This window comes from Callithrix jacchus, chromosome 2 (genome assembly GCF_049354715.1).
Source record: "Callithrix jacchus isolate 240 chromosome 2, calJac240_pri, whole genome shotgun sequence".
NCBI classification, from domain to species: Eukaryota; Metazoa; Chordata; class Mammalia; order Primates; family Cebidae; genus Callithrix; species Callithrix jacchus.
The window spans coordinates 68,345,963-68,488,039 of record NC_133503.1 but is presented as its reverse complement, the minus strand read 5'-3'; the positions used below and the strand labels follow the sequence as shown (position 1 = coordinate 68,488,039).

Below are 142,077 nucleotides of genomic sequence, written 5' to 3'. Positions count from 1 at the left end.
CAGATAGTTTAGGCTGATGGTCTGATTTATGTTGGCAGCCCTAGGCCATGCTGTGTCAGTTTATGTGTGTGTGTGTGTGTGTGTGTGTGTGTGTGTGTGTGTGTGGTTTTTTGTTTTTTTTTTTTAGACAGAATCTTGATCTGTTGCCTAGGCTGGACTCACTGCAACCTCCGCCTCCTGGGTTCAAGTGATTCTCCTGTCTCAGCCTCTTGAGTAGCTGGGATTATAGGCACCCGCCACCATGCCTGGCTAATTTTTATATTTTTAGTAGAGATGGGGTTTCACCATGTCGGCCAGGCTGGTTTCGAACTCCTGGCCTCAAGTGATCTGCCCACCTTGGCCTCCCAAAGTGCTAGAATTACAGGCATGAGCCACCGCACCCAGCTTGTATCAGTTTTGACCTTTGGGGTATTAGTCACGTTCCCCAGATGGCTGACCCCTCAGTAGTCTAATCCCTGGACAACGAGGCTCACGTGAGCTTCCTTGGCAGACGATACTTCAGACATGTTGTTAGACATCATTATTAAGTGAATTAGTGCTGTCCATGAACTCCAGTGGGAGAGGCCCAAGAGAAGCCTGCACGCAATCTCTCCTGATCTCTGCCCTTCTTCCTGATCTTAATCTGTATCCTTTTGCTGCAATAACCCATAACCATGAATATAACAGCTTTTCTGAATTCTATGAATACTTCTAGTGAATCACTGAACTTGAGAATGGTCTTGGGGACCCCCAACACAGTTTCAAATAGAAGGACTGTTTTGCCTTATCATTTTAGGTTGAACCAATAAAGAAATATGGCCTGGAGCCAGGCGTGGTGGCTCATGCCTGTAACCCCAGCACTTTGAGAGGCTGAGGTGGGTGGATCACAAGGTCGGGAGATCAAGATCATCCTGGCCAACATGGTGAAACACCATCTCTACTAAAAATACAGAAAATTACCTGGGTGTGGTGGTGCGTGCCTGTAATTTCAGCTACTTGGGAGGCTGAGGCAGGAGAATCACTTGAATATGGGAGGTGGAGATTGCAGTGAGCAAGATTGCACCACTGCACTCCAGCCTGGAGACAGATCAAGATTCTGTCTAAAAAAAAAAAAAAGAAAAAAAAAAGAAATATGGCCAGGTGGGGTGGCTCACGCCTGTAATCCTAACATTTTGGTAGGCTATGGTGGAAGGATCGTTTGAATCCACGAGTTGAGACAAGCCCAGGCAACAGAGTGAGACCCTGTCTCTATAAAATATTTTTTAAAAATTAGCCAGGCATGGGCTGGGAGCAGTGGCTCACACTTGTAATCCTGGTACTTTGGGAGGCCAAGGTGGGCAGATAATGAGGTCAAGAGATCAAGATCATCCTGGCCAACATGGTAAAACCCATCTCTACTAAAAATACAAAAATTAGCTGGGTGTGCTGGTGCATGCTTGTGGTCCCAGCTACTCGGGAGATTGAGGAGGAGCATTGCTTAAACCTGGGAGGCGGAGGTTGCAGTGAGCCAAGATTGCACCACTGCACTATATAGCCTGGCAACAGAGCGAGACTCCGTCTCAAAAAAAAAAAAAAAAAAAAAAATTAGCAAGGCCTGATTGTGCACACCTATAGTCTCAGCTACTCAGGAGGCTGAGGTGGGTGGATTGCTTGAGCTGCTGAGGTTGAGGCTGCAGTGAGCTGTGATCACACCACTGCACTCCAGGGTGAGTGACAGAGCCAGACCCTAAGTCAAAAAAAAGAAACATGATCAAGTCTTCAGCAAAAGGTAATTTCAAAAGCCATTCAGTGTTCAGTAGCAGTGCTTGAGGACAGTTCTTCTCATGTATAACAAGGTCAATCTCATATCTGAGCTCAAAAGGTCACAGTTAAATGTTGCTACTGCTAAGACATCAACCTGTTGTGTAGTACAACTCAGGACCTTCAGCCTTGTAGCCCACATTCATGCATACATTGTACTGTATCTTAGAAACCACAAACCCTTTTGATTCCTGCTCTTCATAGTTGAGGGTGAGTACAGGAAGGGCTATTATCTCCTAACCAATCTGGGGGGCGGCCACCTTGAGGTCAGAAGTTCTTCACTGAAAATCATCCTGGCCAAGGAAAGGAGAGAGGTTTCTGAAAGGACCAGCAGAGGGGTCCATGCACAGCCAGGAGTCTGCCTTTGCACTTACTACACCAAGTCTCTGCAGGGACATGCTTGAGATACAAAGGCCAGAAACCCAAGTTAGGACCTGCCTTTCGGACATAATTCTATAAACAATGTCTGTCTTCCAAGGTTTGGGATATTCAAGGACTGGTCTGTACTTTTTACAAGAGCCACTGATATCTTGATTTTTAAAAAATAACTCTTTTTTTAAAAATTAGAAATGTGAAAGATGGCCAGGTGCAGTGGCTCACGCCTGTAATCCTGGCACTTTGGGAGGCCGAGGCGGGAGGATTGCTTGAGCCCAGGAGTTCAAAAAACCAGCCTGGGCAACATAGCAAGACTCCATCTCTACAAAAAATAGAAAAATTGGCTGAGTGTGGCGGTGCATGCCTATCATCCCAGTACTTGGGAGGCTGAGGTTCCAGGACTGCTTGAACTTGGGAGGTTGAGACTGCAGTGAGTAATGATTGAGCCACTGCACTCCAGCCTGGGTGATAGAGCCAGGATGATTTTCAGTGAAGAACTTCTAACCTCCAGCCTGGGTGATAGAGCAAGATCTTGTCACAGAAGAGAGAGAGAGAGAAAAGATGCCCATGTCACCCCCTCCCCGCAAAAAAACTCTTAAACAGCAAAAAAGAGCATGCACTTAAAAACAAAGATCTCTCCTGATCTGATGTCACATTTTCCTCCAATTTGGTCTTGAGGTCTCTCTCTGGGAAGTGGCTATAAGTTCTAGCCCTGCCCTGATGTTTACAGTTTACCATCTTGGGGATCTGGGGAAGCTATTTACAGTGTACCTTTCACAGGATACTTTTTTTTTTTAGGCAAGTTCTCTCTCTGTCACCCAGTGGCACAATCACAATTCACTGCAGCCTGAACCTACTGGGCTCAAGCACTCCTCCCATCTTGGCCTCCCAAGTAGGTGGGACCACAGGTGCATGCCACTACACCCAGCTAATTTTATTTATTTATTGTAGGGATGGGGGTCTCACCATGTTGACCAGGCTGGTCTCAAACTCCTGGTCTCAAGCAATCCTCCCGCCTTGGGCTCCGAAAGTGGTGGGATTACAGGCATGAACCATCGTGCCCAGGGCTCACAGGATACTTTTTTTATCCTGGCAAATGGACACCTAAGTGTCCTGCCTGAACTGACGTCCCTCTCACAGGAAACTTGTCTATACTGGCACACACCCTGTGGCTTTTGTCTGAATTGTGTCCAGCTTATTCTTAGCAAGTTAGTCAGGAGAGTTGGGTTCGGGTGTGTCAGTTGGGTGAGACACAGTGGGGACAGCACAAGGAAACATATGAAATAGCAGGGGCAGCTTATTACTCAGATCCCAGAGAGAAGAGGGGTGCCATGAAGCCCTCTGGGAAGTCCAGAGACAGTGGAGAACGCAACCAGTGGGTGGGGTGGGGCTGTGTGAGAGAGGACTTGTGGAACTGCCTTTATTAAGTAAATGGGCATTTCCTTAGGCTTTCCTGCAGGTGGTGTGAATTGACTACATAAAAAAATATATATCTCCATTATATATATATGTATGTGTATATAATGGAGTCTTGCTCTGTCGCCCAGGCTAGAGTGTAGTGGCGTGGAGTGATCTTGGCTCACTGTAATCTCCACCTCCCAGGTTCAAATGATTCTTCCGCTCAGCCTCCCAAGTAGCTGGGACTACAGGCACCTGCCACCATACCTGGCTAATTTTTGTATTTTTAGCAGAGACGGGGTTTCACCATATTGGCCAGACTGGTCTCAAACTCCTGACCTTGTGATCTGCCTGCCTCGGCTTCCCAAAGTGCTGGGATTACAAGCATGAGCCACTGTGCCCAGCCTATATTTTTTAAATTTCCATAGGATTTTGGGGAATAGGTGGTATTTGGTTACATGAGTACGTTTTTAGTGGTGATTTGTGAGATTTTGGTTTTGGTGTACCCATCACCCAAGCAGTATACACTGAACCCAATTTTTAGCCTCTTATCCCTCACCCACTTCACACCCTTCCTCACTGAGTCCCCAAACCTATTGTGTCATTCTTATGCCTTTGCATCCTCATAGCTTATCTCCCACTTATGAGTGAGAACATATGACATTTTGTTTTCCTTTCTTGAATTACTTCACTTAGAACAACAGTCTCCAATCCCATCTAGGTTGCTACAAATGCCATTAATTCATTCATTTTCGTGGCTGAGTAGTATCCCATCATATATCACAATTTCTTTATCCACTCATTGATTGATGTGCATTTGGGTTGGCTCCACATTTTTGCAATTGCGAATTGTGCTGCTATAAACATGTGTCTGGGCCGGGCGCGGTGACTCAAGCCTGTAATCCCAGCACTTTGGGAGGCCGAGGTGGGTGGATCATGAGGTCAAGAGATCAAGACCATCCTGGTCAACATGGTGAAACCCTGTCTCTACTAAAAATACAAAAAATTAGCTGAGCATGGTGGTGTGTGCCTGTAATCCCAGGTACGCAGGAGGCTGAGGCAGGAGAATTGCCTGAACCCAGGAGGCGGAGATTGCGGTGAGCCGAGATCACGCCATTGCACTCCAGCCTGGGTAACAAGAATGAAACTCTGTCTCAAAAATAAATAAATAAATAAATAAAAGAAACGTGTGTGCAAGGATCTTTTTCATATGATGACTTCTTTTCCTCTGGGTAGGTACCCAGAGGGGTTGCTGGATCAAATGGTAGTTCTACTTTTAGTTCTTCAAGGAATCTCCACACTGTTTTCCATAGTGGTTGCACTAGTTTACATTCCCACCAGCAGTGTAGAAATGTATCCTGTTCACTGCATTCACGCCAACATCCATTATTGTTTGATTTTTTGATCGTGGCCATCCTTGCAGGAGTAAGATACTATCACATTGTGGTTTTTATTTGCGTTTCCCTGATCAATAGTGATGTTGAGGATTTTAAAGAAAGCATGCGTGAAGGGGAAACATTTACATGACCCTGGTGCTGACCATTAGGTTTCATCGTGGTCAGCAGCTGTGGGGTGTGCTGGGTATTGGATCAGTGGGATGAGGAATGAGTGAATTATATCACAAGCAGCTACATGGGGATGGGGAGTTTTAACGAGGCCAAAGGTGAAAGGGTATGGCTTGGTTTCAGACAACTTATGCCAGACCTAAAAATAGATGCAGAGGCAAGAACTATACAAATTTATGGCATCTGGTGTTGGTATTTTCCCAAATTGTATGTAGTTTATGAAAATTCATTGAGATGTAAATGTTTAGCTTATGCACTGTTCTATATGTGTTTTATGCATCAGTAAAACATTTACAAAGCAGATTTTTCTCCCACCATAGATCCCCAAACCCCTGTTCCTCTTCTATATAAGGAAGCATAGTTACCAGTTTCTCACAGATAATCAGAAATGTTCTGTCTATACAACTACATGCATATATATGTATCTGCTCCTTTGCCTGCTCCATAAGTGGAGCTGCATTATGCAGAATTATATATGTGTGTTTATATTATTTTTTAAGGTAAGAATTTATTATGGGGATCTGTCAAATTAGCACCTGTAAACCTGCCCATTCTTTTTTGATGGCTATATAATGTTTAATTATAGAAGTGTACCATAAATTATTTTGTTTTATTTTTTTGAGATGAAGTCTCACTCTGTCACCCAGGCTGGAGTGCAGTGGCACAATCGCAGCTCAATGCAACCTGCACCTCCTGGGTTCAAGTGATTCTCCTACCTCAGCCTCCTGAGTAGCTGGGATCACAGGTGTGTACCATCACTTATGGCTAATTTTTGTATTTTTGTAGAGATGGGGTTTTACCATGTTGGCCAGGCTGCTCTTGAACTCCTGACCTCAGGTGATCCCCTCACCTCAGCCTCCCAAAGTGCTGGGATTACAGGTGTGAGCCACTGCACCTGGCACGTAATTTATTTCTTTTATTTTTGTTTGTTTACTTATTTATTTATTTATATTTTGAGACACGTAAGACAGCGTCTTACTGTCACCCAGGCTAGAGTACAGTGGTTCGATCACAGCTCACTGCAGACTTGACCTCCTGGTCTCAAGTAATCCTCCCACTTCAGCCTCCTAAGTAGTTGGGACTACAGGCATGCACCACCATGCCTGGCTAAGTAGCTGGGACTACAAGTGTGAGCCACCACACCTGGGTAATTTTTGTATTTTTTTTTTGTAGAGATAGGGTTTTACCATATTGCCCAGGCTGATGTTGAACTCCTGAGCTCAGGGGATCTGTCCACCTCAGCCTCAACTTGGAAAAAAAGCATTTATAAAAAACCTACAGCTCACTTTTTTTTTTTTTGAGACAGTTTCATTCTGTTGCCCATGCTGGAGTGCAGTGGTACGATCACAGCTCACTGCAGCTTTGACCTTCTGGGCTCAAGCAATCTGCCCACCTCAGCTTCCCAAAAGTAGCTGGAATCACAGGCACGTGCCACGACACCTGACTAATTTTTTGTATTTTTAGTAGAGATGGGGTTTTGCCATGTTGCCCAGGCTAGTTTTGAATTTCTGACCTCAATTGATCTGCCTACCTTGGCTTCTCAAAGTACTGAGATTACAGGCATGAACCACCGTGTCAGACCTCACATTATTCTTAAGGGTGAAAAACTGAAGGTTTCCTCCTAAGATTAGGATTAAGGCAAGGAGGTCTGCTCTCACCACTGCTATTCAATATAATGCTGGAAGTTATAGCTATAGTTGTAGTGCAGGAAAAGGAAATCAAAGGCATACAGATTTGAAAAGAAGACACAGGACCAGATGCGGTGGCTCATGCCTGTAATCCCCACCCTTTGGGAGGCCAACACAGGAGGATCACTTGAGACTAGGAATTTGAGCCCAGCCTGGGCAACATAGAGAGACTCCATCTCTGTTAGAAATGAAAAAATTAGCTGGGTGTGGTGGCATGCTCTTGTAACAGCAGAGACTCAGGAGGCCGAGGCAGGAGGATACCTTGGGCCCAGGGTTTTGAAGCTGGAGTTTGAGCTATGATGGTGTCACTGCATTCCAGCTTGGGTGACAGAGTGAGACCCTGTGTTCTATGAAAGGGCCTTATATGCAAAACGATCCCCAAATGCCAAAAGAGTCGGGGAATCAAAGAAGGAGGCACACAAATCCAGTTTGTCAGTATTGGGTGATTTATTGGGGAACTTACAGGTAGAAGCATGGTCTTGGGAAGCTGCAAAACAGGTAGATCTCTACAATTTATCTCCAGACCCAGGGCTTATATACCACAGGAAAATCAGGTACGTGCCCCAGGGAGGCAATGGGAGGTATCCCTCCAGAACAGGCAAGAATGCTATGTGCATCATCGCCTATAATTTGTGTGATAACATCAAGGTTGACATGTACACTAGCGATGTTAGGGACAGTAAATAAAGTAGAAATCAGGGCTCATTCCTGGGACTGGGACTAATCAGAAGTCAACATGGCAGGTTAGCATCCAAGATGGAGTCACTTTTGTCTCTACACTCCATGTCTAAAAAAAAGGAAAAAGAAAAGAAAAGAATAAAAAGAAAAAAAGATACAACTGTGTTTATTTGCATATATGATGATGATCTACACTGAAAATCTCAAAAAATCTATAGAATATTCCTAGAACTAACAAATGAGTTTAGGAAAGTTGCAGGGTATATGACAATCAAAAAACCAATTGTATGTCTATGTACTAGCAAGTCACACATGAATACAGCAATTTAAAGTACAATACTATTTACAATGACCCTAAAAGGTAAAATATGTAGGTATAAATCTAGCAAAAATGTACTAGACATATACACTAACAACTACAAGAAAGCTGGTTAAAAAATTTGAGAAGATCTAAATAAATGCAAAAGAAACTACTGATATAAAAAGCAAGAAAATACTTGTTCAAGTGTAAGTTTCAAAATACTGGAGCCAACTATTATTAATGACATGCCAAACCAATTTGAACAATTGTGCAAAGATTTTGTCTATGTGAGCCAATAACTACTAAAGTTCTATTTATTTATTTATTTATTTAAGAGACAGGGTCTCACTATGTTGCTCAGGCTGGTCTTGAACTCCTGGGCTCAAGCAATCCTCCTGCCTTGGCCTCCCAAAGTGCTGGGATTACAGGCGTGAGCAACCGTGCCCAATCTTTAAAATTATTTTATAATTTACTAAAAAAACTTACAGTAGGTCTCATCAGCCATTGAATTACAGTCTAGCTAGATGTAATTTAAAATAACATCCTGGCACAGTGTTCAGTATTATAGGCTCTCCTGTCATATGTCTGCACAATTTGAACACACTCAGGTACTTTGCATTAAGATCTCCATTTACCATCAACACTGACTTACTTAGTTTCTAATTCCCTGTTTCCCTGAATACGTAACTGGAACAAATTACATACTTATGTTCTGAATTACATAGACACACATATGTACATACACATTCATATTCTCCTACTGCCACCATCTCTACTTCCCTCTATTATTAAGTCCCACATAAACTCTCTTTCCCTATTACTGTTCAGACTCCATCTCTGAGTGTTCTCAGACCTGTGGCCCCTGGATTTAGAAAAATCCTCTAGGACATGAAACCCATATGCCACTTTGACTGTGCCCCATGCCCTGTGGGAAGATTTCCAACACAACAGGTAAGGGGCTGTAGAAAACTTTTCTCTTTTCCTCCACTGCAACAGAGACAGAGTAGGCCGAGATTGCCTACATCTTGCAGATATAGCTCTCACAAAGGAGACTCTGACCTACAGAACTCAAGGAAAACCAGTAGAATAGACAAGAGAGGACATCAGGCAAAGAATACAGAAGCTGGTGTCAACGTAACTTGGGAAAGATGATAAGTGTGAGAAGAAGGGATGCCTCTTTTCTTGTTTACAGGAGGTAGTAAATCAAGAAACTTCCTCTAAAAGTGCTTTAGAAAAATCCAGATTTGGCCGGGTGCAGTGGCTCACGCCTGTAATCCCAGCACTTTGGGAGGCCAGGTGGGTGGATCACCTGAGGTCAAGAGTTTGAGACCAGCCTGGACAACATGGTGAAACCCCATCTCTACTAAAAATGCACAATTAGCCAGACATGGTGGTGGGCTCCTCTAATCCCAGCTACTCAGGAGGCCGAGGTAGGAGAATCACTTGAACCCGGGAGGCAGAGGTTGCAGTGAGCAGCTCCATCTCAAAAAAAAAAAAAAAAGGAAGAGAAAGAAAAGAAAGAAAAATCCAAATTTAAGGCAAATGGCATTTTTTTTTTTTTGAGATGCAGTCTTGCTGTGTTGCCCAGGCTGGAGTACAGTGATGTGATCTTGGCATCTTGGCTCACTGGAACCTCTCCCTCCTGGACTTAAGTGATTCTCCTGCCTCAGCCTCTTGAGTAGCCAGGATTACAGGCACGTGCCACCATGCTGGCTAGTTTTTTGTGTTTTTAGTAAAAACGTGGTTTCACCATGTTTGTCACACTGACCTTGAACTCCTGACCTTGTGATCCACCCGCCTCAACCTCTCAAAGTGCTGCAATTACAGGTATGAGCCACCATGCCTGGTGGCAATGACATTTTTTTTGTCCCACTCTGCTGGTAGGCAATGACATTTTTAAAAGTATAAACATGGAGAGAGATTAAATGCCTACTCTCTAAAATCAAGAAGAAAGCAAGATGTCTACTTTAACCACTTTTATTCAGCATAGTATTAGAAGTTCTATCAACTGCAATGAGACTAGAAAAAAAGAAATAAAAGACATGCAGACTGGAAAGAAAAAAAGAAAACTATCCCTATTTGTAGATGACATGATTGTTTATACAAAAAACCCCAGGGAATCTACAAAAATCCCCTAGAACTAATAAAGGAGTTAAGCAAGTTTGCAGTATATAAGAGATACACATATAAATTAATCACATTTCTATAGAAATATAATATGATAATAAACACGAGGAAATCAAAATTAAAAGCACAATACCATTTATAATCACTCTGAAAAAAATGAATTACTTAGGGAAAATCTTAACAAAACATATATAGTATTTGTGTGCTGAAAATTATACAATTCTGAAATAAGATATTGAAGAAGATTCGAATAAATGCAGAGACATACTATGCTCATGGATTGGAACATTTAACATGGTAAAAATGGAAATTCTTTCCAAATTAGTATATAGGTTTAACACAATTTCTTTTCTCTCTCTCTATTTTTTTTTTTTTTTGAGTTGTGGTCTTACTTTGTCACCCAGGCTGGAGTGTGGTGGCACAATCATAGCTCACTGTAGCCTTGAACTCCTGAGATCAAGGGATCCTTTTTCTTCAGCCTCCCAAGTAGCTGAGACTACAGGCATGCACTTCCATGCCAGTTAATCCAGTTAATTTTTTTTGTCGGGGGTAGAGACGAGATCTTGCTTTGCTGCCCAGGCTAGTCTGCTTCAAGCAATCCTCCTGCCTTGAACTCCCCAAAGTGCTGAGATTACAGGTGTGAGCCACCACATCCAGCTAATCTTTCAAATCTTTTTGTACATATGTGATCTTGCTATGTGGCCTGGGCTGGTCTTAAACTCCTAGCCTCGAGTAATCCTCTAGTCTTAGCTTTCCAAAACTCTAGGATTATAGGCATGAGCTAGCATACCTGGCCAGTTTAACACAATTTCTATCAAAGTTCCACCAGCATAATTAAAACATTAAAACATTAAAAAAAAAAAAAAACCCAAGCATGGTGGTTCATGCCTGTAATCCCAGCACTTTGGGAGACTGAGGATGGTGAATCACTTGAGGTCAGGAGTGATTCAGCCTCCTGAAAACCAGCCTGGCTAACATGGTGAAACCCTGTCTCTAATAAAAACACAAAAACTAGCTGGGCATGGGGCTGACACACATCTGTAGTCCAAGCTACTTGGGAGGCTGAGGCAGTAGAATCACTTCAACCTGGGAGGCGGAGTTTGCAGTGAACTGAGATTGCTCCACTGCACTCCAGCCTAGGCAACAGAACAAGAATCCATCTCAAAAAATGAAACAAAGTAAAATAAAATTAGCGATAGGGTATCACTATGTTGTCCAGGCTGGAACAAACTGGGTGTTCACAGGTGCAATTATAGTGCACTATAGACTTGAACTCCTGGGCTCAAGTGATCCTCCCACCTCAGCCTCTCAAGCAACTGGGAAAAATGACATATGATGACAACACACCTGGCCACACCTGGTCATAACTAAAACATTTTTGAAAAGGAAGAATAAAGTGGGAGAAATCAGCCTGCACAATGTCAAAACATTATACAGTTATAGCAATCAAGACTGTGTGGTATTGACAGAAGGATAGACACATAGATAATGGGACAGAATAGAGAACCCAGAAATAGAGCCACATAAATATGCCTATCTGATTATTTTTAAAAGGTGCAAAAGCAAATCAGTGGAGGAAAGATAGTATTAAAAAACAGACTTTAGGCCGGGTGCAGTGGCTCACACCTGTAATACCAGCACTTTGGGAAGCAGAGGCAGGTGGATCACCTGAGTTCGGAAGTTTGAGACTCAGTCTGACCAACATGGAGAAAACTGTCTCTACTAAAAACACAAAAATTAGCCGGATGTGGTAGCAGGCATCTGTAATCCCACCTACTAGGGAAGCTGAGGCAGGAGAATCGCTTGAACCTGGGAGGCAGAGGTTGCAGTGAGCCAAGATAGCATCATTGCACTCCAGCCTGGGCAACAAGAGCGAAATTCAGTCTCAAAAAAAAGACTTTATTTTTTAGAGCACTTTTAGGTTCACAGCAAAATTGAGTGGAAAGCACAGAGATTTCCCATATACTCCCTAACCCACCACTTCCTCACACACAGCTTCCCTGATATCAGCATCCCACTCAAGAGTGGTACATTTGTTACAATCACTGAACCTGCATTGACGTATCATTATCACCCAAAGTCCAGTTTACACTAGGAGTCATTCCTGGTGCTATACATTCTATGGTTTTGACCAGTGTATATTATGTTGACATGTATCCACCATTATAATATCATATAAAATTGTTTCTTTTTCTTCCATTTTTTTTTTTTTTTTTAAGATAGGGTCTTACTCTGTTGCCCAGGCTGGAGTGTGGCAGCATGATCTTGAGTCACTGCAACCTTAACCTCCCAGGCTCAAGTGACCCACCCACCTCAGCCTCTCCAGTAGCTGGGACTACAGGTGCTCACCACTATGCCCAGATAATTTTTCTGTTTTTTACTAAAGATGGGGGTCTTGCTATGTTGCCCAGGCTGGTCTCAACTCCTGAACTCAAGCAATCTGCCTGCCTTGGCCTCCCAAATAGAATAGTTTCAATGCCTCAGAAATCCTCTGTGTTCTGCCTATTTATCGAGCCCTCTCCACAACCCATACATGTTTGATGATTCCAGAATATATGAGATTCTGTATAATTCCAGAATATCATCTAGTTGGAATCATACAGTGTGTAGACTTTTCAGATTGGCTTCTTTCACTTAGTAATATGCACTAAAGTTTCCTTCATGTGTTTGTATAGCTTGATAGCTCATTTCTTTTTAGCACTGAATATTTCATTGTCTGGATGTACTATAGTTTATTTATTCATTCACCTACTGAAGGGCATCTTGGTTGCTTCCAAGTTTTGGCAACTATGAATAAAGCTGTTATAAACACCTGTGTGCAGGTTTTTTTTTTTGAGACAGATTCTTGCTGTTTTCGCCCAGGCTGGAGTGGAATGGCACAATTGCGGCTCACTGAAACCTCCACCTCCTAGGTTCAAGTGATTCTCCCGCCTCAGTCTCTCAAGTAGCTGGGATTATAGGCACCTGCCACCATGCCCATCTAATTTTTGTATTTTTGTAGAAATGGGTTTTCACCATGTTGACCAGGCTGGTCTTGAACTCCTGACATCAGGTGATCTGCCTGCCTCGGCCTCCCAAAGTGCTGGGATTACAGGTGTGAGCCACCATGCCTGGCCCTGTGTGTAGGTTTTTGTGTGGACATAATTTTTACTTCATTTGGGTAAATACCAAGGAGGGCAATCACTGGATCATATAATAAGAGTATGTTTAGCTTTGTAAGGAATTGCCAAACTGTCTTCCAAAGTGGCCACACTACTTTGCATTCCCACCAGCAATGAATGAGCATTTCTGTTGCTCCACATCATTGCCAGTATTTGGTGTTGTCAGTGTTCTGGATTTTGGCCATTGTAATTGGGGCATACTAGTATGTATGTCATTTTTGCTTTAATTTACAATTCTCTAATGACATAAGATGATGAACACATTTTCATAGGCTTATTTGTCATTGTTATTATTTACTTGTTTTTTAGAGGCAGGGTCTTTCTCCCAGGCTAGAGTGTACTGGTGCCATCATGGTTCACTGCAGCCTCAAACTCCCGGCTTCAAGAGATTCTCCTGCCTCCGCCTCCTGAGTAGCTGGGATTACAGGTGTATGCCAACACACCCAGCTAATTTATGTATTTTTAGTAGAGATGGGGTTTCACCATGTTGGCCAGACTGGTTTCAAACTCCTGGCCTCAGGTGATCCGCCCACCTCGGCCTCCCAAAGTGCTGGGATTACAGAAGTGAACCACCGAGCCTGGCCATCACTGTGCATTTTTATTTATAATACTGCCAAACAAAAAACAGCTCAGATGTCTTTCAATGATTAAACAAATTGTGGCACATCATACAATGGTTATTACTTAGTGGATTTTTCCAGTTGTTTTTATTGTGGTAAAATAAATATAACATAAAGTTAACTGTTTCTAAGTGTACAGTTCAGTGGTATTGAGTACATTGTATTGCCATATAACTCTCACCACCATCCATTTATCGAACTCTTTTTATCTTGTAAAACGGAAACTCTATACCTATAGAACAGTAACTTCCTACTCTCCCTTTCCTCCAGTCCCGGGCAACCACCATTCTTTCTGTTTTTGTGTTTTTGATGACTCTAGTACCTCATATAAATGGAATTATCCAGTATTCATCATTTTATGTCTGGCTTATTTCACTTAGCATAATGTCCTCAAGGTTCATCTATGTTGTATCCTGTGTCAGAAATCTATCCGTTCTAAGGCTGACTGCTATTTCATTGTGTGGATATACCATATTTTGCTTATCCATTAATCTACTGATGAACAATTGGGCTGCTTCCATTTTTTTTTGCTTGTGAATAATGCTGTTGTGAATATATGTGTACAAATATCTCTTTCAGACCCTACTTTTTTTTAAAAAAAAGTAATACAGTTTATTTAACTTCAAAAACATTTCAGCATTCTAAACATACAAAAAAATAACAGAACATTGCAAATTGTGTGTAAGTACAGAAGGTTCTTGAACTTTGATGCGGTGGCTCTTCACTTTGCTGACAATGAAGAGTTCTACAGTTTGTTTTAAAACGAACAGTTTAAAAACTGTCACACTTAACTAACAAAAAACAAAACAAAGCAAAAACAACCTTCTCATGCCAGCTGATACCCCTTTGTTCACAGCCAAGATGGCAGCAGAATGCTATGTCACTATATACAGAAACAAGACAACCTGAAGCTAAATGGATGCCCACTGCAGAGTCAACAGGTCCAGCCTCACAGTGCACGCCCTGAGCTACAGCCCCTCCAAAAGGCATCTTTCCCGCAGCCTCAATGGCAAGCAAGGAGCATCAAGAGTTTGTCTCGGTTGTTTCATTCTTTTTATAAACTATAGATATGTGCAGTTGACAACTCAGGATTTTTGGCCAATAATCATATAGTTAACACCACCTTACAAATTTTTAAAATGGCAGAAACATCTTTAAATGCCTTGTCACACCAACAGCAAAGTGCACAGAGTGAGAAGAACACAAGGGTGCCTTTTCATTTTAAAAATGTTTGGAAATATGTACATCTTTGATACAGAATCAGAGCGCTCCAGACACCCATGGCCACTTCATGTAAACCACTGACAATCTCTAGAGCATTTTGAGAGACTACAATACGATCGTGATCAAATTTTGTAATTAGACCTAATGAGGGAAACAGACACTTCTCAAATAAGAGATGTGTCAATTACAGCGCTCCCCTACTCTAAGTATTCACCAGGGGACACATAGTTTATCCCTCCTCCTCCTCCTCCTTTTCTTCTTCATCTTCCTCTTCCACGTTTCCGGGCAACTTTAGCAGGACCCTTTGCATGATCAAACTTTCCTTTCAACTTACAGTCAGCAACATCCTTCCCATACTTCTCCTTCGGCTTTCCCACCTTAGTGATGTAAGGCTGCTTTTCACTGTCATTTAACTTGTTCCACATCTGACCCAGCTTTTTTGCCACGTCTCCAATAGAGATGCCAGGGTTTGTGGATTTGATTTTGGGGTAGAATTCCGAACAGAACAGGAAGAAGCCAGATGGTGGCCTTTTGGGGGCATTAGGATCCTTCTTCTTCTTGCCTCCCTTAGCTGGTCCATAATCCTTCATTTCCTGATCATAGCGCACTTTATCTGCCTTTGCCATTTCATCAAATTTAGATTTCTCTTTCCTGGACATTGTCTTCAATCTCTCAGAGCATTTCTTGGAAAATTCTGCAAAACTAACAGGAACCTCAGGGTGGTTCTTCCTCCTCCTCCTCCTCCTCCTCCTCCTCCTCCTCTTCCTCCTTCTCATTCTTCTTCTGATGGGGTCTCACTCTGTCACCCAGGCTGGTATGCAATGGCACACTCTCAGCTCATTGCAACCTCTGCCTCGTGGGTTCAAGCGATTCTCCTGCCTCAGCCTCCTGAGTAGCTGGAACTGCTGGTGTGCCACACCATTCCCGGCTAACTTTTGTATTTTTAGTAGAGACAGGGTTTCACCATGTTGGTCAGGCTGGTCTCCAACCCCTGACCTTGTGATCTGCCTCTCAAAGTGCTGGTGCTGGGATTACAGGCTTGAGCCACTGTGTGGGGCTGGGTTTTTCTTCCTATGTTTTTCTCTGCACAAAGAAGGCATAAGCAGACATCTTGCCCTTTGGCTTCTTGGGGTCACCTTAGCCATCGTGACTCTATTGTTTGATAGTCTAAGACCCTCCCTATTTTTATTTCTTTTGAGTATATATCTAGATATGGAATTGCTGGATCATATGGTAATTCTATTTTTTTTTATTTTGAGACAGCGTCTTGCTCTGTCACCCAGGCTGGAGTGCAGTGACATAATCACAGCTCACTGTGGCCTTGACCACCCAGGCTCAAGCAATCCTCTTACCTCAGCCTCCTTAGTAGCTGGGACTACAGGCGAATGCCACCAGATCCAGCTAATTTTTGCATTTTTTGTAGAGATGGGGTTTTGTCATGTTCCCTGACTGGTCTTGAACTCCTGGGCTCAAGCAATCCTCCTGCTTCTGCCTCCTGAAGTTCTGGAATTACAAGCATAAGCCACTATATGCAGCCAATTTTTACCTTTTTGAGGAATCATTATACTGTTTTCCACAGTGTCTGTACCATTTTACATTCTCAACAATGTTGCACAAGGATTACGATTTCTCCACATCCCTGTCAATGCTTGTAGATTTTTCTTTTCCTTTTTTTTGCTAGTAGCTATCTTAACGGGTCTATGACGTAGTATCTTGTTCTTTACCTCATTGTGATTTGTGTTTTCCTTATGATTAGTGATGTTGAGTATCTTTTCAAGTGCTTACTGGCCATTTGTTGATCATTGGAGAAATGTCTATTCAAGTCATTCATTGTGATTTTTGAATCAGGTTGTTCTTTTTTTGTTGCTGAGTTTTAGGAGTCTCTGCTTATTCTGGATATTAATCCTTTGTCAGATACATGATTTGCAAATATTTTCTCCCATTCTGTGGGTTGTCTCTTTACTCTGCTATAGTGGCTTTTGATGCACAAAATGTTTTAATTTTCATAAAGTCCAGTTTATCTATTTTTCTTTTGTTGCCTGTGCCTTTAGTGTTATATCCAGGAAATCTGTTGCCAAATCCGATGTGGTTAAGCATTTGTTCTATGGTTTCTATGAGTTTTATGCTTTCGGATTTTAAAAATTCTGGGTCTCTTTGAGTTAATTTTTATATATGGCGTTAGAGAAGGATCCACCTTCATTCTTTTCCATGCGGATATCCTGTTTTCCCAGCACCATTTGTTGGAAAGACTGTCCTTCTTCCCCCCATTTAATGGATTACCACCTTGTTAAAAATTATTTGACCATATATGGGAGGGCGTATTTTGGAGCTCTCTATTCTATTCCACTGGTTTATATGTCCGCCTATATGCCAGTACCACACTGTCTTGATGACTGAAGCTTGGAAGTAAGTCTTGAAATCAGGAAGTGTGAGTTCTTTAGCTTTATTCTTTTTTCAGGATTGTTTTGGCTAATCAAGATCCCTTGAGATTCTATATGAATTTTAAAATGAGTTTATCTGTTTCTACAAAAAATATCATTGGGATTTTGATAGGGATTGCATTAAATCTGAGATTGCTTTGGGTAATATTGACATCTTAACTATATTAAGGATGATTTTTTATTACCGATTCGATCTCCTCACTAGTTATAGGTTTATTCAGATTTTATTATCTATTCTGAGTCATTTTTGCATTTCTCTAACTTTGTCCATTTCATCTATGTTATCCAATGTGTTGGCTTATATTTGGCTCATGGTACTCTCTTATGATCCTATTCTACAGAATTCTATTTCTGTAGAATTGAAAGTAACGAGCCATTGCGGTCGGGATCGGCAGCAGAGGTGTGTGTGTGTGTGTGTGTGTGTGTGTGTGCGCGTGTGGTGGTCAGAGGAATGTCTGAGAGGATAACACCTGATTTAGGAGTGGACAGGGTATGAAGACAAAGAAGTGGTATGGGAGACCTTGGCTTTAAAAAAAAAAATCTTTCTTTGATAATACATTTGTGCATTATTTTGTCATTCTCTATAAATTCGATTTTTAAAGATAGAAGCAAATTAAGAGTGGTAGATGCTGTGCCAAGGAAAGTCAGGGACCCTAAGGTTCGAATCCTGTCTCCGTTCGTAATTCGCTCCGCGACCTCAAACAAAATACCTCAGTTTCATCTATAAAAAGCTGGTAACCATCTTCAGTCGCCCGGCCAGGAACGGAGTCAACGGAAATAAGTTTTTATTCAGGGGCATTCACTCTCTCCCAGGTAAAAGCTGCGCCCCAATCAGGTACTGCCGCGCCAGGACCGCAGGACATCTCGGGACTTGTGGTCCACCTGGCGGAACTCGCGGTCCCGGCAGGCACCGCGGCGGCGGCAGGGCGACGTGGCGCGGTAGGTTACGGCTGCGCGGGCGGGTGGAGCAAGATGGCTGTGGAGCTGGGCGTGAGGGTCGTCCGGCCCCGGGCCGGAACCGAGCTAGGTGGAGTGATGCGGACGCTCCTGCTGTTGTTGTGGCTGGCGACGCGCGGAAGCGCGCTCTACTTTCACATTGGAGAGACGGAGAAGAAGTGCTTTATTGAGGAGATCCCGGACGAGACCATGGTCATAGGTGTGGGGGCGGGGAGGAAGGGGCGAGTTTGGAACGTGACCATGGTCTTGGGGCAGGGGATGCGAGACAGTCGGCTCTCTAGTGCTCAGGCGGTCGCGGATGCACTCCTCTGACCTGGGATCGTCCTGTTTCCTTCCAGGAAACTACCGGACGCAGCTGTATGACAAGCAGCGGGAGGAGTACCAGCCGGCCACACCGGGGCTTGGCATGTTTGTGGAAGTGAAGGACCCAGAGGACAAGGTGAGCCGACCCCTTCCCCTCCGCCAAGATATTCTCTAGGCAGGCTCTGGTACTTCCTCTTCTAGTTCCTGCATTTGCTAAAAGTGGTAGAGACGGTTGATGTTGTGGAACTATCCCAGAGTTTCACTGCAGGCCAAATGTGGGCTGCTGCAGCGCTACCTGCTCCTCTCAACTTCCTACTGACTGATGCGTGACCCTGCCAAGTTAGTTACTTTTCCTGGAACCATTTTCCTAGTCTGTGAAATGGGTGGATTAATTGTGGTGATAAAAATCAAAGAGTTTTGTCAACTCTAAAGCTGTGGCATGAAGACTTTAAGATTTCACAAAACAGGATACTTTCCCCACAATATGAGCAGCTTTTAATCTTCACAGATAAGGATATTAAAATGAAAGCCAAAACCCTTCAGCTGTCACCTTCTGTCACTTTTTATTAAAAAACAAACATGGTGGGGTGCGGTGGCTCATGCCTGTAATCCCAGCACTTTGGGATGCTGAGGGGGTTGGATCATTTGAGGCCAGGAGTTCAAGACCAGCCCGGGCAACCCCCATCTGGCAAACTCCATCTCTACTAAAGACACAAAAAACATTCGCCAGGCATGGTGGTGCACGTCTGTAATCCCAGATGCTTGGGAGGCTGAGGCACGATAATCACTTGAATCCAGGAGGTGGTGGCTGCAGTGAGCTGAGCCAGCACCACTGCACTCCAGCCTGGATGACAGAGTGAGACTCTGTCTCAAAAACAAAAACAAACACCCCCCCCCCAAAAAAAAGCAGCTCACATCAAAAGAGTTGAAAGGACATGAGCTATAAAGGAAAGCCCTTCCCAAGAGCAGTCACTTGCCACCCTGATGTCAGACTCTCAGACACTAAACCCCTGCTCCAAAGAGTTCTTAGACAAGCATATGGCAACAGCAGCTGAGTAGCTTTGGAGCTTTTTAGTGTTGTGAGATGCCAAAGGCTGTGCTTATCAACTTTTTGGTACTTAGAGCCTTAAGCAGTGTTTTCCTCCGATCTCTACCATCACACTAACTAAAGCTTGTTCCCTTTCTTCAGGTCATCCTGGCCCGGCAGTATGGCTCCGAGGGCAGGTTCACTTTCACTTCCCACACTCCTGGCGAGCACCAGATCTGTCTTCACTCTAATTCCACTAAGTTCTCCCTTTTTGCTGGAGGCATGCTAGTAAGTGGGCCCATGTGGGACTTGCAGCTTTCGGCCTTCATCCTTTGGTGAGGACTGGGGAAACTGGTGATGCTGTGAGTGTGAGATGAGTATGTCAGATTTTGTGTCTTCTAAGAACACTGGATCTCCAGTGGATATCCAGGACAGAGTGGCCGAGCTCTCTGTATATGTCTCACTCAGCACCAGCCCAGGCTTAACACTTGCTTGTGTGCCCAGAGCTCCATGGGGCTAGACACTGGAGAGGGCCCAGTCTGTTGGCTAAATGAACAGATGAAGGAAAGTGGGGAATAAGCTATCAGTCTTTGGCAGGAATATAGAGCAGGGCTGCTAGATTTCCTTTATCTCCTTTGTCTGTCCCCAGAGAGTTCACCTGGACATCCAGGTAGGTGAGCATGCCAATGACTATGCAGAAATTGCTGCTAAAGACAAGTTGAGTGAGTTGCAGCTACGAGTGCGACAGCTGGTGGAACAAGTGGAGCAGATCCAGAAAGAGCAGAACTACCAGCGGGTGAGTGATTGGACTGGGAGTAGGGGTCTTCTTCCTAGAAGCTGCCCACTGGCTAAGCCAGGAATTTCATATCAGATGCATTCTGAGACCCCTAAGGGACTTACCTGCACTGGATTGTAGGTCATGGGGCAGGTATTACTAACTCCACCTTGTAATTGAGGATACAGACTCCTAAGAGGCTGTCATTGCCCTAAATCACAGGTATACACAGAATGGCACAGTAGGGTTGTGTTGATACCAACATCTTGGGTGCTCTTTCAGTGCTCCACATGCTCTCAGGATCACCGGTGCTGAGGAACAAGAGAGTACCATGAATGAATCTGTGACCTTAAGGACTAGTAGGGCAGTGACCCATCTAAACAAGCACAGCTACTGTTCAGTGTCACCTGGGGGCCTCCTTGCAGAAATGCCAGTCCTGGGTTTACAGATGTTCCATTTTTTTCAAGAGGAAATAGCCAGGTTTCTTATGTGAACATTTTAATATATTTTTAATTTTTTTCTATTGCAGTTGCATAAATTACCTGAGTTTTAAGTGTTGTCAAAATACTGTATACTGTGTGAGCCCAGCAAAACAAACATAAAGGCTGGATCCAGCCCCCAGCCTGCCAGTTTACAGCCTGTGCCCACCATCTTCAAGGAACAGTCTGGGAAACCCAGGCAGAGGGCTTAGAGCAAGTCCATTGCTGCCTGCTCCAGGACAGCTCTGTCTTGTGGGGTAATTCCACAACGACCTTACCCTCTCCCAGGCACCAGGGCAGGACTAGGTGAGGACTATCCCTGATAGGTGAAGATACAGACTTGGGAGAATGAGTAGGTTGCCTGACATCATCGAGTGAGGGTAAAGATAGTCCCCAGGTAGAGTGACACTTTGCAGGCACTTGGCTAGAACCTGGACAAAGCTGGCTGACTTTGGGTATCCTGTTGGGCTGGGAATCCAGCAGTTATAGCAGCGCCAGCCAACTCAGGCTCACTTTATATTCCCCCACAGTGGCGAGAGGAGCGCTTCCGGCAGACCAGTGAGAGCACCAACCAGCGGGTGCTGTGGTGGTCCATTCTGCAGACCCTCATCCTCGTGGCCATCGGTGTCTGGCAGATGCGGCACCTCAAGAGCTTCTTTGAAGCCAAGAAGCTTGTGTAGCTGTCCCAGGCATCACAAACCGTCCTCCCAGGCTGGGGGAGAAAGGACCTCCTGGAACCTACTTCTTCTGGCAGGAGGACTGGTTCCCAGCCATACATGTTCTGGAAGGGAGAGGGGCTGCAGGCACCCACAGGTACAAGCTGCAGGCAGCAGCTTGGCTGGCTAATACTGAGCAAGTGGTGGGGCAAAAGCCTGCCCTCTCCCTCTGGCCTCTGGGCCCTTTGCAGTAATCACCTACGGGCTGGTAAAGCCCCTTCTATTGGCACCTCAGAATTACAGTGTTACTGAGCTGGGATGTGAGGCTGCTGTCAGGGGTGGGGTGGGGAGGGAATGGGCAGGCAAGCCAGTCTTCTGTCTTCCTTTGCTAACTTAGGGTTTTGAGTAGGTTGGGGTATGGTGCCTGTCATACCCACCTGCCACCCTGGGAACCTCAGTGTTCTCTCTTTCAGCCTAGACCTGCTGATCCAGGGTGTGTGTGTCAGTTGGGGGTGGGTGGAGGGGTTTGCAGTGTGGGAATGTGGCCCTGTGGTTGACCCCAGCTTCTTCACATGGTTTTACATTCTGGGGCTTAAAGAACTGGGACCAGACCAAATAGAGTCTCCTTGGTGCTGGTTGGGGTGGGGCCTACAGAGTCTTAGTTACTGATTTCATTTTCAATAAATTTAGGTTTGTTACATGGGTTTCCCAATTAAAAAAAAAAAATGATGTTTTGTCCAGTGCAAGTTACTCAACCATCAGTGGGCATAACTGCAAGGTGCTTCAGAGAACGTCAGTTCTTCCAAAGAGCAAAGCACTTCACATTGCAAAGTGAATTCCCACCAGTCAGCTTAATTTTTTCCTTCTTCTCCTTCCCTTCCATGGCAGGGAGTAGTGGGTTTGTTTAAGATCATACAACAAGTATATTGTGGGGTTGGGGCTCAAATCTACACCCTTTCCTCTGCCAGCTCCCTCGTGAAGTCCCCTCAGTTTCTAGATCAGTCAGCAGAATTGTCGTGGGTGCAGCCAGGAAGTCCCTGGTAAGGAGGTACACTGAACAGGGGAGTGCTACAGGACAGCCACCCTGGTCTGGCGGGGACAAGGATGTTGATGGGCTTAACCAACAGCAAGTGATTTCAACCAGGACCCTGAGGGAGAGAAAGGATTCTGCTGGAAGGAAATGGTAGGACAGAGGTGGTTGGAGGAGTGGAAGCAAACAGCTGGAATGGAGGTAGATGGGTGTTTTGTTTCACTTGGAGAGGGTGTTGTGAGGAAGCTGGAAAGGAAGGTTGGATTCAACTTAAAAGAGCCTCAGGCTGGGCGTGGTGGCTTGAGCCTGTAATCCCAGCACTTTGGGAGGCCGAGGCGGGTAGATCATGAGGTCGAGATCGAGACCATCCTGGTCAACATGGTGAAACCCCGTCTCTACTAAAAATACAAAAAAGTAGCTGGGCGTGGTGGCGCGTGCCTGTAATCCCAGCTACGCCGGAGGCTGGGGCAGGAGAATTGCATGAACCCGGGAGGTGGAGGTTGCAGTGAGCTGAGATCGCGCCATTGCACTCTAGCCTGGGTAACAAGAGCGAAACTCCGTCTCAAAAAAACAAAAAAGCCTCTAGCTCCAGGTAAGAGATTCAGACATGCCTGCCTTTCAAGAGGTGCTGCAGGCACCCACAGGCACAATTTGAAGCCAGCAGCTTGGCTGGCTAACAGCAGGCAGTGGGGCAAATGCCGGCCCCCTCCCTCTAGCCTCTGGGCCCTTTGCAGTAATCACCCAGGGGCTGGTAAAGCCACTGAGAGCCCTGTTGGCACCTCAGTATCACAGTGTTACTGAAGTGATAGGAGGCTGCTGTTGAGAGTTGAGGGAGGGGAATGGGCAGGCAGTTTTGAGAACCTTCCGACAAGAAACATGAGAAAGGTTACAGCAGTGTAAGAAAGACTGGGAACAAGGAGACAAGTTAGGTGGCTGCTTACCCTACTGGGAGGATGTAATCTGGGCCAATGATGCCAACTAGTTTTTCTCCACATGAAAAAAAAATTATTTTTGGCTGAGCACAGTGGTTCACACTTGTAATCCCAGCAATTTGGGAGGCCGAGGCAGGTGGATGGCTTGAGGCCAGGACTTTTGAGACCAGCCAGGACAACATGGTGAAACCTTATCTCTACTAAAAATACAAAAAATCAGCCAGGTGTGGTGGTGCGTGCCTGTAATCTCAGCTATTCTGGAGGCTGAGACAGGAGAATAGCTTGAACTCGGGAGACAGAGGTTGCAGTGAGCCAAGATAGTGCCATTGCACTCCAGCCTTGGCAACAGTGAGACTCTGTTTCCAAAAAAAATTTTGAAGAACAGCTTTAAAATTGCAGAAAAATTTTGAAGACATTTTCCTATTATTAACATAATACATAACTTTATCCAGACTTCCTTAGTTTTTTTTTTTTTTGAGATGGAGTCTTGCTTTGTTGCTAGTCTGGAGTGCAGTGGCATGATCTTGGCAACCTCTGCCTCCTGGGTTCAAGTGATTTTCCTGCCTCAGCCTCCCCAGTAGCTGGGACTACAGGTGTGCGCCACCATGCCCAGCTAATTTTCTTTTGTATTTTTGGTAGAGATAGGATTTCACCATGTTGGCCAGAATGGTCTCGATCTCCTGACCTCGTGATCTGCCCATCTCGGCCTCCCAAAGTGCTGGGATTAGAAGTGTGAGCCCCTGTGACCAGCCCAGACTTCCTTCATTTTTACCTACTGTCCTTTTTCTGTTCCAGGATTCCACATCACATTTAATCACTGTGTCTCCTTAGGCTCCTTTTGGCTGTGACATATTTAGACCTTCCTTGTTTTTGATGATTCCTTGACAGCTTTGAGGAGTATAGGTCAGGTATTTTGTAGAATTTCTCGGCTAGGATTTGTCCGATTTTTTTTTTTTCTTATCACTGCACTCCAGCCTGAGCAACAGAGTGAGACACTATCTCCTAAAAAATAAACAAATAAAATAAAAAGTGCTGGGGTCCATATCCAAGCCCACAGCCAATTGCAATATGTGAATCCTTGCTTTGATTCATGTAGTCTGCCATCTTGTCTAAGTGTCAAATGATGCTCACATTGTGTGTAACTACTTCCACCTTTGTGCAGCTTCTCTTTCCTTAAATATGCAGAAGCAGGTTGCACAGAGTTCTGAGAAAATCAAATAATAAATCAGCTGTGTGCAGTGGCTCATACCTGTAATCTCAGCACTTTAGGAAGCTGACAACAGGATTGCCTGAGGCCAGGAGTTTGAGACAAGCCTGGGCCACATAACCAGATCCTGTCTCTGCAAAAAAATAAAAAAATTAAAAATTATCAGGGAATGGTAGCACACCTTTTTTTTTTTTTTAAAGAAAGAAAAAGTGAAGGAGAGGAAGAAAGAGGAAGAAAAAGAGGGAGAGAGAATGGGAATGTAGCTTTATTCTAAAATGGGTATTAATAATGGCCAATCAATACTTTGTATATTTAAGGTGGAGAATGTATATTTTGTGTACTTAAAGTGGAGAGCTCTATAAATATTTATTGAGTTCCGGATCTGAGTTCAAGTCCTGGATATCCTTATTAATTTTCTGTCTTGTTGAGTCTAAATCTCTTTATGAGTCTTATGTATCTGGGTGTTAGGATCGTTAGCTCTTATTGTTGCATTGATCCTTTTACTACTATATCTTTGTTGCTTTGAAATCTATTTTATCAGATGCGAGAATTGCAACTCCTGCTTTTTATTTATTTATTTATTTTTGCTCTTCATTTGGTTGGTAAATCTTTCTCCATCCCTTTGTTTTAAGTCTTTGTGTATCTTTGGATGTAAAATGGGTCTGGATGTAGCATACCATTAGGTTTTGGCTATATCTTTTGATTGGGGGATTTAGTCAACTTAAATTTAGGGTTACTGCCATTTGATGTTAACTGGCTATTTTATCTATTCGTTGATGTAAATTCTTCTTTATGTTGATGCTCTTTATTTTTTGGTATATTTTTAGAAAGGCTCATACCGGTTGTTTCTTTCTATGTATAATGCTTCTTTCAGCTCTTGTAAAGCCGGCCTGGTGGTAATAAAAATCTCTGAGTACTTGCTTGTTCATAAAAGATTTTATTTTTCCTTCAGTTGTGAAGCTTAGTTTGGCAGGATATGAAATTCTGGGCTGAAAGTTCTGTTCTTTAAGGATGTTGAATATCGGCCCCCACTCTCTTCTGGCTTGTAGGGTTTCTGCTGAGAGATCTGCTGTAAGTCTAATAGGCTTCCCTTTGTGGGTAACCTGACCTTTCTCTCTGGCTGCCCTTAATATTTTCTCCTTCGTTTCAACCCTGGTGAATCTAACAATTATGTGCCTTGGGGTTGCTCTTCTTGAGGAATATCTTTGTGGTGTTCTCTGTATTACCTGGGGTTGAATATTGTCCTGCTTTGCTAGATTTGGAAAGTTTTCCTGAATAATATCCTGAAGAGTATTTTCCAGCTTGGATTCATTCTCTTCATCGTATTCAGGTACACCTATCAAATGTAAATTAGTTCTTTTCACATAGTCCCATATTTCTTGGAGACTTTGCTCATTACTTTTTATCCTTTTTTCTCTATTGTCGTCTCGTTTTATTTCATTAAGTAGATCTTCAACCTCTCATATCCTTCCTTCTGCTTGATCAATTCGGCTATTCAAACTTGTGCATGTTTCGCTAAGTTTTTGTGTTGTGTTTTTCAACTCCGTTAGTTCATTTATATTCCTCTCTATATTGTCTATTCTTGTTAGCATTTCGTCAAACCTTTTTTCAAAGTTCTTAGTTTCTTTACATTGGGTTAGAACAAGTTCTTTTAACTCCCAGAAGTTTCTTATCATCCACCTTCTGAAGCCTACTTCTGTTAATGGCACACAGTCCTTTTCCATCAGGGCTTGTTCCGTTGCTGATGAGGAACTGTAATCCCCTGTAGAGGGAGAGGGGTTCTGATTTTGGGTATTATCAGCCTTTTTAGGCTGGTTTCTTCCCTTTGTTATAAATTTATCCATCTGTCGTCTTTACGATTACTGCCTTTCTAGTTGAGTTTCTGAGTGGACGCCCAGTTTATTGATTCCTAGTGCTGGAATCCTAGCAACCCACTGCGCCAGCCAAAACAGCAGCGATAAGACTGATGGTGCTCTTCTGCTCGGGAATGTCCTCCCATTTACTCTGCATGAAGAGCTGCTGCACCGAGGCGCCGGCAAAACCGCTGTGCTGGCCACAAGAGTCGCACTAGCGACCCGTGGGGCCCCTTTACTGGGAATCTTCTGGTCCGTGAGCGACGAAAATTCGTCTGAAAGTGTGGCATCCTCTCGTTCTCTGCGCTTTCACTGGGAGCTACAATCCCGAGCTGTTAGCGATCAGCCATCTTGGATCTCTCTCTTGTCTGATGTTTTTCTCATGATTAGGGTTGTGGGTTTTTGAAAAGAGACCACAGGCCGGGCACGGTGGCTCACATTTGTAATTCTAGCCAAGGCGGGCAGATCACCTGAGGTCAAGGGTTCAAGATCAACATGGCCAATATGGCAAAACCCCGTGTCTACTAAAAATACAAAAATTAGCCAGTTGTGGTGGCAGGCCCCTGTAATCCCAGCTACTCGGGAGGCTGAGGCAGGAGAATTGCTTGACCCCAGGAGGTGGAGGTTGCAGTGAGCCAAGATTGCACCACTGCACTCCAGCCTGAGCAACAGAGTGAGACTCTCTCAAAACAAAAGAGATCACAGAGTTGAAGTTCCATTCTCATCCTGTTATGTTACTTAAACATGGCTTATAGCTGAATATCACATTTAAAAATTAGATAGTTAGGATTTTTATATGAGATCTGATTTCTTGAGATGATGAATCTGACAATCTGAAGTAGGGCTTCATCCTGATATAGTAACAGCTAACTGGATGGAGTGGTGGCTGTCCTCTTTAGATGGGCTGTGGATTGGCCAAGGTTCTGGTGTAGAGTGCAGTGCCTTGGGGGAGTCAAGAGGAAGGGGAATGGGTGGATTATATACTTCCAGGTTTAAAGGGTAAAGGTGTTATTGGGAATTATTCATTTTCCACTCATAGTGAAGTTCTCTCTGAAGCAGAGTGATTAAGATAGATTGTGGGGAAACAAAAACCAAAAACTCAAAACCCATAGATTGTGCAACTAAACTACCTGATTTGCCTCTCTATGCCTCAGTTCCCTCAGCTTTAAAGTGGGAATAAGTCCCAACCGATAAGTACTACACGAGATAACCCTCATGTAATAAGAATTGTTAACAATGGCACATAATAAGAACTTAACAGATGTTTGCCATTAGGAAACTTAAAGTTTACTTGGAAGAGCAGAGGAGGTCAAGTCTAACAACTGCCACTTTCTTTTTCCTGGTAGGAGGCTAACAGGAGGGATGTGGTGGAGGTGAGGGGGATGGTTACATTCCCACGGTGACCGGGCAGATATGGGAACTCAGTCTCCTATTCCTTTCTTCAGTTCCCAGCTCCACCAAAGTACCCTTTTCCGGGATGACAGCTGTCATTTATGGCGTTGAACTGTATGCCTAGCGTACAGTTCAACGCCATAAAGTTGAACAAGTGTACAAGTGTTTGCACTTTCTCCTTGAATCCCCACAGCTACCATATAGAATAGGAGCCACTGATATACCCATGTGAGGAAACAGATCCAGCGATGGAGCTTGCCTCAAAACACAGCTGTATTGGCAGAGTCGGGTTTCAAATTCAGTCGACTTGTCTTCGGAGCTCGGCTCCTAACGCCTGCTTGGGCTGTCGGCTGAACTTAGCGTGGATCGCTGAGCTTGGCTTTGCCCGTCCAAGTCTGTGCAGAGGAGAACGTGCCACCTGGGCCGAGTAGGGGATCCCGGGACTCTCCCGCCTCCCCTCCGGAAGAGGACGGAGATACAGAGTCTCCCCGAGCGCTGGTTTGGAAGTCTGGACACTTAGGTCCAGTGCCAGCCCAGTGACTTGTTGGGAGGTCCTGAGCCTCTGGGCTTCAGTTTCTCGGGCTGTCAGCCGGGTCCCGGGGCGGATAGGAAGGAGCTGCTCCGCGCTGGAGGCGCGCCCTCGCTGCTCGCAAGCAGAACCTTGCAGGCGGCGGCTCCGGGAGCTGGCGGTGCGGCCGGAGCAGCGGACCCGGCGGACCCGGGGGCGGGGCGGACAGGCCTGGGCGGGGCCAGAGGCGGAGGCGCCGCGTAGGCCCGGGAGGCCGGGCGGGCAGGGCTGCGAGCCCTTGCCCCATGCGCCGCCGCCTCCCTGCACGATGTTCCCCTCGCGGAGGAAAGCGGCGCAGCTGCCCTGGGAGGACGGCAGGTGAGAGGCTGCGGCCGGCCCGAGCCCGGTCCTCCTGGGCACCGCTCCTTTTCGGGCCGCCCGCAGAATCTGGGAGCCCGAGGCCGTCGCGTCTCCGTGTCTGTGGGTCCCTGTGAGGGCGTAAGGTTCTTTTTGTGGGTCCCTGGCCCTCTGCTCCGGTTTCTGTCTGCCTGTGTGGGTTTGTCTCTCCCGCCCTCCGCCACTCCCCGCCCCCTCTCTCTCCCTTTCCGCGACGCTCGTTCTCCCCCATCACTTCCCCCTCACCCCATGAGTCTGTATTTCTCCATTGACCTCCCTTTGGGAGTTTTCTGTTCCTCTCTTTGCTAGTCTCTCTCATTATGTGTGTCGTTGTGTCTGCTTCTCCACCAGCCTCCCTTTATCTGCATGCGGGTCTCTGACTCCGCTGACCTCTCGCCATGGATTTGTGTTTCTCATCTGCCTCTGATCTCTGAGGGCGTTTTTCCATTTTTCTGGTCTCTGCCTCCCTCATCACATTTATATAGCCTCCAACCCTACCCTCCCTTCTTAACCTCCCCCCCCCATCCTTCGCAGGCTACCCAGCAGAACCCACCAGACAGAAGCTCCGTTCGCTGCCTGGCTGGTCACTGCCTGGCACGTACCGGACACTCCTCATATACCCATTAGTCCATTTCCTGTGCAGCTGTACTTGCCCTATGCGGAAGATGTGAGCTTGGCCCACACCTTAGCGAATGATGTTTTTCACTAAAGCAGAATGGGAGAATCGATTTGACTGCCTCCATTTGGGGGCACTTGAGATGCTGGAGATATGCCCCTAAAAGTCTCACAGAACACATAACTGGATCTTCTCCCAGTGAATGACTCTTCATTTCCTTCATGTTTCTTTAGTTTGCCAGGTGCCATGAGATTCTGGAATTTAGTGGGCACAACTGCTTACTCTTGGGGAGTTTTCAGACTTGGTGTTGAAAGGACAAGAGGAATATAACAGGAAGCATGGATTAGAGTTTGACCTGGGCAGGAGTTCTCCTTAATAATGTGAGCAGAGGGCCGGGTGCGGTAGCTCACACCTGTAATCCCAGCACTTTGGGAGGCCGAGGTGGGCGGATCACCTAAGGTCAGCAGATCGAGACCCATCCCGGCCAACATGGTGAAACTCCGTCTCTAAAAAAAAAAATGTGAGCAGAGACCATTGCATCTTTCTGACCACAGCCTTTCCATTGCTGAGACAGTTATCACAATATTGACTCTGCAGCTATGCGAGGATTAAAGGAGAGCATACATGTAAATACCTTGGCACTGCCTGGCACAAGAGGAGGTGCCAGTTGTTTTCCAGTTACCTTTGCAGCTTTGAGGCTCTGTAACCAGAGCAGCTGAGGATTCAAACCTTGTAGTACAAAGGTTTGTATGAGACAAGAAAGGAAAGGTAATAGAGGAGCATTTGTTTCCTGGTCCCTTTCCGTAACTGTGTTTCCACAGAAATAAACTGATGTCAGTTCTGTGCTTTTGATACAGTGCTGCAATGATCCACACCACAGATGCAGGCTAGTGTAGCAATTGAGTGTGGGCTCTGGATCCAGCCTGACTGGGTTTGAATCCGCCTCTTACTAGCCTTGGTCAATGATTGATGAGTGTGACAAAGCTTCTTTGGACTTCCCCTCAGATCCAGAACGGGCTGGTCCTGGGAGCTTCTGGGACTGCAGATCTGGAGTTTACCACTAGAGGGCACAAGGAGCAGCTCTTCTCAGTGTCCACTGTCCTGAGGAATTGGGACTCTGGGTTCAATTGAATTGCTCAGCGGTTTGTTCTCTTAGAGCACAGGATGATGCCCATGGGGACGTGTTCCTCGTAGGAGAGGGGAGCAGGGCCAAGGGAATAGTATGTGAAAGTACTCAGAGTGCCCAATCCATGCCGTTCCCCTGGGTAATAGTCACTGCTTCTTTTCCTGAAGGTGGGATATCACCCCATATCCATCTCTCCAGTCTCTACCCTGTCCCCAGAAAAAGCCCAGAGGGCAAGGGAGAATCTGTAGAGGTTCCAGCCTTCCCAGGCCACTCTCAGGACTGGGCTGTGCTCCTCTCCAGCTGAAACCACCACCACAGGATAATGGGGGGTAAGTCCAAAGCCCTGGTGGAGGGGGTGTCCTACCAGGCCACCTCTCAGCTGTGCGTGGAACCTGCGGCTGGCTTCAAGGCTTCCAGGTTGGCAGTTGTTTCTCTAGAAAAAGGGAGAAGTTAGTCTGGCTCTAGCATGTGACTTAAAGCATACCCTAACTGCTTTAACCCTTCCTGTAACTCACTTTGTAACCTCTCTGCTGCCTGGCCTGTGCTTACTGTGCTGGGGCCACAGATATGAATATGACATGGCCTGACAAGCAAGGACACAAGGCATTATGAAAAAGCAGGAAGTAAGATGCTGTGGGAATACAAAAGTGGATGCATTCTGCAGGCAGGAGGCAGTGCTGGCCATGACATTGGAGTTTGGCCCTGAGGGATCAACAGGGGGCCTCAGGCAATTAAAAAAGGACATTTCGGGCAGAAGGAGCAGACTTCGTGAGGGCTGGAGCAGGAAGGAATGTGACAAGTGGAAAAGCTCTGAGGTGCCCAGGATGAGAACATGGGGCTAAGTTTGGAAGCACCTGGAGTTGGGGCCAGGCGACAGAGGGCTTTGACTGTCAGGCCAAGAGGTTGGCCTTTGTCTTGCAAACAGAGGAGGGGAAGGTCATTCAGAAGATTGAAAAGGGGTTGCAGCAGGGCAAGGAGCAGATGATTGAGGAAGGATGGGGGGGACTTAGGAGATAGAATTTATAAGACCTGATAGCTAATTGCTGACTTTTACAAATTGTGGATTCCTTTGCAGATTATTTTGGGGAGAAGGTAGGGGGCATAGAGGAAGCTTCCCCCTTCGTGGATTCTTGAGCTCCTCTCAGCATACTTACGAACTTCCAGAGGAGGGGCAAAGGAAGCCGGTGAATTCCACCTGTTTCTTTGTATTTGCTAACCAAAAGGTCTGTCTCCTTGCATCACCCCAATGTCTAAGACATTTCATTTGTTTTTCCAAGTTTCTGAAATCAGTGCCTGTGCTATACCCAGCCCTCATCTTTCCTTCCCTCTCTTGTCTCTCATCTTTGATCACATGCGCTGCCTCTTGGACTAAAGGTTTGAGGTTTGTTCAGTGAACTGCCACTGACATTTGGGTCTTGCATTGCTTTGGGAGCAGGTCTGATCTTCCCAGAGTCAACGTTGGTCATTTCACCTGGACTAATGCCAGCACACACCCATATCTGGGTGGCCTTTCTGATCATTCTGGGAAGTAGGACGGAGTCACGGCTTCTGCTGGGGTGGATTTGTGGGGGAATGGATTTGGAAGGCAGTGGGTTGCATCTCTAAGGTGGGGCTTCTGTCATTGGCCCAGGACATTGAGCCACTGTCATGGGGAGGAGCACATGCAAGTGGCAGGAGCCTCCTCATTCTTGCCCTGAGCAGCTCTGACCAGGACTTGGTCACAGAAAGTAAGAGAGCATCGAGGAACTAGGGCAGCTCTGTGACCTGGGAATGGTTCAGATGGCTTCCCAGGAGTGGGTGGCACGGATTGGGTGTAAAGAGGTAAGCAGGATTCTCATGCATGGTAGTGGCATGAGCAAAAACATTAAAGTTGCTTTTGCACTAATTCCCAGGTGCTTGGGGTAGACCAGTTATGTGCAGCCTCCTTGTGGGGAGGCCAGGGAGGGGGTCTGTCAGAGGACCCCAGCTCAGCCCAGCCCTGCCTTGCCCCTCTGACCCTGTCCCTACTCTTGTCCCAGGTCCAGGTGGCTCTCTGGCAGCCTCCCTCGAAAATGCTCCGTCTTCCACCTCTTCGTGGCCTGTCTCTTACTGGGCTTCTTCTCCCTACTCTGGCTGCAGCTCAGCTGCTCTGGTGACGTGGCCTGGGCAGCCAGGGGACAAAGGCAGGAGACCTCCGGTCCTCCCCGAGCCTGCCCCCCAGAGCCGCCCCCTGAGCACTGGGAAGAAGACACATCATGGGGCCCCCACCGCCTGGCAGTGCTAGTGCCCTTCCGTGAACGCTTCGAGGAGCTCCTGGTCTTTGTGCCCCACATGCACCGCTTCCTGAGTAGGAAGAAGGTCCAGCACCACATCTACGTGCTCAACCAGATGGACCACTTCAGGTAGCGCCTGCCCCCACCTCCTCCCCTCCCGACACCCCTTTCCTGGGCTCAGGCTTCTCAGGCCTGTGAGAGGCCACCTGGGGCAGGGGCAGGAGGGTGGCAGGCCCCTCTCATTGAGTGTGACGGGAATCTTTGGAGAGGGCCCTGATCTAACTGCCATTTTGAAAAGCTCACTGTGGCTGCTGTGTGTGGAGTGGATTATACCAGTGTAAGAAGAGAAGCAGGGAGACCAGTTAGGTGGTTATTGCTGTGGTATGAGATGACAGTGGCTTGATGGTGTGGTGCTGGGCGGGTGGGTGTGGGGGGCAGATAGACAGGTGCTGTGGAGGAAGCCCAGATTGGCTGGGGAATTAGGGAAAGGGAGGATCAAGGCCACGGCTTTTAACGTTGCCCACAGCCTGGCATTATTCTGAAATCCCCATCCTTAACAAAAAGTGCTTCCTTCCATGACCACAGCCTGGCATCTCACCCTCCAGCCCCTCACCTCCTTTCCCTCCAGTTAACTCCCACTGGAAGATAGATTCTCAGCCCCACCAGCCTGATCTTCCCACCTTTTCAAGTCTCCTTGATCTGGATCCCCAGGTCCCCCCACCTTTTCCCTGCCACTCTCCTTGTCTTTACTTTTCCTTACCTAGCCTGGAGTCCAAGGTCCGCCACTAAAATCCTCCCTAGCATACTCCCTCAAGCCTCTGGCCCCTTGTTGCTGCCATAATCCCAGCTTGACTTACTCCAGCCGTTTGCTCCACACCAACGCCTGAGCACTGGAGGGGACTGGAGAGAAAAGATCACATATGAGGCGGCCACACTGCTGCCCCTCTGCCAATGAGTCCCCCCAGGAAGGCCCTCTGCTCTGCTGGGAGCCTCACTTTCATCTGGTCTGTCCACTGCAGCCTTTAAAACCATCTTTTCTCATTCCTCCCCTGTCCTTACTCTTAGCTGATGACTTTGCTTCCATTTTCAGAAAACAGGATGAAATGGAAGAGAACTTTCCCTGGTTTCCGCCACCTCGACTCACCTCTCAGCCTCTGTGCACAGGGATTCAGGGCTGTCCTAGCTTCTGTCTGGGCTGACTCTCCACCGTTCCTACCCCCTAGTGTTTCCTCCCACCCCCCAGTTGGCCCCTTCCTCTCCCTCATGATCAGCATTCCTCTCCTGGAGCATACCCATGAGCACACACACACTGAAGTGGCTCCTCTCTCAAAGGAAAAAGACTCCCTGGATCTCACATCCCCCAAGGCTGTTAATCCACTTCTCTGCTTTCTGGCGGACCTCCTTCCCTTTCTCTCCCCCCATCTCTCTTGAACTTATTCTGCTTAGACTCCCGTGCCCACCATGGCACAGAGCAGCTCTCACTGAGGTCACCAGCCACCTCCACTTGGTTGGTCCAGAGGCTATGCTAGGCCCGTATTCCAGGGACCTGTCAGCAGCATCTTCCTTCATAAATGCTCCTGCTTGGTGCTGGGGCAGCACCCTCTGGTCCTCCCTCTGCACCGACTGGCCCTCTGTCTCTATGGGTTCTGTTTGTCTCCCTGAGCTTTCACCATCGGGGCTTCTTGGGGCTTGGTGCTTTGGCAGCCCCCCTTTTGTAACTCCAGGCGTTGCTTGGGGCATCTCATATCATCTCCTGGCATTAAACCCCATCGCTACTCTGATGATTCCTGGGGCTATTCCCGGCCCAGACCGCTCTCCTGAACTCCAGGCTTACCAGCTTAGCCATCTACACAGTCCTTCCACATGGTGGCCTCAGAGCCACTGCAAACTTCCATGATCACAGCTGAATTGCTCGTACCCTGCTCTACTTTAGACCTGCAGTTCTTCCCTCTTCCCCATGGAAATGGAAGCTTTTTGCTTCTCTTGCTCAAGCCCAAAAGCCTCAGAGTCGTCCTCAGCCGCCCTTTCTGTGTCGTATACTGTATCTTGTCAGCAAAATCCGTCTAGAATCTGCCTGCTTCTCACCGTCACCACTGTTACCTCCTGAGCTAGGCCACCTTCATCTCTCTGTCTCTCACCTAAATTATTGCTGTAGCCTCCCAGCTGGTCTCCCTGCTTTCACCCCTGCTCCAACAGTCTATTCTCAGCACACCAGCTAGGGCGGTCCTGTCTAGACATAGGTCATAGCGTGCCCCACCCCTGCTCAGAGCCTCCACAGGGAGTCAGAGTCCCATTCTTCAGTGGCCCTTGGGCTTTGTGCAGTCACCATGTCATCCCTCGCCCTGCATACTGTCTCCTCGCCTGCTTTGCTCCCCGCCACTGCCCCCCGTACTTACCACCACCGGGCGCACTTTGTGTTTGTTTCTTTCTCTTTCCTTCTATTGGAATCTCACTTCCTCGAGAGCAGGGCCTGATTTTTCACTGCTGGGTGCTGGGGCAGCACTGGTACCGCCAGTGCTTTGAATGGTTTCTGGCACATAGTAGGTGCTCAGTAAATATTTGTGCGATGAGTGGAGGGGACAGCCCCATAGGCTGAATGAAGTCAGTGCTGAGCCAGAGGGCAGCATAGGCACCACAGGGACCCTGGGGTGGGTGCTGAGCCCCGGGGTGGGTGCTGAGCTCCGGGCAGTGAGCCTACGTGCCACCCCTGCCCAGCCTCGGCCACCCTGCACAGGTTCAACCGAGCAGCGCTCATCAACGTGGGCTTCCTGGAGAGCAGCAACAGCACAGACTACATTGCTATGCACGACGTTGACCTGCTCCCACTCAACGAGGAGCTGGACTATGGCTTCCCTGAGGCTGGGCCCTTCCACGTGGCCTCCCCAGAGCTCCACCCTCTCTACCACTACAAGACCTATGTTGGCGGCATCCTGCTGCTCTCTAAGCAGCACTACCAGCTGGTGAGGCCCGGACAGCCCACTCTGCTCAGGCTGCAGATGGCGGGCAGGGTGGGGCAGTGCCTCTGGGGCCCAGCAGATGGAGCCCTGCCCCAGCCTGGCAGGGAAACCCGGGAGCAGACAAGCCAGTCAGCCACAGTAGCAGAACCCCTGGAAGCTGGCTTCAGAAACCTGGGGAGTTAGTGGTCCTCCACATTGAAGAGTGTGGGGGGTGGTTCAGGTGCAGCTTGCCCACCTCCCGGACACTGTCACTGGGACCCTGTTTCTCTGTCCATCTCTCAGCTCTGCCTTCCCTGCACTGGGTTTATTTGCAAGGTGGTAGTTGTCACTGCAGCCTGTACCCTAGATGGATATCCAGGCCCCAGTCTGGTGGGAGACGGGCCCTTTCCTCATAGCTCAGGCAGGAGTCCGGCTCTGAGCCGCACTGGCTCATGATTGGCTGGCTTGAGTACTGAACCCACCCGAGCCAGTGACTGGCTGGTACAACTCGTTGTCCTCGCAGACGGGTGGGCAGGAAGAACCTGGTAGCTCAGGCTGGGTCTCCTCCTCTCCAGGCCATGGCAGAAGCCCGCTTTATGGAAATGAAAGCACCTGAGCCAGGTGCAAGAATGGCTGTCTGTCATGGAGTCCAGCTGCCGCTCTCACACACACAGGAAGAGATGAGGGCAGGGTCACCAGAAGAAAGGAGAGTAAGGGAGGCAGAAATCAAGTAGGAACTGGCACTTCTGCCCATCAACAGTTCCCCAGAGAGATCCCCTCTGGCCAGTGAGAAATTTTTGAGAAGGCAAGTGTCTCACACAGGTTCAAGGACCCATGAGAACAGGAGAGGGACTGGATGTGCTGCCTCCCACAGCCCCCAGCACTGCAGAGGTGGAGAGGCCTGTAAGCACCTGTGCTTATTCAGAGCAGTTGGGGAGGAGGGCACTCCCAAGTAGTAGGAGACCAAAGGCCCCCCAGGAGGATGGGCCAAGTGACGCTGCTTGTCTCTGTGTCAGTGCAACGGGATGTCCAACCGCTTCTGGGGCTGGGGCCGCGAGGACGATGAGTTCTACCGGCGCATTAAAGGAGCCGGGCTCCAGGTGAGGCTTCCCGGGGCCCTGCTGCCACCTCAGCCATGATGGCTGCCCAGAGATTCTCTTCTGTTTCCTCAGATGAAGCTCCCCAGGTCTGGAGATGGCCCTGGTTCTGATCCCTGCCCTGACCCTGCCCTGACCCTGCCCTGCATGGTCATCTAGCCAGTTCCTTGCCCTGCGGGCCCCAGTCTCCTCTCCTGCAGGCTGTTAGTGCAGACCCCTGCCTGTGACTTCCTGGCAGGCAGTGGAACCTCAGAGGAGCTGGTGGTAAGGGCCAGGGCTCCAGGAATTGTGGCTTGACCGAGACTTCCTTTGGCCTCTCTAGCTTTTCCGCCCCTCGGGAATCACAACTGGGTATAAGACATTTCGCCACCTGCATGACCCAGCCTGGCGGAAGAGGGACCAGAAACGCATTGCAGCTCAAAAACAGGTGCTGGTTGGGCTCCTCATCAGGGACGGATAGGTGGTGATGTGGGGAGCCAACAGGTCTGAGTTTTCACCAAGTTCTCCTTGGCCCAAACGGCCCCATCCTCCCCTGCTTGGCCCAGGTCAGTTGACGGGCATTCTGCTTGGGCACTGTGCCTTGCTCTGGTGGCTTCTGGGCACCCTGGGCACTTGTGGGTCAGTCCAGATCTCAGGGTCCATGCAGGCTGGCAGGGTGGGGTGGGGGAGGCCTAGCTGAAGGTGCCAGAATCCCAGCCACACCCGGGATACAGGGATTGTACCCTCAAACAGCCCCTTATGTAGGAGGCATATGCGTCCAACAGGAGATCCTGGCTCTCCTGCTTCCTAGTGGGGCACAGCCCTGGGCAAGAGGCTTCACTGCTGTGAGCTGTGGGTTTCTCCTCTCCAGTGGGGACCACAGGACCTCTAGTGGTGAGGTTGTGTGCGGTCACTGGGCAGCTGGTACCCATGCAGCCCTGAGTCCGTGCTCTTTTCTCCCTTCTTCCCCAGGAGCAGTTCAAAGTGGACCGGGAAGGAGGCCTGAACACTGTGAAGTACCGTGTGGCTTCCCGCACAGCCCTGTCAGTGGGCGGGGCCCCCTGCACTGTCCTCAATATCATGTTGGACTGTGACAAGGCTGCCACACCCTGGTGCACATTCAGCTGAGTCGGATGGACAGTGTGGAAGCCTGTGCCTATAGGCCACGTTGCTCAGGCTCAGGACAAGGCCTCAGGTCCCAGGCTCAGCTCCAAGAGGATGTTGAGTGGCCGGGACCAAGACAACAAGCTACACAACTGCAGCCGCCCGGCCACCGACGCAGGCTTGAGCTGGACCAGGACACATGGGGTGCCTGGGACGCTGCTAGCCATGGACAGTGATCAGAGAGAATCTGGGATGTATCCTGAGTGGGACACCCCACCTTTCTGCTCACGCTACTCTGCCCTCCCTCTCATGCCCAGGCCTGCGGGCAGTGGAGAGGGCTGAGCAGGACAACCTCTCGTAAACCCTGCTTTTGTTCCTTCCCACCGGGCCGCCTCGTGCAGAGACACAGCATAGGAGCCAGCAGCTTTCATAGGTGACAGTTGTGACTGGGAGGGTTAGAACTTCAGAAACCCGAGCACAGCCACACAGAGGGGAACAGCCAGCACTGCTCCAGCTGGTTGTCGCCGTGCAGGAATGTGCACCTAGTGCTGCCAGATCCTCTGATTTTTCAAAAGAAACTAGAATGCTGGATTCTTAGGTGAAATCTTCTGATTTTTAAATGATAGCACCTAAATGAAACTTTCAAAAAGTTTGGCAGGCCAGGCAAAATGTGTTGTGGAGCGCTCGCATGTCACTTTTGGCTGAGGGACAGGGGTAGGGGTGAGTTACAAACTGGTGAGGAATTGGGCTGGGACAAGTCCAGCAGGGAGGAGAAGCCAAAGACACGAGGGTTCCTGTACCACCTCTATCCCACCAAGGCTTCTGGGCAGCCCCCTGGGTGCCCTTCTGAGCAGTCTGACCACCTGCAGGCTCTCTCTGGGTGAGCCTCATCCTGCCTTACTAGACACGGAGGAAGGAGAGTGGCTGAGGAGATTCATCCACAGTGTTGGGAACCAGCCCAACCCTGTTCGTGGGTGCCCCGTGTCCCGGCAGTAACGAGGGAGTGAGGAAAAAAAGACAAAGTCACAAGAATAGAATTTTATAACAGGTCCAGGGGTCCAACGCACTCTCAAGGGGTGATCAGCGGTGTTGGCATTGAGCTCTGGGCTCCAAGTGCTTTTATTAGGTGTATTATCTTCTTAATCTTGCAGGCTATGGGGAGGGGGGTTGAGGAGGAGGATAGCCGGAGGAAGAGCATGTGTTTGCAGCATTCAACAGCAAACGTGGTTCTCCTAAAAAACGCTAACTAAGGACACTGAGATTTTACCACCCATTGTCTCTCCAGGTGTTTTGGCAAGAGAGGTGCAGCGGATAAAGGCCCATAAGGTCTGACCACATACAGTGCATCAAGGGGCTTTTCTCTCCTAAGCATTGTAGACACAGCAATCAGAATTGCTCCATATTCTGAGAACACAGGCAGAGCCTGTGGCGTTTGGGTGTCTCTGCCCTGTAAGGCTTTCTGGCCTTACCCACACTCATCTGGGAAGACCTTCCCGAGTCTTGTGAGCAGAGGTTGCATTATTTCCCAGTCTCTTGCATAAGCAAGCTCCCTTTACGAGATCCCCACACAAACTGTTGGGAAGAGTTGTGGGACCAGAGCAGTTTCTTTTCTGCTCTGCCACCACACCGCAGTGTTCCGTGGTTGCGGGGTGCTCTCAGACGGTCCTCACCATAGGCCTCCTGTTACGCTTGGTCTCTGCTTTTATTTTACTGCACCATAGTTTGGATATGATCTGTGGCACAAATCTCGGTATACGAAAAGCAAAGCAAGCTTGTAATCATTTAACTCTAAGTAACACAGATCTGCCCCTGGCCATCTCTTCCCACACACAGGACTGGACTGAGGCAGGCAGGGCACTCAGGCAATGCCTTGGGTCATGGCTTGAGCCGGGAGGAAGGAGAAAGGGAGAAGTGAGAGGATCCCTGTGGTGGTCTCGCAGCACGGAGGGATTAAGGTGGTCACCGAGTGCCCAGGAGCAGTGAGGACACGTGGAACTGGAGAGTGCTTTGGGGGGAATCACTCGGAGGGAAGCCCAGAGCCCATGAGAATGGGAGGCAAGGGACCCTGCATGTAGGCCACTCCAAGACATTTGGCTGCCAAAGATGCAGGGCAGAAGGCAGAGGAGACCTTCAGGCCCAGGTGATGTGGGTTTGTTTTAACACGGGGACACCTGGAGTCCTGGAGAGGGAAGGGATTATGGTCCCAGAGCAGGAAGGTAGAATCCACAACTCTGGTTCAAATACTTCTCCGAGGATGTTCAGGGCTGCTGTGTGTAGTTGTGTGGGTTGTGCACTGTGTAACCTGTGTGTAAGCCAAGGGATTTAAGCAGAGATGGCTAGGGTAAAGCTTCAGGTTCAGATATTTAATCCAGAATCTTTGTGATGGTAAATTGACCTTGTCCAGTGATTCAGCCACACCCACTATTGTGACGGCCAAACGGGTCTAGACTCGAGAGCAAGGGTAGTGGAGAGGGGACTGGGGACTGGGCCAGTTATCTGGACAACCCCAGCTGCCTCATCTTGGACTGACATGGACACGGGGCAGTAATACCTGCTTTTGGAGTTGGTGGAAATGGGTATATATCAAAGCTCCCAGCTCTGCACTCTCCTTTCCCATAGGAAGACCTCAGAAAATGGGGGTTCCTTCCTTTCCACCTGCACTGGGGGAGTACAATGAGCAGAAGAAAAGCAAAGATCCCTTTGCCTGGTGAGATCAGCTGACACCTGGGCTTAGGTGCATCCCCAGCCCTGCAGCCTGTTACCTCCCTTGACCGCTGCCCCCACCTCCATCTTCAAGGCTTTGCAGGATGCATTCCAAATCACCAGCTCCCTCACTCTGCAACCTGGGCCTCCACCACTCTCCAGGAGAGTGGGAGAGGCCTGAGCCATGGGCGGCAAGGAAAAGTGGCAGTCCCGTGCTGTCTCAGTGTCCCGCTTGCCTCTTTCGTGGAATGGAACTGACATCCCTGCCTCACTGGCCAGGGCATGACTGAAACGGGGCCAGGATGTAGGAGCACCTAGCACAGTGCTTGGCCAGTGAAGTGGCTGTTGCAATAATAATAACCATCACTTGTTGAGCATGCACCAAAGACAAAATTCCCTCATACCGCATTTCACTGAGGCCTCCCTACCTAAGAGCTAGTTCTTTTCACCAGTTCTGTAGATGAGGAAGGCAAAGTATAGACAGGCAAGTAGCTTGCCCAAGGTCCCAGAGCTGTAAGGGGTGGGGAACTTGGGAACCCCTGGAATGCACCTTCAGAGCCAGATTTCTTTCCTTCTGCCCTGTGTAGCAGGTGCCCATGAGCAGGTGTTCCTTCCCCACAGTTCTCCTTCCTCTCCCCTGCTGGAAAGGGCAGATGGGGAGGGCTGGGAGGAAAACAGGGCCATGGTGGAGGTGCAAAAGATCTGTCTTAGGCTCCTCTGCCTCGAGCAAGATAGGGATTTAGCTGCTTGGCGCTGAGGAGCACTGATGAGGCGTCAGTGGGACCCAGAGTGTGGCACTGTAAGTGGGCTGTAATGGAGTGCTTGGGGAAGGCTTCCTGGAGGAGGCAAGGTCTTGCTGGTAGAGAAAGAGTTCACCAGCAGGAAAGGGAAGGGATCAGCATGCACAAAGGCAGAGAGCTCGGAGCAAACGTGTGTCAGGGACTCAGGAGGAGCTTGAGGTGTTCCTGGCACCCCCAATACTGTGCAGGAGTTGGGAAGTGGGCAGCAAAGGGAAAGCTGGAGTGAGTCATGAGGATCTGTGAATGCCACACAAAGCAACTTGTACTTTATTCTAGGAGTGCAGGGGTTTTGAGGAGTTTCAAGCAGGGGAGAACTTTTTTTTGAGACAGGGTCTCACTCTGTTGCCCTTGCTGGAGTGCAGTGGCGCGATCTTGGCACCAGAATTGCTTGCGTTAAACCTGGTGGAGGTTGCAGTGAGCTGAGATTGAGTGAGTGAGATTGAACCACTTCACTCCAGTCTGGGCAACCTCCGCCTCCCAGGTTCAAGAGATTCTTCTGCCTCCACCTCCCAAGTAGCTGGGATTACAGGCATGTAGGACCATGCCTGCTAATTTTTTGTATTTTTTTTTTTTTAGTAGAGAGATGGTTTCACTGTGTTTGTAATCTGCCTGTCCCAGCCTCCCAGAGTGCTGGGATTACAGGTGTGAGCCTGGTCAGGGGAGAACTTTTGAACACTTACCTGTGTTCTATAACACAGATCTTTTGGGGGATAACAAAGATCCTTTGGGGGACTGCAGGGTGGAGTCTGAGGAGGGAGAGAGCCCAGTCCAAGGGAGAGATGGTGAAGCCAGAATGAGGCAGGGGAATGGGGGTGGGGCTGCAGGCCCACTGAGCCCCTAGAGCCAGTAGGAGCCCTCCCTAGCAGGATCAGCCAGACTCCATCAGCCTTCCTTTCACAGAGGGTCAACTCTACTGCAGACTGTTTCCCAAAAGACAAATGGATGGACACATGGTCTTTTTGCCATCTCAGCCCTCATGCCTTGAGAACATTTTTTACAAAACAAAAAAAAAGAGAAAAGCAACTTTCCGTTCTAGCATCAACGTGTAAATAGCATGTAAGTCATCATTGCCATCCTTTCAACAAGAAAGAAAGTACAACAGACTGAAAAGCAACTCCTTATCTTAGGCCCAACAGAGATGAGGTTGCAGGGCAAACTGCCTCCCACAATCTGCAGAGGCAGGCAAAGCCTTAGCTAGAGCAGAAGCTGCTGGAGCCACACACTGGTTAGGAATATTTAAGTGGTAATGCTGACAAAGTCAGGATGTGGACTCCTGGTGAAGACCCAAGAAAAATCCCCTCTTGCTTCTTGACAGGGAAAGGGAAAGCTAACTATTTAAAAACACCCAGAGTGGGCCAGGCCCGATGGCTCATGCTTGTAATCCCAGCACTTTGGAAGGCTGAGGTGGACAGATCACCTGAGGCCAGGAGTTTGAGACCAGCCTGGCCAACATGGCGAAACCCTGTCTCTACTAAAAATACAAAAAAATTAGCCAGGCATGGTGGTGGACATCTGTAATTCCAACTACTTGGGAGGCTGAGGCAGGAGGCTGCAGTGAGCTGAGATCATGCCATTGCACTCCAGCCTGGGCAACAAGAGTGAAACTTTGTCTCTAAATAAATAAATAAAATAAACACACCCAGAGCAATCTCCATAACAAAAGCCTACTCTCCAGGAAAAAAGAGCCTGTCTCACTGAAGGGCTAGGACAGTCACCCAGCTCCAGCCCCCTCTAACCTTCCTGTCTCACCTAAGGATGTGGGACAAAGCTAAGACACCTGTGAAGACACCAGGGATATGGACACACTGAAAGACCAAGATTTAATCGTAAAGTTAGAAACGTGCTTCCCCACTCCCTAAACCTTGCCACCACATCAGCGGGGCTCCAGTATAACAGTATGGGATTGTAGCTGAGGGAGCTTTTAGGCGCAGTTTTTAAGAAGTTCTTAGGGAAACCCAGAGACACTAGAGGAATTGAAAGGCTCTGTCACTTAAAGTTACAGTAAACATTATGCCCAATTCCTCATCAGATTAACGTCAAACCTTGCATTAAGGGCTATTTACATCAGTTTCTTCACCCAGTAAATCATGTATGACAAGGTATGGCAAAAGACATGAAAAAAAAAACAGGCTGAAGAGACAAAGCAAGTGTCAGAATCATGCTCAGATATGACAGATTTTGAAATTATTAGACAAGAAATTTAAAATAACTATGACTAACATGCTAAGGGCTCTAATGGCAAAAGAACAGATGGGAAATGTAAGCAGAGAGATGGAAACTTTAAGAATCAAAGGACATGCTAGAAATTGGTTGGGCACAGTGACTCATGCCTGTAATCTAGAACTTTGGGAGGGCAAGACTGTCTCTAACGTTTTACAACCTAGGTGGACTGCCTGAGCTCAGGAGTTCGAGACCAGCTTAGGCAACATGGTGAAATCCTGTCTCTACTAAAATTATAAAAAATTAGCTGGGCGTGGTGGTGCGTGCCTGTAATCCCAACTACTATGGAGGCTGAGGCACAAGAATCTTTTACATTAAACCTGGCAGAGGTTGCAGTGAGCTGAGAGTGAGTGAGATTGAGCCACTTCACTCCAGCCTGGGCGACAGAGCAAGACTCTTTCTCAAAAAAAAAAGAAAGAAAGAAAAAAGAAAACACTATAACAGAGATGAAGAAGGCCATCAGTAAACTGGACACAGATGAGGAAAGAATCAGCCTGAAGATATTTTAGTAGAACCTTTCCAAACTGTAATGCAAAGAAAAAAATGGGGAAGAAAACTAGATTATAAGAGAACTGTGGGATATTTTCAAAAGGTATAATATATGAATATATGCACAGTTGAAACACCATGAGGGGGAGAAAGGGAGAACAGGGAAGAAGAAACATGCAAGTATTAATGGCTCACAATTTTCCAAAAGTAAAGGCAGGCACCAAGCCACAGATCCAGGAAGTTCAGAGAACACCAAATAGGCAAATACTGAAAAAACCCAGCACCTACACATATCATATTCAAACTGGAGAAAACCAAAGACAAACATGCAATCTTGAAAGAAGCTATAGAAAAAATCCCAGCTTACTTATATAGGAAATGAAGAAGAATTACAGCCTGCTTCTCGTCAGACACCACGAAAGCAAGAAGAGAAAAGGGCGAAATATTTAAAGTGTTGAAAGAAAAATCTCATCAACCTAGATTTCCATATCCAGTAAAAGTATCCTTCAAAAGTGAAGAAAACACTGTGTATGTAGTACAGACTACAGGATGCTGTATTTTATGATGGTTTAAAAATGGTGACATCCATGTTATAAAAATGTTTGCTCTGACAAAAAGAACGAAGGAGAAACACAAACTTTCTGAGGGCTGGGTGTGGTGGCACACTACTTGGGAGGCTGAGGTGGGATTTCTTGAGCCCGGGAGGTCAAGGCTGCAGTAAACCGTGTTTGGCCACTGCGCTGCAGCCTGGGTGACAGTGTAAGACCTTGTTTCAAGAAACACACACATACACACGCACACACACATTCTCTCCTACAAGCAAAAAAAGAGAGTTATTGCCAACTAACCTGCCCTGCAACAGATGTTAAAAGCAGCTCTTCATGGAGAAGGGAAGAGATTCAGGTTAGAAACTCAGATCCATGTAAAGAAAGGAAGAGTGTCGGGAAAGGAGTACGTGAAGGCCATAGAAAATCTTCTCCATTTCCTGTTCTCAGTTGATCTAGTAGGTCACTGTTTGGTTAAAGTAATAATAGCAACAATGTGCTGGGGACCCTAGTGAAGGACAGGTGAGATCAAGAAGAGGCCTGTTAGAAGGATGAGGAGAGAGGAATTGGGAAACTCTGTAAGAAGACTCCTGCATTGCCCACCAAGCAGGAAAGTGTAATTTGAAAATGGACATAGATTAGTTGCAAATCAATATTGTGAACTCTAGGGCAATGAATTAAAATATTTTGAAAGAAGTATAATTATATACTAGAAAGCAAAAGGAGGGGAATCATGTAAAATTCTCAATTAAACCAGAGAAGACAGAAAAAGAAGGGAAGGTCAGAAAAACAAGGACAAGTGGACCTACTAGGAAACAGCTACAGACATGGTGGATATTAATCCAACCATCTCAGTTGCCATTTTAAATGTGAATGGTGCTAAATATACCAACTAAAACACAAAGACACTCAGTAGATTAAAAAAACAAGACCCAATGATATGTTGTCTATAAAAAACTCTGGTTTAAATATAAAGACACAAATAGAGTAAAAATAAAGGGAGAAAGAAAGATATACCATGTGAATATTAATACTAAACAAAGGAACACTGGAGTAGCAGTATTGATATCAGATAAGGCAGACTTCAGAGGAAGAAAGATGATCAGGGATAAAGAGGGGCATTACATAATAATAAGAGGGTCAATACTCCAAGAAGACATTGTTAAATCCTTAATGTGTATGCACCTAACAACAGAGCATCAATGTATGTGAAGCAAAAATGAATCGGATTTCAAGAGAAATAGACAAGTCTACTATTAGAGTTGGTGACTTCAGCACTCTTCAATCAGTAATTGACACATCTAGCAGGCAAAAAAATCAGTAAGGATATAGCTGAACTGAACAACACTGTCAAGCCACTGAATCTAATTGACATTTGTAGAACACTTCATTCAGCAGCAACAGAGTACATATTCTTCTTAAGCTCACATGGAACATTCAGGAACAGACTACCTACTCGGCCACAAAACACACCCTACAGATTTCAAAGAATACAAACCAGATAAAGTGTGCTCTCGGATGAAATTAAACTAAAAATCAAAAACAGAAAGATAGGTGGGAAATCTCAAAATAACTGGAGATTAAACAAAACACTTCTAGATACCACATGGTTTAAAGAAGAAGTCTGAACAGAAATTTGAAAATATTTTGAACTAAATAAAAAGGAAAATACAATGTATCAAAATTTATAGGAAGCAGTGAAAGTAGTGCTTGGAGGGAAATTTATAGCATTGAATGCATATGTTACAAGAGATTAGAAAGCTTTAAAATTTATAATCTAAGTTTCCATCTTAGGAAACTAGAGAAAAAACATCAATGTAAGCCTAAAGCAAGCAAAAGGATAGAAATAAAAATTATAGTAGAAATCAATTAAGTAGTAAACAAGAAACCAACAGAAAAATTCAATGGAGTAAAAATGTGTTAATATGTGCAGCAGCAATAGAAAAAAGAAATAAAAATCTGGTAAATTGAAAGGTCAATAAAATTTATAAACCTCTAGCTAAGCTTACTAAGAAAAAAAGAGAGAACAAAAATTACTAATAACAGAAATGAGAGAGGGGTCATCACTATTGATCTCAAGGACATTAAAAAGATAACAAAAGGCCGGGCATGGTGGCTCACGCCTGTAATCCCAGCACTTTGGGAGTCTGAGGTGGGTGAATCACAAGCTCAGGAGTTCGAGACCAGCCTGGCCAATATGGTGAAACCCGGTCTCTACTAAAAATACAAAAATTAGCCAGGCATGGTGGTGTGCGCCTGTAGTCCCAGCTATTCATGAGGTTGAGGCAGAAGAATCACTTGAACCCAGGAGGCAGAGGATGCAGTGAACCGAGATTGCGCCACTGCACTCCAGCTTGGGCGACAGAGTAAGACTCCATTTCAAAAAGAAAGAAAGAAAAAGAAAGAAAGAGAGAGAGAGAGAGAGAGAGAGAGAGAGAGAGAGAGAGAGAGAGAGAGAGAAGGAAAGAAAGAAAAAGCAAAGAAGGAAGGAAGGAAAGAATATTATGATCAACTCTGTACTCAAAAATTTGATAGCTTAGGTGAAACAGATCAATTTCTTGAAAGACACAAACAATGAAAACTCACACAGGGAAAATAGATTATCCAAATAGGCCTATATCTATCATGGAAATTGAATCAATAAACAACCTTCCAAACAAGAAAGCACCAGGCCCAATGGTTTTGTTGTCATATTCTAGAAAACGTTAATTGTATCAAGTCTCTACATTCTCTTCCAGAAAATAGAAGTGAAGGGAGTACTTCCTAACTCATTTCATAAAGTTAGCATTTCCTACATCAAAATCAGATAAAAATGTTAGAAGAAAGGAGAACTATAGACCAACACCTCTCATGAACATGGATCAGCGGTCTCCAAGCTTTTTGGCAACAGGGACGAGTTTCATGGAAGACAATTTTTCCATGGGACATGGTGGGTGGGGCAGATGGTTTCGGGATGAAACTGTTGCACCTCAGATCATCAGGCATTAGTTAGATTCTCATGAGGAGCATGCAACCTAGATCCCTCATATGTGCCGTTCACAAAAGGAATCTAATGCTGTCGCTGATCTGACTACAGGCAGACTCAGGTGACAGTGCTGGCTTACTTGCCACTCACCTCCTGCTATGTGGCCTGGTACTGACTGTTACTGGTCAGAGACCTGGGGGTGTGTGAAGATCTCTGACATAGATGCAAAAATCGTCAACAAAATATTAGCAAATTGAATTTATCAATAAATGTGAACCTGTGAATACATCACAATCCAACAGGATTTATTTCATATGTGCAAAATAGGTTCAACATTTAAAAAAACCAATGTAGGCCAGGTGTGGTGGCTCATTCTAGCACATTAGGGGGCCAAGGCAGGCAGATCACCTGAGGTGAGGAGTTTGAGACCAGCCTGGCCAATATGGCAAAACCCTGTCTCTACTAAAAATACAAAAATTAGCTGGGCATGGTGGCACATGCCTGTAGTCCCACTACTCAGGAGGCTGAGGGAGGAGAATTGGTTGAACCTGGGAGGCAGAGGTTGCAGTGAGCCAACATTGTGCCACTGTACTCCAGCCTGGGTGACAGAGCGAGACCCCATCTACAAACAAACAAAAAATGATGTAATCTATAAACATCAACAGGCTTAAAAAGAAAAACTAGGCTGGGTGCGGTGGCTCATACCTGTAATCCCAGCACTCTGGGAGGCTGAGGCAGAAGGATCACATGAGCTTAGGAGTTTGAGACCAGCCTGGCAACATAGTAAGACTTTGTCTCTATAGAAGTGAAAAAAATTGATGTTAAGATTTCAGTTCATCCCAACTTGATCTATATATTCAGTGCAATTCCAATCAAAATTCCAGCAAGCTATTCTGTAGACATCAACAAGCTGATTCTAAAGTTTATAAGACCCAGAAGAGCCAACACAATACTGAAGAAGAGCAGCAAAGTTAGAGGACAGATGTCACTTAACTTCAAGACTTACTACAAAGCTATAGTAATCAAGGCAGCCTAGTATTGGTCAAAAACAAAGAAAAGAAAAGAAAAGAAAAGAAAAAAGACACATGTATCAATGGAACAGAGAGTCCAGAAACAGACCCACAGAAATGTCATCAACTGATCTTTAACAAAGGAGTAAAGGCAACTAAAAGAGAAGTGATAGTGTGCTTAATAAATGGCACTGAAACAATTGGATATGCACATGCAAACTACTGTAATTAAATAATGTTTTAAATAAAATATTTAATTAAAACAAAATAATCCAGTTATAGACCTTCCACTTTTTAAAAAAATTCATTCAATGATCATAGACCTATATATAAAAGGCAAAACTATCAAACTTCTAGAGGAAAATCTAGGAGAAAATCTAGGTGCCCTTGGGACAACGAGTTCAGAGGATTCCAGGAAGGAATGTAGACTATGACAAGAGAATCTAACTGTATTACAAATGTACGAAACAACTTCACAGAAGAAGGTGGGGGAGGGAGGTGCTGCTCTAAGTAATACTGGGAATAAGTGGGGTCTGTAAGACTAAAGACAAGAGGAACTGCACATAAGCACTGTTCTCTAGTTGATAATGTTGTCTCCCATAGGGATACCTGGGTGTAGAATAAATATTCTGTATGCTGGAGTTGAGCAATTAAGCAAATGGATGACGGGTGCTAAGAGCCAGTTTTCTTGCTGCTGGAATGGGAATTTATGGATAAGCAAGGGGAAATGGCTAGACTGAGTCATATGGTAATAGATTAGAGTAGGATATACCAGTACGAATTCACATTAGGCTTAATAAGACAGAGATGGTTACATATGGAAATATTTATAGATATGTATATATACACAGGTTAGTATACACACAGATATTTTCTTGTTCTGTCAACTGAGAGGACCTGGAAGCAATAACATTCCAGTAGAAGCAAGCATAACTACTGCCCAGACCTTGGTTTCCTCTGTTTCTTTTTTTTTTTTTTGAGTCTTACTGTCGCCTAAGCTAGAATGCAGAATGCAGTGGGGAGATCTCAACTCACTGCAATCTCCTCTCCTGGGTTCAAGCAATTCCCCTGTCTCAGCCTCCCGAGTAGCTGGGATTACAGGCATGTGCCACCACCCTGGCTAATTTTTGTATTTTTAGTAGAGACGGGGTTTTGACATGATGGCCAGGCTGGTCTCGAACTCCTAACCTCAGGTGATCTGGTGCCTCGGCCTCATAAAGGCCTGGGAGCATGAGCCAAGGTGCCCGGCCAGACCTTGGTTTCTAACAACATTGTCCAGCACAAGGAACCAGGGCTCCTTGGAAAAATGGCTGATTTCAGGACTGGGGCAGGAAATACACAAGATGAGCCTGGAACATCTTATGGTTCCAGAAAGTAAAGAACTATTTTTAAAAAAATCATTGGGTGTATGTCAAAGGAACACAGGAGCTGACCGAAAGACTACCCAGTGGCCATAGCTGGGACAACATGAGTGACAAAGTGAAGCAGTATGGATGACAAGTCAGTGTAGAAAGCAAATATCCATGTATCCATACTGATAAATACACGATTGAGGCTGGGAGCAGTGGCTCTCACCTGTAATCCTAGCACTTTGGGAGGCGGAGGCAGGTGAATCACCTGAGAACAGGAGTCCAGAATGAGCCTGGCCAACATGGTGAAACCCTGTCTCTACTAAAATACAAAAATTAGCTGGGTGCAGTGGCATCTGCCTGTAATCCCAGCGACTCAGGAGGCCGAGGCAGGAGAATCGCTTGAACTGGAGGCAGAGGTTGTGGCGAGCCAATATCATACCATTGCACTCCAGCTTGGGCGACAGAATGAGACTCCATCTTAAAAAAAAAATTGAATAAGCAAATAAATGGAGGAGAAGAAACAAATGTCCTAGGTCCTATGTGGAAATATCCCAAATAATTCATGTAGGTGCCCTGCTCTCAAGGAAGGGGAGTGTTAAGTCCCCACCCCTTAAGTGTGGGCTAGCATAGCGACTTCCTTCTGAACAGTACAGTGAGGAAAGTGGGAGAAACCTGACAACCTCAGACAGGTGACCAAGGTCAACATCAACAGTGATAAATCGTGTTGATAGTATATGCCCTGATATGTTGTGATAAAAATGACACTTTGCTTCTTCCTCCTCCAATCCATAACCCTATCTAACCATGAGAAAAACAGCAAATGAATTCCAATAGAGGTCATCCTACAAAATACCTGACCAGTACCCCTCAAAACTGTCAAGATCATCAAAAACAATGTAAAGGCTGGGCATGGTGGCTTGCTCCCAGCAGTTTGGGAGGATGAGGTGGGAGGATGGCGTGAGCACAGGAGGTCAAGACTGCAGTGAGCTGTGATCCCACCACTGCACTTCAGCCTGGACAACAGAGTAAGACCCCATCTCAACAAACAACAAACAAACAAAAACCAATAAAAATAAGGAAACTCTGAGGAACTGTCACAGCCAAGAGGAGCTTAAGGAGACACGGTGACAACTAAATGTTATGTGGGGCCCAGTGCGATGGCTCACACCTGTAATCCCAGCACTTTGGGAGGCAAAGGCGGGCAGATCAGCTGAGGTCAGGAGTTCAAGACCATCCTGGCCAGCATGGTGAAATTCTGTCTCTACTAGAAATACAAACATTAGCCAGCATGGTATCTCACGCCTGTAAACCCAGCTACTTGGGAGGCTGAGGCAGGAGAATCACTTGAACTCAGGAGGCAGAGTTTGTTGTGAGCCGAGATCATGCCACTGCACTCCAGCCTGGGCGACTGAATAAGACTTTGTCTAAATAATAATAATAATAATTAGAAAAAAGAATGTTATGTGGGATTCTTGATGAGATCAATCTTGGAACAGAAAAAGGACATTGGGTAAAAACAAAGAAAATCCAAATAAAGTATGAACTTTAGTTTAAAATAATGTATGATACTGTTTGTAGAAAAACAAAAACAAAAATAAAATTAAAAAATAAAAAAAGTATGAATAGTGGTTCATTAACTATAATACATGTGCCATAGGTAGATGGGAACTCTGTACTATCTTTGCAGTTTTTCTGTGAATGTAAAACAATTCTAAACAATAAAAGTCTATTTTTAAAAGGGAGGGAAACAAACGACACGGAGGGGCCAAGAGGAGGCAGCTTTTGGAAGCTCAGGTGGGAAGGACGTCACCTTCGTGGAGGTTGGCGATGGGGTGGTCTTGAAGCACACACTTCCTCCCAATGGTTTCTTCCACTTTCTGGGTACCCCAGCCCCTAGCTCCAGCGTGGGTTCTGCTGTGGCTCTAGAGGTCAAATAGAAAGACGTTAGGTTAGGGCAGGGAACATCTTGCAATGTCTGGGGATGTTTTTAGTTGTCACCACTGAGGTGTGTTACCAGCAGGGAGTAGGTAGGGGCCCGGGATGTGTCAAACACCTACAGGACAGCCCCACCACAAAGAACCAGCCAGCCCCAAAGTTCAGCAGTGCCACACTTGAGAGACCCTGGGTCCGGGAAAGGGGCTTCCGAGGATGCTGGGATTCAGAAAGAGGGAGGGAGAGAGAGACAGGGAGAGATTCATTGAACCAGAGAGAAGTTCATTGTAAGGAATTGGCTCATGTGATACAGAGGCCAGCAAGTTGGCAGGCTGGAGACCCAGGGAGCCAGTGGTTTATTTCCAGTTCAAGCCTGTGAAGGCTTGAAATCCAAGGAACCAATGGTGTGGTTCCAGTCTGGAGGCTGGCAAAAGAACCCAGAAAAAGCCAATGTTTCAGTTTAAGTCCAAAGGCAGGAAAAAAGCCTTTTTGTTCTATTGAGGCCTTTCATTGATTGTGCGAGGCTGCTCCTATCATGAAGGGCAATCTGCTTACTCAGTCTACTGAGTTAGATGTTAATCTCATCCAAAAACACTCTCACAGAAACACTCAGAACAGTGTTCGATTAAATGTCTGGGCACCCTGTGGCTCAGTCAAGTCGACATAAAATTAACCAGCAAACCTGGGAATCCTGAGCTCCAGGCTCTGCCAGGGAGCTGGTGAATCCAGCAAGGGAAGGATCCTTCACCTGCTCACCTCTGTGGCCCTTACACTTTTTTTTGCTGTTGTTGCCCAGGCTGGATTGCAGTGATGCAATCTTGGCTCACTGCAACCTCCACCTCTCAGGTTCAAGCAATCCTTCCTGCCTCAGCCTCCCAAGTTGCTGTCACCACGCCTGGCTAATTTTTATATTCTTTAGTAGAGACCAAGTTTGGCCATGTTGGCCAGGCTGGTCTTGAACTGCTGACCTCAGGTGATCTGCCTGCCTTGGCCTCCCAAAGTGCTGAGATTACAGACGTAAGCAACTGTGCCTGGATACCCTGACACTGTGCCTGGCCATCTCGCTTCCATGAGCAGACTGTTAAAGAGACTGCAAAAACCCTCTAAGCTTACTAACTGTGTGGCCATGATTGCCCATGCTGAAATCCTACTACCACGGTCCTCGATTGGCAGTGGCCTAGCTGCATTTCACCGAGGCCACACCTCCTGCTGTCATCTTAGAGTGACTCCTTTGTGGGCAGCCAAACATCACCTGCTCTTCCTCTCATTTTATGGTCAGACTTTCTCCACAATATGACAGTTCTCTCTTCCTCTTCCAGCTCCCTTCCTATTTCAGGCATTTCCCCTAATAAAGACCTTGCATAGTTAATCATGTCTGGATGTCCACTCCTCTGGGGACACGGATGAACATATGTGACTTTTCCTTCTACAAAGTCACATCACAATACAGAAAGGACACGTGTTTTAGGGTCAGAGAGACCTGATCTGCAATTCAAATTTCCCCACTTACTGGCTGTATCATCTTATTCAAATCACAACCTCTCTGTACTTCACTTTGGCCAGAGTTGTTGAAGGATTAAATAACATATTAAAGGTAAGTGACACAAAATGCAAAAGAGAATCTGTAGTTTAGTTAATAGCACTGTACCACTGTCAATTTCTTTGTTTTGACAGAGGCACCATGGTTATGTAAGATGTTAATCTTATTGGAAGCTGGGTGAAGGGTATGTAGGAAGTTTCTGTAATAACTTTGCAATTTTATTATTAATCTAAAATATTTCCAAAGAAAAAATTTTAAAGATAAGCTACAAATGGGTAATGGTAGTTGCTCAATAAATGACAGAATTCATTTATTGCACAACTACTATGTAGCAGAGGCAGTTCATTCTGCCCTTCCCTTTGGGCTGACAGAATGACAAATTGCCTTTGCTATACATCTTTATGAGCCATGCCCCTTTCACACAAGTAAGGTTTAGTGGTGGACGCCCCAGGCTGTGAAGTTGTCCTTCTTTGCCTTCTCCTTCTCCTTCTTCTCCTTCTTCTTCCCCTTCTCCTTCCTCTTCTGAGACAAGGTGTCCCTCTGCTGCCCAGGCTGGAGTGCAGTGGCATGATCATAGCTTACTGCAGCTTCAACCTTCCCAGGCTCAAGCACTCCTCCCATCTCAGTCTCCTGAGTAGCTAGAACTATAGGCATGCGCCTCCATGCCTGGCTAATATTTTAATTTGTTTCTGTAGAGATGTGGTCTCACTATGTTGCCCAGGCTGATCTTGAATAGCTTGAGAATCCTGGGCTCAAGCGATTCTCCCACCTTGGCCTCCCAAAGTGCTGGGATTACAGGCTTGAGAGAAGTCCTGTTTTATGTAATGGGAAAAATAACTATTTTGTTGTCTGACGGCTTAGCACTGGTATTTCCTAAGTACTGGTATTTTCTCCCTAAATAGGAAGGGAGGAAAAAGATGTTTGCCCTTAATGATCACACCTGAGTGTCACCTACTTCTTAGCGGCCTGACTACCCATTCCAAAGAGCACACTTATATCACCTTGTTCGAATACTCTCACAACTATTACCATTCACTGAAATCTTTATTTTCTCTCCCTCCCCCATCCCAGTAGAATTACCAACCCCCCACCCCCCTTCCCCCAATCCCGGGCTCAGGGCCTGGGCATCTCGTTCACTGTTGCATCCCCAGCACCCAGACCAGGGCCTGCGGGCTCCTTCACACTCAGTTGTTACAGAATTGGACGGAGGTTGCCCCAGTAGCAGGTTCCAGCTTCTGGTGCTCAGGGCTCTTCTGCCTCAAAGACTGTGCTTTCCTATTCTGGGGTGAGATTCTAGGCAACTGCATGGAATGGACAGTTCCGGTTGGGCAAAAATTTATTTCGATGCCACCTTCTGATTTTGCCAACTGTGAAAATGACAAGAAAATATTTCTTAGAGCCAGGCACGGTGGCTCATACCTGTAATCTCCTCTGATGCTCTTCTGCCTGGATGCGCTGAAGACCTGGCACCTGCTCCCCCCACACCTGGGCTCCACCTTCCTGCACACTTGCCATTTCTCCCTGGCTTACCTGTCTGCCAGTAGCTGCCACACTGTCAGCCAGCCTTGATTCCACTGCCTGTAGGCTCGTCTGCATCAGTTCCCTCAGTAAAAACGAGCCACCACCATCCCCTGAAGAGCAGTGAGCGTTCTGGGCGCTGTCTCCGTCTTCCTGATTAGCACAGGGAAGTGGCTCCTTTCCCTCTGGGAACTCATCCTGAGCATAGTCCGTTCCCAGGTCCGCAGCGGGTACTGCCAGGAAAGCCCCTTTCACCAGGATGGGAGGAAGCCCAGGGCAGGTATCGGGCTGGAGGTCCTGGGAACATGTTGTGACAATTCTAAATTTTAAGGGGCTGTAAAGCCTAGAGTGCTTTGGGGACTGTCCTGCCTCCTGAATGACCTGTCCTCTCTCCCAGCTGCAACCTACACTACATCCCCATGACAGGGCCTTTAGACCTCAGTTCTGGGGGCTACAACTCAAGAGGAGGGGTCTGTTCTGCTCTCTGGAAATTGGAATGAAAATGGAGGGTTAGAAATAGTCTTCCTGCCCCCAAGGAATATTTTCTCCCTCCCTCCCTCCCTTCCTGGACAGCGTCTTGCTCTGTCATCCAGGACTGGAGTGCAGTGGCACAATTATAGCTCACTGCAACTTCGACCTCCCAGGCTCAAGTGATCCTCTCACTTCAGCCTCCACACATGGCTAATTTTTTTGTAGTGATGGCACCTCACTATATTGCTGAGGCTGGTCTTGAACTCCTGAGCTCAAGCAGTCCTACCTCGGCCGCCCACAGTGCTGGGATTACAGGCATGAGCCACCATGACTGACTCCAATAAATATTTTCTTTTCACCTTCATAGGCAGTATGAAATAAATTTTTGCCCAACCGGAACTGCCCTTTCTGTGCAGGTGCCTAGTCTCACCCCAGAATGGGAAAATGCAGCCTTTCCTCACACATTGTCACATCTACCTCTCACTTTCTGTTGCTGCAGAAGAGAAATTAACACAGAATGAAATCGTCTTGCTTTTCACAAGAATGAAGAAGGCAGAATACAGGAGGCAGGACCCAAAGTGTCCATGAGGCTTACCTGGGAGGCCAAGCTTCCTGGGGCTGGGCCAGCTAGGGCCCTACGACTGGGACTTCAAGGTCAGAAAGACCAGGTGTGAATCTGACCTTCACCAGTTACTGTGCAGCCTGAGGCAAGTTGCTTAGCATCTCTGAAACTCAGCTTCCACATCTCTAATGTAGGATTATTTATACCTGCCTACCTTGCACAGCTGCTGAGAAGAAACAAATGTAAGTATATGGTATAGTGTATGGCATCATATATGTCAGGAGTACCCAGTGAACGGTGGCTTTTATTACCATTGAAAAGCTCCAAACAGTGAAAGTGGCCTTGATCTTATTTCAGAGAGAGTCACATCACCTCATTTTGTCAACAGTTCTAACCTGAGCTTGCTGAGGCTTTGGGGGCCTGCAGATCTGCCTTGCAGAGAGGGGCAGGCTGTTCCCACAACTACAGGTGAGGGACTTGGCCTAAGACCTGGAATTTGCAGCCTTTTAAAACTAATGGTGGCCAGGCATGGTGGCTCATGCTTGTAATCCCAGCAGTGTGGGAGGCTGAGGTGGGAGAATCGCTTGAGCCCAGGAGTTTGAGACCAGTCCGGGAAACATAGTGAAATTTTTCTCTACAAAAATTTAAAAATTAGCCAGCTTTGGTGGCACACACTTGTAGTCCCAGCTATTTGGGAGGCTGAGGTGGTAGGATTGATGAGCCTTGGAGGTGGAGGTGCGGTGAGCCATGGTTGTGCCACTGATCTCTAGCCTGGGTGACAGAGCAAGACCTTCTCTCAAAAAACAAACAAAACAAAACTCACAAAAACTAATTGCTATTAGCTAAACTAAGCAAACAAAACAAAAACCTACAATAACAGAGAAAGAAATGGGTATTTTCTGGTCTCTATGATGTAGTACTGGATGCTCCCGAGAACCAGGTCTGTTCTAACGCTCAAGTGTTTTAAGATCTGTTTCTTTCTATGTAGAGACTAGAGGGGGTCTAGTCTCCTATATAGGGAGGCAGCTCTCCACCGGCACAGGAAATCTACCAGAAAGATTTGAACAAAAGCAAATGTTAAGTTTCAAATTAAATCACACATGAAGAAAACGAGGCCAGGCATGGTGGCTCACATCTGTAATCCCAGCACTTTGAGAGGCTGAGGTGGGCGGATCACTTGAGCACAGGAGCACACTTGATACTGTAGTGAGCCATGATGGTGCCACAGAACTCCAGTCTGGGTGACACAGCCAGACCCTATCTCAAAAAAAAATAAAGAGAAAGAGGGAAAGGAAGAAAGAAAGAAGAAAGGGAAAGAAAGAAAAGAAAAAGAAAGAAAGAAGAAAGGAAGGAAGGAAGGAAGGAAGAAAGAGAGAGAGAGAGAGAGAGAGAGAGAGAGAGAGAAGGGAATAAAGAGGCTGGGCAGGGTGGCTCATGCCTGTAATCCCAGCATTTTGGGAGGTCATGGTGGGCGGATCATGAGGTCAGGAGTTCAAGACCAGCCTGGCCAACATGGTGAAACCCCATCTCTGATAAAAATACAAAAATTAGCTGGGTGTGATGGTATGTGCCTGTAATCCCAGCTACTCAGGAGGCTGAGGCAGGAGAATTGCTTGAACCAGGACTGGAAGCAGAGGTTGCAGTGAGCCAAGGTCAAGCCACTGCCCTCTAGCCTGGGAGACAGAGCTGCCTGACATGGAACCCGCCACCTTTCTTGCACTGCTCAAGTTTTTCCACTGGGACAAGGTGCAGTTTGCCCGGAGACGGTGATGACCACGCTATATATACACCGCCAAGAAGTAGGTGGTGCCAACTCTTGAGGCCCACTGCGTCGAGTTCCTGAAGAAGAACCTGTGAGCCGACAACGTCTTCATGCTGCTCATGCAGGGGCACCTCTTCGATGAACCATAGCTGGCCAGCCTGTGCCTGGAGACCATCACAGAAACACCGTGGACGCCATCACTGCAGAGGGCTTCACCGACATTGACCTGGAAACGCTGGTGGCCGTCCTGGAGCGTGACACACTGGACATCCGTGAAGTGCGGCTGTTCAACGCAGTGGTCCGCTGGTCCGAGGCCGAGTGTCCGCAGCAGCTGCTGCAGGTAATCCCTGAGAACAGGCAAAAGGTTCTGGGCAAGGCCCTGGGCCTCATCTGTTTCCCACTTAAGACCATCGAGGAGTTCGCTGCACAGGAGCCCCTGCACAGTCGGGCATCCTGGTGGACTGTGAGGTGGTCAACCTCTTCCTGCACTTCACCGTCACCCCAAGCTGTGAGTGGAGTTCATGGACGGACCGGCTGCTGCCTGCATGGGAAGGAAGCGCAGCATCAAAGGCTTCCAGTCGCTGGGGCTACAGCAGCACCAGCGACCGCATCAGATTATCTGTCAACAAGCACATCTTTATGGTGGGATTTGGGCTGTGCGGATCCATCCACTGGCCCACTGGCTACCAAGTGAACATTCAGATCATCCGCACCCACAGCAACACTGTCCTGGGTCAGAACGACATGGGCGTCAGCTGCCAGGTTCAGCTAGCACCTTCTGCGTCATGTTCAAGGAGCTGGTGAAGGTGCTGCCCAACGTCAGCTACGTGGCCTGCGCCACGCTCAAGGGCCCAGACTCCCACTATGGCACCAAAGGCCTACACAAGGTGACACACGAGTAGCCCACCACGGGCGCCAAGACCTGCTTCACCTTCTGCTACGCGGCCGGGAACATCAACGGGATATCTGTTGAGGACGGCCAGATCCCGAGGTCATCTTCTACACCTAGGCTGCCCCACACAGTCTCCCTCTGTGGGGACAGCCGGGACCCCGAGGTCATCTTCTACACCTAGGCTGCCCCACACAGTCTCCCTCTGTGGGGACGGCCGGGACCCCGAGGTCATCTTCTATACCTAGGCTGCCCCACACAGTCCTTCCTTCGTGGGGACGGCCGGGACCCTGAGGTCATCTTCCTACACCTAGGCTGCCTCACACCGTCCCCCTCCAAGGGGACAGCCTCTGCCCCAGGCCATCACCCACTGCTGGGCTGCCCTGCATGGGGCAGGGCCTGGTGCTAATCCAGCCACTGTCCACTCCATGCCACCTTTCTCAGTATCAGGAAGGGGCTTCTCTGTGTTCACTGTAATGAGTGTGGCTGCAGGATCAGGGCAGCCCGGGAGGTGGCTGCAGGATCAGGGCAGCCTGGGAGGTGGCTGGGTCAGTGGCCAGGCCCTGTGAAGACAATCCCTCAGGACTGGGGACAGGGCCAGGCCCCATGGGCCCACAGCTCCAGGTGCCTGCCCAAGTCACCTGACCATGGTTCGAAGTGGGCCTTCCCCATGACTCCTTTCACTGCACATTGGAATGCATTTGCGATTCCTCCATCACAAAGAAAGAAAGAAAGAAAAAGACAAAGCCATATCTGAGGAGACAAAGACAGAAAAAAAAGAAATGAAGGAAAGAAAGAATTGGGAAAAAGAAAAAAATAAAAAAGACAAGAAAATTCATGTCAGAGGAGAACAGATTCAAGCACGGTGATCTGGAATCTCTGAATATGCCAGTCAATAGTTCTCAACCCTGGTCATGCATCTGAATGTACTGGAGAGCTCTAAAAACATACTAATTTCTTGCATTCAACCCCAATGAGTTCATTGGGTCTGGGGGTAGGGCCCAAATGCCCTTTGTCTGAAAGCTGAGAACCGCTGCCCCACGATGGACAGGGTGCTCCACCTGCTTCCTGCTTCCCACTTCCTGCTTCCTGTCTCCCCGCATCTGTCAGGCCCTGAAGGCCTACTTGGTTTCTTTAAAATGGCCCCTGCCTGACTCATCTGGGAAGTAGGAACATGCAAAGCCAAAATCACACAACTCGGGGATGTAGGTAAAACATGAGTCTGCAGTCCAGGAGAGATCGTCACCGGGGAGTGGAAGCTGGAGGGACAGTGCTAGGCCCCGAATCTAGAACAGCCTGGTTGCCCACTGGAATCATTTGCTGAACATTCAAGGCAACCGCTGCCTCTAGAGGCTCCTATTTATTTGGTCTGGGATAATGCCTGAGCCATTGGGATTTAAAAGATGCCCAGATAGTTCCAATGGGCCACCATGATTGAGAACTCCAGTCCTAGGTGGTCCTTGGCCTGTGTTTCTTTGCTCAGGAACCCAGTGTACAAAGGACTGCAGTTGTTGAAACAGGAAAAGAACAAGCTTTCTCTTCTGTAGAAACAGTATGCATTTCAGTGTTCATAGCAACATGATGTGGGACTGACCAAGTGTGGTGACCTTTCAGGCCAAATGCCTAACAGCTGGTGGAGGGCTCTGCCATCACGCAGCTGGGTTTGTGCTTTGTTACCCATCCTGGAGCTAGCCTGGGGGCCAGGCCTCCAAGAAGGGATCAGGTGCAGGAGGGGCCTGAGGCTGCATGCTCTGCTGGACTGGCCTCGCACCTAGAACCACTGAGAAGGCAAGGCCTGTACTTCTCTTGTCCTTGGACACTTTAGGGTCCTTTGGGGAATAGGATCCTTACTCCTGTCATCAGGTCTGGGAGTCCCTTGGGAGTAGACTGAGTAAAGAAAGGAGGGAAGACTGGGTTCAACTTTGAAAGCCAAGTTGCTTGGTAGAAGTCACCAGGGTGTTGGTTTACATCTCACAATATCCCTTGGCAGGGCAGGGGTGAAGTTGAGAATCTCAGGAATTTTTTTTTCTCATTTTAATATTTATAATTTAATAAATCTCTTGATGACTGCAGACATGTATGGCTGTTTGGTAGTATTCAGAAACATTACAGTAATGGCAGTTTTTTCAATTGGTGTGTAGTCCTTAATAATTGTATATGAAATTGCTGTCAAACCAGTAAGACTGCATTCACACATCCATCATTTTCAGGGTTGTTGGTAACCTGGGCATATTTTCCCCAAGGAACTTTGCCTCCTTGCATCGCAAGGGCCAATTTGCTCACATTTCCTTCAGTGACAGTACCTTTCGTAACAGCATCCAAAGTTGTATACAGTGTGAATGAGGGTTCTTCTTTACACCAAGTATTGCTAGGCAAAAGGTGGCTTTCGGGTCAGGACATGTTACATGGGCTTTCTTGAAACGCAAGGTCATAGCCTGATGAATCTTTCACATTTAGGTGGTTTTCTTGTAAAGCCATCTCCAATGAAGACTTCAGCAACCATCCTCTTCCATGCCTTCTTCTTTCTCTTTCCTGTTTGACTAACTTTTAATACTTCTGTTTCTCCCTGGGCATGTACTTTAGGCAGAAGGACTTCCCATTTTCCTGCCTTCTCTTTTCTTTTTGGTTTTATCATATTGTAAAGTACTTTAGCTCGAGATTGTCCCTCTCTGTCCAGCAGACAGGCAGGTCCTGCTCCCTGTGAAGTCTTTCCAATAATTACATATTTCAATAATTATATATTTATCTTTTCCTGCATCTTGATAGTCTTTTTCATTTGTCTTTCCTCAGCAGGGTGCTGTTTATGGTAAAGTTTAGCCTTCAGACCAATCATTTTCTTTGCCTTCTTTGAATATCAGGAGCCTCTGGACTTTCCTTCTTTTTCTTTTTCTCATGGTAATCCAAACGGTATCCATAGCATTTACCGTGTAATTCAGTATATTTGTTCTGTGGCACGTTGACAGCCGCAGAACCACCGAGAGCAGCCCCTGGGGTGCGAAAACACTCTCAATTTTCGGATCTCAGAGACCCATGAGCTGATGCTGTGCTGGCTGAGATGGGAAAATGTCAGGATCTCTTCTAATACTTTTCAGAATCCACTATGACTGCTGATGCTAACTGGTTAAAGAATTTAGGACAGAAATCAGTGGGTTAGACTAGATAAAAATATCTAATGAAGGCTCAGGAAATGATCAGTGGTCACCTATAGTAAAATGCATTAGGAGCTAAATAATGGTTTGGATTGAAGGGGTCTACAGGAATGGGGGGCTCCTTGTATGAATTCATCCATTCAACTCTTTTCTGTTGTGAAAAGTAAAGAAGAAAATGGGCATCAACAGCTGCAACTACAGAAGAAAAAGAAGAGATGAAAAGGGGTTTCCTAAAGGGCAAGTGGTAGCCCCCAAATTGCAGGTATTTATCAGAGGGGCTGCTTAATTGCTGCAGAGTGGGTGACAGAGGGGTTAACAGAATGCACAAAAAAGCATAAGTGGAAACAAGAGATAGGTGGTTCCCGCCTGTAATCCCAGAACTTTGGGAGGCAGAGGCAGGCAGATCACTTGAGGTCAGAAGTTTGAGACCAGCCTGGCCACCATGGTGAGACCCCATGTCTATACTAAAAATACAAAACTTAGCCAGGCTGCGGGGGCATGAGCCTGTAGTCCCAGCTACTCAGGAGGCTGAGATGGGAGAATTGCTTGAACCTGGGAAGCAAAGTTGCAGTGAGCCAAGGTCGCTTCACTGCACTGCAGCCTGGGTGACAGAGGGAAACAAAAGGAAGCACTGGATAATCCGAGCCCTGTAGCTAGATTTCTCTCAGAGCTATAATATTTAAAAAAACAAATTATCAAGTACATTCAAAATTTTCATAGTTTTAAGGTTTTTGTATTTAACTTCTCCTTGCTTTCTGATTTTATTTTTTAACATGGTTTTTAAAAAAAATTTGATACTTTTGTATATTGATTTAATATTCAGCAAATTGCTTAACTTTCTTTTTTTCTTTTTAAGACAGGGTCTCACTCTGTCGCCCAGGCTGGAGTGTAGTGGTGCTATCTTAGCTCACTGCAACCTCTGCCTCCTGGGCACAAGCAATCCTCCCACTTCAGCCTCCTGAGTAGCTGGGATTACAGGTGTGCGACACCAAACCTGGATAATTTTTGTATTTTTTTTTTGTAAAGACGGGGTTTTTCTCTTTTGTCCAGGCTGGTCTTGAACTCCTGGGCTCAAGCGAATCTCCCACCCTGGCCTCCCAAAGTGCTGGGACTATAGGCATGAACCACTGCACCCAGCCTAAACTTGTGACTTCGAATTATTTATTGGTAGATTGTTTTGGATTTTCTATATACACAAATATGTACTCTGCAAATAATGACAATTTTTTCTGTTGCTTTATTGCACTGCCTAGCACCTCCAGAGAATTCAGGGGTTCTTGCCTTTTCGCCGCTCTCTCTCTCTTTTTCTTGGGATGGAGTTTCGCTCTTGTTGCCCAGTCTGGAGTGCAATGGTGTGATCTCCGCTCACCGCAACCCCTGCCTCCCGGGTTCAAGCAATTCTCCTGCCTCAGCCTCCTGAGTAGCTGGGACTACAGACACGCGCCACCACACCTGGCTCATTTTGTATTTTTAGTAGAGAAGGGGTTTCTCCACATTAGTCAGGCTGGTTTTGAACTCAGGTGATCCACCTGCCTCGACCTTCCAAAGTGCTGGGATTCCAGGCATGAGCCACTGCGCCCGGCTGCCTTTTCCCCACTCTCAAAGGCAACATTTTCAACATTTCACCGGTAAGTGTGATGTTTTGAAGACACCCTTTGTCAGGTTTAAAAAAAAAGTTCTGGCCAGGCCGGGTGGCTCATTCCGGCAATCCCAGCACTCGGAGAGGCCCAGGCAGGAGGATTGCTTGAGCTTAGGAGTTCAAGACCAGTCTGTGCAACATGGTAAAACCTCATCTCTACAAAAAAAAAAAATACAAAAAATTAGCTGGGCATAGTGGTGTGCCCCTGTAGTCCTAGCTACTCATGAGGCTGGGGCAGGAGGATCACTTGAGCCTGATAGGTAGAGGCTTCAGTGAGCTGAGATTGTGCCACTGCACTTCAGCCTGGGTACTGGGTGACAGAGTGAGACCCTATCTCAAAATAAACAAACAGAGAAAGAAAAGCATTCCCTTCTATTTTTTTGTTCGTGATTATTTTTTAAATTATTAAGTAATGTTGGATGTTGACAAATACTCTATCTGCATCTATTGAGATGATCCTATGACCTTTTCCTCCTTTAATCTGTTCATGTGGTAAATTACATTTATGATGCAATAAACTTTCATGCCTAGAAAAAAAAACAATTGGCATGATGAATTGTTTTATATATTGCTGATCTGGGTTTCTTAATATTTTGTTTAGGATTTTACAGTCTCTAGAAACGACCAAGATTGGCCTATAATTTCCCTTTATTCATGTTGAACTTGGGTTTTGATAGCAAGGTTATACGAGACCTCATAACATTAATTAGGAATGCTTCCCTCTTTTTTTTTTTATTCCCAGGAAGAGTTTGTATAGATAAGAATGATTTCTTTCTTGAATTTTACTACCACTCACAGGTGAAGTCATCTGAGCCTAGGGTTTCTTTGTAGGGAGAGTTCAGTATTGAAGTAAGATCTTTCAATGGTCCTACAAATATTCAGGTTTTCTATTACTTCTTCCTCCTCCTCTTCCTCTTCCTCCTCCTCCTCCTCATCCTCCTCTTCCTCCTCCTCCTCCTCTTCTTCTTCTCTCTTCTTCTTCTTCTTCTTCTTCTTCTTCTTCTTCTTCTTCTTCTTCTTCTTCTTCTTCTTCTTCTTCCTCTTCTTCTTCTTCTTCCTCTTCTTCTTCTTCTTCCTCTTCTTCTTCTTCTTCTTCCTCTTGTTCTTCTTCTTCTTCCTCTTCTTCTTCTTCTTCTGAGATGGAGTTCCACTCTTGTCCAGTCTGGAGTGCAATGGCACGATCGCAGCTCACCACAACCTCCTCGTCCCAGGTTCAAGCAATTCTCCTACTTCAGCCTCCCAAGTAGCTGGGATTACCGGCATGTGCCACAACATCTGGCTAATTTTTGGTATTTTTAGTAGAGACAGGGTTTCTCCATGTTGATCAGGCTGGGTTCGAACTCCTGACCTCAGGTGATCCACCCGTCTCAGCCTCCCAAAGTGCTGGGTTTACAGGTGTGAGCCACTGCGCCCGGCCTCTATTTCTTCTTAAGCAGTTTTGAATTAAGAAGTTTTTCATTCCATTTACATTTTAAAATTTATCAGCATAAAAATGCTCCTAATATCTTCTTCTTTTTTTTCTTTTTTTCTTTTTTTAGAGTCTTGCTCTGTCACCCAGGCTGGAATGCAGGTGGTGCTATCTTGGCTCACTGCAAGCTCCATCTCCTTTGTTCAAGTGATTCTCCTGCCTCAGCCTCCCGAGTAGCTGGGACTACAGACATGTGCCATCATGCCCAGTTAATTTTTTGCATTTTTGTAGAGAAGGGGTTTCTCCATGTTGGCTAGACTGATCTCAAACTCTTGACCTCAGGTGATCCATCCACCTCGGCTTCCCAAAGTGCTGTGATCACAGGCATGAGCAACCCTTGCCCAGCCTAATATCTTCTTTTTATTGTCTGCAGCATGTATGGTGGATCCTTTTTTCATTTCCTGATATTGGTTATTTGTGCCTTCTCTTTTTTTTCCTGATGAGATTCATTTGGGGTTTTTGGTTTGTTATTCCTCTCCACTGTATGTTTGTTTTCTCTTTGGTTATTTATGTTGTCTGCTATTTTCTACTTTCTTTGGGTTTATTTTGCTGCTTTTTCTCCTCCTTGCGATAAGTGTTGGTATATTTCCCTGTAGTACAAGTTTCCTTTGTTACTACTCTTTAATTCAGTGTAATTGCAAATTTTCATTGTGATTCTCTCTTTAAGCCATCAGTATTTCTTAATTTCCTACTTACCTTTTGCTATTTATGCCTAGTTCACCAGTATTGTGGTCAGACTCGGAGCCCAGTCTTTTGAATTGCATCTATGTTCATCATGGATATTGGCCTAAAGTTTTTTTTGTTGAGTCTTTGCTGGGTTTTGGTATCAGGATGATGTTGGTCTCATAAAATGATTTGGGAAGGATTCCCTCTTTTTGTATTGTTTGGAATAGTTTCAGAAGGAATGGTACCAGCTCCTCTTTGTACGTCTGGTAGAATTTGGCTGTGAACCTGTCTGGACCTGGACTTTTTTTGGTTGGTAGGCTATTAACTGTAGCTTCAACTTCAGCTCTTGTTATTGGTCTGTTCAAGCTTTCAATTTCTTCCTGGTTTAGGTTTGGGAGGGTGCAAGTGTCCAGGAATTTGGCCATTTCTTCCAGGTTTACTGGTTTATGTGCATAGAGTTGTTTGTAGTAATCTCTGATGGTAGTTTGTATTTCTGTGGAATCAGTGGTGATTTATCCCTTTATCATTTATCCTTTTATCATTTTTTATTGCATCTATTTGATTATTCTCTTTTCTTTTTTACTAATCGGGCTAGTGGTCTGTCTATTTTGTTGATCTTTTCCAAAAACCAGCTCCTGGATTTATTGAGTTTTTGAAGGGTTTTTTGTGTCTCTATCTCCTTCAGTTCTGCTCTGATCTTAGTTATTTCTTGTCTTCTGCTAGCTTTTGAGTTTTTGTGATCTTGCTCGTCTAGCTCTTTCCATTTTGATGATAGGGTGTCGATTTTAGATCTTTCCTTGCTTCTCATGTGGGCGTTTATTGCTATAAATTTCTCTCTAGACACTACTTTAAATGTGTCCCAGAGATTCTGGTACATTGTGTCTTCATTCTCATTGGTTTCAAAGAACATCTTTATTTCTACCTTCATCTCATTGTTTATCCAGTTGACATTCAGGAACCAGTTGTTCAGTTTCCATGAAGTTGTGCGTTTCTGAGTTAGTTTCTTAATGCTGGGTTCTAATTTGATTGCACTGTGGTCTGAGAGACTGTTTGTTATGATTTCCGTTCTTTTGCATTTGCTGAGGAGTGATTTACTTCCAATTATGTGGTCAGTTTGAGAGTAGGTGCAATGCGGTGCTGAGAAGAATGTATATTCTGTGGATTTGGGGTGGAGATTTCCGTAGATGTCTATTAGGTCCGCTTGGTCCAGATCTGAGTTCAAGTCCTGGATACCCTTGTTAATTTTCTGTCTCGTTGATCTGTCTAATATTGACAGTGGAATGTTAAAGTCTCCCACTATTATTGTGTGGGAGTCTAAGTCTCCTTGTAGGTCATTAAGAACTTGCTTTCTGTATCTGGGTGCTCCTGTATTGGGTGAGTATATATTTAGGATCATTAGCTCTTCTTGTTGCATTGATCCTTTTACCATTATGTAATGCCCTGCTTTGTCTCTTTTGATCTTTGTTTATGGTTTGAAGTCCATTTTATCAGAGACTAGGATTGCAGCTACTGCTTTTTTTTGCTCTCTATTTGCTTAATAAATCTTCTTACATCCCTTCATTTTTAGCCTATGTGTGTCCTTGCACGTGAGATGGGTTTCCTGAATACAGCATACCAATTAGTCTTGACTTTTTATCCAATTTGTCAGCCTGTGTCTTTTGATTGGGGCATTTAGGCCATTTACATTTAAGGTTACTATTGTTATGTGTGAATTTGATCTTGCCATTTTCATACTAGTTGGTTGTTAGTTGACACATTTTCTTCATTGTGTCGATGATCTTTACCATTTGGTACATTTTTGCAGTGGCTGGTACTGGTTGTTCCTTTCCTTGTTTAGTGCTTCTTTCAGGAGGTCTTGCAGGGCAGGTCTGGTAGTGACAAGTCCTTCAGCAATTGCTTGTCCATAAAGGATTTTATTTCTCCTTCACTTATGAAGCTTAGTTTGTCTGGATATGAAATTCTCAGTTGAAAGTTTTTTTCTTTAAGGATGTTAAATATTGGCCCCCACTCTCTTCTGCTTGTAGGGTTTCTGCCGAGAGATCCACTGTGAGTCTGATGGGCTTCCTTTTGTGAATAACCCAACCTTTCTCTCTGGCTGCCCTTATCATTTTCTTCTTCATTTTAACCCTGGTGAATCTGACGATTATGTGCCTTGGGGTTGCTCTTCTTGAGGAATATCTCTGTGGTGTTCTCTGTATTTCCTGGACTTGAATGGTGGCCTGCCTTGTTAGGTTGGGGAAGTTCTCCTGGATGATATCCTGAAGAGTGTTTTTCAGCTTGGATTCATTCTCTCCATCACAATCGGATACACCTATCAAACACAGATTAGGTCTTTTCACATAATCCCATATTTCTTGGAGGCTTTGTTCATTTCTTTTCACTCTTTGATCTCTAATTTTGCCTTCTCATTTTGTTTTCATTGAGTTAATCTTCAATCTCTGATATCCTTTCTTCTGCTTGGTCAATTCAGCTATTGAAATTTGTATATGCTTCACAAAGTTCTCGTGCTGTGTTGTTTTTCAGCTCCATCAAGTCATTCATATTCTTCTGTAAGCTGTTTATTCTAGTTAGCATCTCATCTAATCTTTTTTCAAGATTCTTAGTTTCTTTGTATTGGGTTAGAACATGTTCTTTTAGCTCTGAGAAGTTTGTTATTACCCACCTTCTGAAGCTTGTTTCTGTCAGTTCATCAGATTCATTGTCCATCCAGCTTTGTTCCCTAGCTGGTGAGGAGTTGTGATCCCTTCAAGAAGAGGCGTTCTGGTTTTGGGTATTTTTATCCTTTTTGCGCTGATTTCTTCCCATCTTCATGGCTTTACCTACCTGTGGTCTTTGCAGTTGGTGACTTTTGGATGGGGTCTCTGAGTGGACATCCTTTTTGTTGATGTTGAAGCTATTTCTTTCTGTTTCTTAGTTTTCCATTTAACAGTCAGGCCCCTCTGCTGTAGGGACTGCTGGAGTCCACTCCAGACCCTGCTTGCATGGGGATCACCTGTGGGGGCTGCAGAATAGTAAGGGTTGCTGCTGGTTTCTTCTTCTGTTATCTTCATCCCAGAAGGGTACCTGCCAGATGTCGGCCTAAGCTCTCCTTTATGAGGTGTCTCTTTGGGTATACAGGGGTCAGGGAGCTGCTTGAGGAGACAGTCTGTCCCTTATAGGAGCTCAAGTGCTGTGCTGGAAGCTCCATTGTTCCATGCAGAGCTGCTGGGCAGGTACGTTTAAGTCTGCTTCAGTGGAACTCAAAGCCGCTTCTTTTCCCAGGTGCTCTGACCTAAGAAGGTCAGCTTATTTATAAGTTCTTGACGTGCTGCTGCCTTTTTTCATAGATGCCCTGCACAGCACAGAGATAGTCTAGTCACAGTCTTCCAGCAGAGGCATTGCTGAGCTGCTATGGGCTCTGCCCAGCTGCCGTGTGAACTTCCTTGAGGTGTTGTTTATAGAGGCGCAGTTAGAACTGCCTCCGTATTGGCAGACTGCCTTGGTAGTGGCAGATGTCCTTCCCCCCACCGAGCTGGACCCTCCCAGGTCCAGCTGTGCTTACTGTGAAACTCTTAATCCAAAGCATTTCAGAATGCTTGTTTTGTGGGAGTGGTACCCACCAAGCCAGATCACCTGGCTCCCTGTCTGCCCCCTCCCTTTCAGTTGAATGAGTGGCTCTGTCTTCCAGGCATTCCAGGCACCAGTTGAAATGGCCACCCGGATTTGTGTGAGTTTCTGTGCTCCAACCTGCAGCACTGGCTGAAACAGCCATGCTGGAAACTCATGATGTTTTCAGCCCGGGAATCTCCTGGTCTGTGGGCAGTGAAAACTTGTTTGGAAATGCAGTGATCACTCACCCTCTGCATTGTTCTTGCTGGGAACTGCACTCCAGAGCTGTTCCTATTTGGCCATCTTGGATCCTCCACTGGTAAAAGTCCCAGCTGTTAATTTTTAAAAAAGAATTAAAATACAGACACACCTAGCTAATGACTGCCACACTGGAGAGCACAGTACTGGGGTCCAGAGATGTGGGAGTCACACCCAGATCCTAGAGAGGTGCACAGCTGGGGTCAACTTGTAAGCAGAGTGAAGAGCATGGCCCTGCAAATCCTGTGCTGGAAAATGAGGGCAGCTGCAGCAGAAGGGATAGGACTCCTCACTGTTTCCAGGAGCCCACTCTCATCTCCCTTGGTCCTGGGCCAGAGTCTGGAGTGTCATGAACTGCACACATTTGAAGTATAAAATTTGATGTTAAATGTATACATACATGTGCACTCATGGAGATGGGAGCTTTTCATTTAGAAATTGACAGTACTAGTTGTGCTGCTAGAGGGGAGGTGAATCCAGGGACCCCTACATCAGCACACTCAGGAGCACAGTGATGCATTCACATGTGGAGTGCCCGCCCCATGCACCAGGCTCGTGGATGCATTCACATGTGGAGTCCCCACCCCATGCACCAGACTCATGGACTCTTCCACACGTGGAGCCCCCACCCCATGCACTAATCTTGCACCATCTGAAGGGACATACAGCTGCTTGCCAAAACGTGGTCATCACTATTTATCCATCACCACCACTTCCCTGATCCTCACTCCCAATAGGAACCCAGAATCAAGACTCTCCAACCAAAGCCAGAAAGTTCCACCTGCCACATCACCTTGATTTTTCCTAAGCAAGTGAGTGATTCCAGCACAATTTTTACTTACTCTTGGGGTAATCCGTAATCACAGACCAGCAAACTGAGGCTCAGGTGCTGCTGTGTGCTGTTGGCAAAGGTCTTTTGATTTCTTGGTTGCTTTAGAAAAACTGATGGGAAACTCTGTTTCCAGTCAAAGGCCCCGCAGTGAGTGTGAGGACACCACGGGATGTGCAGGAGCTCTCCCTGGAGGATGGGGCTCCCAAGTCTAGTTTTGTTGGCAATTGGAAAATTCTCTCTTTTTTTTGAGACAGAGTCTTACTCTATCACTAGGTTGGAGTGCATTGGTGCGATCCTGGCTCACTGCAACTTCTGTTTTCTGGTTTCGAGCAATTCTCCTGCCTCAGCCTCCCGAGTAGCTGGGACTACAGACACGCACCACCACACCCAGCTAATTATTTTTTTGTGTATTTTTAGTAGAGATGGGGTTTCACCATGTTAGCCAGGTTTGCCTCAATCTCTCAACCTCGTGATCCACCCGCCTCGGCTCCCAAACTGCTGAGATTTGGAAAATTCTTAGTCCACAAGAAAGAAGAACAGGTACTGAGGGCAGGCCCTCTGCCAGATAGTGTGCTTACAAGATGAGGCTACCATTTATGACTGACACCCTCTCCATCAGAAAACAGTATATGTACATCACCCATTATATATATTGCCAGATTTTCATGCATGAACCAATTTTAAACGAAATAAAACAAAGCATCACATCTAGTATGGCAAAGACAGGCAATCTTTCCTTGCCATGAGATGGGACTCTTCCTCCAGTGGCCTCTCAGGGAGGCTGGGAGAACAGCGTGGCTGGCAGGGCAGTGGTGGTGTTGCTTGTGGCTGACTCAGGGTGCTCGCTTGAGATGAATGCAGTACTAGTGTGCATGGGTGTGGAGGGGTTGCTGCCTGGGCTGAGCTGCAGGTCCATCCTCCTGGTTGGAAGAAGCCTGGAAAAGAGGAGCAGTCTGGGATGAGGCTCACAGTCCTCAACTGTGGAGCTGGAAGCCACCTAAACCAACATGAAAATGTTCAGTCTTCCCATGTACCCAACTCTATGCTGTGGTGCAATGATAGGGTCCCCTCCCCTCTCCTACTCACTTTGAACTGCCAACTAATTGCCAGTACCTTCCTCACATCTCCCTGGACCATCTCAGTCTCCAGGGACCTGTGTACGTCACCAGTACATTTCTCCTCTGTTGCACAAGGCTTTGTGATGGATGGAAAGCAATCTTACACTGGGGACTGGGTTTAATTCCCAGAAAAACATTGTGTTGTATTTATTCACTAAACCTATTGCTTAAAGATAATAGGTTATAGATTTATTGAAAATACAATGTCAGGTCATTTAAAAATATCCACTGTTCCCCATGTGGTAGCTCTGTTCACAGGCTTGCTTCGTCTCTATCCCGCCTGTGTGCTGCTTGGTCAGGGGTGCCCCTGCTCATGCCGGCAGGAGAGATGGTTTTTTACAGAGGCAGGCGTGGGCTAGGAGCCAGTGCTCTAACCCCACTGCACCAGGGGGCTATGGCAGGGGTGATGGGTCCCACTGACCACCAGAGGTCCTGCCGGTTCTAATTGTCAGTGTTCCTGGGGTGTGTAGCTCACAAAATTTGAATATTTATGAGGATATTTTCCCTGGCTTTATTGAGGGATCAGTGAAAGATAAAAGGATGTATATATATAAAGTTTACAATGTGAAGTTTTGATATATGCGTACAATGTGACATGATGACCACAATCAAGCTAATTACCTATCACTTTGCATTGTTACTGTTTTTCTGTGTGTGGTGAGAATATGCGAGGTGCACTTTCTCCACAGATTTCAACTGTACAGTTGTCACGGTGCCGTGCACCAGGTCTCCAGATCATATTCAACACGTAACTGAAATGTGTGTGTGCCCTTTCACTATCCTATCTCCCCATTTTCCCTGCTCTCCTTCTTCTACTCTGTTTCTGTAACTGGACTTTTCACACTAATGGCTGGGCAGAAATCTGTGATATATGCACAGATAGACAAGCACAGAGTCCGCCTTAAGACCATGGGTGGCATCTGGGACCTCTGCATGCCCAGGTACTTCCAGGCACATACTTGGGGCTGGATCAGCCCTGCACTGTGACCAATGAGCTGACAAAGGTCACCCAGGAGGTCCGAGCTTCCACTTGGGGCCGCACCTCTCACTCACACTGCAGCCTTTTTACATAGACGCTCAGGAGTGTGGATCATTCTCTGTGCCTCATTTTCTGAAGCGTGGCTGGAAAGCCAGCCTCTGGGCAAGGCTGTGGTGAGTGATGAGTGAGTGATGAAAGAGTCAATGTGTGGAAAGCACATGGTGGCGGTGGGGTTGCCTTAGAGAACCTGCTGCGGCAACTGTGCAGTGTAGGTGGGACGCATTTCCTGAGGAGACACACTACCATCCACATACTCCCGCACACATTCACCGTCACACCACATGACAACCACGCAGACCTCCAGAGCCCCGTGCACACAAACCCACCCAACCCAGAGAGACATGGCTGCTCCAGGGACTGTACAATGAGGCTGTCGCTCTTTACGTGCAAAAACCGCTTCTTCCACCACCCCCGGCTCATCCCTAGCAGGAAGCTGGAATCAGATCGCCAGACTGAAGCCAGCAGGAAAGCCCCGCCTTCCTTTTCATCTGGATTTTTCATCAGCAAGTCAGGGACCTCAGAATTCAGCCTGTTTTCCTGAGGCCACCTACAATGACAGGAGAGACGAGACCATGAGGACCAAGTCATGCTGCGTGGTGTTTCCAAGGCCTTTTGTTCCCTCGAAGAATGCAGAATCCCAGAAGGACAGCAGTGGTTGAAGTCCCCAGCAGCCAGCACAGAGTCTTTCCCTGGAAGACCCTTCTCTCTAGTTCACTGTGGCTGGCAATCATAAACTCTTAATCGAGAGAGAACTTGCTGCTGAGAAAAACTTCCTCTTTCACATGGCTTAAAGCCGAATGTCTCCCCTCCTGACCGCCTCAACCAGTGTCTTCTGGAAGAGTTGGCCAGAGTCAGTGCAGCTGCTAGAACAATGCAAGATGGGTGCAGTGGCTCCCGCCTATGATCTCAGCACCTCGGGAGGCTGAGGCAGGTGGATTGTTTGAGGCCAGGAGATTGAGACCAGCCTGGGTAACCTAGTGAGACCCCCCTCTCTACAAAAAGATAAAGAAAATTAGCCCGGCATGGTGGTTTGTGCCTGTGGTCCCAGCTGAGATGGGAGGATCACTTGAGCCCGGAGAGTGAAGACTGCAGTGAGCCCAGAGCACACCACAGTACTCCAGCCTGGGGAAGAGTGAGACCCTGTGTCAACAACAAACAACCCCCAATACCATGCACTGAGTGGTTTAAACAACAGATGTTTCTTTCTCATGGTTCTGGAGGCTGGGATGTTCAAGAGCAAGGTGCTGGCACCTGGACTGACATGGCATAATCTTTAATGTCTATTGCCAAGTAAAATAGTTCAGCCTGAAGAAGCTACATACTCTATGACTCAAACCATGTGTCATTCTGTCCAAAGGCAAACTCTAGAGACAACTTAAAAAATCAGCTGTTTTCAGGGAATCCAGGGAAAAAAGAGAAAGAGTAACAGGTGAAGCACAGGGGGTTGTCAGCAGCAGAACGATTCTGCATGACAGTGCACGAGAGGTGGAGCAAGATATACCCGTTCCCCCCCCCAGAAAAACACCTTGAAAACAGACCTGGCACGGTGGCTCACATCTATAATCCCAGCACTTTGGGAGGACAAGACAGGATCACATGAGGTCAGGAGTTCTAGACCAGCCTGGCCAACACGGCGGAATCCCCTCCCTACTAAAAATACAAAAACAAACAAACCTTAAAAATGCAAAACAGAGTAATCCATAATGCCAATAAGAAATTTAGTTAATAATGTGTGAATATTGGTGTAATTAACTACAACAAATGCATTATACTAATATGTCAATTATGGGGGAACCAGAGGGAAGGGGCACTTGCTAACTTTAGTATCTAGTTTTAGCTCTATTTCTTTAGCTCTATTTTTTTTGCTAATAATCTAAAACTTATCTAAATAATAATGTGTATTAATTCAAGAGTAATTTGACAATAATATTTTAGGGACAGATCTATTTCAGCAAACGTTTAACAATCAGTTAATGTCTAAACATGAGCTTCAGATGTGTTTTACTATTAAATGTGAACCAAAGCTGAACTGTGAATGCATCTTTACTTATATGGTTGAAGCACTACTGATTGAATAGTAAATTAAAATGTTCTTATATGAATAACAAGATGGCTAAGCATTTTTATTGATTTGTCTTAAATATGCAATTTTGGAAAAAATCTGCAATCATTATTCTTGAATCAACACAAGCCTTGAATGTCCACAGTGCCTTCAGCTGGCCATCTACTTACTATAAGGACACATGCACACGAATGTTCATTACAGCACTGTTTACAATAGCAAAGACCTGGAACCAACCCAAATGCCCATTGATGTTAGACTGGACAGGGAAAATGTGGCACATATACACCATAGAATACTATGCAACCATCAAAAACGATGAGACCGTCATTCTCAGCAAACTGACACAAGAGCAGAAAATCAAACACCGCATGTTCTCACTCGTAGGTGGGTGTTGACTAATGAGAACACATGGACACAGGGAGGGGAGCACTACACACTGGGGTCTGTCGGGGGGAAATAGGGGAGGGACAGTGGGGGGTGGGGAGTTGGGGAGAGATAGCATGGGGAGAAATGCCAGATATAGGTGAAGGGGAGGAAGGCAGCAAATCACACTGCCACATGTGTACCTATGCAACAATCTTGCATGTTCTTCACATGTACCCCAAAACCTAAAATGCAACAAAAAAATAAAGTAATAACTATATTCTCATAAAAATATATATTTAACATATATATTATATATTTTATATATATATATTATATATTTTTTATATATAATATATATTATATATTTTTTATATATAATATATATATTTTATATATAATATATTATTATAATATTATATATAATATAATATTTTTTATATATAATATATATTATATTTGTATGGTGTATATAGTAGATATATACAAATAAATATATAAATATAAATGTATATTTAAATATAGATATATAAAAAATATACAAATATAAATATATATAATATAAATATATTTACATATAATTATATATTCTATATAATATATGTTATATATTTAATATATTCATAATATATAACATATAAAATATATAAAATATCTGAAATATATATTATATCTATTTTATACATAATATACATTTAATATATTATACAAATTAAATATGCATATAATGTACAATATACATTTTATATATTATATATGTATTTTATATATATTTTACATATATATGTATTATGTATTATATATGCATTATATATATATTTTATATATTATATGTGTATTATGTACATATTTTATACATATATATGCAATATACTTTTTTATATAGTATATGTGTATTATATATCTATTATATACATATTTAATATATATTATATGCATATTTTGTATTTTATATCTATTGTGTATTATGTATATATTTTTATTTATTTATTTATTTATTTTTGAACATTTCTCAATTTAATTATACTTAAATCCAGAAGCACTTTAGGCAAGTTACAAATGAGAGCATTGAGTATAATAAAACCTGTAATAAAGCAGCTTAGTACTATCCACCTGGAATCATTGCGATCAGGCACAATTAACAGGAGCATAAATCCAACACAGAATGGAAAATGTTCGAATCAGTATTATTGTTGGACAAAGACTGGATAAGAAAGTAATAGTTTTTTAAATGGTAATGCCTGTGTTTGGTAACGATTGCAAAATCTTCTATCTCAGCATCCCTCGTGCTAATTTGTAAACACAGCCAGACATTATATTGCCTGTCAGTTTCTGCATTAGAAAACATGATTTCGTTTTACTTTTTTTTTTTAATTGCATTTTAGGTTTTGGGGTTCATGTGTAGAACATGTAAGATAGTTGCATAGGTACACACATGGCAGTGTGATTTGCTGTCTTCCTCCCCTTCACCCACATCTGGCATTTCTCCCCATGCTATCCCTCCCCAGCTCCCCCTCCACTTTCCCTCCCCTATTTCCCCCAATAGACCCCAGTGTGTAGTGCTCCCCTCCCTGTGTCCATGTATTCTCATTGTTCATGACCCACCTATGAGTGAGAATATGCGGTATTTCATTTTCTGTTCTTGTGTCAGTTTGCTGAGAATGATGTTCTCCAGATTCATCCATGTCCCTACAAAGGACAAGAATTCATCATTTTTGATGGCTGCATACTATTCCATGGTGTATATGTGCCACATTTTTCCAGTCCAGTCTATCATCGATGGGCATTTGGGTTGGTTCTAGGTCTTTGCTATTGTAAACAGTGCTGCAATGAACATTCGTGTGCATGTGTCCTTATAGTAGAATGATTTATAGTCCTTTGGATATATACCCAGTAATGGGATTGCTGGGTCAAATGGAATTTCTATTTCTAGGTCCTTGAGGAATCACCACACTGTCTTCCACAATGGTTGAACTAATTTACACTCCCACCAGCAGTGTAAAAGTGTTCCCATTTCTCCACATCCTCTCCAGCATCTGTTGTCTCCAGATTTTTTAATGATCATCATTCTAACTGGTGTGACATGGTATCTCAAGGTAGTTTTGATTTGCATTTCTCTGATGACCAGTGATGATGAGCATTTTTTCATATGTTTGTTGGCCTCATGTATGTCTTTTTTTGTAAAGTGTCTGTTCATATCCTTTGCCCATTTTTGAATGGGCTTGTTTGTTTTTTTCTTGTAAATCTGTTTTAGTTTTACAAAATTTCTTTATAAATTCTGGACATCAGCCCTTTGTCAGATGGGTAAACTGCAAAAATTTTTTCCCATTCTGTTGGTTGCCGATTCACTCTAGTGACTGTTTCTTTTGCCATGCAGAAGCTGTGGAGTTTGATTAGGTCCCATTTGTCTATTTTGGCTTTTGTTGCCAATGCTTTTGGTGTTTTGGTCATGAAGTCCTTGCCTACTCCTATGTCCTGAATGGTTTTGCTTAGATTTTCTTCTAGGGTTTTTATGGTGCCAGGTCTTATGTTTAAGTCTTTAATCCATCTGGAGTTAATTTTAGTGTAAGGTGTCAGGAAGGGGTCCAGTTTCTGCTTTCTGCACATGGCTAGCCAGTTTTCCCAACACCATTGATTAAACAGGGAATCCTTTCCCCATTGCTTGTTTTTGTCAGGTTTATCAAAGATTGTATGGTTGTAGATATGTTATGTTGCCTCCAATGCCTCTGTTCTGTTCCATTGGTCTATATCTCTGTTTTGGTACCAGTAGCATGCCGTTTTGATTACTGTAGCCTTGTCGTATAGTTTGAAGTCCGGTAGTGTGATGCCTCCTGCTGTGTTCATTTTGCTTAGAATTGACGTGGCTATGTAGGCTCTCTTTTGGTTCCATATGAAGTTCAAGGTGGTTTTTTCCAGTTCTGTGAAGAAAGTCAATGGTAGCTTGATGGGGATAGCGTTTAGTCTGTAAATTACTTTGGCAGTATGGCCATTTTCACAATATTGATTCTTCCTAACCATGAACATGGAATGTTTCTCCATCTGTTTGTGTCCTCTCTTATTTCATTGAGCAGTGGTTTGTAGTTCTCCTTGAAGAGGTCCCTTATGTTCCTTGTTAGTTGTATTCCTAGGTATTTTATTCTCTTTGTAGCAATTGTGAATGGCAGTTTGTTCTTGATTTGGCTCTCTTTAAGTCTATTATGGTGTATAGGAATGCTTGTGACTTTTGCACATTGATTTTATATCCTGAGACTTTGCTGAAGTTGCTTATCAGTTTCAGGAGTTTTTGGGCTGAGATGATGGGGTCTTCTAGATATACTATCATGTCGTCTGCAAATAGAGACAATTTGGCTTCCTCCTTTCCTATTTGTATACCCTTTATTTCTTTTTCTTGCCTGATTGCTCTGGCTAGAACTTCCAGTACTATATCAAATAGGAGTTAAAGCACTGTTGAATTTTGTCAAAGGCCTTCTCTGCATCAATTGAGATCATCATGTGGTTTTTGTTTTTGGTTCTGTTTATGTGGTGAATTATGTTCACAGACTTGCGTATGTTGACCCAGGCTTGCATCCCCAGGATGAATCCTACTTGATCATGGTGGATAAGCTTTTTGATGTGCTGTTACAATCGGCTTGCCAGTATTTTATTGAAGATTTTTGCATCTATGTTCATCATGGATATTGGCCTGAAGTTTTTTTTTCTTATTGAGTCTCTGCCAGGTTTTGGTATCAGGATGATGTTGGTCTCATAAAATGATTTGGGAAGGATTCCCTCTTTTTGGATTATTTGGAATAGTTTCAGAAGGAATGGTAACAGTTCCTCTTTGTGCGTCTGGTAGAATTTGGCTGTGAACCCATCTGGACCTGGGCTTTTTTTGTGTGGTAGACTCTTAATTGCTGCCTCAACTTCAGACCTTGTTATTGGTCTATTCATAGTTTCAGCTTCCTCCTGGTTTAGGCTTGGGAGGACACAAGTGTCCAGGAATTTATCCATTTCTTCCAGGTTTACTAGTTTATATGCATAGAGTCGTTCATAATATTCTCTGATGATGGTTTGAATTTCTGTGGAATCTGTGGTGATTTCCCCTTTATAGTTTTTTATTGCATCTATTTGGTTATTCTCTCTTTTCTTTTTTATCAATCTGGCTAGTGGTATGTCTATTTTGTTGATCTTTTCAAAAAACCAGCTCTTGGATTTATTGATTTTTTGAAGGTTTTTTTTGTGTTTCTATCTCCTTCAGTTCTGCTCTGATCTTAGTTATTTCTTGTCTTCTGCTGGGTTTTGAGTTTTTTTTTTATCTTTCTCCTCCAGCTCTTTCAATTTTGACGTTAGGGTGTCAATTTTGGATCTCTCCACTCTTCTCATGTGGGCACTTATTGCTATGTATTTTCCTCTAGAGACTGCTTTAAATATGTCCCAGAGATTCTGGTATGTTGTGTCTTCATTATCATTGGTTTCAAAGAACTTCTTTATTTCTGCCTTCATTTCATTGTTTATCCAGTCAACATTCAAGAGCCAGTTGTTCAGTTTCCATGAAGCTGTGCGGTTCTGAGTTTGTTTCTGAATTCTGAGTTCTAACTTGATTGCACTATGGTCTGAGAGATTGTTTGTTATGATTTCAGTTGTTTTGCATTTGCTGAGGAGTGATTTACTTCCAATTATGTGGTCAATTTTAGACTAGGTGTGATGTGGTGCTGAGAAGAATGTATATTCTGTGGATTTGGGGTGGAGAGTTCTGTAAATGTCTATCAGGTTTGCTTGTTCTAGGTCTGAGTTCAAGTCCTGGATATCCTTGTTAATTTTCTGACTGGTTGATCTGTCTAGTATTGACAGTGGAGTGTTAAAGTCTCTCACTATTATTGTGTGGGAGTCTAAGTCTCTTTGTAAGTCATTAAGAACTTGCCTTATATATCTGGGTGCTCCTGTATTGGGTCCATATATATTTAGGATCATTAGCTCTTCTTGTTGTATCAATCCTTTGACCATTATGTAATGTCCCTCTTTGTCTCTTTTGATCTTTGTTGCTTTAAAGTCTATTTTATCAGAGACGAGAATTGCAACTCCTGCTTTTTTTTTGCTCTCCATTTGCTTGGTGAATCTTCCTCCATCCCTTTATTTTGAGCCTTCGTGTATCCTTGCATGTGAGATGGGTTTCCTGGATACAGCACACTGATGGGTTTTGGCTTTTTATCCAATTTGCCAGTCTGTGTCTTTTGATTGGTGCATTTAGCCCATTTACATTTAGGGTTAATATTGTTATGTGTTAATTTGATACTGCCATTTTGATGCTAGCTGACTGTTTTGCCCATTAGTTGATGCAGATTCTTCATTTTGTTGATGCTCTTTAGCATTTGGTATGTTTTTGGAATGGCTGGTACTGGTTGTTCCTTTCAATGTGTAGTGCCTCTTTCAGGAGCTCTTGTAAAGCAGGCCTGGTGGTGACAAAATCTCTGAGTACTTGCTCGTTCGCAAAGGATTTTATTTTTCCTTCACTTCTGAAGCTCAGTTTGGCTGGATATGAAATTCTGGGTTGAAAGTTCTTTTCTTTAAGGATGTTGAATATTGGCCCCCACTCTCTTCCGTCTTGTAGGGTTTCTACCAAGAGATCTGCTGTAAGTCTGATGGGCTTCCCTTTGTGGGTGACCCAACCTTTCTCTCTGGCTGCCCTTAGCATTTTCTCCTTTATTTCAACCCTGGTGAATCTGACGATTATGTGCCTTGGGGTTGCTCTTCTTGCGGAATATCTTTGTGGTGTTCTCTGTATTTCCTGGACTTAAATATTGGCCTGCCTTGCTAGGTTGGGGAAGTTTTCCTGGATAATATCCTGAAGAGTATTTTCAAGCTTGGATTCATTCTCTTCGTCACATTCAGGTACACCTATCAAACATAGATTAGGTCTCTTCACATAGTCCCACATTTCTTGGAGACTTTGTTCTTTCCTTTTTGTGCTTTTTTCTCTAATCTTGGCTTCTCATTTTATTTCATTGAGTTGATCTTCGACTTCTGATATCCTTTCTTCTGCTTGGTCAATTCGGCTGTTGAAACTTGTGCATGCTTCGCGAAGTTCTCGTGTTGTGTTTTTCAGCTCCTTCAATTCACTCATATTCCTCTCTAAGTTGTCCATTCTTGTTATCATTTCCTCAAATCTTTTTTCAAGGTTCTTAGTTTCTTTGCATTGAGTTAGAACGTGTTCTTTTAGCTCACGGAAGTTTCTCATTACCCACCTTCTGAAGTCTGATTCTGTCATTTCATCTCATCTAGCTTTGTTCCCTTGCTGGTGAGGAGTTGTGGTCCCTTGTAGGAGGTGAGGTGTTCTGGTTTTGGGTGTTTTCTTCCTTTTTGCACTGGTTTCTTGCCATCTTTATGGATTTATCCACCTGGTATCTGAGTAGTTGCTGATTTTCCAATTGGGTCTCTGAATGGATGTCCAGATTGTTGATGATGAAGTATTTCTGTTTCTTGGTTTTCCTTCTAACAGTCTTGCCCCTCTGCTGTAGGACTACTGGGGTCCACTCCAGGCCCTGCTTGCCTGGGGTACACCTGTAGCAGCTGCAGAAACGTGAGGGTTGCTACCCATTTCTTCTTCTGCTACCTTTGTCCCTGAATGATGCCCGCCAAATGTCAGTCTGATCAGTCCTTTTTGAGGTGACTCTTTGGATATATGGGGGTCAGGGAGCTGCTTGAGGAGACTGTCTGTACTTTATACTGAGGAGACAGTCTGTACTTTATAGGAGCTCAAGTGCTGAGCTGTGAGCTCCGTTGTTCATTCAGGGCTGCTAGGCAGGTATGTTTAAGTCTGCTGCAGCAGAACTCATAAAGCCCCTTTTTTTCCCACAGGTGCTCTCTCCCGGGGAGTTAGGGCTTTATTTATGAGTATCCGTTGTACTGTCCTGCCCAGCAAGGACGCAGTCTAATCACTGCTTGCCTGTAGTGGCTATGCTGCGCTGCTGTGGGCTCTGCCCTGCTGTTGTGGGTGCCACCCTGTTGCTGTGGGCTCCATCCTGCTGCGGTGTGTAATTCCCTATAGTCCTGTTTATATGGGTGTGGTTAGAGCTGCTGTGGTGGTGATGGCCTGCCTCTGTAGTGGTGGACTCTCTCTGTTATGGCCTCATTTTACTTTCTAATCATGTTTTGACTCTAGCGCACACACATATAGCCATCCATCTCTTCGGCAGCGTGGTGAACCAAACGAAGTCTTTTGTTCAGTTCCGGGTCGCCTCTCTCTCCTCAGCTCCACCTCGAAGTATAAGGTCACGGTGGCGGAAGTGCAGCGGTGGCTCTCACCACCTGAGTGTCTCAATGCCTTGCTGCTGGGCCTATATTTTCTATATATTATATATATGTATATAACATGTATTATGTATGTATTATATAATTTTATATAAAATATGTAATACACATATAATATATATGTGTTATGTATGTAGTATGTATATTTTATATATATAAAATATTCATAGTACATATATAATATATAAATATATTTAATATTTTATATAATATACATACTGTATACTTTACATATAAAAATATACATATATATTTATATATTATATGTGTATTATGAATATTTTATATATATAATATATTCTGTATGTTTAACATTTTTATATATGTTTTATATATTATATATTTTAATATGTTTATATATAGTATATAAATATATACATTTATGTATTTTATATATATATAAATATATATATATAAACAGAAATATACATGCCAAAAATATATAGTATATATAAAATATGTATTATGTATTATATATAAAAACATATATACAAATATATTATACAAATATAATATATATAATATGTATACATATATCATAATATGTATATGTGTGTGTGTGCTGTGTATGTATATATACATATATATATATATATATATTTTTTTTTTTCTCCCAAAATGCTGGGATTACAGGTGTGAGCCACCATGCCTGGCCATTGACACTTACATATGTTAAAATGTGGACAGAGTATAAACTACTAAAAAACTATCTCTTACTTAAGAGATAGATAAAAATACTATCTCTTACTATAACTTACTGTACCATGTATTCATTAAAAACTAAAGTAAAAGTCATTAAGAAAAGAAACAAAGTATAAAACATCTATCAAAATTACAAAAATTCCAGAAGAATTGGACAAAAATCACAAAACACTAATAAACCAATTGAACAATCGCTTAAGGAATAAAATGTAAGCTACAATGACACAATGACAGCTTGTGTCTTACAAAAAGCAGATTAAAGTAAGAATTTTTCTTTGAGATGGAGTCTAGTTCTGTCACCAGGCTGGAATGCAATGGCACAATCTGGATTCACTGCAACCTCTGCCTCCTGGGTTCAAGTGATTCTCCTGCCTCAGTATCCTGAGTAGCTGGGACTACAGGTGCCCGCCACCACACCTGGCTAAGTATTTTTTGTAGAGACGGGGTTTCCCCGTCTTGGCCAGAATGATCTCAATCTCTTCACCTAGTGATATGCCCACCTCGGCCTCCCAAAGTGCTGGGATTACCAGTGTGAGCCACCATGCCCAGCCTAAAGTAAGAATATTTTTTAAAAAATTAAACAAGAAAATATAAAAGTCCAGAAAGTGTAGCACAATCCCCAAAACTCTCAGGATCCAGATGGTGGCTGGGCCAGGGTGAGGTCTTGTGTCTCGGCCCTTCCAGATGTTTGAAAAATCTGCAACGCTTCCAGAGGTGGCTGGAGCCAAAGGCATAGTTAGGGTGCAGGTTCCTTCCCTTTATCCAACCTTTCCCAAATCAGCCACTGTTTAGGCTCCTTTCCATCAGATTCTCCAATACTTAACCCAGTCCTATAACCTCACCTGGAGTAACTTAAATGTCATCTTTACATCTACTCTCACCCCTAGCGAATGTTTAATATGCATTTTATCACCCAGTCAGCCCCTAACATTAAAAAAGCTACAGAAATTAGGATCTGTCCCTCAAACTCCACAACAAGAATTAACCAACCTCACCTTTAAGGTGGTCAATAATAGGGAAGGGTCTGTGGGAGGCCGCGCATCTCAGAACTACAGATGCCGCCTCTGCTATAAGACAAACCTCAGCCACACCACCAGCTCACAAAGATTTCAAAGTGCCCAGACCTTGCTTCAAGTGTCAGAAACCTGGCCACTGGGCCAAGGAATGCCTGCAGCCCGAAATTCCTCCTAAGCCCTGCCCCTTCTGTGCAGGGTCCCCATGGAGAGTCGGACTGTCCTACTCCTGTCACTGTTCCCAAAGCTCCCAGACCCGAATTGGCTTGGTGGGTGAAGACTGACGCTGCCCGAACATCTCCGAGGCCCCCTGGACCATCACGCACGCCGAGCTTCCAATAACTCTTACTGCAGAGGAATAAGACAGGACGGCCCCATAGATGCCATGTTAAACTCTGCAACCTGCACGAACACTCCAGATTAGTTGCTGGAAAATCTAAAGTAATAGGAAGACCATGAAAAGAGGAAGAAATTATCAAACCCTGAGACCTTACCTTCAAGACTTCTCTATTGTTCCATATTCCTGCCCCAGTTGACAAGGCCATTGGACTTTGTAACCAACCTTGGTCAACCTCCACACCCTACGATCCCTCCCAACTTACAAAGAACTGCCCTAAACTTACTTCTGTAACTTTCCACTGTTTACCACAAACCTATAAAACCAACTCCTACACCCTTTTCAGTCTTAGCTCCGCTGAACCCAGGTGAATAAACAGTCATGTTGCACACACACACACACACACACACACACATACACACAGAGAAAAATAAAAATCTGCAACACAGACAGAGGTGCGAGGGTTGTTGGGGGGCACAGAGGAGGCGGGAGGAGGGGCTCCCTGGGGTGGGTGTGCAGGTCTCAGAGGGCTCCTTGGGCCCTGGAAGGTGACCTTGGGCCCCTGGCCTCCCCAGAGTCCATCCACAGGGCTCTGAGGCCTGCGTGCTGCTCTCTGTGATGGGGTTGCCTGTGTACAGAGAGTGTCTATAAATGTCCTACAGGAGGCACTGAGCCCAGGCAGGCACACAGGCACCTTCAGGGAGCTGGACCCCTGATACTGAAACAGATGCAGAAGGAGAGAGAGGCTCAAGGATCCACAGGCAGAGTCCTATGCCCTCAGGCCCTGAGAGGAGCAGGAGGTCTGATGACACAGGGTGGGGTGGGGACCTGCCCTCCCCCTGGACCCTCCATGCCATCCAGATGGAAGAACTGCACGTTAAATGTGTGCAGCTTCCTGGAGCACGTCATCGTTACAGCCTAAGAATACTTGGTCCTTCCAACACCCCACCAACCCTGTCTGTGCATTTTCATTCAGGAAATCATTATGCTTTAGCAAAACACACATTTCCCACATAATACATTCCAACATGAAAGGATTACAGAAAACACTACTTTTTAAAGAATAAAAAACAGGGTGTGTGTGTGTGTGTGTGTGTGTAGTGTATTTTATATATATATATGTGTGTGTATATATATATATGTATAAAACACACGTTCATATGTATATGTTAATTTCAAATAGGAAAATACATTTAAAACAGTGGCACCCTGAATTATGCTCCTCAACTCCTCCCAAGTGACCACTGCCATGACTTGTCTTCAGAGGTTTCTGTAAGATTTATTGCAGAGGTAAAATGAGGAAACTGAGGCAAGTATAAGGAAGTGAGAAGCTAATTTATTCAGCTCCCGGGCAAGGTTCTGTGGTCCAGGGTGGGGCCGGAGAAGTCACACCTGGCTGTTCAGGGCGTGGGGTTTTATGGGGAGGGCAGGCAATTGATTGGCTACTGGGGAAACAAAGAGAAGGCATTTCTATTGGCTGTTGAGGAGCAGGAAGTACATGGAGTTAAAGTCGGAAGTACATGAAACTAGCTGCCATTGGTAGGCGGGTGGGACCTGGGGTAAGTGGGCCTGCCGGGGGTGTACAGGGCAGGCTGTTGTCGGGCAGGGTATGGTATGGTGGGGCTTCTTTAAAAATTTTTCTGCAGGGTTTTTTAACAGTGGGCTGGAGGTTGGATGCATAATTTAGTGCTGAGCATGGGCTTGGGTATGGTATGCAGAGGCAGGTGCAGGAGAAGCTATGTGGCGAGGCCAGATAATGAGTTGGGGTGATGACGCAGTTATCAGGTGCAGAGAGTGATGAACGTGTCCGTTTGACTCCCGGCAAGGCAACCAGCCTTACAGTTTCTTTTGTTGGCATCAGACACAGACACAGAACCATCGATTCCCAAGTCAGTGCTCTCTACACACAGAAGCCTCCAACCTCATCTTGAGAAATGGGACCAGGAGGCCACCCCAGACCCCAGGGCTCCATGGAGGCTGAGGGGCTGCTGGGACTGGGCACACCCCAGGGGGTTCTGGATCCTGGCTTTTCACCTACTTGACACCAGGACCTACTGAGTGCCTGCAGGTGTCCAGTGCTGGGCTGGCATGGCAAAGCCTGGGGGTGCCTCCCTCCCTCTCACACCTTTCCTAGGAAGCATGAAACTTGGGGGTTCATGGTCAGCTCCAATGTCTGCTCATGATGAATTGGTGATGCTCCCTGTGGGCTTCAGGGGTCTGGGAGGGCATGGCTGGGTCCCCTCAAATGAGCTTCAGTGGCACTGCAGACAAAAGCATGGTGCATGGCCTTGGAATCCTGCATGTGGTAGCCGGACCAGCACCTCAGCCTCTCCCTCATTAGAGCAGCCTGTGGAGGGCTCAGCCCAGCAGGCTCACGGGCTGCTATGGAGAGGGTGTGTTCCCTGGAGGATGTTCTCTGGGCATCCTTCACTTGTCTATAGGAATTTGCAGCATGAAAAAGGTCACAACAGGTGAGGTGAGGCTCTTCAGCATCCTCATCCTCCTTGAAGTTGCTGGGTGTTCTGATGGGATAGCAAGAGAGTGGGGCAGACATGGGGACAGAGGCACTGTCTGCCTCCCCCTGGTCATGCCGCCCCTGCACACTCACATTTCTTCTGCCTGTTCAGGCTTTGTCTCTACTGCGTTTTCCACAGGTGCATGGAGAGGACTTTTTGACATCTGAGAGGAGAAAAACAACTGTGCATGTCCAGAGTCCCCAGTGCAGCTTTGGGGGGTGGTCCCCAGAGCAGACCCAGATGTCACTGGGAACCCCTCCAGTAGGGTGGGGCCAAGCTCTTCTGACCCCAGCCCAGTTTCCTGCCTGGACCCTGTGGAGTTGCTCAACAAGATTCAGCGCTGCAGCCTGGGGCCAGGAGTCAGGGCAATGCCAAGACAGTGGGCAGGAGGGCTGAAGAGGGACTTTACAGGCCCTGAAGACCCAGAGCATTGATGGCCACGATGAGACCAGGTCCCTCAGGAGGATAACAGAGGGAAAGAGGGAGAGGGCCAGAGCTAGAGGAGTTCATGAGTCAGAGGGTGAGAGAGGGGAGGAAGGAGATAATTACATGCTGATGGTTGTCTGCCCTTTTGTCCTCTTCCATATCTGCTCCAGCAGCTTTAGAATGTTGGGAGCAGCAGTGATGATGGGGCAACCATGGGAAGGAAAGGAGAGAGTGAGAGTCAAGGAGGCACTCAGGCCCTGCTGTCCTGAGGCTGCGGAGCCAACCCCACAGCTCCAGTGTGCTCATCTCGAGACTTCTCTGCAGCCTGGATCACTTCCTACAGCAAGGGAGGAGCCTCTGTCTTCCCACACACTTTCCCAGCCCTCACATCCTGTTACTGTGCCAGGCAGGGAAGGCCAAAGCCATGTCATCCAGTTCCTCCAAGAGGCAACCACCATCTCCAGGACAGTATGTGATCACAGTATGTGATTCCCTCCCTCCTCCTCCTTTAGGGCCTGTCTCTGCTCTTCTGATGAATCCCATGTCTTTTCTCCCTGTTGATCACCCATCCCGCTGCTCTCCAACAAAAAACACAGGAGGGAAGGGCAGGGCTGCACTGCCAGGCCCTCCATAAACCCTAGGTGGGCAGCACCTGCCACAGGCCTGGGACTGAGTTGGGGCCTGTGGGACGGGGTGACAACCGATGTCACAGATTGAGTGACTGTTGTATGCCTGGGATGACCTTAGGGACCTGGAAAATACTCAACCCTCACAAGAATCCCATAAGCTTCTGAAAGCTTAGAAACACTGTAACAGTACTCTAGGGAAAGCCCCTTGTCCCACAGCCTTAATCCTCAAGCGAGGCTGTGATTCTCAGCACGTGAATGAACGGGCCCTGCCAGGTTTTGTGTGAGCTGTGGGAGGACTGGGCAGGAGGGCACCTGGCAGGCCTGATACAGGGAACAAGCTGGGCCTGACTGCAGCATGGGGTGCAGGACAAGGCTGTCAGGCCAGAGCAGAGGGTGTGACAAGACAAGTGACCACGGTGCCAGCTGCCCAGCGGCTCTGTCCTGGGCCCAGTGGATTCCAGGAACCACGTTATAAGGAGGGTGTGAGCCTGCAGCAACACACAGCCACTCCACACACACCCCCTAGGATTCCTGCTGGCCACAGAGGGCCTCGGTGACAGCTGGACACTGAATTCTCCAAACCAATTCAGCTTCCATTTGTAGCTCAAGGATTTGGGACTGGGTGAGAAGTGGAGGCCAGAGCCGTGCTCCAGCATGGGATCCCCCCTTGGGTCTCTAGGATGGGGGCACACTGAGTAATCCCAGAGGAGGATTCTCTACTTCAGGAGACCCAGGGAGTGCCCTGTGACCAGGAGCAGATGCTGAGGGCTGGACAGGAAGGTGCTGCTGCAGGTCCCCAGAGTGCAGAGGGAGAGGGTAAGCTCTTGCCACTTCCTGGCACAGGCATGAAGGACTTTGTGTCCAGGGTCACAGAGCACCTGTGAGGGGCTGTGTCCCACCTCACTCCCCATACAGTACTGAATGCCACATCCACACACTCATCTCTTGTTCTCCATTCACAAAGGACACTACGCGCTTCCCCCCGCACACACACACAAAACCCAGAGCCTTGGTGTTTGCTGTGGCACAGGAGGAGAGATCTGGCCTTCTGGAAAAGGTCATCTTGCTCACAAGGGAAGGAATTATGGGGATGAGCAGAGCACACATGATGCCCATGGAAACAAAACTCCTTCCATTTCTCATTAACATGCAGAAAGAACAAACCACACCTCTACACCTGAGCATGTCGAATGCTTGTGAAAAATGGCTTATTGAACACAATAGAGTATGTCCCTGATTATTTCTCTGCTTCAGACCATGAGCTGAGGAATGATGCCACCACTACCACCAACCACCTGTGAGCTCGCTTCTCTGTGTTTCACATTAATAAATGCACATAGAAAAGTCCAGCATAACATGTACCTACTGATAACCTGCGTCAGGCAGCCCTTGAGACTTCCCTAAAATGACAGACAGTGTTTGGGACCTCTCAGGACTCTTATCCTTCCACATGCACAAACAGATGCCAGAACTGCCTGGCATAATGACGAGTTCTACCAGGGCCGCCTGGTGAATGCACAATAGTAACCCACAGCATCAATCCTCCCCTGCTGCCGCCCCCGTTCCTGAGTTCACATTTGCCTCTTGCGTTTGGGAGACTGAGAGCCTGGGAAATCCATCTCTGCACCATCTCTATCTGAGGAGTAAGGAGTAAGGATATAACATTTACCTTCAGGTACAGCCATGGTGGAGGATGAATGGATTAATTTAGGTGAAATGTGCAGTAGCGATTCAATGTTTTAGACAGTTTTTCTGAATTTTCTGGGAAAACATGCATACACTCCCAAAGACATTCCCAATCACTGCACACGGCTGTCTCCTCCATACCTCATCTCCCTGAGGCACACCACCCTATTCCATCTAAATGGCAATTCTGCCTCCAGGGACTCGAGGGGATGGTCACGGTTCTTTACTGGATGGACAGCGTTTTTTAAACCAAACTGCCCCTATCTCCTTTCTGTCAGGAAGCTCAAACCAAAGCGGCCCCCCAGCAAAAGCAGGAGAGTAAGTGCCACCTGTTGCCACACTCAAGATCTTTCCTGAGCGGAGGAGCGCTCCCAGAATACACACCTTTTTCCTTGGAGGGTTCCTCTGCCTGCATGGAGGGAAAGGAAAACACCGTGAGCTTCAGACCATCCTGAGGCTTGAGTGTACAGGTCTTTTCTTCATTGTTGACATTAGAAGACCAGATGGGAAAGAGTGTCCAAGTCAAAGGAACACAGAAGAAGAACAGGACAACTGACTCACGCTAACGTCGTTCTCGCAGGATATTCCCTCTCAAGGTCCTGTGACTTGGCAGTGAAGTGATTCTGCCCCAAGCACGGAATCAAGCTGCAGAGGAGGAAGCTCACTGTCACTAAGTGCGTGGCTGGTGCTGCCATTTTCTCCTCCTGTCTTAAATCAAGCCTCAGTGGGGAACAGACTCTCACTCAGAATTCTCCCCACCAAAGACACTGTACAAATCACCTATGACACATAGGGTCAGATTCTCCTACCGTACTGAAATTCAAAAGGATAAAGTTAAGAAACCTTTTCTCCAACCAAACCATGTGGACTGACCTTCCCCTGTGGTGGCTCATCCTCAACTGAGGATTGGTACGAGAACTTTTCCACCAGGTTGCATTCTGTGGGAAGTAAAAAGACACATAGTGACTGTCAGCAGGTGCAGTGGAGGAGCAGTTAAGAGAGGTTTTCTAGCCCCAGGTCACCTCATCAATGTGAAATAGTCCATCTCAAACAGGGCACAGCACCCAGGGCAGGCTGTGTGTCCCTGCAGGCTCTTCAGGCTCCTGCCTTCTCATCTGACCTGAACTCACCTGTCCCTTCTTCCTGAGTCCTTCCAAGCTTATTTCCTCCAAGAGCACACCTCTGGTGCTTCTGTGAGTATCATCCCTTTTAGAGGTTTTCTACAAAATAGCAAGAAGCCTTTCTTTAAAAAGAAGACTGAATTGTAATCAAAATATTCTATTTACTCACTAACCATTTTTTAAGGCTATACTCTATTTTTATATGCACACACACGTGCTCAAACTTCCTGGTGTGGTGAGAACTTCCAACAGAGCTGTCTGATTAATGCAGAGTTTCAGCCCGTCCTTCCACTCTTCACCACCCATTCCTGAGATCACTTTGCCTATTTCATTCAGGAAATTGACAGCCTGGGTAATTCATCTCTCCACCCTCTCCCATCTCAGAACTCAGCATGTTCAACTCCCCTCCCTGTACAGCTGTGGCAAAGTATGAGTGTTGACTAATGTGATGTGTCCAGTGGGGATGGAGGTTTGTTTCTAGAACATTGATTCTAATGTTGTGCTTTGAACAGGGGAACAGCCTTTCTAGAGAAATTCACACACACACTCCCATAGACATTCCCCATCACTCCACACAGACTCTCTTCTCCATGCCTCCCCACCCTGATGCACCCCTGTTCCTTTTTAAATGACATCACTGCTTCTGGGAACTAGAGTGGATGGCCACAGGTGTTGACTAAACTTTTCATTTTTCTTACACCAAATTGTCCAAACCTCATTTCCAGCAGGAATCTCATACTAGGGTGGCTCTCCAGCCAAAGCAGGGAGAAAAGTGTCAGTTTCTCAACACTAAGATATTTCCTTAGCAAAGGGATGACCCCAGAGTACCTGAGTTCAGGTCACTTTCCGAAGCTGCGTTCCTCTGCAGAAAGGAAAACACTGTGAGCATCAGACCATGCTGTGTCCTGTGTGCACAGGTCTTTTGTTTACATGATGACATTAAAACACTCAGACAGGAAATAGTGCTTGAGGCCATGGCCAGAAAATAAAGCCTAAAGGACACTTGTGGAAAGGTACAAAAGTTTCGTGAAGATTTTCAAAATGATGTTAGTTGCAGAGTCACCATGATTTTTTAAAAATATGCATTTCCCATGAGGAAAATGCTCTGCCATGCAGTTTGTCACTAAAGCTGTCATCTGTGGGTGCCGTCTTGAACCAGTTCTTCGTTGGTAATGGACTCTTACTTACATTTGCCCGCCAAGAAATTCTGCAATTCATCTATAATTTCTATGGTGAGATTTGCGTGTCATAATTCAAATGAAGTGGAAAGAAACCAAGAGAAATAAAATTCCCATCTCAGACAAAGAATAAAGACTTTACCCAATAAAGAGCTATGGCAGCTTCTGGGCTCATCACACCAAACATTCCTGCCACTTCCTTTTTGAAATCTAGGAAACACAGGGTCACTGTCAGCTGTGGGAGCTGCTGAAGGCCCTCTGGCAGCCCTGGGTGCTGAGGACACAGGGCTGGCATGTGCAAAGGAGGTGGGGTAAGAGCAGGGGCTGAGCTGCCGCTGGGCCACCCTCCTTGGTGGTGAAGGAAGGCAAAGGACACCATCAGGAGAGCCCTGGGGGACAGAGCCTCGGGTCTCTGGCTAAGCCACCCTCATCCCTGTGAAGTAGGCAGTGTTCACAGAGGCAGCACACAAGTGCACGTTATGACTCCAGGACAGGGTCTCCGCACAGAAAGAGGCCTGGTAAGTATCCTCTTTTTTATAAAAAGGTTACTGTATCACTTAACTTTCCTAAATAAACCTATGCTCCTACGGCAGTTAACATCCATTTTATTGGACTTTAAGCCATGATGGTGAGCTATTCACAATATTTATTATTTTAATCCTTAGTTGCAGACTTCAGGAGCAGACAGGACAACAGCAGCAAACACAGAGGGGAGCCCACGCACTTCTCCCTGAACCTGAATCAGAACCCACACAGGAACCTGCATTCGCGTGGGACTCAGCAGACTGCAGAGGGTGACCAGGAAGCCTTTTCACACTCGTGCTTGCTCAGCACAGGGCTGTGTGCACTAGAACATCACTGGGGCCCCCAAGATGGGCTGCCCAGGGCTAAGCTCTGGGATGAGAAGGAAGAAGAAGGACAGGGCCCCTGCCCTCACAGTGACCAGCCAGGGCCAGAATCCTTCCACCCATTATGGCAGGTCACAGACTGTGAGACAGATGATTCCAAGCCTGTCTCAGAGAAACCGGCAAAGTGATGTCTTATGGGTCAGAAGGGAGATGTGCAGGAACACCTGGGCTCTGGGGCAACCCCTCCCTTTGCTGAGCTCACCCTGTACTGGAACTGGCTCCCCTCCCACCTCTGCTGCAACTAGTGTGACGCAGCTGCCCTGGCCAGGGGCTGTGAGGCTTCCTTTGGTTAAATGGGATTCTCGGATAGACCAACCTTGGCCAACAGCATCTACACAAGGACCAGCTGTCAGGCAACTTCCAGAAGCTGGGGAAAAGTAAATGCTGTTCTCTGTCCCAGTCACAGGGATAGCAGGCCTGGGGATGGTGCTACGTCTGACCCGACCCTGATGTCCACCCCTGCTCATCATATCCCCTCATCTAAGTCAGATATCTTGGGAACTCCCTCCTGTTCTTTGCCTTTCACTAATTTCTGATTGTGTTATTGCCATCAACACAGAAAGGTGAAGAAGACAAATGAAACAGCAGCTCCTCTTTCCAGGCTCTTAGAACGGTGGCCGGGCAGTGCTCACACCAGCCCTGAAGTCCAAGCTCTGCTCCTTCCCCATAGATGGGGCCCGAACATCCTGGCTGCACCCAGGGCATGACATTGAACTATCTCTCCCGGCCTTTCAACCTTGGCTTCCTCCATGGCATGGATGTCTTCATGTCTTCTTCCTACTCCTCTAAATCAAGCTCTTTTTGAGGCCCAGGCCAAGGCTATGCCCTGCTCTCTCATGGAGCGCACTGTGCAGCTCGCCATGAATTTTTAGAACCTCAATGTTGGTAACACTGATTTGTACCTTTAATTGCACACAGTAGAAGGCCACCTAGGTAGGGGAATTTTGTTATGAGGACATACATTCAAGGGAAACAAGAAACATTTTAAAATCACACGGCCTTATTATATTGAAAAGTAGGAAACTACTGTCATCTACACAGCAATGCAAATTGCATACAATAAGTTTCTACCAAATGCACAATCCAAAAGAGCTCAAACCATAATTTGGCTCATTTTATATTCATGTGGACTGAAATCAACCACCTTGACTTATTTTTTCACAGGGCTCTGTGGCAAAGAAGAACGTTTGTCAACAGTGGGTGCAACAGGAGCACCATGGAGCCTCTGCTGTCTTTCCCACCTCATGCATGAGCCTCCCACATCCTGTTGGGAGGAAGGCAGGGGCTCACCCTGCCTCTCAGGCCCTCGGGCAAAGCCCTTGGTCTCCTTGTCCTCTTGCTGTGTTCCCTGAGCCAAGCACACAGAAACCATGACTAGGCTGAGTGCTGGAGGCTGGGCCTCTACATTGCCCCGGCATTATCTATTCTGGGCCACATTAGCTGATGGTCAATATGAGGCCGCAATGAAGAGAGTCGGGTGATTTTACCCCAACCCTGCATTCAGGCTCCTCTTTTCTCAGTCTCCTACCAAAACTGGTCATAGCATGGGGCTGCCTCAGGGTCTCCCTGCACAGGAAGGAGCCCCGCCCCACTCTCCATGCTGAAAATGGGTCATGGAGGATCAATTCTGAAGGCTTTAGTAGAAAAGGCTTGTGAAGGAGGGAAGTGGCCACAGTGAGGTGTCATGACCACTCCAATGCCAGGAGGAACAGGAAGGCTTGTTACCAGGTGACATTTATTGAAAATGAGGTTTAGAAGCAGATTCCCAATGAAAAAATAATGAATTAGTTAGGATCCTGAGACAGGTTTGTTCCATTAGCACCCAATGAACATTTGCTTAGGTGTGGACAGGATTTCCTTTGGGTAACTGAAGTGTCCTTTGCATGCATAAACTATGCACGTCGTAAGCTGACATTTTCACTAATAATTACCTATGCTCTTGTCAGGCTACAAGAGTGAGGCATTTTTCACTAAGAATGTGGACACTAATAAGGGAGAGACATGTACCTAGGGAAACCCACACACAGCCAGGCACAGTCAGGGTCACACTACACACATTCACAGACACACACCACTCCCATGCACAGAACCCCACCCCATAGACAGAGAATGCTGCTGCTCTCAGGGACCGCAGAATGTGCCCATCGATCCTTATCTGGAACAGCCACTTCTCCCATCACGGCCTAGGTCTTCATTCACAACAGGAAGCTCAACTCCGGCTGCCTGTGTACAGGAAAGCCAGCGAGACACACGTTCCTCATCATCTGGATTATTCATCCACACGGGAGGATTCCCCATATGTACCCCTTTTCTGGACTCCTGTGGCCTCCTGTAATGACAGAAAACATATTGCCTGAGCACCAGCCCATGCTGTGTCCTGTGTGCACAGGTCTTTTCCTTAGTTGTTGACACTAGGAATCAGATGGCAAAAGGTGCTCAACTCAAAGGAACCCAAAAGAAGAACAGGACAAACCCACTCATGCTAAAGACACAAGTTTTTCTTGGAGGGTGTTTCCTCTAAGTCCATGCCGCTTGGCAATTAAGTGACTTAGTTCCAAGGAGATAATCAAGTGTCTAAGGAAAAAGGTCACAGCCACTCAGTGACACTGAGTTAAAAAGACACTGTATAAGTCAGCTATAATCATATAATCATATCTTATTTTAATTCAATTAGATAAAGTTAAGAAAGTAACTTTTTGTCAGACAAAGCCAGGTGGCCTGACCTTAACAGATGATGAGGCTTCCCCACTTGATGTTCTGTCAGCGAGGTGACCCTTTAATGATGCAATCCAGTTAGCTGGGAGGACACAGAGTGACTGTTAGCAGGTGCAGGGAGGAGCAGGGAAGAAATATTTTCTAGCCCTGACTGCCTCATCAACATGAAATAGCCCATCTTGAACAGAGCACTCTGTTCTGTGTGTCCCTGCAGCCTTTCAGGGCTCCTGCCTCCTAATCTGACCTGAGCTCACTTGCCCTCCCTTCCTGGGTCCTTCCAAAGTCATTCATCTCTAGAATCCACCTGTGGTGCTGCTGTGAATATCATCCCTCTTAGAGGTTTTCTACTTGATAAAAAGCAACATTTCTATAACTCGAACAAGAGAGAAAAATAAAATTGTTAAAAAGCAACCTTTTGGCTGGGCGGGGTGGCTCATGCCTATAATCCCAGCACTTTGGGAGGCCGAGGTGAGTGGATCATGAGGTCAAGAGATTGAGACCATCCTGGTCAACAAGGTGACACCCCGTCTCTACTAAAAATACAGAAATTAGCTGGGCATGGTGGTGCATGCCTGTACTCCCAGCTACTTGGGAGGCTGAGGCAGGAGAATTGCTTGAACCCAGAAGGCGGAGGTTGCAGTGAGCCGAGATCATGCCATTGCACTCCAGTCTGGGTAACAACAGCAAAACTCTGTCTCAAAAGAAAAAGCAACCTTTCTTTAAAGAGACTATTTAATTCTAACCAAAATATTCTCTTTATTCACTAACCATTTGTTTTTAGGACAATGAATCAAATCTTTGAAAATCTGTTTTCCTCCCATTTAAAGATGACCCCTATTTAGCACGTGCTATCTGTCCTTCCACTCTGTTTTCCATACACCGTGTGTGTGTGTCTGCGGAGTCCATTACTGCTCACACTCACACTCACTTCGACGCTGGGACAGCCTGTCATGGGGGCAGAACATGGGGGTGCTGACCCTCTCTAACCCAGCTGTTAGAGATTCCAGAGGGAAGGTGGGCACCAAGCTAACACCCTGTCTCTTGGTGTCTGTGTTACTAAGCTGGAGCATTTCTAAGGCTGTGGTCATCATGATTTTTCTTTTGGTTTGGTTTGTTTTTTTGTGACAGGATCTCACTCTGTTTCCCAGATGGAGTGCAATGGCACAATCATGGCTCAGTGAAGACTGAACCTGTCCGGCCAAAGCAATCCTCCAGCCTCAGCCTCCTGAGGAACTGGGACTGCAGGAGCACGTCAGCACACCTGACTAATTTTTCTACTTTTTGTAAAGATGTGGTTTTACCATGTTGCCCAGGCTGATCTTAAACTCCTGGGCTCAAGTGATCCTCCTGCCTCAACCTCCCAAAGTGCTGGGACTACAGGCATGAGCCTCCCCACTGGGTCCAATCATATTTTTAAATACAATAGGACATGTCCCTGATTATTCTCTGCTTTTGAACAGGAGCTGAGAAATGACCCCACCACTGCAGCCAAAAGCCTGACTCCCCTTGTGTGTTTCACATTAATGACCACCCCAAAGTCCACCGTACTGCTACCCTGCCTTTCATCATCACTGACAACATCCTGTACTCATGGCTAGCATTTGGGACCTCTCTAGGCTGTCATCCTTCCACATGCACACACAGATGCTGGCATTCCCTGGTGTGGTGACGAGTTACATCAGGGCCACGCAAGGACTACAGAGTAGCAGCCCATCACATCAACCTTTCACCCATTCCTGAGTTCACATTTTCCTCTTCCATTCAGGAAACGGAGAGTTCATTTCTCCACTCTCTCCAATCTGAGGACTGGGGATATTAAACTACCCTTCAGGTATAGCTGTGATGAAGCATGAAAGTGTTGACTGATGTCGAGTGTGCAGCGGGGATGGAATTTGGTTTCTAGAACACTGATCCTTGGGTCGTGCTTTGCACAGGGGACCACGGTTTTTAGAGTGCACACACACTCCCAAAGACATTCCCCATCACTCCACACAGACTCTCTCCTCCATGCCTCCCCACCCTGATGCACCCCTGTTCCTATTTAAATGACATCACTGCTTCTGGGAACTAGAGTGCATGGCCACAGTTGTTAACTAAGTTCTCCATTTTTTTTACACCAAACCACCCAAACCTAATTTCCAGCAGGAAGCTCAAATTCGTGTGACTCTCCAGCAAGAGCAGGGAGGAATGTGTCCCTTTTCTTACAATTTTCCATGAGCAAAGGGGTGATCCTATGGCACGTACCATGCTTCTGCACAGCTGATATCATCTGCAGAGAGAAAGGAAAACACCATCAGCCTCAGACAATGCTGTGTCCCATGTGCATGGGTTTCTTCACTTGGTGACATTAGAAAACCAGTTGGGAAATAGTTCTCAAGGCAATAACCCCCATATAAAGCTTAGAGGACACTTGCTGAAAGGCACAAGAATTTTGCATAAGATTTTCAAAGTGATTTTGTTGCAAAGTCACCACTATTTTCCAGAAGAATGCATTTCCCCTGAAAAAAATGCTCTCGGCCATGCAGTTTGCCAGTGAAGCTGTCCTCTCTGGGTGCCACCTGGAACAAGTTCCAAGCTGGTAATGGACACTCACATACCTTTGCCCACCAGAAAATTCTGTGACTCATCTATAATGTTCATGGTAAGATTTGTATATCTTAATTCAAAAAAAAAAAAAATTTCCATCTCAGACAAAGAAAGAAGACTTACGGAGTGACAAGCCTTGATGCATTGCCAGAAATTTTTAGGATGGAACTCCTTCCAGTGTATTGGGAATTCTAGGAAACATAGAGTCACTGTCAGCCATGGGAGCTGCTGAAGGCCCTCTGGCAGCCCTGGGTGCTGAGGACACAGGGCTGGCATGTGCAAAGGAGGTGGGGTAGGAGCAGGGGCTGAGCTGCTGCTGGGCCACCCTCCTTGGTGGTGAATGAAGGCAAATGACACCATCGGGAGAGCCCTGAGGGACAGAGCCTCGGGTCTCTGGCTAAGCCACCCTCATCACTGTGAAATAGGCAGAGTTCACATAGGCAGCACACAAGTGCACGGCATGACTCCAGGACAGGGTCTCCGCACAGAAAAAGGCCTGGTAAATATCCTCTTTTTAAAAAAAGGATACAATGTTTAACTTTCCTGAATCTAAGTGTGCTCCTGCTGCATTTATCATCTATATCATTGAATTTTATTATTGTGGTGAAAAATACACAATATGGATTATTTTATTAAATGCACACTTCAGTGGCATTAGTTCCATTCACATCGCTGTGTAGAAAACTAAAAGCAGGCCGGATGTGCTGGTGCATGCCTGGAATCCCAGCACATTGGGAGGCTGAGGTGGGTGAATCACCCGAGGTCAGGAGTTTGAGACAAGCCTGACCAACTTGGTAAAACCCCATCTCTACTACAAATACAAAAACTAGCCAGGCATGGTTGTGGTCACGTATAATCCCAGCTTCTCGGGAGGATGAGACAGGAGGATCGCTTGAACCTGAGAGGTGGAAGTTGCAGTGAGCTGAGATCCTGCCACTGCACTTCAGCCTTGGAGACAGAGCAAGATTCCATCTTTTTTAAAAAGAAAAAACTAAAAACAATCTTAATTCAGTGTTCTTACCTTCCACCTAGGAAACTAGAGAAAAATGTATAGTGTAATGTAACCCAGACATAAAAATAGAACAAAACAATTTGCAGAAATCATTATAATAGAAATAATAAAATAAACAGAACTAAAAAAAAAAAAAAAACAAGAGCTGCTTCATAGAAAAAATAAATAGAATTGATAATCCTGCAGCCAGGCTCACCAGAAAGAAAAGCTAGAAGACACAATTTACAAAAAATATATATAAACAGAGGAATGATTCCTGCTGATACGATTAATACCAAGCAGGTAATAAAGAATACTTAGAACAAATCTACGCTCACAGATTTGACAGCCTAGATGAAAATGACAGAAAGGCAGAAACTATATCATAACTACCCAAAGAAGACTCTGATAATCTGAGTAGGCTTACATCTATTATAATATAGAAGTTGAATCAATAAAAACATAAAAACAAAACCATGTGACTTTACTGAATTCTTCCTAATTCTTACAAAGGAAAACATAGTCTTATTATATAAACAACCGATTAAAATTGTAAACATTTACCCCATTAAATTTTAAAATTATGCCCATTACAAAATCCACACAAGAATGAGGGCACGTGTATTCATAGTCACCTGAACTGGAAGCAGCTGAGATGCTCTTCAGGAGGTGCGTGCACCAACCCACACCGTTACATGGACCCAAGGGAATGTGACCCACTGGTAAAAATGAGTAAGCCATTAAGCTACTAAAAGACATGAAAAATCTTGCATGTATATTGTGAAGTGAAATCAGTTAGTCCTAAGTGGCTGCATGCTTTATGATTCCAATGCTATAAAATTTTGGGGAAAAATGTATAGAGGCAGTAAAATAAATGATCTATAGCAGTCAGGGTCCTGAGAAAAGAGGAAAGGGATTAAGAGGTGCAGCACAGGTCATGTTTTGGGTGCAAAACTCTTCTGTCTGGGTGATGAATGACATGAGTTTGTCAAAATGCACAGGCTGAACAACACAGGGTGAGCCTTAATGTGAACTCCAGACTTTCACTAATAAGAAGATATCACTATCGGTTCAGCCACTGTAACAAATGCACCACATTCGTGTAAGCTGTGATCACAAAAAGGGTACTGAGTGGGGAGGGTGTCTGGGAACTTTCTGTAGTACTTCAACTTTTATGTTCATTTACAAGTTTCACATGATGTCCATTTGTTTGAAAATGGGGCCACACTATCTCAGGAAGAGTTCCATTTTAGCTACTGTCTAACAATCAGCTAAATATCTAAACCTTGCATTGAGATGTTCTTTACTATTAAAAGCGAACCAAGCTGGAAGTGGAAATACATCTTCTGCATTTGTAGCACTAGTGATTGACTTGATACATTTCAATTTGAACACCTGAAATAAAGAGGAATAAAGTGCAGCAGTTGTAGAGTTGTCTTCAGTGTGGGACACGGAAGAATCTGGAATCCTTATGCTTGCAAGAGTGAGAAACTGAGTTTCCACAGTACCTTCAGGTGGCAGACGGGCGGTGCTAAGATGATAAAATGGTTGGGAGTGGGGTTATATTTCCTTTAACTGTCTTTGCTCAAATTCTGAAGGAATCCCTTCTTCTTCGAGGCAACATTCTGGGAAATGTATTAAAATAAAGACAGCTGTTGGCATCTTGCTGCAGAAGACCATAGAGAAATGAGTAATCATTTATTCACAGTTTAACCCGTTTCCTGTGTCCCCAAGAACACCGTGCTGCCAGCAAGCTGCACTTTTATTTTCTAAATGGGAAATAGGTTAAATCAGGGGTCCCTGGCCTCTGGGCCACACATAGTTGTGGCCTGTTAGGAAGCGGGCTGCACAGCAGGAGGTGAGCAGCTGGCTGGAGCAAAGCTGCATCTGTGTTTACAGCCACTCCCCATCACTCCAGTCACCGCCCGAGCTCCGCCTCCTGTCACAGTAGCCATAACATTAGAGTCTCAGAGGAGCGCAAACCCTACTGTGAGCTGCACAGAGATCTGGGCTGCATGCGCTGTGTGAGAATCTAACGGCTGATGATGTGTCACTCTCTCCCATCACCCTAGATGGGACTGTCTAGTTGCAGGACAACAAGCTCAGGGCTCCCACAGAGTTTGGAGCCCATGGTGAGTTGGATAATTATTTTATTAACTAAAATGTAATAATAATAGAAATAAAGTGCCCAATAAATGTGCTGGAATCTTCCTGAAAGCACCCTTCCACCCAATCCACTGAAAAATTATCTTCCATGAAACTGGTCCCTCCTGCTGTCAGAAAGGCTGGGGACCACTGGGCTCCATGTTTGATCCATGGCCCACTGTCCACCACCTGCAGGGATAAGCCTCCTGAATCTGAGTTGGGCATTAGGAAGCACTTGCACTGTGGGCTGCATTGAAAACTGTGCAGACTGACCGTGCAGGCAAACCCCTGTGCTGAGATGAGACAACGTAGAAAGGTGGCAGATGGAGTGACCAAGAGCACAGGGCCTGGTGCACAAGGTCTGGTCCTTATTTGGAAAATACATGAACCTGAGGAGTTCTATAGACCTTTCTGTGCCTCAGTTTCCTCTTCTGAGTGTCACATGTTCATAATGGGCTATGTTATGTCCTAAGGCCAAAAGTAATTAAACAGAGGTAATGCCTGAAGCAATGCAGTGCCTGCTGAGTGCCGTTCATGTTCAATCATTACATGTCTGAAAGTAAGCCAGGCCCTTGGCGGTGGTTAATATGACAAGGTGCTGGGGGACAGGGCACCAGAATAGTAGAGAATAAAATTTTCTTCCTCCTTCACATGGGCCTGATGCTTCAGCACTCATGGACAGTATCTGTTATTTCCTGTGATGCCCACATAGGCCCAGCTAAATGGGCAGGCCAGGGCCCACCACCCACAGTTGACAGCTCAGGGAAGTGAAATGAGAGAGTTGAAGCGACCTGCCTAGAGTCACAGCACTCAGGGTTGAAGGATTTGGGACAAGAATGTAGATGGTTCTCCAGGAAAGAGGTCTCTGAATACCTGAGACCTCTAAATCCTGGCCTGGACCCTAAACCAGGAGTTTCTTTCACTCCCTTTCTCAATCCTCCTCCCCAGGGTCTCTTCAGGAAGGTGGATGCCGGTAGGTGGCTAAGTCCAGAGAAGAGCTCAAATCATTCGAACAAAACTTCTGTCTCTAGATTTTAATTCTTGACTTAAAATATGACACTTTCCTGCAAACAAAGCCTCCCTGATGAACAAATTCAAATGTCAGGCCATCCTCCCCAGCAGCTTCATACTGCCAGCTGCCTGGCGGTGAACACCCCCATGACCAGTGACCATCCTGAGGGAACAGGGGTCTGCTTGGCCCCCAAGATGTTCTAAAACTCAGAACATTCTAAGCCAACTGCCACTTGATGTCTGTGCCAAGAATCAGCTTCCCTTCAACTGACCAACCCTGCATGAGCAGTTAACTGAAAATATGGCCATCAGGGCTGGCGCTTAAGTGACTTAATGAATTAAATCTGTGACCCCCACTGTCTCACTGACTACCCATCTGAGCAACCCTCTGAGCCTGTCTGAAAGTGAGCAGTGTTTAAATGAAGTCTACTGAATACCTTAGAAGTCACACCTGATGAGAAGGGCACTCACATTTAATGAGACACAGCATGTGTTCAGTCATGAGTGAATGCTGAATTACAGAGGAATGTAAGCAGAAGAGGTAGTAACTTGAGCAGGGGAATATGTGGCTCTAACTAATAACATGGGTTATTTCCTGCTCACCTGAAACATTAAGACATATCAAAAGGCCAAGAGTACAAAATCATGTTACACCTGAGACCAACGTTAGTAATTGGGGCCTTTAAAAATAAGCAATTTAGCATTACAGCAGCAGAATTAGAACCCAGCTTGGAGCGGGGAAGTGAGTTAATGAAGCTGATGAAAATTTAAAGGCGAGAGTTATCATCCAAGCCAAGTGTAAAGATGCACCTTTTCCAGGAGAAAAGAAACAGAAGGCAATGATATGGGACCTGTAAATTACATGTAAAGAGACACAGGTAAAAGTCGAACCTCTGAGGTATAAATCTGAGAAGTTTAAAAGAAAAAACAGATTTCAGGATGAAAAATTATTACCTGTTGTATTTCACTGAGAACAAATTATCTATCTTAACAAAAGCTTATTTTTTAAACCAAAATTGTAGTTTGGTATTAGTGTATTTTTAATATTGTCGCTAATTTTGATAACACCTTACAAATAAATCTATCTAACCCAGTCCATTTTGACTGCAAAGTAAAATTTTCACTACCTTTTATAACCTCTAATATTAATTTTCCTCTATTTTGTAACTTATTATATCTCCTTGATTGTGTTTATCTTTTTAAAATGTCTTTAATTTAAAACAATCCCCCAAAACCTCTTAACTACGATACTTTCTCCTTCAGAAAAATCTCCGTTTATTTTCTAAAACTCTCTGGAGTCAAGCTTTCCCACAATTTGATTTAGGAGTTTCACAACTCAGTTTAGAAGATGTTGGCCTGTAATCTCTCTGCCTTTCACGGAATGGCTCCTACTGTATTTGGTATCGAGATCCCCTGACATGATTAAGGCAAGGTTGTTGTGTTTCTTCTGGATCTATTCTACGAATGTGTGAACTAAATTGGCCTAGGAAACAGTACATTTTTCTAAACAGAGAAAAATATTTAAAGCAAAAAGATTTATAGCAGAATCAAAAATACAAATTGAGACATAAAACTCTAAAGCAAATTTGTACATTTGTAGACAAACTGGATGTACAAACCTGGGAAAAGAATAATTCAGGAAGACATTTTTAGTAGAAGTGGCCTAAAATCTGAAGAAACTGCAGTGGGAAGATGGAAATGAACATACCTCCAAGGCAGGAACAGAGGCCTCCCATCTTGACTAGTAGTCTAGCTGACAGTTGAAACACATTGTCAGTTGGGATGAAGACAGGATATACATCATCATGTGACCTCAGCGACAGGTCATCAGAATATGCAAATGAACACAGGAACACGTGCCACACTATGGGGTCCAACTGCTGCTATCTAGACCAGTGCACTTTGACAAGGACAAGGGTCACTCAGAGCCCATGTTTCATTTCAAAACTGGAATCCCAGACCCTCAGTATTATTCTCTGTGTATTAAATAAATGTTAAATGAGGAAAAAAGACCTGCCTTCCAAATATATTTGAGAGTGAAAATTTCAGGATGAAGAGGGTCAAAATTAACACGTTCAGAATAAAATGAGATTCTTACCCTGATATGAAGTACTGTCCCACCCATTCTTACTATTCCTGTGTCAGCCACAATTTCTATATTCAACAATTTCTATTTTCAGCAATTTTAAATTTGTTCCAGATTAAAGTTTAATTTGCCTTAGTATAAATTTAATTTTTAAAAGTTGATCTCTAAGAGTACAACTCACAGTAATTGTATAAAGTCTTCTCTCACCAGCTGTCTATATTATCTACTATTTTTCTCTGTATGCAACTAAGTTACAAACTTACTAATTTCCGAATCTCTTTAAGATCTCTCTGTGAATGTACACATGAAAGCCTGGCTGTTCACTCAGAGATGAAGAAAAAAGAAGCATTATATGTTCACCAATGTGTTGTATGAAAATCTATGAAGAATGATTTTCTGAGTGGGGTGTTCTGATAACCTCAGACTCCAGGATTAAATGTGTTCTGGCTCATCAGTCAACACCCAGTCACACCCATTCTTATTATCTCGTCATGAGAGTTAGCACCTGGAAGGCAACTGACAAGCCCTGCAAAACTCGGAACAGCTGAAAATTAGAGAATAAAAATGAGAGCGTTATCCTGTTTATAACAAATACCCACTAAGATAGGAAATGGTTCAGTGCAAATTTCCATCACTGCAGATCCATCACAAGTTTTAAGAACTATTAAATCAAATATGACATTGATGAGATATGAAAGCTGCATTAATACAGACGTTTCCATCTTTCCAGGGATTACCTAGTTGAGGTCAGTGACGAGATTTGGGAAGAAACAGGTAATATTACCTGTCTAAATAGAGAATTATAATTCCTAACAACTGAACAGAAAAATATATTTTTGCACATAATATACACCATACATGAATATATATACACACATATATATGCATATATATATATGCATGCATGAGACAGAGAAAGAAAGTCAGTGGTGAGACATAAGAAAAAAACTGGAAAAGATTCACATCTCCAATGCAAACTGGGGAAGAAATTTTTTTTTAAAAATAGAGAATACATTGAAAAAAATAAAACCCGCTGGGCGAGGTGGTTCACGCCTGTAAACCTGGCACTTTCGGAGACCAAGGCGGGCAGATCACAAGGTCATGAGTTCAAGACCAGCCTGGTGAATATGGTGAAATCCTGTCTCTACCAAAATACCAAAAATTACCGGGTACATGCCTGTAGTCCCAGCTGCCTGAAAGGCTGAGGCAGGGGAATCACTTGAACCCAGTAGGCAGAGGTTGCAGTGACCTGAGATCGTGCCACTGCACTCCAGCCTGGTGACAGAGTGAGACTTCATCAGTAAATAAATCTTCATAAAAAATTAAGGAAAAATGTACAAAAACTTAACAGCTGTTACATCAGAGGCAGGAGCTGGTAGGCTGCAGAAGAGGGCAAGGCAGAAACCCAGATTTCAGTGTGCCGCCTTCTGTACCTTGTGAATGTGCTGTGTGTTATTTCTGGTGCGTTTATTGTGAATTTTTTTTTAAATGAATACTCCAAAATACTGGTATAAAACAACCATTTTGTTTTGCTCATGCTTCACAGGGATAGGAATTCATGCAAAACACAGAAAAAATAGCTTCTTGCTACTTCTTGATGTCTGGGGACTGCAGAGAAGGGTCACTGGCTGGGGCTGAATCCACAGCAAGGGTTTGGCATCATCTGGAGGTGACATCACTCACAGGTCTGCTGAGGTCAGTGGGCTTGGCTGGAGGACCTACAGGAGACTCTCTGGTGTCCTGGGCTTCCAAGTAGCTGGGCAGTCTCAGGACATTCAGAGCCTTGACTTGGTAGCCAAGGGCTCCACAGGTGAGTGACCGCAGTGAACCAGGCAGAGGCTCATGGCCTCCTCGTGGCTTGTGGAGGGGATGTCAAACAGCATCCCCTCCACATCACCTGTCCATGACAAACGAGCACTAGTGTCCAGCCCCATGACAGGAGGCACAGACCCCCACCTGTCAAGAGGAGAAGAACAAAGAAATTGCAAACTCATTTTAAAAGCCAGATGCAAATTCCTGTTTGAAAATCTCCAGCACAGAGTTTCCTTTCGAACATGAGATAAAAAACCTGCCGCTCTATGACACAGGCCAAGGGTAAGACAGGGGTGGTTTTCCTTCTGCCTCAGCCACTGTGAGTTGACTGACAAGTGAACAAAACTTCAGGGAAAGTAACCAGAGGGTTACGGAGTAACAAGGTAAAGAAAGCTAATGTAGACCTGAAATGCTGCTCTACAAAGGAACCATTTAATTCACTCCATTAACTTAAAGGAAACACAAGATTTATACATTCAGAAAACAAGCAGAGACTTTTTTCCTCCACTTCACTTTAGGTTCAGCTTCATGTGCAGTTTGTTACATGGGTAAATCCTGTCGCTGAAGCCTGGTAAGACCTAATTAAACTAAAGAGCTTCTGGGAAGAGACTTGTTTCTTATGAAAGCCTATGGCCCCCAAGGTGGCCATCCTGCAGGCTGGAAGTGTGCCTCCTACCCAGGCCAGACCCTGGTACATGGGCAGAGGAGCTGGGTGGGACAGGAGCTTTACTCTGGACAGGCTGGCTGAATAGAAACCTTCAACAGGTTACAGGAGGAGCCATGAATATTCATGAGGTGGTCCTGATGCATGCACACCTAATACACATACATGTAACACGTGACCCAGGTTCACTATGGGGTGGAGACTTAATATTTAAATGTATCACACTTAGGCCCTATACTTCAAAAGGTCTTTTCAGGACACAAAGGCACACGGGCACAGCCTCTGTAAACCTGCCAGAACCAGCGCATGGCAGGTGGTCTCTTCCCAGGGCAGAGTTGCTGAAATCAGTCTCTTGTCCAGTTGGAGCTGTAGCTACGGCTGCTGGAACAGGGGTTGGGGGCCATTTAGTCAGTGCCGGACACTGAGCTACAACCGTGCTTATTTAGCCGCTAGAGAAAAAGAAACCCCGTGGCTGTCAGAACAGTTTATTCCTTAAGTTGAGGGGGGTGTGTCTCAACCCTTGCCGGGCCTGGCTTTAGGTGCTGTTTACACTTTCGTACCTTCACTGCCACAGAATCTGTTCTGTCAGTCTTATGACCTCGACTGGAACATGCAAGCTGGGCAGCTGTTGTGTCTAAACATAAAAGGAAGGGGCATAACGAGGCATCGGGTCGCCCATCACACCATGGTCTGATGCCGGGCACTGAGCAGGTGTGGAGGAGAGGCCTGGGGCAGGCTGGAGTGACGGGATGGTCCTTGGAGCCTCACTCTGGGAGCAGCTGCCTCAGCTCATGGCTTCACGGCCCAGCTGCACTCATCTATAAGCCAGGGCCTCCATGCGGAAAACCCGACAGCCTTTCCCATTTTTAGTGCCCTGAATTTCAGCATCTCTCTGCCAAACCATCAAGAAAACCCTGGGCTCTGCAGATGCAGGCACAGCCTAGTGCATACACTGGGCACTCAATCAATGCCAATGGCAGCTACCTCCCTGGTGTCTGATGAGGACAAAAGTCACCATCGTGGCAGTGCAGCCTCCATCCCAGACTTAAATTCCTTCTTCACAAAATGCAGAGCAGGGGACCCAGTGTGGAGTGCAGGGCCTCTGCAGACATCTCTCCTCCTGGGCCCCCAGAGGAGTGGCCTGGAGGAGCAGAGATGGGAGCCAGCCCTGGCCTTGGAGGTGCCACCATCCCTGCACACACAGGCACAGCCCTTGCTTCCTCAAGCTCTTCCTCCAACACCCGGCCTGAGCCACCCACTGGAGAACACGGACATCCCTCTTCCCACTCTGTGCTGGGAAAGGAAGGCCCAGCACTCGCCTCTCACACTCATGGTGGAACTGTGACTAGGACCCAAGTCTCCTGACACCGCTAAAATGACATGAGCTGACGTCACAGGGAAGGAGGTCTTCTGAGAATGTTCTCAGAGTTCCCAAGGATGGTGGTGACTCTGTGCCTACAAGAGAAATCAGATGATCCCACACCTGCTTCAAAAGGGACCTGAGGCTCACACACTGATGGAGACGCCTCTGGACGAAGCTGCTGCTCAGCACCCCTGGGTGCAGATGGGACAGTGAAGTCAGCCACATATCCTGGGCAGGACGGCCGCCCAGGACACACAACCACTTCTCAGAAGCCCTGGATGGAGACATGACAGTGAAGTCAGCCACATACCAGGATGGCCGCCCTGGGGACAACGGGCAGAGGCCTCAAAGAGATGCCGCTCCAATGAGATGCAGCTGGCCAGCAAGCCCAGGAAAAGATGTCCCCAGCACTGTCACCAGGGAAAGGCAAGCCAGAGCCACAGTGAGATGGCCCTGTGCACCCACTGGGTGGCCAGAGTTAGATACGCACCAGAGAATAACACGGGAGGTGAGGATGTGATAAACACTGACCCCTGTGTGCTGCTGCTGAGAATAAAACATGATTCAACCACTGTGGAAAACAGCGTGGCAGCTCCTCAAAAAACCAAACAATTACCCAGCAATTTCACACCTGGGGCCTAGGTACATACTCAAGAGAACTGAAAGCAGAGACTCAGATATTTGTAACGGGAATGTCCCTGACAGCACTTCTCATAATGGCCAAAGGGTGGAAGGCACCCATGTGTCCGTCCCAAGATGAACGGGTGATAGAACACTATTCACCCCTCATAGGAAGGGGGCCTGACACATGCCACAGCCTGGAGGAACCCAGAAGGCCTTCTGCTGAGTGACAGAAGCCAGACAAAGGTCCAGATGAAATGTCCAGAAGATGCCAAGCCACAGAGACAGAAAAAAGGCTGGGTTTAGCAGGGGCCATGGAGGCAAGCAGGGAGCAACTGCTTAAGGGGTACAGGGTTTCCTTTTGGGGTTGTGGAAACATCCTGGAATCACACAGAGGTGACTCCTGTGCAATGCTATGACTGTGCTAAATGCCACCAAATCACCCACGTAAAAATGGTAAATTTTGGCCAGCGCAGTGGCTCACACCTGTAATCCCAGCACTTTGGAAGGTCGAGGCAGACAGATCACTTGAGGTCAGGAGTTGAAGACCAGCCTGGCCAACATGGTGAAACCCTGCCTGTATTAAAAATACAAAAATGAACAGGGTGTGGTGGTGCGTGCCTGTAATCCCGGCTACTCAGAAGGCTGAGGCAGGAGAATCTCTTGAACCCACGAGGTGGAGGTTGCAGTGAGCTGAGATTGTGCCACTGCACTCCAGCCTGGGCAATGAGACCCCGTTTCCAAAACAACAACAACAACAAAAAGGTTATGTTATGTGAACTTCTTCTCAATAATAAAAGTAAACTGTAATTATATGCCACCTGTGTCCCCTCCCTGTCCCCAGCTGCTGGGCCCACCACCAGTCTTTGCTGTGCCACCAGGATAAGGGCAGAAGAGCCGGTGGGCAGAAGCATGAGCAGCCGCCGGCAGGAGTGTGAGCAGGCACAGCCCCAAGCGCCCCAGCCCTGTGTCCTCTGTACTCTAAGCCTCCCTTTCAGTGAGAAGGGCCGTGTGACCAGATCCCGTGGAACACAGGCAAAGTGACAGCAGCCCCTCCCAGGCCTCAGAGCTCTTTAAGCCTCAGGCTCCTCGAGGCTCTGTGCCCTCATGTGCACATGGCCGGATACAGGGGCTGGAGGTGCGGCCGCCAATCCCAGAGCCTGGGGGACATGCCAGGCTGTGCCACAAGCAGGACATGAGTGGACAGCATTAGCTCCTGAGACTGAGGGTGTCCTGTCACCATGTACAGTCTCACCTGCCCTCACAGGCACTGGTGGTCAGTGGCTGGAGGAGCAAAGAAGATTTTGAGCCCTTCGAAATCTTCTTTTACAGATCGGTGGGGCATCCTGTGTGTGACCTGCCAGAGGAGTCTCCTGCAGAGATGACCTGCGGGCTGCCCATCAGTGCTGGGTCCCATAGCCAGGCTGGCCCTCATCATGGCAAAGCAACATGCCCACACCACCAAGTGCCTGTGAGCCCTGTTTCCCCAGGTGAGGAGAGCCAGGCCCAGAGCCCCGCCTCAGCTCAGTGTGGGCTGGAAGGGAGCCCAGGCTTCCTGGGGTTCAACAGATGCCCCACAGGCCATGATGGATGAGCAGGAGAGGCGCAGACCAGGAAGACACCCCTGGCCCACTCAGGACCAGTCCTGGCTGCCAGGTCTGTGCTGGCTTCAACAGCAAGTACAGTGTAAGAAAGGAACCCAGTGAGCCCTCACCCACCCCAGCTCATGCTGCACCCCCAGCTCACCACCCTCAGGTGCCAGCACCAGGAGTGCACACTGCCCCCAGGATCCCCTAGATCATTGCTTAAATTCTAGCAAATTACATTTTTCCTTTTTCTCTTTCAGGAATACAAGGGTGAGAATTTTCTAGAATCACAGAGACACAAGAGGGAAGTGGAAGTGACTGCGATGGCCACCGTCCTGCCTCCCCTGCCTCCTGCCCGGGGCCACACTGCTCCTCAGGTTCTTCCCTGGAACGTTGGGCTTCTGCAGGACACAGACATCAGCAGCCCAGAGCACCGAGGAGCCCAGGGCCAGGACCAGAAGCACCGCTGCCAGCACCTGAATCTGGGAAGCGGCTCCGGTGCCCCAGGACCTGGACCTGCAGGGCCACAGACATCTCCCCTGAGCTGGCCCCAGCCCCTCTTGTATTGCTGATACCTTGGAGGAAAGCCTGCACCCACTGGCCCATGAGGTGTGTGCACACCTGTCCAGGTGCACAGGTGAACTTCAGTGTGCTGACTGGGCTGCTGTAATTTGTGGAGCCACCCATGAGGAAAAAACCCAACAGAGATGTTTGCTCAGGGCGGACCACCAGTTCTCCCTAGGAGCCAGGTGTGCCTCAGCTGCCGCCCTCAAGGTCCTGCCTGCACCATCTCCCTGCCCCGGGCTCTCTAGGGGGCAGGAGCCAAGCAGAATGGCACTGTGGGAATAAAGACACCTTGCTGCCTGCTCTCATCCAACCCCTGCTTTGCCCGGGCTCTCAGAGAGGACAGCTCAGGATCCGAAGAATTCACAGCCTCTAGGCTTGGCGGCAGAGGGGAGTGGATCCCAGAGGCCCCCATAATCACACAGCTGGGCACCCCCTGATGTCCAGAGCTCCATGGAGGCCCAGGATCATCTGCTCAGAGCCATCCACAGGCCTGGGCCCGACCCTAGAGCTCCAGGAGGGAGGCCAAGGCTGGGAGAAAAGGCAGGACCCCAGGGGCTGCCAAGTGTCCTCGAGCCTGGGTCAGGAGAGGGCCTGTCCTCGAAGGTCTCCTGGGGTAAGTGGAGCCTGCCTCTGGGGGCCCAGCATCACCTCCTTCAGCCCCAAGCCCGAGCCTCACTGCCACTTTGATGCAGGAGCCAGGTGGGGGAGACCTGGAACCTTCTCACCCCTCCCAGCCCCTAGGGGCGCAGTGCTTGCGTCATGGCCCTCAGGCCGCCCCCCCCCCCGCCCCCTGCGCCCGCACCGTGAGCTTGACCTCTCTGAGTCACACTGACCTGCAGCCTCCCAAGAGGCCCCATGGAGCATGGAAGACGGCCCTGGCAGGCCCAGGTGCAGACGAGCAGGGAGAGATGGCCCTGCTGCTGTGGTCCCCTGCAGCTGGAACTGGGACACACTCCCTGTCTGGCAGCCACTGCCTAGTCCCCCACACATTGCCACACACATGTGTGGAAGAAATCATGACACAGGGTCTTGACTGGGGCCTCTCCCTGCCATGTGACAGCTCCTGAGGTCCCTGCGGCAGTCTCCCTACTGCACCCCCAGCCCTAGAGTAGCCAGGCAAGAGCTGAGGCTCCCCCTGGAGTGCTCCTGGGCTGCCCATGGCTGCTGTTCAGGATTCTCTGAAGTCACTCACAGGGAAACCGCTGTGGATAGAAAAGGAAGTGGGGTGCACAGAGAGGGCACAGCTGGGCTGAGTAGCACAGCATCAGCACCAGAAAGTGGCCTTAACTGCTTTCCTCATCCAGAAGAAGACATCCACAATCAAAATGCAGCCACCTCCAGGGACAGAGGGAATTGAGGGCCTGGGTTGCGCTCTACTCAGCCTTTATTCTGGCTTCCTTCCCCCAGGCGGTGCTGGAGGACCCTGCTCTGAAGAAGAAAACACAGATGCACCCCTGCCCCCATGCCCGGCCCCTGCCCAGTATGCCCTGTCCTCAATACCACTGCACCCCCAGCCCCTGACACCCAGCCCCCACCCTGCACCCCCTGTCCCCAGCACACTGCACCCCTGCCTGACAGTCAGTCCCCCATCCTGTACCTGGTCCTCAGCACAGCAGCACCCCGTGCCCTAACACCCAGCCCCCACCATGTACCCCATGTCCACAGCACAGCTGCACCCCACCCTGAACTCAGACCCCATCCTGTACCCAGTCCTCAGCACAGCTGCACCCCTGTACCCTAACACCCAGCCCCTGCCTTGCATACCTGGTCCTCAGCACAGCTGCACCCCCCCACCCCCTGATGCCCAGTCAATGCCCTGCATGTCCTATGCTCACACAGCTGCCCCCCTGCCCCCTGATAGCCAAACCCCACCTTGCACCCCCTGGACTCAGCAGAGCAGCATCCCTGCCTTTTAATGCCCAGGATCCCTGCCCTGTACCATCTCTATCCTCAACACTGTAGCAACCCTGCCCCCTGACACCCAGCCCTCAACACTGCTCCTTCTGTTCTCAGCACAGCAGCACCCCTGCCCCCTGACAATCAGACCCCCACCTTGGACCCCCTGTCCTGAGCATAGCAATAACTCTGCCCTCTGACACCCAAACCCTAACCCTGCTCCCCATTCTCAGCACAGCAGAACCCCTGCTCCCTGACAACGAGACCCCCACCTTGGACACCCTGTCCCCAACACAGCAGCACCCCTGACACCCAGCTCCCAAACCTGTACTCCCTATTCTCAGCACAGCAGCACCCCTTGTAAGAATTAAAGAAAGAGGAAAGAGCTGAGTTAGGTCAGAGCCCACTCTCTTACAGATTAAAAGTTTTGGGGCCGGGGGCGTTGACTCACACCTGTAATCCCAGCACTTTGGGAAGTCGAGGTGGGTGGATCTCGAGGTCAGGTGATTGACACCATCCTGACTAACAGAGTGAAACCTTGTCTTTACTAAAAAGACAAAAATTGCTGGGCATAGTGGTGCATGCCTGTAGTCCTGGCTACTCAGGAGGCTGAGGCAGGAGAATCACTTGAAGACGGGAGGCAGAGGTTACAGTGAGCTAAGATCACGGCACTGAACTCCAGCCTGGAGACAGAGCCAGACTCTATCTCCAAAAAAAAAAAAAGGTTTTTAAAAATTCAGGGTGGGAGAGTTTATCAGCAGCTTGCACTGCTTCTGTGTCTCTGTTGTGCTTATCTGGGAGGCAGAGTTGTGTGTCTGTTCCCATGCATCTCTCTGCAGCTGCAGGCATGCCCCCACATCTGCTTTTAGCTTCCCTATCTTAGCGCACCTGAAGGAAAAGAACTGTGCTTATTAAGGCCCACTGTTTTACAGGGGTCCATTGTATAAGGGTGAAGTTTGGCAGTTACCCAAGAGACTTTCCCCCTACCTCTCTCTGTGCCCAAGCTGTCTCCTCTGTGCTTTACTGTCTGCTCTTTCTGGTTGCTTGTAGTTGGAAGAGAAGTGATTTCCTTGAAATGCATGATGCTAGAAAGGGAGCTGGAACTTAAAGTGGCGGTATCTGTCTGAGATGACGGTGCTCCTGCTCTGTCACCCTGACTTTGATGCCCAGGACCCCCCCCCCCTGCTAACTGCATCTCTTCTGTCCTCTGCACTGCAGCAACCCTGCCCCGTGACACCCGGTGCCACACACTGCACCCCATCCTCAGTGCAGCAGCACCCCGGCCCCTGACACCCAGCCCTAAAATATGCACCCATAAGTGTTGGCCCTGAGCCCTCCCATGGCCCCAAAGCTACATCTTCAGATGCCCCGCCAGACAGTGGCACAGGATTCCCAGGCTGCAAGCTGGGTCTGGGCATACTGTAGCAGCCCCTCCAAGCCACCCTAGAAGCCACACGCTTTTATGTTTTTAAGACCCAGGGTGGCAAAAATGCAGGAAAGCAAAGCAGCCTTGCCTAAGAGCCTCAGACTCCTCTGCCATCCAAAGCGGCAGAGCCGGAAGAGAAATAAAGGAGGTAGAGCTCAAAAAGGAAATCAGGACTCCCCCATCTCCTGCAAAAACAGCAAATGCTACGCCAGCCTCGGCTTTCTAGGATCCCTGGCTTTTCATCCACGCCTGCCCAGAAATGGCTGTCCTGTTTGCTTCAGGATGCCGCTTTGGCGCTGGAGACCTGCGCTGCACGCCGACTGCCTGCCAGTGCACTCCCAGCTGAGGCCAGGTGGCCAGTGACTGCAGCCCGCTGCCCAGCGCAAGCAGAAAGGCGCTTTCAAAGCCTGGGTTCCATCGCTTGGCACTCTAGGCCACCTTTGCGCCGGCCTGTCCGGGAACCCGCAGCCAGCAAGACTTATTTTTGCCTAGTACCTGCGTCTGCGGCAGCACCGGATGTCGCTTTTGCCATCCCCAGTGCGTGCTGGGGCGACGGCTGGAGGGACAGTGGCTCTGGCCGGCAGGTTTCGGTGGCGGGGTGCGGTGCTAAGCCTGGACGCTCCAGGTCTGCCCCAGTGGGGCAGACGCGGGAATGTCACCTCGGGGCAGGGACGCCGGAGCACTCAGCCGCTGCGCGCTCTGCTCGGATCACTATTGGGCCAGGCGGTGCAGGCTGCTCTGGAGGAGCGGGAAGTGGCAGCGCAAGGCGGCGGGTGGGAGCCGGGCAAGGCCTGGGCTTAGCTAGGAGCAGGGCACCGGTAGGAGTGGGGCGTGTGTGGAGTAGGGGTAGGAGCAGGGCGCAGCGGGTGCAGGACGCAGGCGGGAGCGGGGCGCCGGCTGGCAAGGGTCGAAACAGGTCGCGGTAGGAGCAGGGTGAGCCTGGGTAGGGGTAGGAGTGTGGCAGTAGCAGCCAGGTGCCTGGGAGCCGGGCGGTGCTGGAAAGGCCACCGGTGGCCTGGGTCTGCACACCTCTGCAAGCACAGCAGCTCCTTTCACCAGGTGCGCCCTTTCCACAGAGTCCCTGGGTTGCCCCTTTCCAACCCAGGGGCACAGAGGGCAGGGAAGCCAGGCAGGGATGCAAGATCTGCGACTGCTGGGGTTGCAACCCAGAGGGTTCTGAGAACAACGTTCTCCACGCAAGCCTCCATCCCCACCCCAGCTCCGGGTTCCCCCACAAAGCGCACTCCCAGCCATTTCTCAGAGGCAGAGGTGCAGTGGAAATTGGTCTCTGTGCGAACAGAGGGGGGAGGAGGGGAAGAGCTGGGTAGGGAGGGGCAGGAGAGCCTTTGTCAGCATCCAGAGCAGTGCAGAGGGTGGGGGTCCTGGAGGCCTGGCCGGGAAGAAATGTAACCAGGTGTTGAAAACAAGAGTTAGGGAGCTGGAGGCAGAGGCCTTGGTCAGCAGGCAGCAGTGGCTTAGGCAGTCAGGTTGGGGGGGGGCAGGCCTCTCACAGTCAGGCCCAGAGCTGGTAAGTTTCAGCTCTCTGGGAGGTTTCCTGAGAAGCCAAGACCATCGAGACAAATGTAACTTTCTTTAAGACTGGGATGATCAATTTCTATGTTTATTCAAAGAAGCAGTAAACTTCTTCTATAGGAGAATGTGGCCATGTTCAGCCTCATGGGGAGAGTGTGGAGGGGGTGCCCTTCCCCCCTCTACCCAGGAGAACACAGTCTTAAAGTTACATTTGTCTCAATTGCGTTGACTTCTCAGGAAACCTCCCAGAGAGCAGCAGCAGGGAGCTGAAACTTACCAGCTCCCGGCTTGACAGTGGGAGGCCTGCCCCTTGCCCCTCAGGACTGCCTAAGCCACTGCTGCCTGTTGACCTTCAGTCTCCCAGGAGAATGAAGAGGGAAGGCGTGGGCCTGAATAGCCCCCTCCCACCTCCCAGGGGCCCCTCTGGCCAGACCCTGGCTGACCCTGGACAGGCTGCCTGCCTGATGTGACTCCGCTCTGTTACCTGCCTCAATCCCGTCAGCTGGAGGAGCTGAGGCCATGAGGCCCAAGTGGCCAGTGTACAGTGCTTAGGTGGCACAGAACGTCAGGGGGCCCCAGACCCAAATAGTCTGGGCTGCCCATCTGCACAGGTGACAGCACATACCCACGGGTGACAGCACACACCTGTGTGCTGTGTGGGGCTGATGGCCAAACACGAGACTGGCCTGCCAGAGCCCACACCTGTCTTCTGTGTTCTGGCTCAGCTACAAAATTCTAGTTCTCCCCAGGGAGCAAAAATTAGCTGGGTATGATGGCTCACGCCTGTAGTCCCAGTTATTCAGGAGGCTGAGGCAGAAGAATCGCTTGATCCAGGAGGCAGAGGTTGCAGTGAACTAAGATCACGTAACTGCACTCCAGCCTCGGTGACAGAGGAAGAGTCCATCTAAAAAAAAAACCTGGGAGGCAGAGGTTGCAGTGAGCCAAGATTGCAACACCTCACTCCAGCCTGGGCAAGAAAGTGAGACTGCATCTCAAAAAAATAATAATAAAATAAAATGAAAATAGAGATCAGGTGCAGTGGCTCAGGCTTGCAATCCCAGCACTTTGGGAAGCTGAGGTGGGGGAAACACCTCAGGTCAGGAGTTCAAGATCAGCCTGGCCAACATGGTGAAACTCCATCTCTACTAAAAGTACAAAAATTAGCCAGTGTGATGGCACACACCTGTAGTCTCAGCTACCTGGGAGGCTGAGGCAGGAGAATTGCTTAAACCTGGGAGGCAGAGATTACAGTGAGTTTGTAATCCCAACACTTTGGGAGGCTGAGGCAGGCAGATCACAAAGTCAGGAGTTTGAGACCAGTCTGGCCAATGTGGTTGTCTTACTCTCTACTAAAAATACAAAAAATTAGCTGGTCATAGTAGTGGGTGCCTGTAATCCCAGCTACTCCGGAGGCTCAGGCAAGAGAATTGCTTGAACCCAGGAGGTGGAGGTTGCAGTGAGCTGAAATTTCGCCACTGCACTCCAGCCTGGGTGACAGAGTGAGACGCAGTCTCAAAAAATAAAAGTTCTCTGAGTCCTCCCGCAAAGGAGAAGCCTATACAGCCGCAGAACTGTCAGCCAATTAAATCTTTTTTCTTTGTAAATTACCCAGTCTGAAGTATGTCTTTTTATTTTTTATTTTATTTTTTGAGATAGATTCTTGCTCTTGTCACCCAGGCTGGAGTGCAATGGCATGATCTCGGCTCACTGCAACCTCTGCCTCCCAGGGTCAAGCAATTCTCCTGCCTCAGCCTCCTGAATAGCTGGGATTATAGGCATCTGCCACCACACCTGGCTATTTATGTACTTTTAGTAGAGATGTGGTTTCACCATATTTGCCAGGTTAGTCTTAAACTCCTGGCCTCAAGTGATCTGCCTACCTTGGCCCCCCCAAAGTGCTGGGATTACAGGTATGAGCCATTACGCCCGGCCTCACTCTCAAATTGTCTTACTCCAAAATCAGTACTCTATACACGGCACAACATTGCCTCCCAAAATCCCTTCTCCAGGACCTGGCCAAATGCAGGCTCCAGGCTCCGGGTCCAGCCATATCCCCGTTTCACTGCTTTGCCAAAAGCTTTATCTTCAGTCTGCTGGGAAATATTTTTTATATTGAAAGCGTAGCTCAGGCTTTCTAATGGGAATTGAGGAAAACTAATTTTTAGTGGGGGAGTTGGGGTGAAAAAAAGAAAAGAAAAGTAATTTTTACATCATCGATTTTGTCCTAAACAAAACTTAGTGGACATCATCTTTGGCTAGAGATTTATTCCTTTTTTTCAATTAAAAAAAAAAGATGACAGCATTAATAGGGGACCAAATATTTCCAGGTTACAGATGATTTTGTGAAATTCCTGTCTTCGAGAGTTTAATGGAAAAGGTTCATATCCTCACATTGCAGGATAAGGTGATAGAAAGGCATTTGATTCCCTTGAGTCACGGGAAATCCACAAGTTATTCTTTAATTATAAAAATGGCATGTGTAATCATTGAGACCATGGAGGGTCAACTCAAAGATTTTATGGCCGGTGTTTATATTAAATATTTGCAACAATTTATATAAGGGATTTGAAATGTGTTAAGCTTATTTCTTTAATTTTATGCAAGTGAAAGATTTTATTGCATTGAATCACATAAGGAGAAGAAAAATGATTCTAAGTTCACTCAGTTCTCACCCCGCTAATGGTCTGTTGCTCATTTTACAACCAAAGCTGGATATTAAGCTGTTTGAAGTCGACCTCTTCTAATTAAAATGAAAGTCATAAAGCAAAGTATTTCACTAATTTACAATAATCATTCCAAATGTATACAGCACATATATTGAAAAATATAAAACATTTCAAAAATGGAAACAAAACTAAAGGTTCTTGGCAAGACTAAGGGAACATTCATTAACTTAACTATTTATAGAGTAAATGACTGTGGATGTGCATGTGTTTCTATGTGTGTGTTATGAAGGGGAATATGAAACTGACACTTCTTTCATCTTATTTTTTTGAGATGAAGTCTTGTCTCTCACCCAGGCTGGAGTGCAATGGCACGATCTCCACTCACTGCAACCTCTGCCTCCTGGGTTCAAGCAATTCTCTGTCTCAGCCTCCCAAGTAGCTGTCACAGGCTGCCACCAGGCCTGGCTAAGTTTTGTATTTTAGGTAGAGACAAGGCCTCACCATGTTGGTCAGGCTAGTCTCAAACTCCTGACCTCAGGTGATCAAACCACCTCAGCCTCCCAAAGTGCTGGGATCACAGGTGTGATCCACCGTGCCCGGCTTTATCTTATTTTTTTTGTCAGGGTCTTGTTCTGTGGCTCAGGCTACAGTGCAATGGTGTGATCATGGATCACTGCAGCCTCAAGCTTCTCTCACCTCTGCCTTCCCAGTAGCATTCCACCATGCCTGGCGGTGTGTGTGTGTGTAGACAGGGTCTAGTTTGTGTGTGTGTGTGTGTGTGTGTGTAGACAGTGTCTTGCTTGAGTGTGTGTGTAGACAGGGTCTCGTGTGTGTGTGTGTGTGTGTGTGTGTGTAGACAGGGTCTGGCTTGTGTATGTGTGAGTGTGTGTGTGACAGGGTCTGGCTTGTGTATGTGTGTGTGTGTAGACAAGGTCTTGCTTGAGTGTGTGTGTGTGTGTAGAGACAGGGTCTTGCTTGAGTGTGTGTGTAGACAGGGTCTCTGTGTGTGTGTGTGTGTGTGTGTGTGTGTAGACAGGGTCTTGTGTGTGTGTGTGTGTGTGTGTAGATAGGGTCTGGCTTGTGTATGTGTGTGTGTGCAGACAAGGTCTTGCTTGAGTGTGTGTGTGTGTGTGTGTGTGTGTGTAGAGACAGGGTCTTGCTTATAGCCCAGGCTGGTCTCACACCTGGAGTCAAATGATCCTCCTACCTCAGTCTCCCAAAGTGCTGGGATTATGTGTGTGAGCCACTGCACTGGCCCAGAACCAACACTTACTGAGTATCTATGGTGTATCAGGCTTAGAGTTGTGATCAGTGGACCCAAACACCAATGAGACCCTTCAGTGAAGTTATGTGTTGTTAAGAAATGTAGCCCATAAACACCTTTCAGTGCAATGAAGTAAACGCCGAAGTGAAGGAGCCGAGACTCTGGATGTGGCAAGAGGCAAAACCATTACTGTACACGGAGGACACATGGCATCTTTACACAAGATAGGAGAACTGGGCCACACACAGTGGCACATGCTTATAATCCCAGCACTTTGGGAGGCCGAGGCGGGTAGATCACTTGAGGTCAGGAGTTTGAGACCAGTCTGGCCAACATAGTGAAGCCCTGTTGTAAGAAAAATACAAAAATTAGCCAAGCATGGTGGCAGGTGCCTGTAATCCCAGCTACTCAGGAGGCTGAGGCAGTAGAATCACTTGAACCCAGGAGGCAGAGGTTGCAGTGAGCCGAGATAGTGCCATTACATTCCAGTCTGGGTGACAGAATGAGACTCCATCTCAGAAAAAGAAAAAAACGAAAGGAAAAGAAAATAAAGAAGAACTGGAACTGCTGTAAAGCCCATGGTTGCTGACTGACATCAATTTGGGAAACTTATCACTTTGTCTTAATGTAATACCTCCATTTGCAAATGAAAATTTAACTGCACATGGGGCTGGGCTCAGTGGTCCAGGACTGTAACCCCAGCACTTTCAGAGGCCAAGGCGGATAGATCAGAAAGGACCTGAGGTTAGGGGTTCAACACCAGCCTGGCCAACATGGCAAAACCCCGTCTCTACTAAAAATACAAAAATTAGCTGGGTGGCTGGGTGTGGTGGCGTGCACCTGTAATCTCCCCCCACCCCAAAAACCAAAACAAAGAAACAAAAAAAACCTGTGCATGGGAAAATACTTGACAAGCTGCACTCTGCAGGTTGGCCTAGAAGCTACCAGGATGAAGGGACTGTGCAGAACCCCCTATGGAACCTAGCACCTCCCCATGTGCCTGGCACCGGTTCTCCCAAAGCCAGGGCCAGAGACCTAAGTGTACATGTTTTATGCCAAAAGTAGGAGGGGCAACATTTCCCCAAATTTTCCCAATTGTGAAAAGGAACAATTTTTTCTTAGTTTCCTTGGACTTTTGAAATTTTAGTACATAGAAAAGAATGCATATAGTACATGGAGATTATGAAGCAATAGTAATGAAATAACCACCTGTGAACATGCAGGGACACCAAAAAGGAAAGGATGAGCTCACAGAAAGACAGATATTTCAGGCTGGGCACGGTGGCTCATACCTGTAATCCCAGGACTTTGGGAGGCTGAAGCGGGCGGATCATGCAGTCAGGAGTTCGAGACCAGCCTGACCAACATGGTGAAACCCTGTCTCTACTAAAAATAGAAAAGTTAGCCAGGTGTGGTGGCATGTGCCTGTAATCCCAGCTACTCAGGAAACTGAGGCAGGAGAATCTGTTGAACCCAGGAGGCAGAGATTGCAGTAAGCCGAGATCGTGCCACTGCACTCCAGCCTAACAACAGAGCAAGACTCTGTCTCAAAGAAAAGACAGATATTTCCAAAAGATGCAGAAACCAGCTAGAAGATGCTCCCAGTGGCCATACCAATGCAATTTAAGCATCAGAGTGAACCCAGATTGTACACCAGTGTATAAAACAGGAAAGCAGAGCCAGGTGTGGTGGCTCACACCTGTAATCCCAGCACTTTGGGAGGCTGAGGTGGAGGATCGCTTGAGGTGAGGAGTTCAAGACCAGCCTAGAACTAGAACATGACAAGACCCCATCTCTAAAAAAAAATTTTTAAATTAGCCAGATGTGGGGCACATGCCTGTAGTCCCTGCTACTTGTGAGGCTGAAGTGGGAGGATCTCTTGAAGCCAGGAAAATGAGGCTGCAGTGATCTATGTTTGCACCACCTCACTCCAGCCTGGATGACTAAGACCCTGTCTCAAAGGGTACATTTTAAAACGAGGACTATGTAAAGTTAATTACACTGAATGCCAAGTCTACTGCAATTATTCTGATCAAGATGCTCTCGTGTGAGGTTCAAATCAGATATGAGGGGAAAAAAGATGCTATCCTGGTGCGTTCCAAAGAACATAGTTAACAAGTGAAGAGGAGTTGAGAAAGCAGCCTGAGAAAGAGCAAAGGAGGCCTGGCGCAGGGGCTCACGCCTGTAACCCCAGCACTTTGGGAGGCTGAGATGGTTGGATCACCTAACATCAGGAGTTCAAGACCAGCTGGCCAACATGGTGAAACCCCATCTCTACTAAAAATACAAAGAATTAGCCAGGCATGGTAGCAGTGTCTGTAATCCCAGCTAATTGGGAGGCTGAGGCAGGAGAATTGCTCAAACCTGGGAGGTGAAAGTTGCAGTGAGCCAAGATCCCACCACCACACTCTAGCCTGGGCAACAAGAACGAAACTTTGTATGAAAAAAAGATATATATATACATTACATACAAAAACACAAAATGAATGTAGAAATACAAAGAATCACATTTACATGACTTCAGATACTGAGAATCAGAGTGTAGATTTTGGAGTCAGTAACATCTGAGTTCTAACCTTTGCTCTGTCACATGCTAGTCATGTGACCTGGAACAGGACATTTAACCTCTTTTTACTTTAATTTCTGTATCCTGGACAGGGACTTATAAATCCTCAGTGTATCTAGCAAAAAAAATTAGGAAAAATTAGGAAATATAGGAAAAATGTCTAAATATATGTATATGAAGAAGATTCCTGAAAAAGAGGGGTAAGGAAGAAAACTAGACAGCAAATAGTTTCCTACTCCAAGATTTTGGAGACTTCACGGGTATTCCTGGAGTCTGAAAAGCTTTGTAGTTTCCAAGAATTTCTGGTTGCAATGTGGCAGGAAAAAGATTGGGGAAAGAAAGGGACCTTATTTCCTACAGTCCTTCTGAGGGCCACATGAGAGCCATATGTGTACTTATTTAGTCCCTAGGACCTTCTGACACTTCCTTATATTCCTAGTGGAAGTGTAGATTGTTAAACCTCTTCATAGGTATTTTGGCAACAACAGCTATCCAAATAAGAAAATGCAGATGTGCACAATGAAGGTTGTATAGGAATATTCACTGCAATATTGTTCTAAAAGCAAATTCTTAAGGGATCAGTTGAATAAACTATTATCTATTCATAGAAAGACTGCAATAATTATGAGACATCTTCATATTCTGACAACAAATGATTTCCTATTCATATTTACCATAGAAAGCAAGTTGTGCAAGGAATGCTACCTTTTTGGAAAAGGGGTTGCGGGGAGGTTATGCACACACCTATCTACCTCGCCAAGGTGCTTACTTACATTGCCTCTGGAAGGCCACACAAGAAATTTAACTTTTTCAGAAGAGGAGTTTGGAGACACGGGATGGAGGGAAACTTTTCAGTCTATTCCCTTTTATATGTTTTATACTTGTTACCAAGTACACATGTTACCTTTTAAAAACTTTTTTTTTTTAAACAAATTTACCACTACTTCTCACCACCAAAACCTTCCCCCATCCCTTTGCTCTTCTCCAGGGCCTTGACTAGTGCTGGCAGCTCACCACCCCTTTTTTCTCCAGCAAGAAGCCACTGGTTTAAGGGACATAGGAGAGGTGGGGTGGAAATACTCAGGTGGACATTTACTTTTCACTCTATATATTTTATTTTTATATTTACAATCATGTGCATGTAACACTGTTACAGGAAAAGGGTCCCGATCCAGACCTCAAGAGGGTTCTTGGATCTTGCTCAAGAAAGAATTCAGGGTGAGCCTGCAGTGCAAAGTGAAAGCAAGTTTGTTAAGAAAGTAAAGGAATAAAAGAATGGCTATTCCATAGAGCAGCCCTGAGGGCTGCTGGTTGCACATATTTATAGTTATTTCTGTAAGGTCTTTTAGGCTGACTGATCGTGCCATGGATAGCAGGGTAACCTATGCAACCTGCATGCACACTCCAGATGAGTTCCTGGAACTGGAAAGTCTGAAGTAACTGGAAAACCACAAAAGGAGAAGAAATGATCAACCCCTGCAGTGCCTGATTAACTTGAGACATTCTTCCATTGTTCCAGGATGGCTTGAAGCGAGGAGTTCAAGTTCAACTGCCTCAACTGATAAGGCAATTGGACTTTGTAACCAATCTTGGTCAACCTCTTGACTCCAGACCCTATGACTTCTTCCCAGCTTGCAAAACCTGCCCTGACATGTACAGAACTTCTGTAACTTTCCACTGCCTACCCCAAACCTATAAAACCAACTCCTATCCCACTGCCCTGCACTGACTTTCTTTTCCAACTCAGCCTGCCCGCACCCTGGTGAATAAACAGCCACGTTGCTCACACAAAGCCTGTCTGGGAGTGGGGAGGGGTCTCTTCATTCATAGCACGTGTTTTAACAATTTCCTGATGATATGTTAAACAAAGGTGAACTATTTCATGCCTCCCTTTTTTGGACCATATAGGGTAACTACTGACCTACCATGGCATTTGTAAACGATCCTGGTACTGGTGGGAGTGCAGCAGTGAGGACGACCAGAGGTCACTCATGTCATTATTTTGGATTTGGTGGGGTTTGGCTGGCTCCTTTACTGCAAACTGTTTTATCATCAAGGTATGAACTGTATTTTATGCTGACCTCCTATTTCATCCTGTGATTAGAATGCCTTAACCATCTGGGAATGTAGCCCAGTAGGTTTTAGCCTCCTTTTACCCAGCTCCTATTTAAGATGGAGTTGCTCCGGTTCACACGCCTCTGCCATTACCTTTTAAAAACAAAAAAAATATTTTTTATTTTTTTTTTTGAGACGGAGTTTCGCTCTTGTTACCCAGGCTGGAGTGCCAGGGCGTGATCTCCGTTCGCTGCAACCTCTGCCTCCTGGGTTCAGGCAATTCTGCCTCAGCCTCCTGAGTAGCTGGGATTATAGGTGTGCACCACCATGCCCAGCTAATTTTTTGTATTTTTAGTAGAGACGGGGTTTCACCATGTTGATCAGGATGGTCTCGATCTTTTGACCTCATGATCCACCTGCCTCGGTCTCCCAAAGTGCTGGGATTACAGGGGTGGGCCACTGTGCCCCGCCCCCAAAAGATCATTTTTATTAAAAAAAAAAAAATTCCAGACTTCTTCCCTCACCCCACAACCCCCTAGCCCTTTTCATGAGATAAGCTCACCAGCTGGTCCTTCTCTAGCAAAAAGCCCAGGGCTTTCTGCTCCTGAGGGAGAGGAATAGGGGTCTGGGGAATAACCCCAGAAGAAAGGTGATGGGTTAACTGTTTAGAAGATTAGTGTTGGTTCTTTTATTCGATTAAACAGGGACACAAATATATCTACCAAGGAGTAAATAAGGGAGAATTAAGGACACTAAAAAAAAAAAAAATTGGAACCGTTAAGTGTGAAGCGAATTTGGAGTTAAAGAGCCAAGCGGGGTCCAAAGTGGCTCCCGCCGGAGGTCGTGGCGCTTGCGAAGGCGAGGTCATCAGTTCAAGGCTAACCTGAGCAACCTCATAAGCTCAAACTGATTGGCAAAAAAAAAAAAAAAAAAAAAAAAAAAGAGCCAAGCATTACTAACTAAGCAGAGGCGAGCACGCGCTGCATACGGGGATTTGTAGTCCCTCTAGAGCGGGCTACAGTGCGCCTGCGCAGAGACTCCGTCGCTTTTCCGGGCGCATGCGTGCGGTAGCGGCGCCAGGACTGATTGCACCCCGGCGGCTGAGGCCGTGTTGTGAGCTGGGAGCTCAGCATGGCGGTGCCCACTGCACCCACGGGGCCCTCGGCATTGGGCCAGACCGGCCCCGGCTGGCCCTGCGGTACTCAGTGAGCAGCGGCCCGTCCCGCTACGTGCTTGGGATGCAGGAGCTGTTCCGGGGCCACAGCAAGACGCGCGAGTTACTGGCGCACAGCGCCACGGTGCACTCTGTGGCCTGGAGCTGCGACGGGCGTCGCCTAGCCTCGGGGTCCTTCGACAAGACGGCCAGCGTCTTCTTGCTGGAGAAGGACCGGCTGGTGAGCTGCCGGGGTTCGGCCCAGGCTAGGTGGAGGGACTGAGGTGAAGCGAGGTGCGGTAGTGGGAGAGCGAATGGGGGCAAACGAGGCCTCGGGAGTGAAAGGAGAGCGGGCTTGAGGGAGGGCGAAGAGGAGAGTGTGGAGTTGAGGAAGGAGTGGGGAGAAGGCGGAGTGTGGTGGTGACGGGGTCGTGAGGGATGAGGAGAGGAAGATTGGGGGAAGTGTGGAAGTAAGGTTGGCGATAGCGGGTGAAGGTGAGGAGAGGGTGGATGGGACCGGGCTGCGGTGGTCATCCTTACTACTGTGGAGTCGAATCGTGTGCTGATAAGGAGTGACTAGGGGCTGTAGTAGTGGTGGTGAAGAGGGCCCCTTTGGAAGTGATAGGGCGTCCCGTGGGAATGAGCGGCTGGGTTAGGAACGTTGATGGTAGAGTAAGGGTGAAAAACCAGGAAGGAGGAGGAGGCCAGAGAGGGCACAAATGTAAGGGCGTAGGTGTATAAGCTCAGAGCAACAGAAGGACTGGGGAGGAGAGAAAGCAGAAAGGGCTTGGAAGAACTGGATTCTGAGTTACCCATATCTTTATTGATCCTAGTGTACCTTGCTTTGAATAAGGTTAAAAAGTTACATGGAGAGGCAGCTACCTCTATGTAAAGTGACATCTTGATTCTGTTCTTTCAGGTCAAAGAAAACAATTATCGGGGACATGGAGATAGTGTGGACCAGCTTTGTTGGCATCCAAGTAATCCTGACCTATTTGTTACGGCATCTGGAGATAAAACCATTCGCATCTGGGATGTGAGGACTACAAAATGCATTGCCACTGTGAACACTAAAGGTGACTATTCAGAGAGAGAGGGTAATAGGAAGATAACTGCTTGTCTTCATTCAGCAACCATTTTCTGAATGTCTTTTCTGTGCCTAGTACTCTGCTGTGTATGTGACATTCTGAGCTGAATAAGAGTTTCCATCTCCAAGGACTTCCCCTGCAGGGAGAGAGACATATATATATAAATAACATATTTTATAATGGAGAGATCTGTAAGGTGGATACCCAGAATAGAAATGAAAACAAACATCTGTCTAGGGGAGCCAGGGAAGGGCTCACCAAATTTGAGCAAACTCTTAGGATAGCCATAGGAATTTAGTGGTCTGGGTGCAGTGGGTGAGTAATGGGGCGGAGGGAACAGAATATGCAGAGACATAGAGAATTTGGAAAATTCTGATGAGTTAGAATGGTTGAAACCTGTCTTGGTTGTCTGGGAGAAAGTGACCAGAAAGTTGTGCAGTACATTTATAGGCTCTGTTATAAGTGTTGAGGCCATTATTGTATGGACTCTAAGGTTTCATTGATCATAAGGTACTCCATTAGGAAAGAAAGTTGGTAGATAATTGTGATGCACCCAAAATTTTGAAATGCTTCCTAACTCAAGTCATTTGCCTACCATGGCCTCCCAAAGTGCTGGGATTACAGGCATGAGCCACCACACCCAGCTGCTAAATTTATTTAAGTAAATATTTTGGGTCAATTTTAAGAAAAATTTTGAATAAAGAAAAGTATAGTGTTTAATGAATAGGACAAAAATTGTGATGTTGGCATACGATTTACTAGAGTTTGAGAAATGCTGGTGTAAGAGAAAAGGGGGTTTTGGGGTCCAATCTGGGTTTAAAATCTTGGCTCTGTGACTTCATAGCTTTGATACTTTGGCTCATCTTTTTATCTTTTATTTTCTTTATCTATAAAATGTGGATAATAAAGTATATCTTAGAGGAGTATTGTGAAGACCAAATGGGGAAATGTGTAGATAAATATGCTGGACTCATTGTTGAATCATAAGTGGTAGTTCCCTTCTCTTGTCTAGGACCTTAATGAGTAAGCCCTGAAGAAAGCTCTGGTCTTCTTTCTAGGATAGCAAAATAAATTTAAGGAGGATTATGAGCAAACAGATTATCTTGTTGATTATATCTGGGTTCCCAGGGGAGAACATTAATATCTGCTGGAGTCCTGATGGGCAGACCATTGCTGTAGGCAACAAGGATGATGTGGTGACTTTCATCGATGCCAAGACACACCGTTCCAAAGCAGAAGAGCAGTTCAAGTTTGAGGTCAATGAAATCTCCTGGAACAATGACAATAACATGTTCTTCCTGACAAACGGCAATGGTTGTATCAACATCCTCAGGTAAGAGGGACGAGCTTAGGGGACTGTCATATCTTTGTGCTGTGTGCTGTGTCACATATAGAGACGAATTAGATGTGAGTCTGTCCTGAGGAGCTTAAAACACAAATAGTAAGAAAGAATCCTAACCAGTCTTGAGTACAGTTGAGCATTATATTTTATGTACTTTATATTTTGCTGAGTCCTTACAGATATTCTAGGGGGTTGGTTGATGGTTTGCTTCTCATTTGACAGATGAGAGGTGAGAGGTTACATCAGAAGTCAGCTAGTGTGTGCTAGAACTGGATGCACCTTGAATTATGGCTAATTTGTACGTTTTTTTTTTTTGAGACAAGAGTTTCGCCCTTGTTGCTTAGGCTGGAGTACAATGGCACGATCTCGGCTTACCACAGCCTCCGCCTCCTAGGTTCAAGCTATTCTCCTGCCTCAGCCTCCCAAGTAGCTGGGATTACAGGCATGGGCCACCACGCCTGGCTAATTTTGTATTTTTTTTTAAAGATGGTGTTTCACCATATGGGTCAGGCTGGTCTCGAACTCCTGACCTCAGGTGATACGCCCGCCTCAGCCTCCTAAAGTGCTGGGATTACAGGCGTGAGCCACCGCACCCGGCTAATTTTGTATTTTTAATAGAGACAGGGTTTCTCCGTGTTGATCAGGCTGGTCTCAAACTCCCGACCTCAGGTGATCCGCCTTCCTCGGGCTCCCAAAGTGCTGGGATTACAGGCATGAGCCACTTTTAAAGTTTCAACTTAAATATCACTTTTTCTTCAGGGAAGCTTCCCCACTACCCCAAGGTTAGAGGTAGGTTAGAGGCTTATTTTCTATAGGAAGCACTTTTCCTTCTGTATTGTAATTGCATGTTTATTTGCCTATGTCTCCTGTTGGACTGTGATTTCCATGATGGTAGGGACAGTGTTTGCTTTGCTTAGTGTTGACTCCCTAATGTCTAGTCCTGTACCTGCTCCATGTAGGAGGATCTTAGTAAATATTTGTTCTCTAAATGAATGAAATTGTGGAATTGAAATTCAGGTCTGTTCAATTGCAGCCCTCCACTATCCCAGGTGAGCAATACAAGGTCGAGTGAGATAGGTTCTGTGAGAGAAAGGCCAGGAGTTTGCTGTGGAATTCCAAGGAAAGAACGTACATACCATATCGGGGGGTTGAAGGGGGCAGCTCGTGAGCTTGATCTGAAAGATGAGCAGAATTTTAAGAACTGACAAAGCAGGCATGAGTGAGCATGACTTATTTGAAGAGTGGCTAGGTCAGGGTTGTTGGGGTGTGGTAGCAGACAAGGGAAATAAGAGAGGGCATGATAATGGGAAGATGAAATCTAATTTGGGAGTGGGTTATAAAAGGCCTTTAATTTTATGCTTAGTATCTTGGATTTTATTTTGTAGGCAGTGAGGATTCCATAACTTTTTAAGAAAAACCTTTTTATTATAAAACACAGATACTGAAAACCACATAAAACAAATGTATAGCTTAATAAACTCCTATAAGCTTTATTCCTGTGCAACCCCACCGGCTCGAGAAATAGTTCTTTCCAGCCACCCCAAAAGTCCGTCTGTGTTTTATCCTAATTACAACTCCCTTCCACAAAAGTAAACACTATCCTGACTTTTATTGTGTTTCTTCATAGTTTATCTACCATGTGTGCAGCTCCTAGATACCCTAGTTTTGCTCATTAAAAACAAATTTGATAAGTCTTTTGTGTCTGTTAAATTACTCAGAAGAAACTTCCTAAAACATAGCTGTTGAAAAACCAGACTATTCCTATGTGGAGATGCTCCCAGTTTGGCTTTTGCTCATTCCGTATGCTGTTTATTTGTTGCTCTGTTTTATAAAGAGATGCTTCTCATCTGTGATTTGGTTGCCCAGTAGTACAGTTCATCTAGGGAAGGCAGGATAAAATTTTGATTCTTTCCTTTTGTCAGAAAATGATTTAGTTTCCTGCCACCTCCAAAGAGGATCAGTTAGGTTTTTCATTTTTAAAGAATCATTTTGGGCTCATGTTTTTAAACACAGTTGATGTGTTTCCATCTCTTGTAGTCATTATGCTTATTGAAGCTCAACTTCTCCCATCTTTGGCCAATAAGAACCTCTTCAGGTTGGTTCCTGAACCCTTTTTTGATATAATCCCAGTAGTCTTCTGTTTCTTGCTCTCTGGTTTGATAAGATGTTCCAAGTTCATCTTGTCCTTTTTTTGCCTTATGTTTCTTGCCTCAGACCTTTAATCAGAAAATTCTCTAAGAAGCCTTACATTCTGGCTGGGTGCAGTGGCTCATGCCTGTAATCCCAGCACTTTGGCACTTTTGGAGGCTGAGGTAAGTGGATCACTTGAGTCCTGGCAAACATGGAGAAACCCCGTCTCTACTAAAAATACAAAAATTAGCTGGGCAGGGTGGTACAAGCCTGTAATCCCAGCTACTCAGGAGGCTGAGGCAGGAGAGTCACTTGAACCCGGGAGGCGGAGGTTGTAGTAAGCTGAGATTGTGCTCCAGCAGCTTGGGCGACTGAGTGAGTGAGACTCCACTTCAAAAAAAAAAAAGAAGCCTTATATTCTTTTACTGAGAAAGGACACTGAAGTTAGAAATGTTCATTACTGCTGGGTTGGCCTAGGAATTACATGTGTGTGTATATATATATTTAAAGATAAAATACCTTGGAATTCATATTGATGACTTCCAATTAAAATTGAGGCATCCAGGGATTTTACTAAACCTCTTCTATATTACAAATATATTTCCTTCCTTCCAAATTGAGTATTCTGGTTCTCAAGGGCACAGGGGATCATAGAATTAGAATATCCGATGGTTACTTATTGTCTGAATCCCATGGTAAACATATGGATGTCTCCGAATTTCAGTATTACTGCCACTACCACCAGTGTGATGACTTGAAACAGAAAATATTTTTGTTTTTTGCATGTGTTCTTTACATTCTTCCCCCATTAAAAAAAAATGGTACTACATATTGTAGGAGTGTACAGCTGTTACATATTATAACCTCCTTTAAAACCACATATAGTTTTTGCAAGAAACTATATATTCAGTGTTCAGCACTAGTGCTTATACTCGTAGTCCCTAGTCATTTTTGTTGTTGAAGCTCATTCTCTAGTTAAGATTCCTCGGGAAGTGTTTATGTCAACGTTATTCCTGGAGTTCTTATCATAACTTATTTACGTACTTATAAATCTTATAATTTTATAAAACTGTATTGTGCTTATTGTTGTATCTTTATGTCTGAAATTTAGTTTTGCTGGATATAAAAATCCTTGATTCATATTTTCTTGCTTGTATGTCTTTCTTAAATATGGTACCCCATTTTCTTTTGGCGTTAAGTGTTGCTATCAGAAAGCCTAATAATCTAATTGTCTTTTTCTTTAAGCCCGCTAATTTTACTAGTCTATTTCTTGATGTTGGTAGTGTTGGCTGTGTAGTCTCAGGTATGTGTTGTGCGTTTTAAATAACGTAGTTCAAAATCTCTCTTTATTTCAGGAACTTTATCTTGAATGACTGTTTTTGGTGGTATTCCATTGCCTTTCGATTTCTTCTTCATTGTCTCTATATGTCTCCATTGTCTCCTGATTATTTTAGCACCACAGTCCTCTTCTGCAGTTTGATTGCTGTCTGTCTTGTTTCTCAGTTACCCAGAACTGAAGCCTGTGCAGTCCATCAACGCCCATCCTTCCAACTGCATTTGTATCAAGTTTGACCCCATGGGGAAGTACTTTGCCACAGGAAGTGCAGATGCTTTGGTTAGCCTCTGGGATGTGGACGAGTTAGTGTGTGTTCGGTGCTTTTCCAGGTAAGTGACTCTATCAGCACTTTCCTTGTTGGGTACATTAATTTGATTTCATCATGAGTGACATTGTACCCTCCTCTTAGTTGGTAATTCTCATGACCACTCTGTCATAGGCTGGATTGGCCTGTAAGGACTCTCAGTTTCAGCCACGATGGGAAAATGCTGGCGTCAGCATCGGAAGATCATTTTATTGACATTGCTGAAGTGGAGACAGGTAACCTCACGAGAATCGACTGTCTTTCCTCTTTGGCAGTCAGGACTTCTGTTGTGATCTCATCTCTGCCCGTGACCACTTCACCAGCGTTATCATGAATGAATTTGTCTCCTTTAGACAAGTGTGTTTATGTTTTGGCTGTGACTGCCAGGTATTCAGGGAGCAAAGAGTTAAGAAATAAACAGGCAGGTCTGAGGAAAGTGATTTAGGAAAATATTTTGAGTTTTTTAAACTTTTTTTTTTGAGATGGAGTTTCGCCCTTGTTGTCCAGGCTGGAGTGCAATGGCACGTTCTCGGCTCACCGCAACCTCCGCCTCCTGGGTTCAAACGATTCTCCTGTCTCAGCCTCCCAGGTAGCTGGGATTACAGGCATGTGCCACCATGCCCAGCTAATTTTTTTTGTTTTTAGTAGAGACAGGGTTTCACCATGGTGGGCAGGCTGGTCTCGATCTCTTTACCTCGTGATCCACCCGCCTCGGTCTCCCAAAGTGCTGGGATTACAGGCGTGAGCCACTGCGCCCGGCCGATTTTTTTAAACTTAATTTTGGCTGGGCGTGGTGCCTCATGCCTGTAATCCCAGCACTTTTGGAGGCTCAGGCGGGTGGATCACGAGGTCAGGAGATTGAGACAATCCTGGCTAACATGGTGAAACCCTTTCTCTACTAAAAATACAAAAATTAGCTGGGTGTGGTGGCATGTGCCTATAGTCCCAGCTACTCCAGAGGCTGAGACAGGAGACTCGCTTGAACCTGGGAGGCAGAGTTTGCAGTGAGCTGAGATCACGCCATTGCACTCCAGCCTGGGTGACAGAGCGAGACTATCTCAAAAAACAAAACAAAAACAAACAACTTTTAATTCTTCTGTTATAATAAAATCTTTAAACCACAGAGTAGGAGGAAGAGAAAAGCATTACCTGTGGTCCTACCATCGAAGGACAACCTTTTTTTAAATATTGTGGTATATTTCTCTTTATGTTTTGCCTCTATATGAACTTGAAAAAGTATTTTTTAAAATTAAGAAATTACCAAGTTTTTGCTTTAAAAACAACAGAAACTGGAAATAGAAAAATGGGAGGAGAGTATTCATTTTACAAAAGAATTTCCTCAGATTTGTTTTTAATGTTGCTTTATTGTTTTGGGAAATCTGTGACACTCTGTAAAAAGATTGAAACTGTATAGAAAACCTTGAAGAAAAAAGTAAAGAATTTGAAATTCTACTATGTAAAGAATGCCCCTGTTAGTCATGTTGTGGTGAGCATCGTCCAGCGTCCAGCCATGCAGATCCTTCATGTAATTGCATGTCCCTGTGATGCAGTGACACTTAACTGCTCAGTGACCTGCTCTTAAGTTGACCCATCTGCAGTTAGATCCTGCTCTGCCCCCTGCTGGCTTGTGGGCTCACTGTGCCTGGGGATTCTCTGTAAAATGAGGTAATGATTGAATCTATCTCATGGGATTAGTAGGTGGATTAAACAAATTAACATAGGTAAGTACTTAATGGATGTGTCCTTTATTTTGAATGTATTGATTGTTTTTTCTCTGTTGTTTTCTATAGGGGACAAGCTATGGGAGGTACAGTGTGAGTCTCCAACCTTCCCGGTGGCGTGGCACCCTAAAAGGCCTCTGCTGGCATTTGCCTGTGATGGCAAAGATGGCAAATATGACAGTAGCCGGGAAGCTGGAACTGTGAAGCTGTTTGGGCTTCCTAATGATTCTTGAGAGGAGGTTGTAGGGGAGGAGGCCCTGGCAGAGGTCTTCCTTTATGGGGTTAGTTTGGTCTGTTCTTTTGGAGTTGGTGGGCACCCTAAATATTTGTAAATTGGTATAAATTGTAAATGTCTCTGGTCAGGCTGCCCACTCCAGTTCTTTTGATTTTTTGTGTATTAGCTCTTTCCATTCTTTGCCCCGAGCATGAGTTAGCCTTTGCGGACTCTGCAGTGCGGGTAGTGACCCAGCATACCTTGTCCTCCAGACCTCCTGTCTTCTCTGCTTTTGGGTACATGGTATACTTTGTGGACTTTGATAAAACTTGGAAAATACTTAGTTTGGAGGGAGGGGAATGGAAGAGCATGGAAGTTTTTTTAAATAATTAAAAAATACACAATTTTGAGAATTGAGCATTTAATAAACTGACTTTTTTAAATTATGGAACTTCTAAGACTTAAAATTATTATGTTCTTATGTTGTAGTTTTGTATTTTTTTTAATTTCAGAAAGAGAACTTAAATATTATAATTCTTTCATTTAATGTCACAACCAAGAACCCTCTGAAATGTAAGGACAAAGCTAATTGAATGACTGAACTAAAATTTTGGCTTTGAGCTTCCTGGTGGCAAAGTGAAGAGGAGAGTAAGTCAGTTAGCTTTCTTATTAAAAAGAAAAACACTTTCTGGTTCCTCATGGAAAGCAAAGCTTTATTAGCTCTTCCCTCTAAAAGAAATGGCTTATGTAGGGGATTGTTACTTAAGAGAGGTATTTTTTCATTATATTGTAATGGTTTTTGTTGTTAAAGCAGATACTGAGGCATATAGAAATATGTTGGTAGAAAATTTTAGAAAAAGATAAGCAAAAAGAAATAATATTCCTAGCACCAAGAGATAACCACTATTAGAATTTTAATGTATATCCTTCCAGAAGTTTTCCTGTGCCCACATTTATATGTAAAAACATGTCTATTTTCATATGAATCTTGAAGGGTAGACAAACCAAGTGTGGCAAGATAAGTTAGGCAAGGTGCCCACCACCTTGTTGGGGAGTATTAGAAACACACAACAAGTCTTAATAGACATTTGTAGTTACTGGGCATTCGCTACATGTCTGCTACTCTAAAGAACCTTTTATCAGCTGTTACTCAGTGTCTGCAGCAGCCTTCTGAGGTGGGTGTTATCACCATTTTTGCTGCCTCAGGGAGTTTAAGTAACTCAGTGTTACTCATCCAGTGACTTCAGATCTAGGGGAGACTTCGCTTGCTCTGGGCTACTGTTTCAGTAAATATTACCATTCCCCCTTCACAGAGGCGTAAACCATGACCATGAGAAGTGCACTGTTGGCCCAGGTTGGTGAGGGATCTGTTGAGCAGGTGCAGTAGTGTTTCTCACCTTCCCTGATGAAGGGTCTTTGCAGGTGCAAACCAACTTGCCACCTCGTTGGCAGAAGTTGAGTGCTGTTATGTCACTGTGAGTAAATTTTGATGCATTATTTCTTGTTTGTGCAACCATCTGTCATTCCTTTGGTCTCTGCCATGTTTAAATACTCCCTCTAGAACTGGAACCAGATGCTGAGGGTTTGGGCTACGTCTTGATATTTCATTGATTCCCTCTTCCATCCTTGTGGATTGTATTCTCCTCTGGGTTTATGTAAATTAGTGATCCACACTACCTGTCACTTAAACAAGATGAAACTTTGCATTTAACTAGTGGGTCACTTCTAGCAACAGGAAAACACACATCCATGAGCAAAAGAGTCCTAGTGTGTGTGAGTTTTTGCAGACTGTCAAGGTCTTGATGACACCATCTCTGTGCCTTGGCTTTGAAGTCCCGGAGAAGTTCAAAGGTGGGTCCATCCTGAGGAAACGACATGTGTCCCAGACCCCTTTGGTTTGTGTGCATTTTCTAGTTTTGCAGAGCTGGAAGGATGCCATTCAGAGTCACAGCTGGCCACTTATTATGTGGTGTGTCGAGGCATTTTCTGCAGTTGCTGCTCCACACATCGGCAGGTCAGGAGTGAGTCGGGAGGTTGGCTATGGGTTAGATTTTAGCTGGCAGGGAAAGTCTAAGATTTGCTCCACTTGTTCACACACACTTACTTATCATGGGCCCAAACAGACTGCAATATCAACATACCAATGACCCATTGCTGTGTTGGCTGGAACGACAAATCAGACTGATAGGTAGTTAAGTTTATAGTATCATCTCTTTTGCTGAGTTCCTGATATCTGGAAGGTGTGAGATCCAGAGTAGGATGAGCCATGCCAAATGGGAAGCTTGTGAGGTGTATGTGCCTGTTCTCCGCACCTTAACCTGTGTGGGTGGGAGGCTGAGCAACTGGAGTCCTGGGAGAGGGCCCTGAGTGGGGTTAGGAGGGGCAGGGAGTCCTGGCTAGAGGCAGGTAGATCCAAGGAACAGGCTAAGCCCAGAGCAGCCTCCTAGGAAGTCTTGCAGGGGAAGCAATGAAGAGAGAGCATCTGGTTGGGATGTGATGTGATGTGTGGGTGGGCTCAGTTTAGAGTGGTGAGGAATGGGGTAGAAATGCCTTTGAGCCCTTGCCTGTTTCTACTCCTCAAAGGTTTTAGTTACAAAAGGGGCCATGAAATGTCTCCCTGCTTTGGAAGGAAAAAAGCCTATAGACAGAATTAAAGGGTAAGTCCTGTCTTCAGGAAGAGAGTAGAGGTTGAATATTAAATAGAATGTGTTGCAAACTCAGAGATACGTGGATGTAGGTGAGGTGTTGCATTCTTTTCTCTCGCCAACAGTGTGGTGCAGTGGAAATAACGCTGGCTTCATGGGGCAGAATCAGATTTGAATCCTGCTCCAGCAGTGATTTATGTGAACCCACTTTGTTCTTTCATTTAGTGGGGATAGTGAATCCCCTTTCCTTGGGTCGTTAAGAGGCTTAAACAAGATACAGTGTCTGTAAAGTGTCTAGCACAACACCTGGCACGAGGGAGGTGCTTAAGCTTCCCCCTTGCTTAAGGTGGAGCAGCTCCTAGTGAGAGCACAGGGGCTGGCTGCAGAGACCTGTCACCAGTCCATCAGCCTTCTCAGTTCCAATGCCGCCGCCAAGCGAGCCACGTTATTACAGAGTGAGCACTGTGAAGGGAGGAGTGGATCCATCACACCACGGGCACAGTGGGAGGTTCAGAGGAGAAATATGAGATCTGCTTTCTGTTTGCAATCTGTTTGGGTGCATAATGGATAAGTGTGTGTGTGAACAAGTGGAGCATAAGTCAGACTGCACAGCAATGGGTGAAGGAGGAGGAGGGTGAACTCCTATTAGCTGAGGTTGCTGGGAAAGGGTTGCATGGGGGGGGGGTGGCCTCAGTGCAGGCCATGGATAGAGTGGAGATGAATGCAGGTGCAGGGCAGGGGCAGATGGGGGCATTGCTGCAACTTGGAGCCAAGCCAAGGTGGTGGCCGTCAGTGTCCTAGATGTGCAGATGGTCAGGGCAGCAGGAGATGGTGCTGGAGGGAAGAAGGAGGGAGGAGTATCAGGCTCTGGGTGGTTTCAGTTTGGGCTGGCTGGTAGTGAGGCTGGGTGAATAGGTAAGAGATGGAGATACCTAGTTCAGATCCTTTCCTGCCATTGGGAACAGGGAGACTTTGGCCAAATTACTTCACCTCTATGATTTTGCTACCTTTAAGATGTGCCTGATAGTGTGATTCAGGAGGTCAAGAGTTGTGGTAAATGCCTGGCACAGTGGGTGTGCAGGAAACAGCAGCTCTTGTTATGTAGGTGCTAATACCATATGTGTGTGCTATATAACCTTCCTACCTTAGGAAGGGACTTTCACTGTCCCCTTGGCTCATCACATTGTGTCTAAAAGGGAGGGATATATAGGCTTGTAAAAAAGATACTGTAGTCTTGAAAAGGGGATGGGATTTGGAGAAAATGAATATTTGACACGCTTATTTTTTATTACCCATTAGTAGAGCTAGGGCTATTTAACTTTCAGGAACAGTAAACTGGAAACTACTCAGCCAGTGATTCCAGATTTACTAAGAATTTACATGTTTGGGATGGTTAGTGATACAGAGTCATAAGTTGTTAAATTTGAAGACATCCAGCAAGAGGCATAAGTCATTGAATTGTAAGACATCCAGCATCTTAGTCTTTAACCACTTACAAGAAGCAGACCTGCGTGTGAAAACATGCCCACCTGACCAGCAATGTCAGTGATAGAGTCACCAGGTACAACTTGCCCGCTATCAGGGACTACTGGGCACCATGGATCTACGAAGGACAAGTTGACAAATTCACATTTTCTCTTTCCTTCCTGATAAGGTTACTAGAATACAGGTCAGGGAATGAATGGTGCAGATGCAGCAAGGAATCTGTCTAATCATCTCAGGATGTCCTTGAGGACCAAAGGAGTCCTGGGCTGGCACAGGTTGATTTGTAGTTGGTCATCAACTATACCCTGTCGGGAGATTACAGTCAGCTTGGAGATAGCTTCTCTCCTGAAGTATCATGGTTGAGTTCAGGTTGAGGGTGATCAGGCCTGTGATTGTTTATTGAATGTTTATGATGGGCTGCATCTCCTCCAAAATGGCGGCCAGAGTGCTTTGCTCAGCACATAGGAGGCCATCTTGCCCTCTGTTGGGTTGACCACAGATTGAACTTGCCTGGCTAGGACTATACAAGGGAGAGGGATAAATCAGACCACTGTACATGGGACCTATTTTACAGGTAGAAACTGGTTCAAGGAGGTTAGAGAAGTTGTCCAGGGTCAAACAGTCTGCATATGAGTTTGAAGCCCATGTTCCTTTCATCCCAGCTGTTGAAGTTCAGCCTAGCCTAGATGTGGTTTAACAGTAACACAGATATAAAGGCTTAGTATCTTAGGAGTTTGACAGTCGACATGGGATTCATCTGGTTCTTTGTGGGAAAGGTCACACTGCTGATGGGCAGAAGCCAGGGGACAGAGAAGCTTTAGCTTGGAGACCTGGAAACAACACGTTAAGGGGAAGAGGGTTCATTTATTCAGCCAGTCACTCAACCCCTATCTTGTGCTAGGCCTGACTGGAGCACTGAGGGTACAGAGGTGAAGGTCCCACAGCCTGGTGTGCAGATGGTGACAATTTATGTGAGTGGTTTCATAAAAAAGCAAGACAGATCCCACCTCTCCCTTGCCTAGAACACTCCATTGGCTTCTCGCTGCACCTTCCTCAGATCTAATCTTAAGCTGCCTTCTCAGCATTAGGTCTTAATTTAGAAACCCTCTCTAAGCTCTCAGGTTAGAGTGGTCCTCTCTAACCTAAGTTTTAATGTAGCCTCCCTTTGCCCCATTGCTGGATTTCTTCCCAGCTACTTTATTCAGCGTACTTATTGGAAGCTACTCATGTTTGCTTCCTTTGTGGCCGTCTCCCCAAGTAAACTGCCAAGTGTCCGGGCAGTTTTGCCTGACATGTCCATTGCTGTACCCCACATCTCCAGCACTGTCCAGTAGTACTCAGCAGATACATAGTCATTAAATAGGCTGGGTGCGGTGGCTCACCTGTAATCCCAGCACTTTGGGAGGCCAAGGCGGGGAGGCCAAGGCGGGCCGATAACCTGAGGTCAGGAGTTCGAGACCAGCCTGACCAACATGGAGAAACTGTCTTTACTAAAAATACAAAAAATCATCCGGGTGTGGTGGTGCATGCCTGTAACCCCTGCTACTCATTAGGCTGAGGTAGGGGAATTGCTTGAACCTGGGAGGTGGAGGTTGCGGTGAGCCAAGATAGGACCATTGCACTCCAGCCTGGGCAACAAGAGTGAAACTCTATTTAAAAAAAGAAAAGTCATTAAATAAAGGAATGAATGAGAAAGAAGTTACCAATTTGGGCAGAATGACAAGCAGGCTGTTAGTCCTTGCTTGGTGGGGATGTGGGAGGGGAGGAGGCAAAAAGCTGGGATCCCAGAGTGGTAGGTGCTATAATCCCCAATTCACAGAGTGGGAAGCAGGTTGTGTTTCCTTGCTCCAGTGACACTGCTTTCAGGCAGAGAAGCAGGATCTATACATTTGTGTGCAGCTTCAAAGCCCAGGTCTTTATCAGGAGGTCCATTTTTCTTGATCCCGGCTGTATACTGGAACCACCTGATGTTCAGTCTCCACACCAAGCAAGCTTCCCAGGGCATTCTTTTTTTTTTGAGACAGAGTTTTGCTCTTGTTACCCAGGCTGGAGTGCAATGGCGCGATCTCGGCTCACTGCAACCTCCGCCTCCTGGGTTCAGGCAATTCTCCTGCCTCAGCCTCCTGAGTAGCTGGGATTACAGGCATGCGCCACCATGTTCAGCTAATTTTTTGTATTTTTAGTAGAGATGGGGTTTCGCCATGTTGACCAGGATGGTCTCGATCTCTTGACCTCGTGATCCACCCGCCTCGGCCTCCCAAAGTGCTGGGATTACAGTCTTGAGCCACTGCGCCCGGCCCTCTCAGGGGATTATATCAGCCAACTGGGTGGAGAACCACCACCCTATGCCCTGCTTCTTCTCTGGTCTGTAGAAAGGTGAGTATTGTCACAGAAATGGCACAGCAGTGCCTGGGAGTAGAGGAAGAAGGCTTTCTGAAGAAGGCACTGGGGTTTGTTCTAGAAGGGTGGGTAGGAATCTGCCGGGCAGCTCTTGGAGAAGGTTTGAGGCAGAGGGGCTGGTCTCTGCAAAGGCATGGAGACATGAACTGTCCTGGTCTGGCATGGACAAGGAGCAGGGCAGAGGGGCAGCCAGGGTGAGGATGGATTCCTCGAACAGTCTTGCATTGAGGAGAGTGTTAACTGACGCATTTGATCTCTTCCACCTTGTCTGTCATGGTCTAATCTATCTCTTTTCTGGATGTGGTTTTGTTTTTCCTTTTTTTTTTTCTTTTTGAGACTGAATCTTGCTCTGTCCCCCAGGCTGGAATGCAGTGGTTCCATCTCTGCTCACTGCAACCTCCACCACCTGGGTTCAAGCAATTCTCCTGCTTCAGCCTCTTGAGTAGCTGGGACCACAGGTTTGTGTGACCATGGCCGGGTAATTTTTACACTTTTAGTAGAGACAGGGTTTCACCATGTTGGCCAGGCTGGTCTCGAACTCCTGACCTCAGGGATCTGCCCGTCTCAGCCTCCCAAAGTGCTGGGATTACAGGGGTGACTCACCATGCCCAATAGGATGTGGTTTCTTGAGGATCCTTTCAGGGCTTTGGCCTCTCCCAGCTCCTATCCCACTATTATTAGGGTCACAAGACGGAGGTCAAGAGTGGGATTTACCCACAAAGGCTTTTTGGATGAAATCAGCTGGATATTGGCTGGGTCACTTGGTTAAAGACCAGAACCTGTGCTGGGAAGCCTGTGCCTGTTTGGATGTCAGAGCCCACAGGTGTGGGACCCTGGCCCAGCTTCCACACCAGTTTGGCCCTATTTGCCTTGGAAACACTTCGGCTGTGGGGTCAAATGGTCCCATGCCCTGATCTTGGCCTTGCCGCTTGCTGGCTCTATGAACATGGGCACATCCTGTCACCTGTCCCAGCTTCAGTCTCCATTCTGGGCAGAAGGATTTTCTCACAAACAAGGTCTAAGTATCCTCCTGTAAGCTCAGGACTCTGGGAGAGCTTGCACATGATACAGGAGATGGTTGATCAGGTTCTCCCTCTCCAAGCCCTGCTTCCAATGGATTTAAGGGGCTGTGAAGGGCCTGACCACTGTGCTGAGTTAGGCCCAAGGCCGGCAGTGGAGCTGTAAGGCCTTTAAAGAGTTGTGGTTTAGGAAGACCACCTGGGTCAGTGTGGAAATGTCATGATTTAGGGACAGAGTTTTTGAAGCAACTCTGTCTAGTGCAGCGCTTCTCAAGCTAGGGTGCATCTGAGTATCTGGAGTAGCTGTTAAAGCACGTGTTGCTAGGTTCCACTCTGTGAGTGTCTGATTTTCTAACAAATTCTCGGGGGTCGCTGTTGCTGCTGCCACTAATGTCCACAAAGCGGTAAGTCAGATCCAGGGGCCTCACCCAGGGTGTTGCTGGATTTAAACTTTAGATATTCTACTTGTAGCCAGCTATGTGGCCTTGGCCAGGTCCTCTAACCTGCGTGAGCCTCAGTTTTCTCATCTAAATTGGAATGCTACGTGCTTCTAGGATGCAAGAATCCTATGATTTAACGTGTGTAATCCCTCAGCACAGTGTCTGTGGTCAGCATTTAATAGAGGATCCTTTTATTATTTTATTAATACCAGTGAGGAGTCTGTTGCAGAAGTCCAAGGGAGAGATGAAAAAGAGGCTGAACTAGGCCCGAGGCTGAGGGATGGAGGGCATCTGTTTTCTCAGTGGCTCAAAGCCTATCATCCTCCCACTGAAGAACACATTGTTTCCTTTCACAGCGGGAACTTGCTGAAAACCTGCCTGCTGGTGCCTGTGTGGCCTCTAGAGGGCAGTGGAGCCAAGGCTGAGGATGGAGCATTGTGTGTCCTCTGGGCTGGGGCTGGTCTGTGCATTCAGCCTTCATTTCCTGTTCTGAAGCCTAATTGTGTATTTGCATTGGAC

The 142,077-nt window shown here is 46.3% G+C and overlaps 5 protein-coding genes and 2 pseudogenes across 46 annotated transcripts; 4 read left to right on the top strand and 3 right to left on the bottom strand.

The window, feature by feature from the left end:
- Positions 1–15,176: 15,176 nt before the first annotated feature.
- On the bottom strand, positions 15,177–16,026 carry LOC100397990 (high mobility group protein B3-like). Its single transcript, XM_017968866.1, has 2 exons — positions 16,004–16,026; positions 15,177–15,669 (listed from the first exon to the last, which is right to left on the bottom strand). The coding sequence occupies exons 1-2, from the start codon at positions 16,024–16,026 to the stop codon at positions 15,177–15,179; spliced, it is 516 nt and encodes a 171-aa protein (XP_017824355.1).
- A 2,291-nt stretch (positions 16,027–18,317) lies between these two features.
- Positions 18,318–25,639, top strand: TMED9 (transmembrane p24 trafficking protein 9). The gene is made up of 5 exons (XM_002763518.7): positions 18,318–18,513; positions 18,653–18,753; positions 19,807–19,932; positions 20,294–20,440; positions 21,429–25,639. Exons 1-5 carry the CDS (start codon positions 18,330–18,332, stop codon positions 21,576–21,578), a joined length of 708 nt encoding a protein of 235 aa, XP_002763564.1. The 5' UTR covers positions 18,318–18,329; the 3' UTR covers positions 21,579–25,639.
- Positions 25,640–28,703: 3,064 nt separating this feature from the next.
- Positions 28,704–38,634, top strand: B4GALT7 (beta-1,4-galactosyltransferase 7). 6 transcript variants are annotated; one of them, XR_008479446.2, is made up of 7 exons: positions 28,704–28,854; positions 30,782–30,943; positions 32,633–32,995; positions 35,601–35,826; positions 36,819–36,902; positions 37,222–37,444; positions 37,851–38,634. XR_008479446.2 is itself a non-coding variant. In XM_035290561.3 (7 exons), the coding sequence occupies exons 1-7, from the start codon at positions 28,805–28,807 to the stop codon at positions 38,004–38,006; spliced, it is 1,146 nt and encodes a 381-aa protein (XP_035146452.1). In that variant the 5' UTR covers positions 28,704–28,804; the 3' UTR covers positions 38,007–38,634. The 6 variants fall into 6 exon arrangements, 4 of the variants coding, with proteins under 4 accessions (XP_035146452.1, XP_035146455.1, XP_035146454.1 ...); XM_035290561.3 differs by having other exon boundaries at positions 37,222–37,326; XR_013531993.1 differs by lacking the exon at positions 30,782–30,943.
- Positions 38,635–49,522: 10,888 nt separating this feature from the next.
- Positions 49,523–114,882, bottom strand: LOC103791347 (uncharacterized). Of its 36 annotated transcripts, none has more exons than XM_078364592.1 (10): positions 114,693–114,882; positions 100,529–100,645; positions 98,153–98,220; positions 97,688–97,712; positions 95,452–95,525; positions 90,652–90,741; positions 90,395–90,459; positions 90,083–90,166; positions 89,906–89,930; positions 69,154–69,582 (listed from the first exon to the last, which is right to left on the bottom strand). In XM_078364592.1, the coding sequence occupies exons 4-10, from the start codon at positions 97,710–97,712 to the stop codon at positions 69,301–69,303; spliced, it is 645 nt and encodes a 214-aa protein (XP_078220718.1). In that variant the 5' UTR covers positions 98,153–98,220; positions 100,529–100,645; positions 114,693–114,882; the 3' UTR covers positions 69,154–69,300. The 36 variants fall into 36 exon arrangements, 27 of the variants coding, with proteins under 27 accessions (XP_078220734.1, XP_078220722.1, XP_078220735.1 ...); XM_078364591.1 differs by lacking the exon at positions 114,693–114,882 and adding an exon at positions 103,885–103,948; XM_078364601.1 differs by lacking the exon at positions 90,652–90,741.
- On the top strand, positions 57,947–58,924 carry LOC100397264 (BTB/POZ domain-containing protein 2 pseudogene; annotated as a pseudogene).
- On the bottom strand, positions 60,760–61,740 carry LOC128931423 (ribosome biogenesis protein NSA2 homolog pseudogene; annotated as a pseudogene). Its single transcript, XR_013532418.1, has one exon. The product of XR_013532418.1 is annotated as a ribosome biogenesis protein NSA2 homolog pseudogene (transcript).
- Positions 114,883–125,391: 10,509 nt separating the features above from the next.
- Positions 125,392–134,015, top strand: LOC100386008 (THO complex subunit 3). Its single transcript, XM_035290546.3, is given in 7 exon segments — positions 125,392–125,467; positions 125,470–125,675; positions 126,354–126,510; positions 127,651–127,855; positions 131,498–131,659; positions 131,770–131,870; positions 133,425–134,015. Coding segments are annotated over 7 exon segments (1,050 nt in total). The 5' UTR covers positions 125,392–125,412; the 3' UTR covers positions 133,589–134,015.
- The last annotated feature ends 8,062 nt before the right edge of the window (positions 134,016–142,077 follow it).

Excerpts from the sequence above, each read along its gene's own strand:
- LOC103791347 (XM_078364587.1), bottom strand. The coding sequence starts at position 92,199 with ATGGTGTCCTTTGCCTTCCTTCACCACCAAGGAGGGTGGCCCAGCGGC. Across the intron at positions 90,742-91,962 it reads CTGCCATAGCTCTTTATTGG|AAAACCTCTAAAAGGGATGA; the intron begins GTAAAGTCTTTA and ends GCTATTTTGTAG. Across the intron at positions 90,167-90,394 it reads ATGAGCCACCACAGGGGAAG|CTTGATTCCGTGCTTGGGGC; the intron begins GTCAGTCCACAT and ends CCTCCTCTGCAG.
- LOC100397990 (XM_017968866.1), bottom strand. The coding sequence starts at position 16,026 with ATGTCTGCTTATGCCTTCTTTGT. Across the intron at positions 15,670-16,003 it reads TCTGCTTATGCCTTCTTTGT|GAGGAGGAGGAGGAGGAGGA; the intron begins GCAGAGAAAAAC and ends GAAGAGGAGGAG.
- B4GALT7 (XM_035290561.3), top strand. The coding sequence starts at position 28,805 with ATGTTCCCCTCGCGGAGGAAAGCGGCGCAGCTGCCCTGGGAGGACGGC. Across the intron at positions 32,996-35,600 it reads AACCAGATGGACCACTTCAG|GTTCAACCGAGCAGCGCTCA; the intron begins GTAGCGCCTGCC and ends CACCCTGCACAG. Across the intron at positions 35,827-36,818 it reads CTAAGCAGCACTACCAGCTG|TGCAACGGGATGTCCAACCG; the intron begins GTGAGGCCCGGA and ends TCTCTGTGTCAG.
- TMED9 (XM_002763518.7), top strand. The coding sequence starts at position 18,330 with ATGGCTGTGGAGCTGGGCGTGAGGGTCGTCCGGCCCCGGGCCGGAACC. Across the intron at positions 18,514-18,652 it reads GGACGAGACCATGGTCATAG|GAAACTACCGGACGCAGCTG; the intron begins GTGTGGGGGCGG and ends GTTTCCTTCCAG. Across the intron at positions 19,933-20,293 it reads TTTTTGCTGGAGGCATGCTA|AGAGTTCACCTGGACATCCA; the intron begins GTAAGTGGGCCC and ends GTCTGTCCCCAG.